The 144,179-nt window shown below is 41.0% G+C and overlaps 1 protein-coding gene across 3 annotated transcripts; it reads right to left on the reverse strand.

Annotated features, from left to right (window-relative positions):
• Positions 1 to 22,948: 22,948 nt before the first annotated feature.
• LOC149316968 (E3 ubiquitin-protein ligase RNF152) lies at positions 22,949 to 87,491 on the reverse strand. 3 transcript variants are annotated; one of them, XM_089516597.1, is made up of 3 exons: positions 87,437 to 87,491; positions 84,568 to 84,692; positions 22,949 to 32,087 (listed from the first exon to the last, which is right to left on the reverse strand). In XM_089516597.1, exon 3 carries the CDS (start codon positions 31,978 to 31,980, stop codon positions 31,369 to 31,371), a length of 612 nt encoding a protein of 203 aa, XP_089372723.1. In that variant the 5' UTR covers positions 31,981 to 32,087; positions 84,568 to 84,692; positions 87,437 to 87,491; the 3' UTR covers positions 22,949 to 31,368. The 3 variants fall into 3 exon arrangements, with proteins under 3 accessions (XP_089372723.1, XP_089372725.1, XP_089372726.1); XM_089516599.1 differs by lacking the exon at positions 87,437 to 87,491 and adding an exon at positions 85,273 to 86,089; XM_089516600.1 differs by lacking the exon at positions 87,437 to 87,491 and adding an exon at positions 85,013 to 85,259.
• Between the last annotated feature and the right edge of the window lie 56,688 nt (positions 87,492 to 144,179).

The raw sequence follows: 144,179 nt of genomic DNA on the forward strand, positions 1-144,179 counted from the left end.
GCCAATGCTCCATGAGGCCTCTTCCAACTCTGTGATTCTGACTATATGGAACCTCTAGACAGTAAGAGCAGTTTCACAATGGGACAAATTGCCTAGAGAGTTTGTAGGGTCTCCTTCTTTGGACATCTTCAAAAAGAGGCTGTACACCTACCTGCTGGGGATGCTGCACTGAGCTGAGGGTTGAACATGATGGCCCATGTGGTCTCTTCCAACTCTACAGTTCTGTGACTATCACATAAGCCCTGTTCTCACCATGATCATGTTAGCAAAAGGATACATACTGGTTTGGGAGCCCTCCGTATCACATGTCCCTTCAATAGAGGAACTGGAGCAGTCTTCTGAACTCACCCTTAACCATGACTCCCTGCCCTATTGTCCTACCCGGCATGCCTTTTGTTTTTAATTGTAATGTAATTAAGCAATTATGACAATGTGATTTAGTGGGGGGGGGGGAGAAAAGGAAAGAAAATGGGGGGGGGGGAGAAAAACAGCCTGTTTGGCAATAGCAAGGAGGAGGAAACTGAGACTACATGACTGCCTAGGCCTGCAGCTGGAGAAATATATCACACCATAGGATATATTTGCATACTAGTGAAATTGGGAGCTTAATGACAGGTATTCCCAGTCAATAGCAAGGGATGCCCTAACCATTCTTTGGAGACACAGAAGTAATTATTTGGATCATGTGATAAGCATCACCAAAGATGATGTTATCCAGCATTGATTCTGATTTAAAAGGCTTGTGTGATAAAGGTCCAAAACACACTGCAGAAATAATCCAGTTTGAGACTGCTTTAACTGCCCTGGCTCAGTGCTAGGGAATCCTGGGGACTGTAGTATATTGTGGCACCAGAGCTCTCCGACAGAGAAGGCTAAATGTCTCAGAAAACTACTGATCCCAGAATTCCCTAGCATTGAGCCAGGGCAGTTAAAGTGGTATCAAACTGAATTGTTTCTATAGTGTGTTTTGGACCAAAGTCCTATGACTCTACAGGATGCCATCAGAAATTCAAGTGAAGCAAATGAAAGGCCATTCCAACATGTCAGGTGTTATAAAAGCTCCTTTTGCAGCATCTGCTCCAACATTGCTGCTTCTTCCAGAAAAGTCATGCCATCCCAAGTTCATTCTCTTAAAGGGTACCATCTGTGAGACACCATAAAAAGCCAGCTGTTTTGTCCAAATGTCTTCAAGGTCCTTTGGCCATTCAGAACTTGGGATAATTTTGTTCTTATTAAGATCCCCCCCCCTTCTCAAAGGACTAACAGTGTATTATAGAGCAGTGACATTGGGTATAAGAAGCAAACACATAATGCAAGTTCCTAGGATGTTGGGGCAGTTCACCATAAGGGGCTGAAGGCAACAAAGGTTCCTCCATGATTTGTGACATTGGAAAACCACCATTTGTTTCAGCAGATGCTGTAAAAATGACCACAAATCAGTGATATATTGTTGCAATTAATGTTCTAGCCTCACCTGCCATCAATTAATTAGTCTGAGCAGAGGATCATCTTGAGAGCAATTTGTGTTCTTGTGTTCCAACCCATTGCACAAATCAATAACAACAATGCATTCCTTCCTTTCTTCCTTGCTCACCCACCCACCCACACCACCGCTTTCCCATATCCAGGAGGTTCCTATGCAAAATTTATTCTCACCCATGGAAGAGAAAAAGATTATGTCCAGTACATTCCTGGTGTTTATTTTATTATAGCCTGCTGAGTTTTATCCATAATTACTATTTGCTCTTTTACATTTTTAACATGGTCTCTGATAAACATTTATGAAACAGATTGGAACAATATCCACCTCTGTGCCACAAATCAGCGCCAGCTCACAGCTCAGGAACTAGCATCCTCCGATCAATATCATGTAAGTAATAAGGTATTATCACACAGACAATCAAGCATGGTATGTATCAAACTACGGTAGAGCTTGTTTGGCAGAGCTGTTGATGAAAAGGCAAGTCATCACACACAAACTCTGTTCTCTTATTCCTCACCCAGGTTTGTTCACAGTGACTGAGCTGAACCACTGAGTACATTCTCTCAATTCTGGCACTGGAGAGAACATTTCACATGATCAAAGGTCAAAACAGCATCTTGTCAGCCTAAAATGTCAACACTGCATTCAATCCTGATGCTTCTAGCAAAAGAAAAAGAAAACCACACACATACATACATACACACACAACCAACAAGCTTATAAGCACTGATACTGAGAGGCATCCAGAAGAAAAAGGCTTTTTAATGTCACTAGCAAAACAGCTTAAAAGAGACTGGGAAATTAGATTTAAGCCTGCCGGTGACAAGTTTTAAAAAATATATTAAGTAATCACTCAACCAAGCATGGAATAGCAAAAAGAAATATAATTTTTAAAAGAACAAGAACTGTTTACAATTGTCGCTGGTACACAGCGGCTAACTAGACAAAACATGGTGCAGATCAAAAGCATGAGAAGATAAGAGTTTTTTAAACTATGTGAGTAAAAATCTCGCATAGAATCATAGCGTTGGAGGAGACCAAAAGGACTATCCAATCCAACCCCCTGACATGCAGGAAGACACAAGGAAAGCACTCTCAACAGATGGCCATCCAGAGGCAGAATAATCCACAGTGAACAAGTACCGTTCTGGGCTATTCTTAATAGTGCTGCTGAATCAATGGGAAATTAAAGCTGCTAATTCTTAGTAGTGCTGCTGAATTAATAGGTCAGTGAAGTCTTGAACAGTATCATACATGCAGTTCAAAACCTGGAATGGATTCACTGCCCTACCAACATGAGAGCCACCAGATGCCATTGATAAAAAGAAAGAAAAGAGGAAATTGTTAGGTCAACACTTAGCAAGTTCCACTGATGCACGTTGGGATTCACAATTGGATTTAGGCCATTAAATTCAACAGCACTCAACAATATGGTCTGGGGAATTTTCAGATGATTTTATAATATTGGGGTAATGGACCTTGAAACATTTAGGATCTTCAGCCATAGATCAAACCCCAGCCATCTCAAAAATTAAGCACAGTACAGAAGACCAGGATTCACTAGCCCAGTTCTTTGGGAGGCAGGCAACAGACCTTTACAGGAAAAAACATTCTGCTAAGTTGGTACAAAGAGCAAAGAATGTCTTTCCAAGATACAACTGAGATTTGTTTCCCACACAATTTGCAGCTGGTTCACTATTCTTTTTGCAGAGGACTTAACAACTACCAGAATCCCCCAGTCAGCATGGCCACTGGCATTTGTTGTTCAGGAGAAGTAACCTTTTGAGTTCTTATTCTAGACTTCACCACAGAGGTGCTAAACTGCCCAAGGCCACCATTAGTCTAGTAATATAGGTGTGTTTCACAGGAATAATTTCACAGGGATAATTCTGTATCAAGACCTTTGAGTAAATGCATAGGGAAGCAGAGCAAAACCAAATATCACAAGCCAGCAAGGGAATTTTTGCCTTCTTCTGAATAGATCTTGAAGATGCTGAGCATGACTCAAGAGAGCTGGACTATATATTTGTTCATTTGCTGCAGGGAAGACACAGCAAGAATGTCTCTCCTTCCTTCCTTTCAGAGCCAAGCCTTTTCATGTTTTTATTGTTGTTGCATGACTTCTAGTCATTTCCAACTTATGGCAACCCTCAGGCAACCCTATCATGGGTTTTCTTGGCAAGTTTCTTCACAGAGGGTTTACCATTGCCATCCTCTGAGGCTGAGATAGTGTGACTTGCCCAGGGTCACCCAATGGGTTTCATGGCTGAACAGGAATTCAAACCCTGTTCTCAAGAGCTACAGTCCCAACCTTCGAGCCACTCCACCACTATATTGATATCGTATGATGATTCCACTTTTACTACCATGGCAAAATCCTATAGAATCCTGGGTTTTGTCGTCTGTGGAATTCTAGTGATTCCATAGAATGGAATCATGGCAATTAAAGTGGAATCATAGTCCTATAACTGTGCAATGTGAAAGGGCCCCAGGATTAGGACATGGCAGAAAGTGTGTGTGAGGGGTCCTTAGGATACTGCAGCTTTTTCTACAAAGGAAGAAACTAGAGCTGGCAGAGGTGCAGCAGAAAGGTACTTCCAAATGATTAAGGCATTAGACCTGTTCCTTTGAGGAAAAGTTACAGTGCTGAGTGTTGAGATTCTTCAGTTTAGAAAGAAAAAAGGTGAATAAAGAGGGGTCATAATAGACGTGCATCTAAGTGCAACTCTTTCTTGAACTCCAAATTCTAGGATTCCACAGAACAGGGCCATGGCAGTTACAGTGGAATTGTAACACTACAATTATGTGTAGTGTGAAAGGCCGCACTGCGACCAGTGGCATCACCCAGTGTGGTAACTCTTGGTGTCACCCCCCAATTGTCCTCCTCCCTCACTACATCATACAGAATCCCTACTAATGGTTTTTCTACTACTGTTACTCATTAATCATAATTCCTGCACATTATGTCATTGTAATAGTTGTGACATAAAACAAAAAGCAATTACACCTTTAAAATACAATATCATATGCACACCCTCAGTACATTCAGATATGCATTTACAAAGTTTCATGTAGTTGAGGTGAAAATTTGGCAAAAGGTGTTGTTTTTAAAGAAAGGGGTTTTTTTTAATTGTTACCACAGGCCATTTCTATCCAAAAGGAGATGTTTGAGGAGCAGGGGTCTCACCTGGTGAGGTCCAAGCACAGACCCACACACACACACACCATAGTGATGCCAATGACTCCAACTCCTCTGCTGACAAGATGGCAAGGAGGAAACATCAGCATTTCTGTGCTTAAAGTGTACCTTTTAACAAACTCTGATTGACAGAATACTGCTGCTACTTGGCTTTGCCAACAAAGGGAGCTTTTGCTCAGAAGGATTTTGTTCTTTGGAAATGTAAACACCTTGATTCTTTGTTGTCATTTTTACATAATGGGAGAAATGCCATTGGTGAAGTAGAGCCATGCAAAGTGCCACATAAAATGCTGAGTCACAATAACAGTTGCAAATAATGAAACTGTGGCGGGATACAGACGGGCAAAAAGGGGTGTATTCATGACGTCATGAAGGTAGAGCCTTCAGACGGGCCTTACCTGAATGCCGCCATGAACACGCCCCCCGCACACCCCAAGCGGGAAGAAGCGGCATTAAAAAAGTGCTGCTTTTCTCCGCTTCTTTTCCGTTTGATGCGCAGCTGCGCAGCTCCGTCTGTAAGCTGCTGCACTGGTACGCCAGAATTGCTACGCCGCTAATTTAAGTTGCCCATTTAAAAGCTCCGTGTCTGCTGCGTCGCATAATGAGTCGGGGTCCTGGAACATGCGCAGTTTGCAGTCAGGCTTTAATTGCAGCGTCAGCTGCCATGCAGGTGTGGAAGCTGCAGCACAGCTGCAGCGCATTTTAAGACTCGTAACCCTAACCCTAACCCTAATCCTAACCCTAGAGCAACATGTACGCATGCACTGCTTGGAAAGTTTGGACTTTAAAGTGAACCCCTACACACATTCCTGTGCCATTTTCTCCTAACAATAAAAAACGCTAAAACTGTAAATATTTACATATATACAAGGGAGGTGATGGGGGATGGCAGGGGGACCGCGGTGGCAGCGGAGACAGCTGTAGCTGTGCATTGCAGATTCAGCAGGAGCGCGGGGACCAAAGGAGAGGAGGCATCTATGATGCTGGTGACACTGGCAAAGTGCAAGCGGACAAGGATGCCAACACCAGCTGATCACCAGCTGGCAGGAGACCACCATTGTTCTTGGGCAGAGCGGGGGGAAAAGTTTTAAAGGGGCTTGGGCACTTTAAATGTGCCCATAGGCTTTCTGCCGCCGCTGCTTAGCGCTGCAGCTGCGCAGCTGCGCATCCGCCAGCCGGCAAAGGAAAAAAAAAGCCCCGTTTTTGGCCGCCCGTGAGGAAGCTGCCTCTCTCTTTGCAGCGTCCTCCTAGGCGGCGGTTTGGAAACTCTGGGTCTGAAATGGCCCCAGGTGAGGCGTCTTCACTGCCCCCCATGTGGAAGCCCCATCTCCTGAGCCACGCCCCCGGGGCGGGCGGTCTGGAGGCTCCGTATTCAGCAGAATACACCTCCAAGACGTCTTCCCCTGCCCGTCTGTATCCCGCCTGAATCTCTTCTTACCATACCTTCCAACTGTCCAGATTTGGCAAGGACAGTCCCTGGTTATTCCTCTGTCATCCAGCTTTTTCAGATGATTTGAAAATGTTCGTTTCCCCCCCCCTCCCACTTTCCCCCTTTGTCCGCAGCTTACTTCAGTTGCTATAAACGGGCTTCAAAATGCAAAAGTGCTTTGTACTTACTTAACTCAGCTGGATTGCTGCCACATTGCAGAATTAATGCAGTTTGACACTGCTTAAAATGTCTCAACTCCATCCTATAGAATCTTATGATTTTTAGTTTGTTGTGGCACCAGACCTCTCTGACAGAGAAGGCTAAATATCGCACAAAACTACAAATGCCAGAATTCCATAGCATTGATCCATGGCAGTTAAAACTGTGTCAAACTGCATTAATTCTGTAGTGCAGATGCAACCCTGGACAAAGGGTTAGAGAGGGGAGCAAATTGTATGGAATCCTTCCCTTCTCAGTAAGCTCAAGAAAAAACAAACAGATGCAGCCTAGTTTGTGTGCTTTTTCCTCATGACTACCCTTTACCAGCTTCACCACAGTCTAAAGTTGCTAGGCCACACTTCTTGGGTTTCATCTGTGAAATGTTGGAGGGTATCAAAATGATGTCAGCCTTACATTAACTGTCAAGACAAGACAGCTGCGGTATGAGAAAAGGATAAGGAAGATGCCATCCAGGAATGTAGATTTAGGTATGTTTTGCTATTTAAGTAATCTCAGCTTCATTTGATACTGATGCCTTCTTTAAGAATGGATGAAAACTGCCAGTTTCTTCATATCTGAAATGGAAAGAACACGAGTTGTTTGTTTGAAGGATTCAAATGTGGAACACAGCAAAACTTATAGACTGGCCCATCTAGACCCAGGATATTGCACACTTAATTCTTAAAACTGTTGGACTGAATCTCTCTCTCTCTCTCTCTCTTTCCTTTTTTTCCTGTTTGTAGTGTAGAATTAGAGTGTCCCATCTTTTTTCTAGAGGCTCCTTATCTCTTACACATTTAGCAGAGAGGTACAGCGCAGTCCGTACTGTTATCGTTACGTGCCTTATGGCAACCCTAAAGCAAACCTAGCACCAAATTTTCTGAGGCCGAGAAAGTGTGACTCACTCAAGGTCACCCAGTTGATTTCCATGGCTAAGTGGGGAATCAAACCCTGATATTGTAAAACTACAAATCCCAAGATTCCATAGGATGGTGTTATAGCATTTAAAGCGGCGTCAAACCACATTATTTCTGCAGTGCAGATGCACACTTAGCATCATTAGGTTGAGCTTCTAGGGAGTCTTCAGCCACATTAATGGAAGAAAAAAGGAAATATTATATTTGCAGATATTTGATCATTACTTGGAAAAAAAATACACTTTTTTATTACAATTCCCAGAACAGCCACCTAGCATAACTATAGTGGTTGGGGGATTCTGAGATCTTTAGTCCAAGCAAATAACTTTGCCAAGCTCTCAGTTTACCTATAGGATGCCTTTTCCATTTAACTTGGTAAAAGCAGGCTGGCAAACTGTATACTCTTAGAACATCTGGGAAGTTCTTACTAAAATATTATAATACCAGGCTAATGACAACTTCACATAAGGCATTCACCGCTGTGGCCCCAAGATTATGGAATGACCTACTGGAGGAGATCTGTCTCATTACTACCTTAGAGGCCTTTAAGAAGGCACTCAAAACGGATCTCTTCCAGTGGGCTTATCCACTGAATTCCATATAAAAAGGTTATGACAACTGCTCTTCCTTGATTCTGATTGTTGGCTAATGGACGAACTGTAATTTTTTGAAAACTAATAGGAATTCTTGGTAAATTCAGTGTTAGTATTTTATTGTTGTATTGATTGTAAATTGTACTAAGTGTCTTTTAAGGTTGTAATCCTGCCTTATCTGTGGGAGAGGCGGGAGGTATAAATAAACTATATAATATTGTTGTTGTTGTTGTTGTTGTTGTTGTTATTCCCTCCAGTATTTGACAGATGAAAAATCCAGGACTTATTTGGCCAAGCATCCTCAAAATGTGGTCAGGAGGACAAAAGTAATTTACAAGGAAAACAATGCAAGCTAGACTCCAGCTGTTTGTTTTTGCCTGAGCCTACTAGGCAGACTCCATTCCCTAATTCCTCTCACTTTGGTTGTGTGCCAGCTGCTTTTGTATTTGAATTCCTTCTGCAACAGTGGAATGAAACTGAGAACAAAGGGGGAAAGTGGAAGGAGTAGAGAGAAACCCAGACATTTTAAAAGTAGTGGAAGAAGTGGGACAACAGCAGATTAATCGGTATTGTCCCTGACAAATCAGGGCAGTTGGAAAAAGAGAATTATCCCACATGAGATTTCTGACCTCCTTGACTGCTTTCTGCAAAACAACACCAGTAGACTGCTGAGTGGTCACCTTCTTAAGAGAACCAATTTTGGCACCCAGAGGAACCAGCTGTACCATAAAGCCAAGCTGTCTTCCTTTGAAGACAATGGATCTCAAATAAATTTCTCTCTTACCTGACACTTGAAAGATACCTCCCAATACAGTACATAATACTTGGCAGCTAACCATGGGTTTTGTTCATTGCTTCCTGAACTTATTAACATTTTTCTCAGCAGTCCTGGTGGGACACATAAATCCTGGCCAAGTTTCTTATTTAGAAAAGGGTGTGTGTGGAAATCACACCAATGTAGCCAAAATTATTTTAAAGAACTTTAATAATAACAAATGGATGTTTTGAACATTTCTCAGGAAAGTCAACATGTTCACATGTACAAAGGACAAAACAAGAGTCTGGCATACAAAAATACCTTATCTTGCAATATTTGGCACTCAGGATGGAAGCAAGAGAGAGAGTATGTGGGTCTTTCTTGCAAACATCGTCTCTGAACAAGCAAAGAATGCTTTTAAGACATTCAGCCTTATAAACAGCCATTTGATATATTCCCTCTCTCCAAACATGCACCATTCTACAAAGTCAATATTTGGCAGCATTTTGACACGACAGTCCAACAGCTCATATATCTGGAGGGCTACTTAGCCTGTCATCAAAATAAAAAATAAATCCATGCAAAGATAAATCATATGCATTATTGCCGTTGCAACATATCAAGGATTTCGATTAACAGCAACCAAGTGGTATGAACTTAATCATTTGGTACCAGATTATGAAGGGGAATGGGAGAGACAGAATGGTCAGGGGGGGCCACAGAAGCATTATGCGATGTTAATGCAAGAAGAGATGCCACCTCTGCCTACACAGCAATCTTTTGAGTGCCCCCAAGCTAACATCAACCTTCACAGTTTATCATTTTGCCAGCTAATAATGTTTAAAAGGGGCTTTAGAAATACCAGTGTTTCCAGGGGTGGTTGGGTAGGGTACATGAACTAACAACATAAAAGCAACATTGGACAGAAAGAGAAGTGCTTTTAGCAGCAGGGTACACAGAAAAATCAAAGGGAAGTTGAAAGCATTTAAGGGAAGATTTAGGAAGTAAACTCAAGAGGGGTTTACTTTAGAGCAAGCATGCACAGGATCCATTAACTTGAAATTCAGGGGCATAATCGGGCCACAATTAAACATTTTCAACCCTCATCTGTTTCAATGAGAGAGCTAAACATACTGTACTCTAAAGTTAAATCTTCCCATCAGAAATAGTTACCATGAGCTAGATCATGCCCTATTGAAATTGCTCAAAATGAATGGGAAATGGTTATCCAATGTTGCTATTACAAACAACTTTGCATGCATCTCCAAATTCAGACAAGTGCTTTTCGATCTGGAAGCTTTACTGTTTATGTAAGGCTTGTGTGTGTCCATTTGTCCATCCATCTAGAGGCTTTCCCATTCACTTTCTGCAGGAACATTTTTTAAATGTAAAAACCCAATAGGACACCTATTAATCATGCAGTGTGTTGTGTCTTCCACTGACCTTTGCATCATGGTCAGGATATTTATGATGGTTCTCCTACCCATGAATTATGTCTCTATGTTATTTCATCTAGAAATATGATGTATATGAAATATTCACAGTATAAGTCATGTATCTAATGATAGTAGGATATACTAAAAAGTGTAACGTGCAACTTACCTAAAATAAAATGTCTGGATTTCAGCTCTCTCCTTTGTGAATCTAAATCCAGAGCATTACATATGAAATCAGATCATAAGTCAAAATGAAAAGCTCTATTGTAGAGGAGTAGCAACTAAAACTTTTTGATATGATGGAGATGGATATATTATCTCAACAAATAAATGAACAGAAAAGAGAGATTATAATGGAAAATTGGGGGAAAACATATAACTATTTAAAAGAAAAATGGGAAAATACAATAACTATAAATATTATGGGAAAACATTAAGGGAAAATTGAACAGTTAAATATAGATTAAACTTTTTATAAATTATAATCACAAATTCAAAGAAGATAAAGCACAAAAGGTGAAATAAATAGACTTTCAAAATGGAAATACACTTAATCTGAATGGAAGACCAGACATTAAATTCAACAGATGAAGAGGTAGGCAGAAAAAAAATCAGATATGAAATATGTAATAAAAACAAAATCCTGATCCTGAGTATGTTTATTCACTAGATCCAGGGAATTTACTTTTAAGTTTGTATATGACTACAATCTTAGTAAGCAAACCTAGACAAGAGGACTCTAGTTCTCACCCTTCCCAACATTTGTTGGCTTCCAAATCGAATCCAACCCAAGCAGCATGACCAGAGGTCAGGAATAATCAGCTTCATAGTCCAACAATATCTGGAGAGTCATATCTTTCTTATCCCTGCTATACAAAAACATTTTGCTTTCAAATTAAAACAGCCACATGGAAAATAAAACTTCAAACAGCCCGTCCTTCTTCTTTTTTTTCACTTACCTGCACCCATTCCTCAAACACATTTATTTGAGAATATTTGTTGGGACAGCAAATGCAAGACAAAAAGCAAAAGAAGCTTAAGAACACATAGACATATTCAAAGTCCAATTTTTCCCATGGGTTCTTTTCACGAACTCAGAAATATCTTAGAACTGATTTATGGCAGGCAAACAAAAAGCAGTTGTTAAGTTGCTAGAATACCAACCTGTACTTTTCCTCAAAGTATATCTGCCAGGTTCTATGCTGTCTCACTATGATGGGGGGATTTGTGAATGACCCCTCCACTAGGCAAACCCCAATGTGCAATCCAGTCTATAGACTGTGTGTGTAGTATCTGAAAAGCCCAAATGATGTTGAGGTGGTATATGTGGTATAGTAATTACAGTGTTGGAATAGAAACTGGAAATTTCAGGTTCAAATCCCTATTGAGCTGTGGACCTCACTAGCTGACCCTAGCAGTCATAATCAGCCTGATCTACCCCACAAGTGAGGAAGTGGAGAGCCATACATATATAGTTGGCCCTGCATCCATGGATTGAAAATATTCCAAAATATATAAATTCCAAAAAGCAAACCTTGATTTTGCCATTTTTTAAAATAAGGGACACCATTTTATTATGCCGCTATATTTAATGGGACTTGAGCATCTGTGGCTTTTCGTATCCATGGGGGGGGGGGGGGGTCCCGAAACAAAACCCAATTGGATACCAAGGGCCTGCTGTACTACCCTAAGTTCATTGGAAGAAAGAGGGGAGGAAATAGGCCACATGTCTACTTTGCATCTTACAAGACCACAAACCCTATCTTGTTTGTGCATCATAGAAAGTATAGGAAGCTGTCTTACACTGAATCAGTCCACCTAGTATTGGCTACACTATCAGACTGGCCAAAAAAGACAGGAGCATAGTGGTGTGCTGCTGTCAATATTGTGGAATAATGCATAGATTATAGCACAATGTTGCACGTTATTGCTATTATCTTGTGATCATCCCATGAATAAAGAGGCATTCTAGCACCACTTTTTATTCACAGGAAAATCCTGTGAATAGAAAGTGGTGCTAGAATGCCTCTTTATTCATGGGATAATCGTGCGATAATTGCGACGCCGTGTGATAATCTTCGTGTTATTGCGCTATATTCATGGGAGCATACTGCTATGTTCCCGTCTTGTAGTATCCCAGAGCTTCAGGTAGGGTTATTTCCCAGCATTATTTAGACATGCCAGAACTGAACCTGGTACCTCCTACAGGCAAAGCATATACCCCCTTCTGCATATACTCTCTTAAAGTCATGAGGCTGGACAATGGTTTCAGCACTCTGCAAACTTCCAAATCAAAACAACAGCCAAACCACACACAAGTTTCTTTCTCACTGGGTGAATTATTTCAGTAAAAATCCTGCTGGGAAACATCTGAAAACACAGATGAAGAAGAAAGAAACAAAGGGGAGTACTGCCCCTTTCCTCAGACAGCATGTAAATAGATACAGAGCAGATGGCATAAGCATGACCTGAATTAAGTAGAGCTTCATTATTTCTCTTTCTCCTCACCCTATTCCCAATAGTCCTGTATGCATGTTGCTCTTCTTGGGCACTGGGATGAGAAAAAAAGAAGCAAAGGCAGGATTGGGGGGAGGAACACATCAGAGAGATACCTGCTAAAGTCTACCACAGAAATAACAAGCCAGGTGCAAAATTAATCTTTCTGTTCTGCTCATGTGCCTTTCAATGAATTGAGATGTCTCTGTTTATGGCACTTCCATTTGTTACCCAAGACAGAACATTACCAGAGAAACAATAAACCATCTAGCTCCAGAGATGTTATCACAGATGTTTGCTGTAACATCCAGTACATTCGGATACATCTCTTTTGTCTCGAGTCTAGACAGCAAAACTGGCGCAAGGGTCAAATATTTTGTGCTGGTGGCACTCAAGGGCATAGAGATGTTGTGAAATGTAACTTTAAGGTGGTGAGGCTTTCACTTTAAGCAAGACTTCAGAACTAGTTCCTCTAAGACTCCAAAACTATGAAAGATATGCCTTCTTATTCATCTTTACAGCCATCTATGGGAAGAAGCCATTTCCATTGCCAAGGGCTAATTTCAAATATAGGGAGATATGTGGAAAAAGTAAAACATTTCCTTTTAAAAAATCTATCAGTGGCTGCATCTGCAGCACAGAAATAATCCAGTTGGACATCACTTTAACTGCCATAGCTCAATGGTATGAAATCCTGGTAACTGTAGCTTGTTGTGGCTAAATGTCTCCCCAAACTACAGTTCCCAGAATTCCATAGCATTAAACCATGACAATTAAAACGGTGACAAACTGGATTATTTCTACAGTGCAGATGCCAATTTTTGAATTGAGAAACTCCCCAACTTTGAAAAGTGACTCTTTCTTGAGTTTACTTAGTAAACTACAGGCATACTATTCAAAGGCTCAGATGTCAGGGTTCATTTGATTAAATGTATAATGAGGCTGGGATACCTGCAACAGCAAAAAGGCAACTTTGGTGAAAAATGATCACAGAACCTATTTGCAAAATCCATCCTTCTGCTGCATGGTGCTGCTGACTGCTTAACATCTAGCACCCAGAGCTTTTCAATGGAATACAAAGCATGGTGCTGATTTTTGTGTAATTCATCATGACAAGAAGGAAGTTGCAACATCAGGAGTTTTAAGAGCAAAGAAAAAGAAAAGAGACAGGCAATGACTGTCTAGCAAGGAAGAATCACAAGGAGCAGCAGTATGGTTTCCAGGAGCTGGACTTGCTTTAGGAGTCAAAAATGAAAGAAAGAAAGAAAGAAAGAAAGAAAGAAAGAAAGAAAGAAAGAAAGACAGACAACAAGGTTGATTAAGTATGAGGAGTTATAAATATTGCCAAAACAGATACTGAGGAGGCAAAATTAACAAAAATTGTAGTGCTTTTGTTCTATGTCAGTGACTCCCTGCTATCAAAATGTTAGCAATTTTTTGTATGTCCCCTCAAAATATGCTATTTGTATTTAGGGATCATCAAAGCTGTCTATTTTGTTCCCCCTACATTATTATTATTATTTTAAAAATCAGTCTCCTTTACTCAAATATAAGAAAACATTTATGGATTTGGATAAGAAGTTTTATTAAAAATAAAACAAAAAAAATCAAAACCAATGAAAACAAATGCTCAACTATCTACATGCACTGGCCACATTCAATATATACAGCTAGTCCCAATATGGAGATGATTATGTTGTACCTACCTGCCATATAGTTTTTATAGATGAGGAGAGTGACAGAAAGGCAGAAAAAGGGGTAGCAACCCCAGCTCAGCATGGTTGCATACACAGGAATTTAAACACATAGTTTTAAGAGTTAACCATTCAAAATTCCCTATCTAGACTGGCAAATCTGACAGTTTTTTACTTCCTCCACAAATGCACTGTTACCCAAATTGCAAGGGTCCTCAATTAAAGCAGCCAAGAGGGCTTGGGCAACTCAAAGGAGGGATCAAACCTGTGCATACCAGTTCCAAGGCACCGACCTCCAGACAGCAAGTCCAAAACAGTTTTATTTGCAAATCAAGGGGAATGACCATTCACACAGAGACACTCACTCATGCACACAGCCAAGAATTAATGAAATAAAAGGTGGTATCAGATAGCAACTGAATGGATTGCAGAGGGTGATACTGGGGCTCTCCAGACCAAAAGGGTGGGCTGGAGGCACCAATTTTTCCTCCAGAGGGATACCACAGCAGCCCAATCGCACAGTGTCCCTGCGGACCAAAAAGAACCCAGAAAAACCAGGTTCTTCTTCGCATGCGCGGATGACGTCCTCAGTGTTCCATTGGCACACTGTGATGTGTCTATGATGCAAGTGTGTGCCTGGAGGTGTGGATGCTGTGCTGCACTTGTGTCATGGAGACATGCCCCTTGTGGGTGGGTCTGCACAGTCATGGTGGTGGTGTTCTAGGGTTCCAGAGCATGCAGTTGCTGCATGCTCCAGAACCCTAGAATTGGCACAGGCAAGCTGCTTCTCACCCATCTGTCTTGGGCCACTGTATCAATTTCAGAAGCAGGGCTTCAGTTGGCAGACACTGTGAAGTGAAATGGCTCAGCAGCTGCCTGTAGATCATGGACTGGCCAGAATGCTGAGGAGTCAAGTGAGATACTGACAGAGATTCTGTCTGAACTGAAGTGAGATCAAATTGGGAGTACCTGAGCAAGCATATTTATAGGGCAAAACATATCCCAGGACAGATTTTGAGATTAAAATGTATTTCCAGGAGAGAAGTATGAGAAGGGAATTTGTGAATGGCCAGACAATCAGTGCAAGTGTCTCTGGACAATGGGGTGTCATTTCCAGAAGTAAGTATTCTAGGATTTTTTCACTTGTAAACACTAGGTCTATCACTGATCATTACTCCTATCAAAGAAGGGATTATGCAGATTTCGGTTTTGTCTATGTGCTCTTGAGCTTCTCTCATGGTGAGCCTCCTGGATCTCCAGATATGATCACGGATCTCCTTATATGGTATGGTTAGTTTCCTGCACTGGGAGCATCCTCTTGGCTCCGTGCCTCAAACATCCCTCTGGATTAGGGTTGCCATAAGTGAGGACCTCCAAACCGGGACAAATGTAGGACAAATGTAGGGCAACATTTTCAAATGTAGGACACATTTTTATAAAAATGGAGGACGCACAAAAAATTGAGGGTTTTTTTTTAAAAATGTTAATATAAATGCATGTTTTTAGGCATGATCAAAATGGAGGACATTTTGGCATTATTCTTAGACAGATGGCAGAAATGGACTTGCCCTCGGGTTCAACTGTACATCTCAGAAGTGTGTACTTGGGCAAGGGACTGTGGTTTTTCTTCACTGCGCATGAGTTTGTAAAAATCACAGCAAGTTACATTGGCCGTGCCTCAGAGGCTTGTTGATATCAATATCATCATCATCATCATCATCATCATCATCATCATCATCATCATCATCACTATAATTGGCCAAGAAAGGCAGACTTGTTAGCATTCAAAGCACCATAAATACACAAAAAATGCACTTGCATATATTTAATAATAAAAAATAATGAAAAAATAAATAAAAAACAAGGCAGGGATGTATATATTTGATAATAAAAATTAATGTAATAAAATAAAAAACAAGCAATAATAAAAATTAATAAAATAAAACAAAAACAAGCAATAATAAAAATTAATAAAATAAAACAAAAACAAGCAATAATAAAATTAATAAAATAAAACAAAAACAAGCAATAATAAAATTAATAAAATAAAATAACACAAGCAATAATAAAAATTAATAAAATAAAATAAAAACAAGCAATAATAAAAATTAATAAGATAAAATAAAAACAAGCAATAATAAAAATTAATAAGATAAAATAAAAACAAGCAATAATAAAAATTAATAAGATAAAATAAAAACAAGCAATAATAAAAATTAATGAAATAAAATAAAAACAAGCAATAATAAAAATTAATGAAATAAAACAAAAACAAGCAATAATAAAAATTAATAAAATAAAACAAAAACAAGCAATAAAAATTAATGAAATAAAACAAAAACAAGCAATAATAAAAATTAATAAAATAAAATAAAAACCAAGCAATAATAAAATTAATGAAATAAAATAAAAACAAGCAATAATAAAAATTAATAAAATAAAATAACACAAGCAATAATAAAAATTAATAAAATAAAATAAAAACAAGCAATAATAAAATTAATGAAATAAAATAAAAACAAGCAATAAAAAAAATTAATAAAATAAAATAAAAACAAGCAATAATAAAAATTAATAAAATAAAATAACACAAGCAATAATAAAAATTAATGAAATAAAATAAAAACAAGCAATAATAAAAATTAATGAAATAAAATAAAAACAAGCAATAATAAAAATTAATAAAATAAAATAAAAACAAGCAATAATAAAAATTAATAAAATAAAACAAAAATAAGCAATAATAAAAATTAATAAAATAAAACAAAAATAAGCAATAATAAAAATTAATAAAATAAAACAAAAACAAGCAATAAAAATTAATGAAATAAAACAAAAACAAGCAATAATAAAAATTAATAAAATAAAAAATAAAAAGCAATAATAAAAATTTAAAAAATTGAATAAAATAAGTATTTTATATTTTAAAAAATAATTTAAAACCCCCAAAATACCAAGGCAGACCTAATGGCCACTGACTCAGCTTTCCTCTTCCTCCTCCTCCTCCTTCTGTGGCCCAATTCTGCCCTGGCCTTCAGGCACCCTTCCTCCTCCTCCTCCTCCTCCTCTCCCCCCTCCTCCTCCTCCTCTCCCCCCTCCTCCTCCTTAGGATGCCTGGCGCGGGAGGAAGGGAAACGGGGCAAGCACACGCGCACGCTGCCACTGGCCCCTACTGAGGCCTGGGCAGCACGCAAGCTCTCTCAGTGGGGGCGCGGTGGCAGCGGCGCTTCTGCCGCCGGCCCGCCAAGGAAGAGGAGGAAGGTGGAGCCGGAGGAGGAGGAGGAGGTGGGTCGGCGCCGCAGCAGCCGCATCAGCGGCAGCGGCAATGGCCGGAGCGGACCCCCCAAAACCGTGAATGGCACGGGGGCCGCCGGGTTATGGCAACCCTACTCTGGATATCAACTTGATAATGAGAAAAAGGAGGAGTGCTTGGGTAACAGTATACCTTCCAACATTTTATAGATAAAAATTGGCACACGTGGCCAAACAAAATCTGACTGTGGTCAAGATGGCAAAAAACAAAACAAAAAACAAGCTAGGAGAAGATGCCACATTTGCTTTTACCTGAGCTTATTGGGATGGACAAGATTCTGCTCCCTCCTCTCATCTCCATCCTTAATTGAGTTGAGTGCAACCCACTTTTGTACTTTGAACTCAGTTTGCAGCAACTGGAATAAGCTGAGGACAAAGAGGGAACATCAGAGGAGACAGAAACTGGGACCTTTGAAGAGCAGCTGAAAAATTAAAGTGCTCTAACAATGGGACAGAGGATTAATTGGGACTCTCTCTGCCAAACCAAGGGGCTGTGCATACCGGTGGGAAAGGCCGGGTTGGAAGCAGAGTCGGGACGTAGCATCCATATGACGCATGCCCTGGCTCCACCTCCAGGGTGGCATGACACCACATGCTGCATCATACAGTGCACAGCTTTATGGTGCTCCTCTGGCACTGCGTCCGCACTCAGCACCGAAGAAGCGCCATAAAGCTGCAACTATCGTGCATTTTGCGCCTTGCAAAGACCGGATCGAGGCCGTTAACGTGTGGTTGCCACGGTCCTGATCTGGCTGTAAAAGGGGTGGCCTGCACAGCCCCTTAAACAGTTGGAGAGTATACAAATTATTATTTTTTTTTCTCATGTTCTTTCCACTGAAGAAATTTGAGAATTATTAAAAATAAAGTTCTTGCAAAAACAAAGCAAATCTAATTTTCACCTACATTTCCTCCACACAACATTGTTAGAGCACTTTAATTTTAACTTTAACTGCCATAGCTCCATCCTATGGAATCCTCAGATTTCTAGTTTGATGAGGCCTAACTATAGTACAGTGGACCTTTGTTATACACTGGAGTTTGGTTCCAAGATCCCCGGTGGATAACAAAATCCGTAGATGCTCAAGTCCCATTAAATATAATGACATAGCAAAATGGTGTCCCTTATAAAAAATGGAAAATCAAGGTTTGATATTTTAAATTTATACTTTTTTTGAACATTTTCAAACCATGGATGCTTGAATCTGTGTATAAGAAATCCATGTGTAAGAAGGGCCGACTGTAATTAGTTTTGTGAGGCCTAACTATAGTAAGTTTGGTGAGGCCTATAGTAACTATAGTTTGGTGAGGCCTAACTATAGTAATTAGTTATTACAAATTATTATAATATACTATATAGTAATTACTAATTATTACTAGAACAACCTAGCTACTGCTAACAGAGATGTAATTTGCTATGAGTTGCTGTCACCTTGTTAAATGGTGACAACTAGTAGCCCCCTCTAATCCAGAAAAAACATTAGAAATACAACTAGGTTAACTGAAACAGACTTCCGTTAAAGATTTCCTGACTTTCAGCATGAAAAATGCATCCCTGTTATCCTGATGTGTTGAACCACAAGCCTCTTGCGACATCAAACTACCACATCCCTTTTATACTTCTCCTTGCTTTCAAGCCATACTTCCTCTCTCTTTATGTTGCAAGGCACCTATCTCAAAATTTAATCTCACCCCTCTTTCATACACATATTTACAACATCTGTTTGACCCCATGTCATCACCTCCAACAGTTCCAGCTTTGGCAATCTCTTGCTCTCCCAACACACACACACACACACACACACACACACACACACACACACACAATTTAAACTTGTGTTTGTGTGCTGTAGATAATTTTGTAGCTACTTGTTCTCTTCCTGTATTCCAGCAGTAGGAGTGACAAAGACAAAAAAGATTCAGGGAGTCTCCCCTCATCCTGCATACAATTAGTACACATAAAGATCTGAGTACACTACAACTAAGCTTGATTTCTGCATTAATTTCTATGAAGAATATAATTGTACTGTCATATACATTATGTGCATGTGTATACACCCACATGCATATCATGCACATATTGGATGTTTGTGCATGTGTTTGCACACTCCCTGGTTCCTCTGACATTACACAATTATACCACTCTGATTCCACTGTTAATCACCATGGTCCCTTCCTGTGTCATGAGTGTCTCTGGGACAGCAGTAGCATAAGAATGTTTGGGGAGAGGTTTGGCACACCTGCACATTAGTTGGTACTGCTTCAGCCATTCTCACTGAACTAAATAAGGCAGGCATCAAGCTAATATGTTGTAATGATTTGTGTGTTGGACTACGATTCTGGAGACCAGGGTTTGATTCCCAGCTCGGACATGAAACCTACTGGATGACCTTGGGCACATGCTCTCAGCCTCAGAGGAAAGCAATGGCAAATTTCTAAACAAATGTTGCCAAGAAAACCCTATGATAGATTCGCCTTAGGGTTGCCATGAGTCAGAAAGAACTTGAAGGCACACAACAACAACAATTGGTCACCTGATGGAAGCAACATCTATCTCCCACTTGCTGGAAAAGATACCCAAGCCAAATCAGATTCTGCCCTGCTTTCTGGTTTCTTGGAACAGGAACTTGTCTGTTCCTTTGAGCATCCCTCTGCCTACGTTGGTTTCCAGGCTACTGACCAATCTTCATGACCTATGGACTGCTAACTAGCAACATGGCTTCTCTCCTCTCCCATTGAATTATGACCATGGAATCCTGGGATTTATTCTTAGCCAGACAGATCTAATGCCCCATCAAACTACCTACAAACCCCATAGGATGGAACCGTAGCAGTTAAAGTGGGATCATCGCACTATAATTTCATATCCCTTGCAACTGCCATCTTAACCACATTCTGATGTTGCTTGGCAATGTGTCCTCATTTACATCTGTGTAATGTCGGAGGGTATGTAATTGTGTAGCGTGAAAGGGTCTCAGGGGCAGACTCAGTTCTCCAGGCCTGAAATACTGTAGACCAAAATTGTACCGCCCATACAAAAGAGGGAGATATCATTAGCCTTATACAAAACTCATAATTTGCAGAAATACCCCCTCCAAAATATATATATTGGGAGCCATGGACATAAAGCAAAACAGTGTAGGGACAACTGAACCACTGTTTGGTGACCAATTGGGGGAGCAGACAAAAAATAGCAGGAGGGAGAGACAGAAATAAAATGAAGCATCCTGGTAGAGGACTTGACTGTCTGGAGCTTTAATGAGGAGACTTCTACACCATACTGCAACATTTTGCTACAAACCCCACTTGCTACCTAGATCCACATTATAAGAAAAAGAAGAGTTAAACGTGTGCACAAACAGCCTTTCATGTATGAATTTTTAGATATGTGATCTTCTATTCTTTCGATGCAATAGTCCATTCTAAGGTCTTGATGCGGGCGTAAGCTAGCCTAAAGCAATTTACTGCTGAATACCAGTCACCTAAAATTTTATGCCTCATGTATAATTCACTTTTTAAAAGCGGTATTATTTTTATTAATGACTACTCTATATTGCACTAGCCTTTGGAATATTAATCAGTGTGGAGGGATGCAGAAGGAGATGTTTATCTGCTGCCTGGAAACATTTTTCTTCCATATGTAATACCTGGAAATGTTCCTGTTCAAGAGGCTGCTTAGCAGAAAGAAAAGAAAAGAAAAGAAAAGAAAGAGGAGAGGGAGAGAACGAGCGAGGGAGGGAGGGAGAACCAGCATACACTTGCTGATAAACTGATGGAAGGTTTTCAAATACAATTGGAAATGGCATCATCTGAATATTGATTAAGTGTTACCTTTCTGTTTAAAGAAACAAGATATAAATCCTTGTTTGAGGAAGGCTATGAGTAAGCGCACCTGAAATGTCAACCCGCTTATCCAACAGCTCAAGGCGGCATTAAGCAATTTACTTTGTCTTGGGTCAATATTAGTTTGCAAAGTCTTTGTTGTTTTGTTTTGCTGTTTTGCTTTGCTTGTACAGTACAGGAAAGCTAGAGAGACATGAAGAAAAAGGCGGGCGGATACCGTCATCATTTGTGGAGCCTAAGGACTGTACGCCATCAAGTAAAGGTCACTAATATATTGAAATTCCACTGCAGTCCTGCAACAGATTCTCAGCCTGATAAATACTACATAACAAGAAGACATTTGTACAAGAATTCTAACAATTGCCAGTTGCATGGGACATGAACTGAACTGTCTCTATGCATTTCCCAAACAAATATCTAAAAATAAGGTATACGTGTCCTCATATTGGTCTGGCAAGCGCCACTATTGTATAACAAACAGCCAGGCAGACTTGACTTATGAAATCCTGTTGGAAATGTGCTCTTGCACAGAGTGGCGTCTTGGACATTCTGTTCTGCTTAACAAGTCACCACAGTATCCTCTTATAAGCTGTCATGTTTTGACATGGAAAAGGCCCAGTGTTAAAAACTAGAAAGGAGGAACACCCAGTTCACAGTAGTCTTGGCTTGCACTGGGTTACTGCTAAGCCTTTGATAAAGCCATTGCCCGTTTTGCATCAAACATAGACAAACTAGGATACGGAAGACATGATCAAGCATGTCTCTGGTTGTAGCAGCACATCCATATTAAAGATCAACAGACACAGAGCTGCCTAAGGGGAAGGAAAAGATGGCATCCTGCAAATTAATCCTCCATTTCTCCTCAAAGTCCAGTTAGGGAATGCAAGGCAAGGCAAGCGACACAGAGACAGGGCTCTATCCTCCAGCATTTTTTTGCTCCTCCCCAGCAGTTAGTGCCTAAAACAGCTGGTAGGGTTTGGACCTGTACATCGACCATACCTTTTACAAGGAGGATGAATCTACACAATGCGATGATGGCACAACTTTTTAGAGTTTCAATAAGGATAAAATGTGTGAGAAATGGAAGACAGAATTATGTATGCTGGCTTTCACATCACTTGGGCAATAAATACACTCTGGAGTCTGTTCCAAACTTTTAAGGGTCTATTCAAGTTGCTGCACTGATATTCCTTTAAAATTCACAATAAAATCAGGATTCACGGCCCCATTTACATGGAAGCCACCAACTGCTGCTGATGGATGTTTGGAGCTTCTTTGAGGAAAGAGGGCAATGAATGCAGTAAATAAATGTAGTACTGAATATGTGAGGTAGCTGACTCCTTGAAGGACAGAATAAACAGTACTGCTTCACACTCCAAGTGAGAAGTGGTATGTTCTCAATGTTCCCTGTTACACTGAGAGACAGAGTGAAAGAAAACTGTAGTCTTATCAAGGAGAAAAACTACCACTGTAGAAAAGCGACCCCACTAAGTCCTCACTCCTTGGTGGATTTTTTTCATATATAAGAGAGCCTTGTTTGTTTCTTTGTTTTTATTTGATTCATATCGGTCCTTTCTTCCCAAAACAGGATTCAAAGCATCTCGTAATAAAATTACATAAAACAAATACAACCAAAACATAAATATTAGAAACATAATTTAAAACATACCAGTAAGAGAGGGCACAACATTTCAGCAAGTGAGGTCAGTTGGCAATAGCTGTCTAACTATATCAGAAACAAACCCAGTGTTGGTTCAGTTCATTTTACTGTCCCAGGATCCTGCCAATGCAGGGAGTGCTTGCTCAGCTCACCATTCTGAGCAACCTATTTGGGGAAGAATGTGATTCAGAGAAAGTTTGGACCTCACCTAATGACATCAAAAATCCACCAAACTGTGATACCTTTATTGAACCAACCAAAATGCACAATATACATGCTGCAAGTTTTCGAAGCTCTACCAACTTCTTCATCAGGAAACGTGTTAAAAAACATACAGGAGAAAAAAATTGAACATGTTAGTAATAGGCCTGCATCTTCCAGTTTTTGTTCTTAGTTCAGATGGCATGGAGGGGTATTTCTTGCAGGCTGGCGCCTTCTCCTTCCGGCCCCTTGGTAACTGGGAGATTCTCAAAAGTTCAGGAAATTTAACATCCATTTCCAACACAAAAAATACTTCCTTTGCAATCCAGTATGTCTCACCTGTTTAGTAGAGTCACAAGCACTGCCAAATAGGCTCTTTTCATCAGGCCTACTGGTCCAATATCTGATCCCAGCCAGTTTATTTTATAGAGAGGGGGGTTACTACCACACCATAGGCTGCTCCATTTCTAATATTTAACATCCTATACTGTGCTAACTGCCCTGGGACACAAATTCAATAAATAATGTGGGTGGGGATGAGTGTAGATGTTTATTACTGACATTTATTCCATGACATAGATGAGTGGTGGTTCAAATGAGCCTGGGCAGATTTCTTAGTGGGGCTCTCACAAGAGCTAAGTAGTGGTGCTATGGAAAGTAGTCATGTGGGCTGATTCTTAAGTCTATAGCAGTGGTGACCAAATTTGGTAGTCCAGGTTTTTGGACTTCAACTCCCAGAATCTTCAGTCAGCTTAGTCAACAGTCAGGAATTCTGGGAGCAAAGGTCAAAAACATCAGGAAGATCAGAGTTTGGGAATCACTGAGTTTGGGGATCACTGATCTACAGCTTGCCTCATGGCCTCACCTCTTGCTTGGCCATCAACACAGTGACAAGAACATGTGTGCCTCCAGATATTGGATTACAGTACCCATCATCCCTCACCACTGAGCACACTATCTGGGGTGATGAGAGCTCTAGTCTCTCATCTTAAAATAAGGGCATACATCTTTAAGACTTTTCCATTCTAAAATTCTTGACCAGCATGCAAAATGGCACCTTAAATGTGCATGACATGCAAGTCTGTGTGCAACTACATGACACATGTACACGTTGATATGTCACTTATGACAGCCAGCATGGTGTAGTAGTCTGAGGGTTGAACTAGGACTCCAGGAAAACAGGGTTCAAATCCCTGCTCAGGCATGGTAAACCCACTGGGTAACTTGAGCAAATTGCACACTCTTAGCCTTAGAGGAAGGCAATGATAAACCTGCCTGGACTACCGTAACTCTTGCCAAGAAAACCCTAAATCAGAGTTGAGTTGGAAGGCACTAACAATCTGAAAACATATTTAACACGAAGAAAGAAGGAATTCCAATGAATGACAATGTTAGCAAATTACACTAATAAAACTTTAACAAAGCATTCCCCAGGAGGCTCCGCACATGTGGATAAAGTTTTTTTATTTCCCAGTTTGTGGTATTTTAGAGATAATTAAAATCTAAGAGATGGACCTTGCTGTTTATCTTAGATGAACAAAGTGCTTTCTATGAGCTGAATCCTTAGTCATAGGCAGGCAGGCTTCAGCTTCTGACTTCCTGAGCTGTCTTTCAGGCAAGAATGTGGAACATCTTTGAAGATGAGAGCCAGATTCAATTTCAGGGAAAATTCTAGGGGTCACATTCAAGTCACGGAAAGGAAAAAGTATGGGACAAAAGCAAAACATTTACAGGTCTGTCCATAGCAAACCTTTAGAAGAGTCATCTCAGCTTTGCAAATGTGGATGAAGGAACATACAAAAGTTGGTAAAGCACCAAATAAGGATGCTATGGAGCATAAACACCAGGAAATTCCAGGACTATCAGATTCAGCCCTAGGGCCTGAGGTTGTCCACCCCTGCTCTATGACTACCTGGGTGTTCATGACCTCAATAAGACAAAACATAGTAGCAGCAACAAAGCACTGGGAGAATCATTTTCTTCTATAGGTGAATCATTTTCTACATGGGTCTGGGCTTGTACCTACAGACCATGGGTGTATTGACACTACAGAATTAAAGCAGTTTGATACCACTCTAATTACCATGACTCTATCATATAGAACCCTGGGAATTGTAGTTTGGTGGGACACCAATGCTCTGGCAGATAAAGCCAAATACTACAAATTGCAGGATTCCATAGGATGAAGCCATGACAGGTAACGTGGTGTCAAACTGCTTTGATTCTGCAGTGTGGATACACCCCCTAAACTCTTTCTTCTAGGCAGAACCCAAGAACCATTGAAATCAAATATTAGCACCTATCCCCATTTTCCAGGAAAAGGATGCATACCAAGGTTTTGTATTGCAAATTTTAACACTATATCACATACTCTTTTTTTCTTTTTTGGGGGGGAGGGTGAGGGGGGGTCATCTTTCTTTACACAAAACCTGGAAAAATAGTATTGCTGAGGGAGGGGAGAGAATGTGTCAAAATAGACTATAATAGAAAAAGAAACCAGAGGCTTGTTGATACTTTTAAACCAACACCCACAAATCCAGTTGGTATTGTGAGATACACTATAGAATTTATTTCAGACAGGATGCAACCATGGAGTTTGTTCAGAGCCAAGCCAGAGCCTTCAAACGTATGGACCAGGTAGAAAAGTTACATTGTTTGACTACAACTCATAGTAGCCAGAATGGTCGAGCCCTAGGATTAAGTTTTACATTTCTGAATGCGTCCATGGTTCTTCTGTTGTTGTGAGGCTTCAAGTCATTTCCGACTTACAGCAAACCTCATGAGGTTTTCTTTTTTCAGAGGTTGACCTGTGCCTTCCCATGAGACTGAGAGCATGTGAATTGCCCAAGATCCATCCAGTGGGTTTCATGGCTGAGAAAGGAATTGAACCCTGGTCTCCAGAGTCATTGTCCAACACTCAAACCATACCACACTGGCTTTCCATGGTGTCTTTACTCCCACATAAAAGAACTCAATTCACAGCTCAAATTTACAAGAATTCTAATCTGCTGGGATTTTTGCCCTAAGGTAATTGTAAAAACATCTTGCCAGTTTCTCTGGATAGCGGGAGCAATGGAGGATTCCAAGCATGTATCATCTCAGCTTCTAATGGCAGGAATTTAAACCTTTTCTTTACAGGGGCTCCCCAGAGTACGTACATCACATTCCTTCCTAGTCTGCTTCAAAAGGATTTGTTCCCCACTAAGTAAGAATTATAGATTCTTCAACTGAGCTGCCAATGAAATATCTTGACAAGCAGAATCTGAAAAGGTCAAAAACAGAATCTAGTGGAAATACAGATTGATACCCATTGTCTCTGGCACTCCAGGGCCAATTGAATGTCAGGCTTTTAAAGTGGGGATTACGCAGAAAGCAGTAAGCGGAAGAACTGTATTTATTGATTTATATTTGCATTTCAACCTCACTCCAAGGACCTCAGAAAAGCAAACATGAAATGCACAGGTGGCATTCCTTCTTAGGTCTTAGCTAAGCCCCAAAGCAATTTAGCTACAGAAGCCAATTTCACATGTTTAGACAGTGAAAAATCCAAATCTCCAGCAAGGGTTCACTCCATAGGGGTTGATAGGGCATTTCCAGCTCCATCTGTGATGCATGCATTTTCCAATAACTATTTCTTGTATCCACACATTTTTAAAATAAATTTAATACGATTAGTAAGAACAAACCAGGTGCAAACCATTGTTTCAGATCATACATTGCTCTTGAACTATAGCTTAAACAATCCATGGTTCCTCCAGTGTAGATCTAATAGGAATCTATACTTAGTTTGAAATGGAAGTGTAAAATATTCTTCCCCTTTTGGAGGGAGGGATTCATAATGTGGAAAAGTTACCATTTGGACTGCAACTCTGAGAATCCCCAGCCTGACTGCTACAGCATGGAATTGCAGTACCCCCAAAACAATCTTGACTAAGTTTTAGGAGGAAACCATGGGACAAGAACTTAAGCATGCAGAAAGACAGCTCAAACCATTCCCTGGCCAAATGGCTGTTTCCTTGTTCTACTGATATATATGTATATTTTAAATGGTTTTGTCTTTTAGTGAGTAAAGTCTGCAGTAAGAAAGCTTTAATGTGTCTACATTATCTCTTTCCAAATTCCATCCAAGGATTTGTCCCTCAAAATGTTTTGCAAGCTCTGGCCACTCATGTTTTTGCTTTTTAAAAAATGTGCTCATGTATATGGAAATGGATTTTCAACATCAAAGCATGGTAAGAAATCTAATTCTATGTCATATGCATTAGGAATTAAGAGCATCTCTCTATTTCAATTCCTCTGGCAACAAGAAACAAGCCTACATGTAAAACCCAGTAAAAATCAGCTTAACTGTGCATGCTTTTGAGAATGATGTTGGCCTGTAGGGGAAAGCTATCAAGTACTGTACATAACTCATAAGCAGAACATTTTCTCGATGCTCCACTTTTATATATGATGATAGGTAATGGACAGCCTGCTACAGTTTTGATTGCAAAATGTAATATTGTATATTTTATGTCAGACCACTCTCTCAGCAAACTAAAGGGTGGATTGTGACAATGGGGGAAAAGAATTCATGTTTAAAGTATGGATGTAAAGCATGAGGCATCTCAAAAAACAATTATATAATGAAACAACGTATATTTAGACATACTATTAAACATACCCATTAAAGATTGAATGATCCCAAATAAGAAAATTTTTGGTTATGGGCCACATTGATCCTACATGCCATTGAGCACTTATTCACCCAGCTATTTGTATCAAAGGAAGTCAGTAGCCATTATTGGGACTTCGTTCAGCAAAATAACTTTTTCCCAGGGATTGCTGTTTCTGCTAGTGCTTTAAAAGCAGGACAAGTAAGTCAACAGCATGCTTAATCTTTTTGTAAAGCAAATATTACATTGAGAAGGAGCTGTTAAAAAAATTACACATGAATGCAATATGAGGCTTGTTGAAATCTGGATCAGTGGTTACATAAACGATCAACTTGACTTGCTCCAATGTGTTCATTTATATTAGGGACAAGCTGACCATATTCCAAAAGGGATCAGACTTCTATTCCTTTAAGAGCTTTGCTACTGAGTAACATTAAACGGCTGCAGGTTTGTGAATGGGGAAGTGATTGCTCCCATGTTACTTCTGATATTCTAAGAGCCCTTGCTTTTTTGGCATAGGATTGCTTCCTCCACCATTCCTTTTAACTCATTCTGTTGCCCTAGGCTTGAACCCAACCTACACAATATGGCTCAGTTACAAACTGAACTGGATGATACTGCATCAGGTCCACATGGAACCACCTCCCCCAGTGAAAAATATAAAACATCCACCCATTTCCTCAATAGAAAACAATGGTGTATCAGAGAGAAAAACTGAGGTTTGCCGTGCCTCCCAAAGAATAAATAGCACTTTGCTGAGCTTCATAAGAAAATGGACGGGCCCCCATGCATGACTGTCATAACCTCAAACAGTGAAAATAACTGGAGCGCAAGGTAAGGAATGAGAAAAGGGTTGCAAGGATGAATGAAATCAAAAGGATTTATCTATTCCCAAATTTGGTTACAGTTCATTGGAAAATTAAAGAGTTAGATCAAAAAGCTGACAGGAAAAGGTAGGGTTTAAAGAAAGCTGTAGTTTTATCACTCACTGAAGGTAGGGAGCAGAAAGAGTACAGTGCACCCTTTGTTTATGCGGTGGATCCGTTCCAGACTCCCCCGCGTAAAACAAATAATGGCTATGCTTGAGCCCCATTTAAATGAATGGGGCTCGTGCACGCGCCACAGGCACACACCCCATTTGTCACTATGGGACGCACCGCCCCTTCCTCCCCACGCGGCTTTCAGCATATGCTGAAAGCCGCATATGACGCGGGTGCACTGTACAAGCAGACAGTTTATAAAACTGGAGGACATTTGAACATGTTAGTTCCTCATCCAGTGGGTGAGTAAAACTGCACCAGATGATTCTGCTGAGAGTTTAGCTTGATTCTGAATTAAGGGCGAAAGAAACCTGTCTGAGCCTCAAATAATGTAAGATGGATGCCTCAATGGGCAAGACGTGCACATGCAATGGGTACAGAGGTGTGCAAAGTGAGGCCTTGAAAATATCATTGCACAGATCCCAGCAGCCCTTGCTGGAATAGCTGAAGTTGAGGGATGCTGGTAGTTGCAGTTCAACATTTGGACAGCTGAGCAAGTGAACTCAAGAAATGAAGAATGGGTCAAGAAGAGGCAGGATCATTTCAATTGCTTGTGGAGGAAAATGGACCATTTGAAAAACAAGGAGAAGGCTGAAACGCTGCTGGCATCTTTATGATGGAAAGAAAATGAAGAAATGTGTCAAAAGTCCACCGCTTTATAATCAAAAACTGGGCTTAAGGAAGGGGTGAGCATACGTGCTCATACCTCCCCAGAAAGGCCTGCGTCACCTGTGGGACCACAGAATCTCTACCTTGTAGAATTAACCTAGAATTCTCAGTTGACAATTTCAAGACTTTTGTCTCAAGGCTTGGGCAAGACTCATAATCTCTAGCAAACAAACATGTCCTGACAAAATCAGCTTGATGGTACACAGCTAAAGTACCTGGGAATCTTTGTCTATATAAACAGGGATTACCTATTTAGGATAATATGAAACAACAACCTTTGGTATTTCTCTGACTGCTGTCAAAGCAAGTTTCACATGTCTTTCTCAAAATGATGGATAGGATGAAATTGTTCAAAGAGCCACTAGCTTCAATCCCACCCTGCCTTGCTTATGTCCAGTATGTTTTCCTGACAATGGACAAAATTGTTTTAAGATTTGCAAAACAGAGTTCACCTTGGCAGTCCAGTGGAGATATGGATGGGGAAAAACAGCTTGTCCATTAAGAGAAAATTACCTTTCCTGAAGTTTTCCTTGACCCAAGTCATCAACCAAGTTCACCTATCTGCATCTATTATCCACTTTTATTACTATAAATTTTTCACAATGTAAATGCTTTTGATTGTAGGCAGTGCCACATTTCTGATTTATTTATACATTCTGGATCATAAGCACAACCTCAATTTGTACTTCACAGTTGCAATAACAAATGAGTATCTATAGAACTGCACCTTAGTTATGCTTTCTTCAATGTTGCTTCAGCTTGCATTCACAGGATATTATTCAAAAGTCTTCAGCAGTCATTCACTGTGCCACACTTGGAGAAAAATCAGCCAGCATCTTGAGATTATGCTATTCCTACTAGCTCCTTAAGGACAGGTGCTTGAAAAACCCAATCCATCCACAATGTGCGCTTGAAATAGCATGCCCAAGATATATATTTTCAAGTAAAGTTTGCAGAAGGGACAAACAATTTGGCTGCACTTCTACATATTCTTCCTAGTTCCCTTTATTGCTTCTATGCTTCAGTCTCATTTCACTTTTTAAAAAAAAATCACTTAAACTACAGAAGAAAACAGAATGAGCATAGACATACATATATTACATCCAAAATACTTTCAATGCTTTTGAAAAAAAGTTTCCTTTCTATAACTATGGCACATATTTTTAAAACCATTTTAATTCATGTGCAATTTAAAAGATACAAAAAGCCTTATTGACTAAATGACTATTTTGAACAACTTCCCTGTTGCTGTTTAAAAATAGAGTTATGCTTTTGCTACGTCTGGAAAAGTACTGGGTAGCTCGAATTTCTTAATTGAAATGTTTAAATCTACTTGAACACACAGCATTTTGATTTGTAAATTGACTACTCTGTTAAGAAAGAGAGACAGAGAGAAAGGGAGAGATTGTGTCCTATACTTTTACAGTAGAACCAGCTAAACAGACATCTTTAATCTCATAACAAGATGAAATCATTACAAATTACAGCTCATTTGTTAAGTGATTATGGTGATGCATGCAGTCTTCCTTGATACGGTTACCAGCAAATAAGCATTGGATGTGCCCATACTCTACCATCAGGTCTCAAAGCCCTACTTTTTTTTTTACAGCAGACTGGACTATCAACCAGTTTGCGCGATGTCAATGACTCGGTACTGCAGAACAGTCCATGTGACAGTGCTTCATCTCATGGCATCCTGCCACCACCGTAACCACCCTCCCAAACCCCAAAAATTAGCCCACAGGAATTTCATCATGGAATCCTCCTTTCAGCCGCAGGAGATCACAGTGAAACGCTTGGAGATGCATGACATATTGTGGAGGACAATACCAAGAAGAAAGACAAGGACGCAGGCCACCAGGATGACAGTGCAAACCCCTGACCAGGTGGAGCTTTTCACTATGCCTCTCCTGTCTTGCTCCTCATCTCCTGCATCCTGTGGGATCCCAGCTTGCAATGGCTGCTGCTCGGCTGGGATTGTCACCACAGTGAGAGACTTTTGCTGGCTGCCTGGCAGAAGACGACAGCCAATGTCTCCTGGCAAGAGGGACCTCTCCTTGGAGATGGGCAAGGGCAACATGTAACACCCATTGCTAGGAAGTTTGATGAAGACCGGAGTGTGCTCTGAAGTGTGGGGTATTGCGATCACAGCAATGACCTCTGGGTCATCTGGCAGCTGGGAGACAGAAAAGCCTGGTGGCAGTTTAGTGATACCTCGACACCATGGACACCTCAGGTCCTTCTGGCTGGTCCTCATCTGCTGAAGGCAAACTGAGCAGCAGGTATGTTTGCAGTCCAGTAACTTGGGCCTCCGTCGAGGGCTGTAGTAATTGAAACAAATCTGACATTCCAGCAGAGTGTCCTGGGACAGAGTCTCCATTTTTGTCCAGCCGTTGAAAAGAGCGATAAATCACGGTGTCTTGTGGCCCAGTCTAAACTCCAACACCCAGAGCAGTTCTTGTCCTCCCACAATGACTACTTTGTTTTCTGTCAACAAACAAAAGGAGAAAAAAATTCCATAAGGAAGCATCTGACTAGGAATTCATCAGTATCTGAAAGAAAAAATTAAAATGAACAGCTATAAAAGTCTAGTAAAATACTGGGGAGGTAGGGAAGGGAACCAATATATCTACTAATAAATGCAGAGAAAGAAAAGGGGTTTCTCAAGATTTGGGGGGTGGAGAGGAAATTGTCTTTAAAAAGACTTAAGAACTATCAGACTAAAGAAATCAGCATTATAAAGTGACTAGGCACACTTTAAAAAAAAAGACTTAAAATCCTGGTTGACCATAGCTGATCACATAAAGTTCTTTCAAGAATGCTTTCAAATTTATACACTGAACCTGCACATGAAGGTTTACTGTCCAACTGAAAGAGAATTTGGATGAAGAAATTAAAGGGGAGGGTGATTTTCATGCAGATCTCAAGGAAAGGTTTAATAAATTCTTTGAATGAGATGGTAAATAGTATAAACTCAATTTTAAGACAAAAAGGGGAACTTAAAAGATTTCTCTATTTACAGATTACAAAACACCATAAATTCTTACAATTACCCTCTAGTGCACATTCAATGAATATCTCAGAAGGTCAGTACACCTTTGAATATCCGGTTTGCCCTCTGGCAAACAGGACAGGAAGTTGCCAATTTAGGTTAGACACAGTGATGAGGAATCCATTTTAAAAAGAGCCCTGCATACATATATTGTAATGTTTACTGTAATCTATATACAATAACACCCTGGTTTATGAAGTGTTAAGTCTTCACAAAACACTTGCAGAATGACACACCAGTCCCTCTGACATTTAATACAAATAGTGTCCAGTGTTTAGGGAAGTTTGTTTAAAAATCATTGCAATTCCAAGACTCCCATTCCAATAATCAATTGTGATTTTTAAAAGTAACACTTTTCTTTCCTGTTTGTCAGAATGATCTGAGCCTCTGGCTGATCAGTGGTACAAAATACATACATGTAAGTTGTGAGGGCACACAGACCTGTAACTATCAAAGTTAACTAATACAATTATACTGAAAAGGCCTTGCAACATTACAATCATACTGTAATTTATTGTATTAAGACAATATATTAGTGCATGGTTTAGTTGTTGGGGAAAAAAAACGATTCAAAGTGAATTCCTATTTGTAACAGGTTACTCTCAAGCTCTGGTTTCATGAGGCTATTTCCGTACAGTCTTCTAGCCTACAGTTCCAAGAAGTAGATGAACTATGTGGAACAGAGCCAGTCACATAATTCCTTCTGTCCTTCCTTCCTAGTATTCCTTTCTGGCCAGACAAGGATCAAGCAGCAGAGCACTGCAGTCTAAGAGCTTTATCACACTAGCAAGATCCCGTGGGAAAACGGGATTTAAACAAGAGTTAAATTAAAGTTGAATTTAAAGAGAACCCACATATTCAAGAAGTTTATCATACCGAATTGCTGGTAAAGTGAAATGATGCGAAGTTAAAATGGAGCCCTGGTGGCGCAGTGGGTAAATGCCTGTACTGCAGCCATTCACTCGATACCACAAGGTTGCGAGTTCAAGACCAGCAAAAGGGCCCAAGCTCGACTCAGGCTTGCATCCTTCCAAGGTCGCTTAAAATGAGTACCCAGACTGTTGGGGGCAAATTAGCTTACTTGCTAATTAGCTTACTTGCTGTTCACCGCTATGATCTTTGGAATAGCGGTATATAAATAAAACATATTATTATTATTATTATTATTATTATTATTATTATTAAAACTGGAGAAAAATGCCACCTTTTTACTTTCAGAATTTTCCAAAAGTAAAAAGCTGCTGTTTTTCTCTGGTTTAACTTCAGTTTAATTTCATGTTATTTCACATTAACAGTGACGTCGTGTGATAAACTTCGGGCATTTCCGGGTTTTCTCTAATTTAACTCTTGTTTAAATCCCATTTTCCCACGGGATCTCGCTAGTGTGATAAACTCCTAAGACACACAATACTAAATCAGCACAGGAAATGGAAAGCAGGTGTCACACTGTTTGTACCAAGTATGAATGAGGCCTGAGAGACAGGAACCTTCCCAGGCATTATGTCTGAGAATCTCCACCCTCCTCCAAACCCTTTATCACATCCAGTACAGAACAATGAAGAAACTGAAACAATCATAGTTTAAAGTAAGCAAAACTCTAAAATCCAAGGCATAAGGGAACTGGCTATTGTTGTTATGTGCCTCCAAATCATTTTTGACTTATGGTGACCTTAAGACAAACCTATCATAGGGCTTTCTTGGCAAGTTTCTTCAGAGGGGGTTTACCATTGCCATCCTCTGAGGCTAAGGGAGCGTGATTTGACCAAGGCCACCCAGTGGGTTTTTATGCTTGAGCAGGGATTTGAACCCTGATCTCCAGAGGCACAAACCAATACTCAAACCACTATGGCATGCTGGCTCTCATGCTGGCTATTAGGCTCATATAAAGTCACAAAGTGAATCAGGTGAACACCAAGGAATTGATCCCAATTATTTTGTAAGGGAGAAAGTGAACTGCTGATCTTCAATTTATACATTTTTAACCATGCTGGGCTTCCATATCACCAGATATAATTTTTTTCACCTTGCTCATAAATTTTAAGTGCTAAAGAAGACCAGGGTCTTCCTCATTTTTTCTCTATCCAGTGACGGTATTTCAATTGAGGCATATAATCCCTCTGTTTTAATCAACAGTATGGATAATTATAGAGAGTCAGCGTGTTCCACCATCGGTCGTGGAAATCCACTGAGTGACCCTGGATGAGTCACACGCTCTCAGCCCACCCAAAAAAACTGTGATAGGGCTGCCTTAGGGTCACCATAAGTCAGAAACAACCTGAAGGCATACTACTACAACAACAACAACAGACAACCATGGGATAATTACATATAAAATTCATATGAATAAAAAAATGAGAAAGTGGCAGGATGGACTACATCCATTCAGACTATAAAGAGATGTTGTGGATATTGGGATTCACTGTGTTGAATGCTTCTTTGTGTGAAACAGCTCCCTGTGTGAAGAAGTAACACATCAAGGATAAAGATTTTAGTTCAACCTTCAGATGCCAATTTGGCAAGTTGGGAAGGGGGTATTCAGTATAGTAGTTCTTGTTATGTTATTACTTTAAGACACTACTAGTTCAATCTGCTGATACTCAGATTATAGATGCACAAAATTCTACAGTCAACCAAGAAGATGTGTTCTGGGTATTTCTTTAACAGAAAACTTGGTACCAGAGGCAGAAATACCATGGAAAGAAAAGGGACTGCTTCCTGGACCACAAAAAAGAGGAGCACTTCAACCTGTTTCAGCAAACATTCAAAACTAGCAGTATGCACATCTGAAATGAAACTGTCAGGTAAGCCTTGCATTGGTGAACAAAAACATTTCATTCCTTGTAACAACCTTGTGAAAGTTTATTCCAAAATGCACACAGGGATCCTTATTTTCTTTCACCAGCCTCCACTCCTGTTATGATTTTGGTAGCAAAACATATAAAACTATGCTTATTTTTTTTTTTAACCTGCTGGGGGTTGCTGCTGAAACAATCTATTCAGCTCTCTACTCTCCTCCCTCTTTTGCTATTTGTGAATGCTCAATATGGCATTGTGTAAGTAGCTGCTGTTTACCCTGTCTGCTATAGGCAGGCATGCATAACTGCAGTAGGATTAGCTATTGTTTACTGCAAACACACTGTTGCAACCTGGCACTGAAAAGTCTGTGTTTTCTCCAGACTTCCTTCATCACTATCTTTCCAATGCTGATTCTGCTAAACAGAGGGGAGGGCTGGGGAGGTTGAGTTAAGTCTGTGTAAAAAGGAACTTTTTTGTCAAAGGCTTTGTTAACTGAGGTAATGCTGTTTTGCTTCCCACTCAGGAAAAGAAAAGCAATGATTACTCAACTTACACTGTGCCATTTCTACCCAGTTACACTAATATAAAGTGACGAAAGTAGCATCTCATGATAAAAACAGCTTCTTCCTTTGGATCTCCTGTTAAAACCTTTGTTTTGTTTTTTAATAAGTGTTACCAGGCCTAAACTTTCTGCCTCCAGGATCCTTGTAGTACAAGGATCCAAGTCCTTCATAAAAATTCAGTTCTTAGAATAGGTCTCCTGTTGATGCAGGTGGAATCAAATACCTAGTGGACTGCAGTGGACTATAGTTCAAATTATAAAGAATATTTGCAAATCTTCTTGTCCTCAGTGAAAGGGTATCCTGATTCATTAAAACACTTCACTGAAAAGTCAACGTCTAAACAACAGCAAAAAGATCAGTGCTTTTCCATCAATAGCAACTGCTGCCAAGATTTTTGTGTGTCTGCAAAAGAAAGCCTTCAAGAAATTTTCACCAAAAAAAGTTTTAAAATCCACAAAACCTCTCACACTCTCACCCAGAAGAGAGAAAACTTTTGAAATGTTTCACTATTATGTTGTTACCCATGCTGTTTTATATAAATTTTGGAATCAATGATAACCCTTGGATGACCCCTGGCCAGACTCCAAGCCTGTCCGCCATTACTGGCAAAGCGAGAGGACATGTACACCTCCCCTAAGGGATTTCCCATATTAACATCTCAGAGGGTCCATCCAGAGGGATTATCTCAAGACTGGGAAGAGTGAAAGGATTGCCTTCCCTGAAGCTATCAACCTCCTCCTCAAACCTATTGTCCGAGAGGCATAAGCCCTTTATACTATCTAAAGCAGACATCCAGGTGAAAAGAAAATCTTTAGAACACCTTTGTTTCGGCCAAGCCAGCCTCTTTGCCCCAGGCCAGATTTGGCCTATAAAAAGTCCCCACTTTGGCTGCTCAGCGCGCCATCTTTCAAGGTCTACTTGCTCCACGTCAGTCAGACCTCTGTTTTGGTAGCCGGCATTTCTGCTCAAACCCAGCTTGCGGAGCAGACTTGTCTCACTGTCCATCACTCCATTCGCTTCCCGGAGGGAATCTACATTCTGGTAAGCATCTCCATTAGTAACGCCTGAAATCTGTTCCCATTTTCCAACCCTAATTTTCCTGAGTCCTGAGTGTGTGTGTGAGTGTATGCGCAACGCATGTGTTTTTCCCCTATTTCAATAAATTAGACATCTAGTTATTAATATCCATCTCAGCTTTATTTATTGGGATCCCTTGGTCTACTCCGTATACATATCGGGAGGGCGATTTCGGTGGGCTCTTGTGGCCAGCCCCTCTTGCAATATTTGAGCTAATAACAATAATAAAATTCCCCTACGGACCCTTGGCTACAATGTGTGACAATGAAATAAGGACTTAATCTTTAGACTGAAGTACAAGAGAGGCATGCAGCACAGGCTAGGGTACATGAATTTCTGTCACTCTTATCTCATAATGCAGCAGTGCCTGCTAGCTCTCTGAATTATAGGGAGTTTTGCTTATTTATTTATTTGATTTATATACTGACCTTCTCCCAAGATGGGATTCAAAACACCTTTGATATATAAAATACAGTACTATATATGGATACACACAAACATATCACATATATTACATATTCTATACAAACAGCAAGAAAAGGCTAACTTGTCCTCTTCAACAAAGTGGAAGCCCACCCAACACTTAATATGTTAATGAAATCTTTACTGACTACTCACCTTGAGCTTATGAAATACAGTGTTATTAACTATGTGCTCACAGACTATAATATGAAACCTTGCCAAAACATATTCTCCATTCGGTGCTTAAGACATAACAGCAACATGGATGCTTATACAGGGAGCAACACCTCTCCTTATAATGCATCCCTTAGCATTGCTTTCCTCGCTATCTTAATTCACAGTACAGTGGACCCTTGTTATACACTGTGGTTGGGTTCCAAGATCCCCCATGCATAACAAAATCCGTGGATGCTCAAGTCCCATTATATACAGTGGATCCTCCCTATACGCGGGTTTGCCATACGCGTATTTGAGCATACGCGCATGGCAAACCCGGAAGTTGTTCCTCTCCTCCCCTCCTCTTTCCCCTCCCTCCCTCCCTCCCACCTACCTACCTACCTACCTAAACTAACTTACCTTCCCTCCCTCCCTCCTTACCTGTGTCGCCGCGCCGCTGCTGTTGCCGCCGCCGCTGAGAGTGGCCCGGATGCAGCCTGGAGGTCTCTTGGCCTCCAGAAGCAGCACCCAGCCGTTTGGCTTGGCCTCGTCCTCCTCGCGGCCTCGGTCTCCGCCACCGCAAAATGGCCGGCTGCTGCTCCTGGAGGCCAAGGGGCCTACAAGCTGCAGCCGGCTCTTTAAAAGAGGTGGCGACCAGGGAGGAGGAGGAGGCCAGGCCCCGTTCTCCCTGGTCACCGCCGCTGAGGAAGAGCCGGCTGCAGCCTGGAAGACAAGGGGCCCTTGTCCTCCAAGCTGCAGCCCGCTCTTTAAGAGAGGCGGTGACCAGGGAGGAGGAGGCCAGGCCCCGTTCTCCCTGGTCGCCGCCGCTGAGGAAGAGCCGGCTGCAGCCTGGAGGACAAGGGGCCCTTGTCCTCCAAGCTGCAGCCGGCTCTTCCTCAGCGGTGGCGACCAGGAGGACAAGGCCAGGCCCCTTTCTCCTGGTCTCCGCCGCCGAAGGAGAGCCGGCTGGGCCTGGAGGCCCCTTGTCCTCGAGGCTGCAGCCGGCTCTTCCTCAGCGGCAGCGACCAGGGAGAACGGGGCCTGGCCCCCTCCTCCCTGGTCGCCGCCTCTCTTAAAGAGCCGGCTGCAGCTTGTAGGCCCCTTGGCCTCCAGGAGCAGCAGCCGGCCATTTTGCGGTGGCGGAGACCGAGGCCGCGAGGAGGACGAGGCCAAGCCTCTTCTCCCTCGCGGCCTCAGCCTCCGCCGCCACAAAACGGCTGGGTGCTGCTTCTGGAGGCCAAGAGACCTCCAGGCTGCATCCGGGCCACTTTCAGCGGCGGCGGCGACAGCAGCGGCGCGGCAACACAGGTAAGGAGGGAGGGAGGGAAGGTAGGTTAGTTTAGGTAGGTAGGTAGGTAGGTGGGAGGGAGGGAGGGAGGTTAGGAAGGAGGGGAAAGAGGAAGGAGACTTTTCTGTCCAATGGCGGCGCACGTGCACGCGCGCCGCCATTGGACAGAATACTGCTTTGAGCATACGCGGATTTTGGTAAACGCGGGGGGGTCCGGAACGGATCCCCCGCGTATACCGAGGATCCACTGTAATGACATAGCAAAATGGTGTCCCTTATTTAAAAAATGGAAAATCAAGATTTGATATTTGAAATTTATACTTTTTTTGAATATTTTCAAATCGTGTATGCTTGAATCCATGTATAAAAATATCCATGTATAAGAAGGACTGACTGTACAGTATACTTTGGCTTTCACTTTCAGTCACTCTTACTACAGTTGCCCCTCCATTTACACAGACTTCGTATCCGCAACCCTCATTTACTTGCAAGGAGCAAATGGAGGGGATTAAAATGGAGCACACCCACAGCCTCTCACAGGCACGCACTCCCATTCAAGCCTATGGGGCTTGAATATGTGCAAAATTCCGTTTTCACAGGGAAGGGTTCGGAACGGATCCCCCACGAAAACAGAGAGCTGACTAGATATGAACCCAAGTATTACATCCAACATTTTAGAATTGTTCAAACAAAAAAACAACAGCAGAATAATCACATATGTGGAGGTTTTGACTTTTCCTAATAACCCTATCCAACGCTGCCATGTATATGTTTGAATGTTAAGTCAGGATAAAATCATTTTAAGATATGGGGAAGCAAATGCTTCAGGCTGCAATACTGGATCCTCCAGCTATTCCACCTGAACTCTTCTCCTGTCTTAGAAGGCAAAACAGCGTAAGCCTTGTGCTTCTCCTGTACACTCCAAGGTAACTTAATACCTGGATGTGTGGTGATGGACTGTAATCCTATTGCCAATGTTGAAGTTAGACTAAATTATCTAGTTGGCTTCTGTATAAAGAATGGGAGAGGGCAATATTTGCCTCAGGCATGAAAATGTCTGTCAGCCTACATAATCATGGACGTGGATCACACCAACAGAGTCTACACTTGACAGCGTCTACATTCTGTGAGCCAGTCTGGAAGAAGCTGGGAGCTCAGCTCCCTTGCTATCATGAATTCATTCACCCTATCTTAATGTCTGAAAATGCCATTCCAGCCATCATAACATATTGCCTTAGACCAGTGGTTCTCAACCTTGCTAATGCGACCCTTTAGGACAGTTCCTCATGTTGCGGTGACCCCCCCAACCATAAAATTATTTTCATTGCTACATGCAGATATGTGTTTTCCGATGGTCTTAGGCGACCCCCATGAAAGGGATGTTTGACCCCCAAGGGGTCCCGACCCACATATTGGGAACCACTGCCTTACACTGTTTCTCCATTTGTTTGATGAGATGATGTTTCACATGGGTTTTATACAGAACATTTTTAAAACGTAAAACAAGTATTGAATGATGTAAGAAAGAGAATTGGTGCAAAGACCATTTGGGACTATGATCTGAAAATTATATGTATACTGCTTTCCCACAACCATGTTCTGCTGCATTCTACTCAGCCAGCTAACCAGGTCCCCTATGAGGGTGCAGCTGACTTCAGCAGCAGTCAAAACATTGTTTTACTATTAGTACTTTGGATTATCTGATGACAGCCAAGAAAATGTTGCTGACAGAGGAGACCCAGGGCTAGAGAAGACTGTCAGGGGTATCCTTAGGACTCTTAAAAGACGGAGAATGGGAAGAGGGAAGGGCTGGGAGGCAGTGACACTCAAGTGAGACCAAAAGACAGAGACAACCAGAATCATGATTAATATCCTTGGCTAGTGCAGATTTGATAGCAGCTGAAAGCTCTGCAGGGCTGAGCTATATCTACTAATGTTAATAAAAGCTAACGGAGTATGAAAAATCATGGGCAGAAGACACCAAGCAATAGAAAGAGGTGCATCAGCAGCAAAAGAGAATTGAAAAAAGAAATAGAAATACTTGCCTGACATGGACTCTTCCCCGCCCTCCTCTTTGATGTCTATGTTCATTGCTAGCATGCAGAAACTGATCCAATAAATGAGAAATACACAGAAATACAGAGAGAGAGATTTAAGGATGATAACATAGAACAGAGCAAAAGAGTAAAAAAGTATGGAAGAGTACAAAAGATTAGCACTGCTACAGCAGTAAAGCACAGCAAAAACAAATGGATGAGAGTATGCAAGAAGTCAATGTAGGACTTGGAATAAAAATATTCTACACAAATGATCAACTCTTGCTGAGACTCTGTATGGGATTGTTTTGATACACTAAGCTTAAAGGAGTATTTGCTTTGGCAGGTTTATGGGTGTTAATGTATGATGGATATTTGTGCCCTTCTGACATTCCCTCTATCATAATGTCATTGGACCATGAACATTAACTGGTACATGAAAAGCCATGTGCATGGCTTCCATTTTGAGCTACACAGATGCCTCAGCCAGCAGGAGACACAGCCACTTGTATCTTGAAAGGGGTAGGCCATAATACCATATAACAAGACTAAGGTGTTGGTGCAAGCATCCTCCAGCAACTTGATCTGAGCCTAGCTTTGACCTCCTGTTGTAGGTTTATCCATGTCATTATCACACCTACATTAAGGCTAGCAAAAAAGCCACTAAGCTAGGGACCAACACAGCAAGGATCATCTTGAATTAACAGGCATAGAATCTTCTCTACAACTGTATGGCATAGCTTATTCAAGGCTACAAATTAGGATGTGCACATAAGAAAACTAGCAAATGATTTTGTTGGCTATCAGTTCTGAACTGAGCCTGGTTAGAGATCAACTTATAGGCCCCAAAATTACTTTTTTAGCATGATCTCTTGGGGACTTCCCAGAAGGATCAGGCAGATCACTTTTGGGGAAACAGGATGCTGGAATAGATAAACTCTTTGTTTGATCCCCATCTATCAGCATGTCAAGTAAAGATAATTCAGGCATAGAGGAAATGCACGTCTGGTGGGTAGCCTGCAACATACTGAGCTTCTCTTTCTCCTGGGAATCAACACAATTCTGAGGATTTTGAAGAAACCAGAATTCTGGCCACCAGATTACAAATTGGCCATGGAAATTAAGAACATAGTGATGGTGTGAAAGAGTTTACAACATAAATTAGTGGAGAGACTACTTTCATCAGTGAATCACAGATCACCAGTTTACCTGTATAGATTTTGGCACAACAGCAGCCAACAACAAAACAAACACCACAATTCTAATGCCCACCTCAAGTCTCTGAACAGAGAGTACTAAGTGTACTGAGAAAAATCTCACTAGCTTAAAATGAACCTTGAAGAAATCACCTCAAAGAGAACTATACTTTTCTATTCATTTTAGCAGTATGACCAGCCATGCACACGATGCTAATAATGTGGGATCTGACCCTTTTCAATTTAATTTTTCTCCACATCAACTTCAATACTTTTAGAACCAATTCAGAAACATCTCCCTACATAGTTAACAATATCTCAGTGTTTAAACTTTTAAAAAAGCCAGATGGCTATATTATTCCTGATATTTAAATATTATTCATCATAGTATCTGTGCTCTAAGCACAAGATAAGATTGCTAACACAGTCACAGTGAATGCTGAAGTTGCAAACTTTTGACAAGCTTATGCATTTATATACATTGTCATGCTGCAAGAGTAATATCAAGCTTTCAGGAAGACAACCTATTAGAATACTTCACATTTACCAAAGAAGTTTTATTATGCAAACTCCCTGAACACATTAAGCATCCTTCAAAACCATTATGAACCAAGTATGATTTATGACAATGTTGCCAAAGGGGGGGGGGGGGGGAGATAAGCAAACAGGGAAGGTGGATGGGCCTTCAATCCCAATGCAGACATAAATTGCCAGAATCATTTGCATTAAAATATAAATAAGATGTGTCTGTTTGGAGCTTTTGAATTAAAAGCAGCAAGAATATGTTGTAAATTATAAAGTTGCCAATGTACCTTCACAAATGAGTCTGAAATTTGAGTATTTTCTTCCAAAACTAAGAAGCCTTGGAAAACAGTTTCAACTCCAAGGGGTTAACTATTTTATTTGCTTTCTCCAAATATTCTCCTCAGAGAAAAGACCCTCCTTATTTATAGGTTTTCCTGTGGCTCTAATTGCCCACAGTATCTCAGTAGCATACAAACACAAAAGAATCTATTCCCCTGTGCAGAAAGAATGGCTGCATCACCACATAAAACAGCAGAAAAAAGGAGAGCATATTCTAGGTATTTTCAGACAATCTTGTAAACAGTTAGTTGCCTGTGGCAAGTAAGGAACCAGGCAACTTTCCCATAAGTTTTGTTTTGGGGTTTTTTTAACTTTACTTTTTCAGACAAATACATTTTATGTGCGCTTTCAAGTTTTTCTGCAGTGCTTTAAAAGTCTGTGTGGAGAGACTTGTTCAAGATAGGAAAGCAGGTATAACAGATTTAGTTTCACTGACCAAAGAGCATCCAAACCAGTCTGTACATAATGTACACTGGAAAAAGCAGAGGAAGGTGGTAAAAATAAACAGCTTACCTTGGTAACAGTGGCAAACTAATCCTCTAAAACCCAGAGAAGCCCTACCACTCATTTAACAGAAAACAAACGTTTATTGCGCTAAAAGTATTAATGCACTGTTAAGTTGTAAGAATTCAGCACTGAGCTCAATATGCAGAATGAAGACGTAATACTACACTGCCACTGCATCCTCAGAATGCTGTTCAGAGAGTTCCTAGTTAGTAAACCCTTGGTGGCCTTATTGCAAGTGGCTTGCAAAGTACAAAGATCAGAATCCTCAAGGTAAAGTCACAGTTGTTCTTTAAGAAACTTTTTTTTAACCCAGAGGATTACAACAATTCTTAGCGAGTCACAAAGAGCCCCTTTGTGGTTCACAGAGGAGCTGGCATGAACTTCAGGCATTCCTAGATACCACTAATTTCAGTCTGGTTTCAGGCTTGATTTCAACACAGAATTTACTGTGTCAGGACCGACATAGGGGACTGTGACCCTATTCATCCTCATGGGCCTCCAAGTGATTTTTGATCTGGTCACAAATGGTCTGAATGATCTGGGGCCCATTCATACTACATAATTGAAATACTATTATTCCACTTTAAATACCATGGTTCCATTTTATGGAATCCTGGGATTGGTAGTTTGGACCATTTAGAATTCTCAGCCAGAAAGTTCCAGTGTATCATCAAACTACAAGCCTCAGGATTCCATAGGATGGGATCATGGCAATAGTGCTATAATTCTGCAGTATGAACAGGCCCTGGGTAAGGGGCTGGAGACACAATGATTGCAGATTCTATTCCCACCTGGATATCCAATTCCAGTATGTGGTACTGGAAGACCACTGCTCTATACTATGACACCTGTGCTAGATTGTCTCACAGGATTCCATCTTGTTTCTCATACCTTTAAATATCTAGAGCAGTGATTCCCATCCTTTGGTCCTCCATTTCTTTTGGATTTCAGCTCCAAAAAGCCATAACCAACCTGGCCAACAGTCAGGAATTATGGGAGCTGAAGCCCAAACCATCTGGAGGACTAAAGATTGAGAACCACTGATCTAGAAGAAATGACAGCAAGGTGTCACAGTCATAGGTATTATCAATATGCTGATGATAATGAGCTCTTCGAAGTGGGTGAAGCATGGAAAATACTGACCTGATGCAAACAATGCAGATCATGCAAGGCTCTCTGACAATCCCCACCACCACTTGAAATAGGTGAAGAATGGAAAGGGAAAAACCTGTTTGATTTGTAACCACATTTATGGAATACCTTTTCCCCAAGAGAGGCTCATCTGGCACCAAGTTTTATGTCCTCCTAGTACTAGACAAACACATTAGCTCAGGCTTTTAAATGGACAATACCAGTTATAATGGGTTTTTAATCTACTTTGCAAACAACAAAATAGATAAAGTAGTTTTATACTGCTGCTCTACTCTTTGTATGTATGAGTTTATATTAATGTCTTACCATCCTCCCTGTAAACAATCCTACATTTAGTTTCGCTAAAGGCTGACTGAAAATCTTTTGACAAAATAAGAACATTCTCTTTAATTTTTTTAAGCAGGTGCACTTTCTATTCCCTTTATAGTTCTTTCACTCAATAACATTTCTGAGATTACAAGACTAGTAAAGCCTTCTGCAATCCTTCTGGACTGTCTCACTTTCCATCCAATTTTAGCATTCTCTCCATAAATACCATCTCTAGAAAGGATGCCTGAAAAAGAAATCTCATTTAAAATAAATCTCTTTACAAATACACTCCTAACCAATATAGGTCACTGGATAACTGAGCTGGAATTAGGTCATATTAAGGTGGCCAACCTGTTAAGAGGATAGAGCACCACAACTCTTGAGGGGAAAAAAAATGAATGGAAAATAAATTTTAAATTATAGTGGGAACCAACAGCGCATAAAATACAAAGAAGTTACTTACACAGACACACAGACACAGAGTATTATTTCATGCCAAAAGAGCAAAGCTCAGATTCATGCACCAAAGGAAGCAATGCCCCTTAAAATTAGAGTTTTAATTGTTTGCCACTCTGCTCAGTTTTTTCCTGTGTCTGTGAGCAAGGTTGCTGAACTTACTCTATCATATGTAAACATGATTTCCTGAGGAAGTGATCTGATTCCCCCCACGCCCCTTGACTGAAGAGAACATAGCAGTGAAACTCAAGTTTTTATGTTGAAAGAAACTGTTTAATCAGATGGGAATGAGAGAGATTAATCCATACTGGTGGAAGCAAAGAGATCTCTGCTTTTTCATTCATTTCATCATTCAGTATACAATATGCACCTAACAGGAGCATGCTAGCAGAGAGATTTCAAATGAACAGCTGAAGCCTTTCTTCAGCCTATAATTAAGAGCTTGGTTTATCAGGGAAAGAAAAGGGAAAGCCAACTGTTTAAATATCCAGCACTATGATGTCCATATGTGGGTGTCTGTGATTAATATCTGTTCTAGACACCTAGAATTATACAGTTGGAAGAGACCACAAGGGCCATCTAGCCCAACCCCCTGCCATGCAGGAATACAAAATCAAAGCAGTCCTGACAGATGATCATCCAGCCTGTTTTAAAACCTTGAAAGAAAAAAGACTATACCACTCTATGAGGCAGTATGTTACACTGTTGAACAGCTCTTATCATCAGGATGTTCTTCCTAATATTTAGGTGGAGTCTCTTCCTGTAGCTTAAATCCATTGCTCCATGCCCTAGTCTCTGGAGCAGCAGAAAACCAGCTTGCTCCATCCTCAATATAACACATATGCTGCTAATGTGAAACATTTCTAACTGCCATTTGGTTTCCAAACCAAGGAAACAACAACTCTTCCATTAGGCTATCTGCTGAGGGGTGTGCGGGTGTGGGTGCATGCACACGTGCATATATGGACAAGCATTGCAAAGAATTTAAGGGTACATCTTAGGGTTTTCGTTAAGATTAGAAAAAAAACAATGATTTATTAAACTTTACTATCACCCCATGTAAAATGATGGTGTGTGCCAGGACATGACCCATCTTTTCCCATAAGTTTCCATTACAGCAAAAGATCAAAAATAGTTGTTCATCCCTTTCCAATTTTCTCATGGAGGATCCCAAGACTCCTTCAATGAAACCTGCAACACTGTTTGGTTACCACTCTTGTATACATTTCAACGTTCCTTCAACTATTCAGTCTTAACCTATACATTCTAGTCTTACAAGAGTCATGGTAGAGACAGCAGAACTGTCCAACAATAAAAAAAAAACATCCTGAGAACAGGGGGCGGGTGTCAATATCCCAGAAAGTCAAACAAATACCTGAAAGAAAATGCAAAACATTACAATAATTTCTATATACTGTTTAGCCACTTGTTTTAAAATTGTTGTAAGTTTGGGAGGGTCTATGTTCAACTTGGAGGTTTTTTTAAAAAAAATTAACCAATAAAATGGTTCATTTTCCAAAGAGTAGAAAATTCAATGCATATTTCTATCCATCTCAGATATTTTGTCTCTGCTATTTGTCCTTGCTGGAGAAGCACTGCAAAGTCCCTTTATCTCTCAAGAAATTGTCTTCTTGCAGTTCTAATAGACAAGATCTAGAAACTCTGTGTCCTCATACATTGGAAACATATTTATCATAGTACCAAGCTTGATGGTCAACTTGTATGCAGAAAATATCATATGAAGAACAGGCTTAGAATCAGAAAAAGGAGTAAAATAGGAGGAAGGAATGTTTACAATTTAAGATATGTGTATGACTCCATACTACTATCAGAAAAGAGTTGGAACAATTAAGGAGGTCAAAGAAGAAAGTGTAAAAGACATGCATAATGCTGAACATAAAGAAAACAAAAATAATGACCATGGAGGAGCTACATAAATTCACCCTAGACAATGAGGGAATCAAAAAATAAAAGAGTTTCTGTACCTTGGATTAAACATCAATCAGAATGGAGACTGCAGCCAAGAAATCAGAAGATTGGATGGAAAGGCAGCCATGAAAGAGCTAGAAAAGATCCCAAAGATTAAAGATATACAACTAAGCACTAAAGTTAGAATCATCCTAGCCATTGTACTCCTCATCACCATGTACGGATGTGAGAGCTGTACAGTGAAGAAAGAAGAGAATCAATTCATCTGAGGTGTGGTGCTCGAGAAGAGTACTAAGTATACCGTGGACAGCCAAAAAGACAAATAAATGGGCCCTTGAACAAATCAAAGCTGAAATCTCCCTGGAAGCCGAGATGATCAAAGTGAGGCTTTCATATTTTGGCCACATCATGAGAAGGCACAACTCGTTAGAAAAGACAATAATGCCGGGAAAGGTGGAGTGAAGTAGAAAGAGGGAAGACCCCACATCAGATGGCAAAATTCAATTAGGGAGGTCATGGGCATGAATCTGCAAAATGTAAGAGCAGTAGAAGACGGAGTGTTGGAGATGTCTCATTCACAAAGTTGCCATGATTTGGGGCTGACTCGAAGGCAGCTAACAGCAACAACAACCAAGCTTGCAAATACTTAATTGCATATTCTTACCTGTATCATTATTGATTTTTCTAATAATAACTATTTAAACTTTTCTTAATTTTACATTTTCAGCTGTTCACTAGGATTTGCATTGCTGGGTTTAATGTGTGCATAGTTGGAAAAATTCTTGCTTTTTTGTGTAATAAAGAATCCGCATCACTCTGCTTTTTAATTTCTGAAGTTCTTTTGCCATAGTTAATAAACAGCAATGAACATGCAACAACATATTGAAAAATAGTGAGGAAACAACAAGGGTTCAAAAAACCTAAGCTGCAGCACCACATATTACACTGAGAGCTAAAAGCAATTTAGGATTGATACCTAATGAGGAAGCAAAGAGGTCACTCACTTTTACACTCCAGCAAACACAGAGAGTTGCAAAAGGTGAAAGAAATGATCTTGGATTCTGGCCTTTGAGTCACATTCATTCAGACAAGAATACAACATTTTTACAGAAAAGGTTTGCCTGAAAATTCAAGAGCTACAAACCCCCATTATATACACCAGTTAGGTCTTTTAAGTATCCAAGACCAATCTTTTGTAGAATCAACTTGAGAACATCACCTAAGGAGCTACCATACTGAGAAGTTTCAAGCTTGGAACTCTATTAAATCAGTAACAGGAACAGAGGGTCAAGTAGCCCAGCAAAGATCAAGTCCGGGTAGTCTTGCTATTCAGACAAGCAGGGAGACATTGGGAAAGGCAGAAAGGAGGAATATGAAACAGAAATGAGTATAACTGAGAACAGTGAAAAGCTGAACTTGAAAGGCAAGAATCAAGCTAGTAAGGGAGTTGTATGGGATGGGGTTATATGAATTTCTGGACAAAATCAGGATACGAAACCATATGAGAATCTGATGGTTTATCACAAATCACCCTAGGGTTTATATTGCCAGACATATCACACATGGCATTCCGGTGTTCTTGTTCATTTCTCTATAACCCACATATTTAATTCAATAGCTAGAGGCAATTGAAAAGTCTTTCTACACTAACAAGACTAGGAAAGCATCCACTGTAAATGCTCTTCAATCACTGTCTTTATAACTTTGGGGCTGAAATAAGATTTTTTTTTCTTACCCTGCATTTAAAGTGGCTATTTGTTGAAACTATATTGCTATATTTTAGACCACTTCCCTGCTCAGACTCCTTTAGTTTAATTTGTGAAACCTCATTTTTCTTTCACAGAACCAGATTTAACAATTACATTTCAAGACAATGAAGTCTTACAGGAATTGAGACAGAGATGTTGTTGAAAAATCTCACTGAGGAGATTTGCATCTGAAATGTTGGAAATATTTTAAATTTACGGCAACCAATGTTTGTACAGGACCTGAAGATTTTTTTTAATTTAAAAAACCTTTGTTATTTGCAATTTTGTAAAATTAAAAGTTGCGCCTTCTTGAGAACAAAGGTATAATACATCTCATTTCTCCTGATTTCTTTTCTCTGTGTGCTTGTCTGCTTCTCCCTGTACACATACACACTGGAGTGGTGGTTGAACAACCCAGACCTTCTCTCTCCTGCTATGTGTAATGTTTGTGACAAACCAGTTCCTTCATCCAGGCCAGGTCTATTAGAATGCTCTGGACAAAGCCCACCCCAGATTTTTTTTTTTTTGGGGGGGGGGGGGGATGTATGGGAAGGTTAGACCAGTTCGCCCATGCCCTTGGAAAGGGAAGGAACTATAGAACAACCATTCTTACTTCTAAGAACTCCAGTCATCTGAACAGAACTCTGTAAATATGCTAGATTCAGTGCCTATTTGCTCCCGGATTTTACTATTTGGATTCAATGTACAAAATTTCTCATTTTTTAACAATTATAACAGAGGTATGACATGTGTAAGGTAAAGGTGGGAAGTACAACATCTCAGCGACAGAGACATTGAATGTATTTGCTACCAGTTTGATGGGACAAACAGTTACGCAATGATCCTAGCCTGGGTCTCAAACAGTTATTGTTGTGGAAATGGGGAAATTACTGAAGCTCTTTCAAAGAAAGGATGAAAACAACAGTCAATCAGCTTACTGACTCATTCTCCTCTTCTCCAGCAGGCAATTTTATTCTTTCACAAATTTGTGTCTCAGCTTGGTATTAATCCGAAGAATGACTTGTGCCTACTTTCTATCTGCATCCAGTATATCAAGCTGGAATGTAATCACAGACTTCAATGCCAAAGAGCAGCAATCTGCTTTTGATAAGGTAGTGTTGCAAGATTGTTGCCTATGCTGCTCTGTAGTTTATTAAAAGTCCAGGACGGGAAATGCTTTTGGCATTTTGCAGCCATGTAGGCACAGCTCAAGTCCCAGGAGCCTTGCCTTTGAGATCAAGAGAAGCTGCAGATACAGACTAGGAGAGACATAAGCGAGCGAGGGTCAATGCATGAAGTCAATTGGTGTTGACTGGAGACAAATAAAAACCTCCCCAACCTCAATGGTTCAGTTAGTTGCTTTGAAAAGCTACTAGTAAGAAAATAAATGTGCTTAACACTCATTTTACAATTTATGCTGAAGACAAAGCTATTACAAGCACACATAGAACTACTAGGAATCTAATAGTTATGGATATAATAGAAACTGCAACATACATCAAAATATAATGACAAACTTTTTTAAAAAAAATATTGGTAACTAAGAAGCCATGTTGGATTTTTTCCTAACTTGCTACACCCAGGATAGCAGACTTGAGGTTTATATGATCTACTTTATTATTGATTAGTACACTGACATTTGCCTGGTGCAAAAATCTGTTCTTTTTACCAAATGCACAGTCTCTCCACATAAAAATTCACTCCTGGTATCTATCTATTTCATCAGTAGAGTGGAGATAAATATTTATTTATCTGTACTGTATTTTTGCATTTATATGCCACTCTGTTCCCAGTGTGAGACCTAAGGCAGCTCACAAAAAGAAGCCACATCCAATTTTAAAACAATTAAAAATCATCACATATGACAGATTCAAAAGGAAAAAAATGGAGCAAACACCTCCCTATAAGAAGCATCCCTGCAAGTAATTACATATTTAAAAGATTGCTTCAACAAAAGGGTCTTTGCCTACCAGTGAAACGAGAGCAGGGCAGGGTCCAGCCTAGCTTCCTGTGGAAAGAAATTCCACAATGTGGGAGCAGCCACTGAGAAGGCCCTCTCTTATGATCTCAGCAACAAATCTCCCCTATGGATCTTAAGACTCTTGCAGGTTTGTATAGGGAGATAGGGTCTTTCAAATAGTCTGGATCTAGACTGGATAAGAGCTTTATAGGTCATGACCAGCATCTTGAATTGTGTCTGGAAATTAATCCATAGCCAGGGGAACTGTTTCAACTGTTAGATGCTCCTATGATTGACTCCAGTCAGTATTCTGTTGCAGCATATTGAATCTGCTGAGGTTTCCAGTTTCCAAATGCAGTCCCCTGTACTGTGATCATAGCAAACCAAAGCAGAGGTAGACAGAGGTATATTGAAATCTATTTGGTTAATTTCTTTGTAAGGATATTTGAGTTACAGATGGTGGTGATTGTCTCACTTGAAGCAAGGCAGCTTTCCCTCCTGCCTAAAAGTAGCTGCAGTGAGGCCATTGCTGAAAAACCCCTCCTTGAATTCCACTATGCTAAAGACTTACAGGTCAATTCCCTGGGATGTAATCAATGTATGTATTATCTTAGCCAGATCTGATTTCTCAAAGAACAGGAGCAACAGAAGCCCTGTCCACATGTACTCCTTGGCCACTGCGGAAACAGAGGGTTGATCCTTGAGGACATCCAAGCGCTAACCCTGAGATTTCAGAAGGAGTGTAACCCCATCCAGCACAGGCTGAACCCCTATTCCATGATCTGTCTCCTGATTTAGTGCTTCTGCTTTGTCTGGATTCCATTTCAATTTGTTTCCCCTCATCCAGTCCATTACAGGCACTGGTTCAGAACTAAGACAGCTTCCCTGAAATTCGATGGAAAGGAGAGAGAAAGTGGAGTGTCATCAACATATTGTTGACTCCAGATGAACTCTCCCTGAGCTTTTATATAGATGTTAAACAGCATGGACGACAGAACCAAGACTCCACAAGCCAACTGGGTATGGAACAGGAGTCCCCCAGCATTATCTTCTGACTTCTCTCCTTCAGGAAGGACCAGAACTATCAGAAACCCTTTTTACAACTGCCTTGGAATTTTTCACCCTGTTAATCCATTTTTGGAAGCTGAAACTCACAACTGATGATTAACTGAATGATTTGCATAGGGACCATTAAGGAGACAGAATACCTTCTCTTCTTTCATCTCCTTTTGGGTAGAATTAGCCAAATTGTAAAATAGAGTACAGTGGGCTCTTGGTATCCACTTAAATTTTGTTCCAGGGGCCCCCACGGATAACAAAATCTGTAAAAAATTGTGGATGCTCATTGCTGTTCTTGTGTGCTTTAAGTCGTTTCAGACTTATGGTGAACCTTAAACCTATCATGGGATTTTCTTGCCAAGATTTCTTTAGAGGAGGCTTACCACTGCCTTCTCCTGAGGTTGAAAGCATGTAACTTGCCCAAGGATGCTCAAGTCCCATTAAATACAACCGCACAGACAAATTGTGTCACATATATAAAATAGCAATGGTTTGATTTTTGAAATGTATATATTTGTAAAATATTTTTAAGCCATGGATGGCTGAATCGATGGATGAAGAATCCGTAGCTATGGAGGGGCAACTGTATTCTCTTACTTTATATTCTCCTTCCCCAATGTGGGGCCCTTCACTCCAAACATTCCACGGTCAGAATGGCTGAAAGAATGATGGGATCTGTAGCCCATCATGATGGGGGAGCAACATTACACACAAACATATATGCAGCATATTTATGCAGCAATCTCTTTCCTACTGGAAAATATGTCTCTTCAATATAGAAGAGGTTCACATTAACCAGGTTGTAGAAGCACCAAGGAATTTCAGGGTTTTTCAACTAAAGTAGAGAAATGAAGGAGCTCAACAAGCATTTATGATGCAGAAAGGAAAACCTGCTGCTAATAAATCAATAGTGCTGTGTTAAGCAACAGTGTCAATGCATTTTTCATTCTTATTTTTAAACCAGTAAACATAGCCAAAATACTAAAAGCTGTGGCAGCACAAAAAAGCAGCGAAAGCAAAAACTTGGTATGTGTAGTGTGTGGAACCCATGCATCAAAGAGACACCCTGAGAACAGAGACAGAAATGAGATGCTTAACTGCTGTGTAATGGGCAAAGAGCTCATGCAAAAAGTAATGCCTGTCTTGAATGCTACTATGAGGCTCTATAAGATTTCAAGAGAGAAATTTCAGACTGAACAACTGAAGTGGCCTTATGACTGCAGAGAAAGGAGCCACTGAGATAAATAGGCATTGGGCTTATTGCCTTCAGATCCAACTCACATAGAATATTCTCCCCACTTTTTCTGAGGCTTCTACTTGTTGATTATAATACACAAGTATGACGGCACAATCAAGGTAAACCTTTTTAAATTGCTTCTTCAAATGCCTTGATTTATCTGCCCTGTGATAAAGCTATGAAAGCTAAGGAGCAGAGAGGGTGGGAAAACAGAGGAAAAAACATGGTGGATTTTCCCCCCATTTCTCCCCCAAACTAAAGAATTTTCTGGATTGTGGATTATTTTCTTTTAGAATGATAAAAAGATTAAGGCAAGATGTTCATATATTTATCCTCCACCACTACCGCATTATTTCTATAACTATGTTTGGAATCTTCATTTGTACAAATTGTTGCAGCCCGAATATTAACTGGCCCTTCGCGTGTGTGTTGTGTGCCTTCAAGTCCTTTCCAATTTATGGCAACTCTAAGGCGAATCCACTCATGGGGTTTTCTTGGCAATATTTGCTCAGATGAGATTTGCAATTGCCATCCCCTGAATCTGAGAGCATGTGACTTGCCCAAGGTCTCCCTGTGGATTTTATGGCTGAGCAGCACTGAAACCCCTACACCACGATGGCTCTGGAGCTGGCTATAGGGATTATACAACTTCCCTGCTCCAACAGCTGCCAGTTTGTTTCTGTTGCTGTTGTCAGCTGCTCTCGGGTTGTCCCCAACTCATGTTGACCCTGTGTGTGAGACATCTCCAATCCCCACATCCTCCACTGCTCTGCTTAAGGTCTTATAGATTCAGGCCTGTGTCCTCCCTGATTGTCTCTTGCCATCAGGCATGCGGTCTTCCTCTCTCTATACTGGCTTCCACCTTTCCTAGCATTATTGCTTTTTCTAATGAGTCAATGGCCAAAGTACAACAGCCTCAGTTTCATCATCTTGGCTTCTATGGAGAGTTCGGGCTTGATCTGTCCAAGGACCCATTTGTTTGTCTTTGGTATTCTCCACACTCTTCTCCAATACCACATCTTAAATTAGTTATTTTCTTTTTATCCACTTCCTTCACCAGCTCTCACATCTGTACATGGTGATAAGGAACACAATGGATTGGACAACTCTAACTTTAGTGCTCAGTTGTACATCTTTACTCTTTAGGATCTTGTCTAGTTCTTTCATAGCTGCCCTTCTCATTCCTAATCTCCTCCTCCTTTCTTGACTGCAGTCTCCTTTCTGATCAATGTGTGATCCAAAGTGATGGGAAATTTTTATTTCTATTTCCTCATTGTCTAGGTTGAATTTATATACAGTTGGCCCTCAGTATCCATGGATTTGTTATCCATGGATTCAAGCATGCACAGCATGAAAATATTTCAAAACAAAAGTATAAATTCCAAATATCAAACTTTAATGTTGCCATTTTATATAAGGGACATCATTTCATTATGCCACTGTATTTAACAGGACTTCAGCATCTATGGATTTTGGTATCGGGGGGGGGGGGGTTCCTGGAACCAAACCCCAACAGATACCAAGAGCCCACTGTAGTTTGTTGTTGTCAAGACTATCTGATAATCCATATCTCCTCACATCTCGTGAGTTTGTCCACAACATGGGAAAAACCTAAACCTCATCTAAGGAAAGGCCCTTCTTTCAATCCCACCACCTTCACAGGTGCAATTGGTGGGTAATGTGAGACAGGGCCTTCTCAGTGACTGCCCCTAGGCTGTGGAATTCTCTCCCTAGAAAAGCTAGAATGGCTTCTGCTTTGAGATCCTTCCTTTAGTAGCTGTAGACATTTTTATTCCAAAGGCTTTTTGAATTTAAAGTTTTTAAGTTATGCGCTTTTAAGAGGGTGCTGAGTTGTTTGAATTATACTGTTTTAACTGCTTTTAAACATTTTAAAATAAATTATTTTACACAGTAACAGATGCTGAGATACAGGCTGCATCCTGACATTCTGTGCCTATCAGTAAAGACAGTAAGAAAGTGCTAATCAGTAGCTTGAACTAGGACTGGAAAGAATTTGCTTTAAAACGCTGGCATACATCCAAGGTCTTCTACCATGCAAAGGACTTGAAATGAGTCACAGCACAAATACTTCAGCTTATTATTTTATCCTATCAATGCATATTTGAAGGCATCCTTTCAGAAGATACCAGTCCTAGTTGTATGCATTCCCCTATTCCTATATGATATTTGTCTCATGTTAAATCAGATTACACTTAGTGAGAGAATGTGATATGCTACATGAGGACAAGTGGAACAATGCAAGGAAGACATGCAAGCTAAACAAGTTACTAGAGAATAGAGCTGGTTTTCCAAAGGGTACTGTGGCTCCATTGCATCAGGTCCAAAACCCTTCCTTCTCACAGTGCTAAAAGGCTGTCTTTACCCACATTCAAATAAAAATAAAAACAGACTCTGGGGGGAAAACCTCTCTCTGACCTTTTAAAAGAAAAAGGCGGGGGTGCATAAACTGACATAAAACTAGGGACTATAAAAGTAAAATATTATATCTGAAGTTGTCTGTTGGAGACGAAGACTGACCTTGCAGTGTTAGGATACCAATATAATATAATAAACTGGAATGGGAAGTAGGGAGGTATTTTCAACTACAGTAAAGGAAGCAAAGTTGCAAGCTGTAGACAGACATCAAACAGGTAATTATAGACGAGTAGAAAGGGAAATTAACTGAGAGGAGGATAAGCACCCACTGCCCACAGTACAGCATACTGGAAAGATTATAACCATATATACATAGATATATTTGCTATTAATGTAACATGGCATGTATACCATTTCAAGCTGGCACATGGACATACCCTACTAATATAAGACTAAAGCTTATCAGCATAGCTTTGTATATGGCTAATTGCTAACACAAATTATTAAACAGATTGGGAGACTAGCTTCCTGATTATTCTGGTAAAGTTCATAAATTTGCAATTACTGGGAGAAAGAAGCATTTTGAAATGCAAATAATACTCCCAATATCCTAAATTGGGCCAGTAATCTATACAACATACAATAGTAATTATCTTTAATGGTCTCCATTTTTAAATTAAAAAGACAGGCTTGATTTTATTATCCAACATCTGCTTTTGGAAATTCTTTGATGATACAGTTCAGCTGTGAGCATAGATGTATTTTGAAACTGGGTTTTTTTCTGAAAGTACAACTGTAATGTAAAACTGCACCTTGAGAGCCAGTCTAGGAATTGACAGCCAACATGGTGTAGTGGTTTGAGTGTCTGAATAAGACTCAAGGAGACTAGGGTTCAAATCTCCACTAAGCCATGGTAGCCCACTGGGTGATCTTGGCAAGTCATACTCTCTCAGCCTCAGAGGTTGTCAAGAAAACTCAAGGATAGGGTTACCTCAGGCTACCGCAAATTGGAAATAGGTTAAAGGCACACAACAACAGTCTAAGGCAGTGGTTCCTAACCTGTGGTCCACAAACCACTGAGAGCCAAGTTATCCTCATGGAGTTCGCGAAAGCTTGAAGAAATGTTATGAGCTTTTGCAGTTAAAATCTCTAAATCTCAGAACTTTTATAATTTCTTAGCATTTAAGATAAAACAAGGGAAAGTGAGAGAAATAAGCTGCTCACACGCTTTCCTTTTCCTCAATTGGCTATGGAGATGCAAACTGGGGAGGAGGGGGGCACCTGATGCATGTACAACTTTTCCTCACCTCTGGGGAACACAAATGGAGAAACCAGTTGAACTGCCTTGATTTAGGCTCTCGCTTGTTGGTGGAACTCAATTCCCTCCTTGTAAGTCTTGTGCAGACACTCCACCAGCACCACCACCAGGGCCTGTCAGAGCCTTGAGTGGCATGAACAAAAAAATTGCATGCAAGCCAGCACTCCTTTCACACACACCCCAGGAGGGGGTGAGAGGAGCATGGTGAGGCTCATGCATCTTTCTTGTTCAGGTTGTGCAATTTGTGAGGCACAGCTTGCACCCCCCCTTTTCTTTGTGGATAAGCCATGTCAATTTCCTTTGGCAAGAGGCAGAAGATGGAGTTGGTGCTGAAGCAGCACATCACAATGAAGGAAGACACTGGGAATTTCAATAGTGGAAGGAAAAGGTTCTCTCACTGCTGGCATTGCTGCCATCTTTCCAGAAAGGGACCTGAAGGGTGAGCTACTGGAGTGCTCATCCTGTTGGTCAGGGTTTGGGAGGACTGCACACAGAACTCACTCCCTTATCCCTGCATAACTCTTATATTTATCGCACAGGCCCTAGAACAGGCCCATAGCATTACAAAAAGGGGACGTGACGGGAACCAGATGGGGTGAAGAACTCATCTTACCACACAGGAGAACGCAGCCGCCGCCGGACGTTCCCATCACATTCCACATCTGTCCCAGAGGGTGCAATTTTTGAGAATGCTTTTGAATAGTTCTCAAAAATCGCCCCCTCTGGGATGTATGTGGAACATGATGGGAATGTCCAGTGGCGGCAGCATTTCCCTGTGCGGTAAGATACGTGCTTCGCCCCATCTGGTTCCCGTCACACTCCCTTTTTGTAATGCGATGGGCCCTTTTTGTAACACGACGGGCCCCTTCTAAGGCCTGTGAGATAAATTTAACAGTTTCCCATAAGTAGCCTCTCTCTCCCACGTGTGGATTGAGAAAGAAAACCACCCTATCTCATCTGATTTTGGAAGCTAAGCAGGGTCAGGCCTGGTTAAGCAATTAGACAACAAACTCCCAGGGAATACCAGGGATGTGCAGGTTGGGCTGGGAAAGGATTTTGCCTGGAGATCCTGGAAAACTATTTCTGTCAGTCATAGCTAACAGTACTTCACTGGGTGGCACAGTAGATCTGGCTCAGTAGAAGCTGGCTTCTCAAGATCCTAACATCTCTTGCAGCCCCAAACAGACAACTCATGGCTGTCTCACTAGCTGTGAGAATTGAAGTCTGAGGTTGCATCACACATTTACTCAGAAGTAAGTCCCTACAGTACCCAGTACCTTTCCGTGTAACCCTAAAGGCACCACTTCCTGTCTTATGTTGGAAGCTAAGCAGGGACAGTTTGGATGGGAGGCTGCCAGCATATACCAGGTATATCGTATATTTCAGAGGAAGAAATGGTCAAAACTAACTCTGAGTATTCCTTGCCTAAGAAAACCCTATGAAATTCATGAGGTCACCCTAAGTCAACAGGTGACTTGAAGCCATGCACACATATAAATGTGCATCAGACTATAGTCTCAGCAATCAGGGGACTACATGATTGCTTGTGGTGGAAAAAGAGTTGGCTATGCTTCAGAAGAGAAGATTAAGAAGGTTTTAGGAATGGAGACCCGCTGAGCCAACCGCCTTAGGTCTGTGGAGATGGAAAGTTAGCGCTGGTACCAGTAGTATTCCTTCCTTGCTTAAAAAGTTATTGAACAAGACAAGATTCACATTTGTTCATTTAGGTTGCTGAATTTCAACCATTTAGTTTTGCACCTAATACCTACCTGATTCCTCTTTCACTCAATGTGCCTGCCTTATTATTAAAGAGAAAGTATGCTTGTTCAGTATTTACAGACATAACTACTCTGGTAGTGGTACAAAGAAGCCTGAAATGTCACTATTGAAATGGTCTTTAGTGAATGATTTGGTTCATATGATTAATGTAAACATGAAGGGCATGCAATCCTCTCACTCTCCCTATTTTTTCCAGGTCCAAAGTCTATACTATACTATATTATACTAAAAGTCTTGTGGAGCACAGCTTGTATCCTCTTTCTTTGCAGATGGGCCTTGTCTGATGCACTATAGAGTTTTAAATCTTAAGGCTTGGTGGTCCATGGCAACCTAAGATATTTAATGGGGGTGGGGTCTGTGGTGAGGAAAAGGTCTAAGGAATTTCTTAAATGTAGGCAATGCCACACTGGCTGTTGTCCTGTCCACTTCTTTTAGGAAAAAAATAAGGTATAAGGCTATTGTAACAGTAAAATAAGACATGAGGCTATTTTAACAGCTTTCCTCAACAATGCCCTATTCTATACAGGACTGAGCACAAAGCAAAAAATGCAGTCTAACACCTACACAATTTAAAATGTTTCAGTCATTTACAGACATTATAGTATAACATAGTGTATGGGTATTTTAATGCTTATGTAATTTTCTTTACCAAGATGAAGCATGACACATACATTTGCAAAAAGATCTGTATAATCACTTTACACTGTCCTGTCCTAGTCAATTTGCAAAAAAAAAAAAAAGTGATCTGCAATCTCTCAGGAATATTCCAAATACTGTGCAAGTAATTTTGCATCTTTTGACAACCATGTTTGGCTGTGCCCCAGTCATATCTTGCCAACTCGGAATGAGCATATATTGTGTGTACATATCAAAACATGTTATCTATGTAAGTGCAGATACTCAACGTAGCATCAAAATGTCAGTTTATTTAGTGACTCAGTTTTCATCTGCTAGAAAGTTTGTATCATAAGGAAATATCACAACCTGTTGACCTATGGCCACTGTGTAAAAATTCATAGATGTTGCCTGTGTCTTTGGCTATGTTCCCATGCTCATTTTATGGGCTGCTCAGGCCATGGATGGCTAATTTTTATAATCTTTGGGGGTGCTCAATTCTCCAAGCACAGGTCCAAGGGCCAGAAGTCTATTTACAGCACAATTTCACCTCCACAGGAGAGGTCAAGCTTCATAATGAAGTTGCAGCAACTTTGCATTCAGGGTTTCATGCTTATGGGGCACCAATTCATTATAAAATTTCAAAGATAAATGGAATATCAAGATGCACACTCTATTGCAATTTGAGATTGTCTCAGCAAGTTAAACTGTCTTATCATAACTTGACTAAAATTTGGTCAAATCACCAGAAGCCAGATAAAATCAATTGGGGTAATCTCATTTAGCTCTTTTGGGCAATATTTGGCCAACCCTTCTTTAGATCCTCAGTTACTTTAGGGCAGTGAATAGGGAGTTTTGGGGGTGCAGTCCTTACTTTTTGGGAAGCCAATCCAGTATCAGCTTGTAGGGTCTACTGTTTTTCCAAGGGTGGTTCTTGTATACAGTCAGCCCTCCACATTCACTGGGGTAAGGGGTGCTGGACCCCCATGAAAGAGGGAAGACCACAAATAACGCTAACCACCCACCATAACTCCACATTTAACACACATAAAAAGTATGATCCACGGATTCAACCCACCTTTGATGCCTTTGAGGCTGCAGGGCTGCTTCCCAAGTCAGAACTGGGCAGCTGGTGGGGCTTGCTGCTGCTTACTCTGCTATCCCATGCCATTTTTAATAGTGACTTACAAGCCTTGCCACTTGTTCACAGTCCCTCAGTCTCGCAAGGCTTGCTGTTCTTATTAAAATAGCAAAGGGAATCAGCAGAAGCAGCAACCAATAATCTGTGAATAATCAAATCCACCAAAGTCAAACCTGCATATATGGAGGGCTAACTGTATTTTAAATAAAGAAAAATTCCAAAGTGGTTTTTTGTGGGTTTTTCAGGCTATCTGGCTATGTTCTAGAAGAGTTTATTCCTGATGTTTTGCCGGCATCAGTGGCTGGCATCTTCAAGTACCTTCACAACTGTCATACTACCAGGATAAGAAACCATGTAAGAACATATACTTGAGTCTTCTTGTTCTCCTTTTCCTGCCCCATTTCCTTTTACTACTGGATCATGTCTTCTTAAACTGTAAACCTGAAGGCAGAAAGCTCTGAGAGACTTCCCACTTCCACAAAGGGCAATAAAAGTTCTTATTTATTTATTTGATTTATATGCTGCCTTTCCCTCTATGCAGGATCCAAATATCCTTGTTCATTTTAAATAGGATCCAATACATCAAACGATATTTTTGCCCTCACTGACGATAAACTGTATCATACCAAAGATACCGATTTTACTCCCACAGGATGCAAAAAAAAAAGTGATAATTTTAATGCTTTCCATCAGTCCCTTGTTCGGAAGAGGAGGAGAGGAGATACCTGAGTCGGCTCCTGGGGCGTTGGCCTGGCAGGCAGTCGTGGAAACTGTTTTTGCCTCCTTTGAACTTTGATCTGTCATAACTGGGTTTTTTTCTTAATTGTGATAAATTGTAGTTTCAGTGTTTATTATGTTATATGGATTATGGTTTTGACATATTGTAATTGCTATTTTTATGTTTTATGTTTTTTTTCTACCAGGTATTATGTTTATATTTAATTTGCTTAATATTGTTTTGATGTGGACCTGTGCTGGGGGGTTGGGGAAAGGATTTTCTATGAACCTTGTTTGACTTGAAATGTTCTTATGTTTTCCTTATGATTGCCACTGTATTGATATTGCTTATTGTTATTGTCTGCTTTAGATGGCTGGGGGGCTGGGAAGTGATTAGTTTTTTTATTGTATTTTATTGTTCTTCCACTGTTGTTAGCCACCCAAATTCCTCGTTGATCGGGCGGGATACAAATAAATTATTTATTATTTATTATTATAATGCTTAAGTGAGGAAACACTGGTAAATGCCAACCACATTTAAGCTACTGGGAAAGAGCAGACCCAATATAAGGGAGAACGCTATATGCACTACTGTAGACCTCTGTCTGTACTGGATGACACTGCTGGATGTAAAAGAGACATTCAGTAATGTAAACCAGAGGTTTAACACAAGCAAGTCGATATATGACAAGGAGATGAGAAAACATCCCACCTCCGCCACCAGATTGCCACCAGCAATCTTTCGTTCATTCAATTTACAGCCCACTCTATGGTCCAAAAGACTCTCAGAGACTTTTATGTTGGCTAATAAACAGTAACATAATCCAGAAGCCACATAATAGATCATTATAACTGATTTAATACAACTGCCACTACCACACAAGGAACAAACAGATAAACCAATTATGTAAACCAAGAGCCAACACATGGCTTCCTAAGAAAAGAGCCTTCTGACAGCCTTCTAGATCGTTTGTCTCTTCAGAAAAGAGGTTACAGGCCTTGCTTCTTGTCACCCGTCACCTCTGAAGAACCAGGGGCCCATTCACACTACACAACCATAGTGCTGTTATTCCATCTTAACTGCTATGGTTCTATCCTATGGAATCCTGGGGATTGTAATTTGGTGAAGCACTACAAGAGTTCTCTCAGTGAGAATTTTAAGTGTTGCTGTTGTTAGCTGCCTTCGAGTCAACTTCGATTCATGGTGACACTGTGAATGAGACTTCTCTCCATTACCCTTATTCTCAACCTCTCTTCTCAGGTCCTGCATGCTCAGGCCAACCCCCTCCCTGATTGAGGTGTGCAGTCTTCCTCTCTTTTTACTGTCTTCCTCCTTTTCTAGCATTATTCTCTCTTCTAATGCATTGTGCCTTCTCATGATGTGGCCAAAGTACAAGAGCCTCAGTTTCGTCATTTTGGCTTCCAGGGAGATTTCAGTCTTGATCTGTTCCAGGACCCAACTGTTCATCTTTTTGGCTATCGATGGTATTCTCAACACTCTTCCAGTCCCACATCTCAAACGAGTTAATTTTTTCCTATCCACTTTCCAGATCTCATATCCACCCATGGAGATGGGGAATACAATGGCTTGGAGAAGTCTGACTTTATTGTTCAATTGTGTATCATTACACTTTAGGATTTTATCTAGTTTCTTTAGAGAATTCTAAGTCCCCCACACTAAAAACTGCCCAACCCAGTATTCCATAGGACTGAACTATGGCAGTTATAGTGGAATAATAGTGGTATAATTGCACAGTGTGAATGGCTCCCAGGTGTCCTAAGCAAGATCATCCAGCTAACCTTAGGAATTGAGGTTGCTCATAAAAGAGATCTCCTAGTAGCAAAAGATTCTGATAAGAAGGTGATTTTCAAAACAAAGTGCTGCATGTTTCTGCTTGTGACTTAAGTCTTTGATACTTTTGCTATGGCCAAAATTTATGAGCATTATCAGTAAACAGAGCAATGTTGTTATAACAGCTATCTCCATATCTAATTTACAGTTAAAACAAGAGAAAGAAGATGGACCTAGCTGAGGCTGCTGCCCAACCCACAAGAACCAGTCAGGTTAACAGTTTTGCACATGACATTTCTGACCGTCCCCTTCCCCCTATTTCAGGGTGTGTGTGTGTTTTACATGACGTTTTTCACAATGTGAATAACTTAATATTGCATGTGTTTATCATACTCTTTCTGACTGAAACCAGAAGGTAGTCTTGGTTATAAAGCTGAGGCTTAGGCCTCTGTGGTCTAAGGGAAATATAAGCTTTCTTCACCCAGACTCTGGCCAACTGACAGTTGCTAAGCATAAATTATTCAACATGTATAGCTAAAACCCAAGTTCTGTTGGTGAAACTTCCAGAATTTTCCTCTCCACTTAAAATCTAGCTTCAGAGGAGTGGAAGCCATACAGGTTTGGGGACCTAAGGGGCTGGGATGAGAGAAAAAGGAAGTACCCAGAGTTCCAACTCTTTCCCATTTCCACCAGATGCACCATTCTGTCAGTAAACTCCACCCTTGGGATGCATGCACCATCACAGGATTAGAAGAGGGATTTTTTAAAAGGCACCATGGATTACCCACAGCTTTTTCAAATGCTTAACAGTCTAATTCATGAATGTCATGAATGCAGAACTTCTGCTAATGGTTTAATGTACCAATGCAAATAGCCCAGCTTGGACTATATAATCAATCCTTCTAGCAGAAAGGCATACAATTAGAGAGCAGGGAGCCAGTGACCTCTTGACATCTAAGGGCAAAATACTGTAGACACAGTAATGTTGTAAAAGCCATGCTTTAAGTCAACACAAGCTTATCACATGTGGCAACAGATCTTAAGACCAAGACAGACAAGTGACAAGTCCCCTCCTTTGTCTTTCTATCTGACTGAAGTTAAAAGAACAAAGATATTTCACAACAAGTTAAACTAGACAGAGGTGGAATTCTCCCTAAGTATTTTTTCCCAAATGACATTCCCCTATAGTGCTGATTTGGGGGGTGGGAGGTGGGGAGCCATTTAACAAAAGCTATAGAAGATAGGGTCACCTTAGGGTCTCCATAAGTTAGAAACCAAGGCACACAACAACTACAAAAGAAGAAACCAGACAGCAAAACTTCCTTACTTACATCTTCTTTCATTCATTATGTAGCCAAAGCATGAGAATAACATTTCATTCTTCCGCATCTAGAATGTTCTCTTTATATCTACCCAAGCCATAGTGTTATGTTAACAAAATCTATATTCCAAAGAGAATGTCACATAGACCAACCTGCACATGGAAAAGTGATATAGCAGATGTTTTATCCCCTATAAACGTATACTCACAATATTCATAATCTAGTCTGATAGAATAAGTCCACACAAGTTACTAGCTCCATTTTATATTTTTGTGACAAGACTAGAACAGAGGTCACATGCAGCCTCCCAAACCTAATGCTATTTGAATTGGTACTGCAATCAACCGTATGGCAGTAACAGAGAAAGTACATTTTTCTTTTAAAACAAGACATCTGAGGAATCATGTTTTAGAGCAGAATTGTGCTCCTAGAAGCACCTTGTTCTTAAAGACGAAAATAGCTTTCTTCCTCCATGATGCAACAGCAATATTAAAGTATAAAAGTATCTTTTTGTTGCACTGCTGAAATTCAGTGGATTAAGGGATCCAGTGAAGCCTCCTGCACCTGTAACATTGTTCTTCTCTGGGCTAAAAAAATCAGAAAATATACTGTGCAATTTTTAAAAGCATCTCTGATTGCCACCCTGATTGTAGTTCTTACTTGCCAAAGGTAAGTACGTGCACCTGTTACTAAACCTGTTGTAATCTTCATATACTGCATTCAGTGTTTTGGGAGATGGGATAGTTAAGCTTTATCAAGGATGGAGCTTCTTTCTCATATTTTCAAATATAAGAGGGGTGGCAGACATCTTTGCAAGAAACTCACAACATGCAAGATGCTTAACAGACAAAGAACATATAAGACTACATCCTTTGTTCTTTTGAGCTGTGCTACAAATAGGAATTTAAGAAATTACTACAGTACCATCAGGAGGGAAGGGCTTAGGCTGAGCCAAGCAATGTAACTGGAGGCACAAATCTGCATAAACAATTTCTTAAGACAGGCAAAGATTTTCAGAACATTGAGTTAGTGATCCTCCCCAAGTCTGATACCCTGTTCACCACCTCAAATTTTGCTTTAGCATGTCTGTGCCAACAATATGCATATATTTAAACCGATAGTCTCCAGCTGTTTTAAGTTTAGCAGATATATTCTCAACTATTTGTTGTTCTGCTTTTCAGTTGCTTTTAAAATGTCCCTGTTTCTCTCTTCTCCTCCCACTTTCCCCTGTTGTCCTCTGTTCACTTCCATTGCTGCCAACTGATTTCAATATACCAAAGTAGTTTGCGCTCAATTAATTCAGCAACAGGAGCACCCGCACATCCCGGTGCCATTGGCGCATTGCGGCGTCACAATGGCACCACATAAAGAACCCGATTTATAAGGGTTCTTTTTGCTCCGTGGGGAAGTCCTGCAGTCTGGAGGCTGCAGCTTCCCCGCAGAGCAAACTAGGGCGGCAGGAGACCGCCCACTTTGGGCGGTCTGTATCCCGCCAGAATATAATTATTTTAATCCTCTCTTCTCCTTATAAGCATTTATTTATATCACAGTAATGAAAAGTCTTAGAACGTACCCAAAAAAATTGATGTCAGCCTTCAGATCTCAAGAAAACTTACCTTCATCCATAATAAATATTCTTTATTCTCCTTAATTTAATCATTCTCTTTTAAACCATGCAACTTTGGCTCCCAATCATTCAGTTTCAAGAAACAGAATGAAGATCGTATTTTATGTCTTAAATTTCTCCTCACTGTTACAGCAGACCATTGGATAAACACTGGGAAAAGATTAACCTGTGAAATGTACTATCAGCAGAGCTGGCTTAACCTAAATTACATGAATGCTTTCTTTGCCTTTTCTTTGTTCTTTGTTACATTTATACACATACCCCTTTCCTCCAATTAAGTGCCATACATGCCTCTCTTCTTTATCTCCACACTAGTCCTATGAGTCAGGATGGAAGAGATACAGTGACCACCATCACTCACTGAATTTCATGATTCAGTGGCATGTTGAACCTAGTTCTACAAAGTCCCACAGTCTGTCATTTTTACCAGTACAAAATACTGGCTCTGTTGGGTTAAAAATAGCCAATGGACTATGCAATTACATACATATTCAAAAATACTTTTTCATGAAGCAGCAAGGGTTCTGACCCCTCATCACTATAAAGGGTTACTGAAGTATCCTGCCCAGGAACAAGGGCTTCGATTTGATCCCCACAGAAATGGGACAATAGGCAGAGCTATCATCAAAACAATGACAATTTGAAGCATCACAGGATCAAAGTAGTATCCAGCCAGGCACACTGTAAATGGTAGGCTAGATGCAGATGTGCCCATTTGTGGTTTTTTTAATGTTGAGAGCTGCTCTGAGTGCCAGTTTTGGGGAAAGAGCAGGATACAAATAAAGATGATGATGATGATGATGATGATGATGATGATGATGATGATGATGATGATGATGATGATGTCTTTTGTAAACCAGTAAAGGGCCAACAGTACTACAAATAAAGACCAGGAAGTTGCTAAACAGGCAACTGTTATAGATGCAATTTACAACTGTTGTTGTTGTATCATTTTAATGACCCATTTAATGTTTTTCCTAGCTGCATGAAAAACAAGTATTTGTCCACATTATTTACTGGAAATTGGAAACAAAAGCCAAATAGACTGTAAGGATTGCTGGCAACTGGAAGAGAGATTGGACCTAACAGAGCATGTTTCTTAAGGACCTGGATTTGGCAAGAGGCTCTGTACCTTCATCTCCTGGAATTTAGTAAAGAATGAAATAAAGGAATTTCTGCAGTTTGAAATGCCCTGAGAGAGGACCAGTACATTATTTGCATGGATGTCATTTACCTTTTTTGCATAGGGATAAATAATAGAATACTGAGGAAACACATATGAGAACAAAAATGGGAGAGAAAAAATCATCCCTCCTCATAACCCTTATGCAGCACAATGCTCAGCACACCTTCTACTTGATCAGAGCCACTGAAAGCATCTAGGTACAAATTAAAAACATCACCCCCAAAAAACATGAGTTCTGTTAGGTTTTCACTTTCCTCTGCATATCTCCCATCCATCAACTACGAAAGAGTATTAATAATGACACTGGCTAATCCCTACCTTTCCTGTTGAGCTAGCTTTCTCTGGCACAGACGTTCCAGCTCCTCTACAGTTTCTGAAAAGTCATGAAAACCGGAGGCTAAAATTTTAATTTTTTAGCAATATTGATCCCTCTTGCAATGTTACTATGAGAATATGAACAGAGTAACATAACAGACACTGTACATAAGAGATCTGACCATCAGCAGCAGTTCTTGGTAAAAATTTGAATCTGAAAGTGAACCTATTATTCCCACTATTTCCACTAGCTAGTTCTTACAAGTCTCTTGTAAGAAGATAAAAATTAACATCAAAACATTGCTATTACATTATTTGTGCATCAAAGATTGTAGACAGTTATCTTTTTGTACACCAAGGTACTATTCCTGGAGGGGGAAAGCACATTCACAGCTCAATACTGTGCCTATTTTGTTGTTGTGTGCCTTCAGGTCATTTTCAACTTATGGCAATCATAAAGTGAACCTATCACAGGAGGAGTTTCTTGGCAAAATTTGTTCAAGGAGGGGCTTGCCTTTGCCTTCATCTGAGGCTGAGAGTGTGTGACTTGCCCAAGGTCACCCAGTGGATTTCCATGGTTGAGCAGGCATTTGAACCTTGGTCTCCAGGGTCACAGACTAATGTTCAAACAGAAATCAATTCCACCAAGGTCAGTAGAGTCATTCATAAATAAGTTGACATGGGGCTGCAGCCTTGCAACATAATCCTAAACACATTTGCTCCAAAATCAGCCATAACAAGGTCAGTGTAACAATTCTCCTCTTATTGTTTATAGGACTGCAGCCTTAAGCCCCTATCCAACACAACCACTGCTCTTGCAAAAAGAGCTTCCATGAGCAAGGGAGGACAATTGCCCTTCCCATCCATGTCCTAAAACTTGTTTTTGTGGGTTAGGGTAAAGGAAGCCTCCATAACAACTTTTTGGTACTTAGTAAATCAACTAAAGCTTTTGTTTTTAAATTTAGGAGGATGAGTGTTAAGGGCACATTTGTTAATTTTCTGCTTCAGATTTGGTTCTAGTGTGTTAAATGAATAATAAATTAAAAGGACTGTCCCCATCCCTTGTATGAGGGCTTTAGTATATTATATTGAAAGTTCTTCCTCTCCCTTTCATTATATGCTATGGTAATATGCAAATTCATTTATATTTAATTAGGCAATTTACCGCTGGTCAGCCAACCAAATTGAGACAGATGATTCATCAACCAATTTAAAAAAAAATCTTTAGATGACTATTGTGGTACTGTGTTCATAAAGCTACTGCAATAAGAACCAAGAACTTCTATCTAAGAGTATCTTATGCATTCCCAGTCACTTCTATATATGCAACCAGGGACCTTACAAAGATGACCCTCCTTCAGCATACATAGGTGTACATTAAGATGGAATGTTTTTAATCAAGATTATTTTAGTAGCTGATGGGATAGCCTTGAAGAGCACAAACTCTGTCAGACAAAAAGACTCCCTGAAGAAAAAAGACATAGGTTCGTGCTCCAGCATTACAGCCAATTTACACTTCAAGGCAGGAGAGGGTGTTTACACTGGTGTTCCCTGCAGGGAATTCATACCATAGCAATTGAAAGCCTCAGGGATGCCTAAACGTGTAAAGCAGGTGTTACCTGGCATAGCCATGTAAAGACCATGCTTTAGATGAGAGGAGCTAAAGTGCTGGCCCACTAGTCCCCATTATTTTCTCAAAATTATCCTGCAGGAAAGGATGGTGAGAGAAAGAGGAAGAGCTGCAGCTCGCATGCAGAGGCCATAGGCTAAAGAATGAAGTGCATATACCTTGAACTGCATTGAGATCAGATTCTATCCTTTAAGAATATGAAGCCAGAGAATGACAACCATTATGATTTTTTAAACCATCTGTTCCATTTGGTTCTTTGTTCTCATGCCCCCTTTTAGCTAGTTGTAAACTGGATTTAATAATTAGTTATTCTTCTTATATTTCATAAGCCACTTTGTATAAATCATTTCTGGAAAGGAAAAGCAGGGTACCAAGTTCTTAAATAAATGGTAATAATTGCACATGAATGTGATCTTGTGTCTGATACAAGTCAAAATGTAGGACACTGGAGTTCACTTGGCAGTGTCCACTGTTCCCTTCATCATATGGGTCAAAGAATCCTACGGAGTGCAACAACCTTGAAGCTTCAACATAGTTATAAATCCATATGTGAGAAAGCCAAATGATTTATAAATCTTGTGTAAAACATAAACAAACAAAACAAAAGTTCTCCAGCAGATTATCATTTTATGGACACAATCATCATTTAGGGATGGGGTATATACAATTTACTATACTGCTCATTCACAGATGGCACAAAGAAGATAAATGTCTGCATCTCTAGGCTGCAGAACATGGAAACATTATTTCTTTGTACAGTACTACAACTCCTGGACTCTACCTGTCAGCATATCTTCTTGCTAGATGGGCCATGTCTCACTCTGAGGCATACTGAATTTCCTTGACTGTAAGGCAAATCAGCACTTGGTGAGTTTTTTCACAAGGACAGAGGATAACTAGGCCTTATGTTCTGGAAAATATTATCCATGCTGCCTAGGAAACACAAGCTCATACCCAACATTTTACAGGTGAAAACTGGGACATATGTGACCAAACAACATCAGAGCACTGACAAGATGGCAAAAGCTATTAATGAGAAAGAACAGGCAAGCCAGGAGAGGCTGCAGCAGTTTGCTTTTGCCTGAGCCTGCAAGGAAGAGCAAGATTACAGCCTCCTCTCTTCCATCCTGGCCCCTGCCGAATCAATTGCAGCAACTGAAATGAGTTGTGACAAAGGGAGAAAGTGAGAAGGGGACAGAGAAACTGAGACATTTTTAAAGCAGTTGAAAAAGTGAGAGACTGGAGATTAATTAGGACAGTGCCAGCCAAATCCAGGCAGTTGAAGGGAATGCAAACTGCTCCTCAAGACTGCATTGCTGTAGGGAATCACAAAGTGCAACTGGGAAGGTGTGTTGAAATAGGAAGGTCCTGGAGCATGTATACAAGTGACTGACCATCTCCAAGATGCTCTTTGGTCTATGGCTCTTAGTTTATATTATCTTCAGATTTATTTTTTGCTTACTTCTCTTTCACTCAGTTGTTGGAGGGGACAAACAAAAACTTTGTAAGCAAGTTGCACAATTAAGTTCTTCTGGAGATTTGAAATTCTGGAAGAATGTTGAAAAAAGTGGTATGTGTTTGCGTGTGTATTTGAACAGCAAACACCAGCCATTTACAAAACAATAGGTAGTGCGACAAATTGGCCAAGGTTAAGAGGACACCAAAGAATGTTCAGTTCCCTGGGATTTATAAAGGATATCTACAATGAATTAAGACAGAAGAGGGAAAGAGATACAGCTTTCTTTTTTATGTCACCAGTTTCTATAGCTCAAAATCTTGCTGAAAGCATGTTGCCAAGTAGGTTTCATACGAAATCCTACTGGAAGTTGAAAGGTGATTATCTCTTTATAATTATGCCTATCTGTACCAATGAAACCATGTCTGTAAGGAACTGATACAAATTAATGACCTTGGAAGGAAAGCAACATCAAGAAAACAACAGATTGGTGTATTAGGGGAATACAATTTAAACACATTTTCCTTAAATAAGCTGAGAGAAACAGAGAGGGTTTTAATTAAGAGAGTTCATATCAATATTAATTTTCCCAGGGTGCAAAGCATAATTCTGCTTCGAAAGACTGCAAATAAAGAATATAAGCAGACAGTGGCCAGAATCCTGTATGGCACAACATGATGGCTCCACATGTGGAACTACGCTATAGCTGGTCACTCACCACCTCAAGACTTATCACTTGAGTTGCTAAAGTTCTCCCACAGCCATCCTATGGCTATATCCCCAAAACCAAGCACAAAATAATTACATCATATATTGAAGTCTTCCAGGCTCCACCTCAGCAGACATTTCACATCTGGTTACAGGGTCACAGCCAGATGCTTGTCCAATCCCCCACTCCATCAGGCACAGAATGGCTGGGGTGCAGTAACTGTACAGCAGGTCCCTGTGGACTAACAGTTGTCCAAAACATACTGCAGAAATAATCCAGTTTCAGACCATTTTCACTGCCCTGGGTCAATGCTAGGGAATCCTGGGAATTGCAGTTTTGTGAGACATTTAGCCTTCCCTGTCAGAGAGCACAGGTACAACAATAAACTACAACTCCTAGGATTCCCTAGCACTGACCCAGGGCAGTTAAAGCGATCTCAAACTGGATTATTTCTGCAGTATGTTTTGGACAACTGTTAGCCCATATACAGGGTGACCCCAAGTCCTCTTTCTCCAGGGCAAGTCCTACATTTCAGCCAGGAATTTCCAGGAGGAATTTCAAAATGTGTTCCACCTCAAGCATGACTAAGAAGCATGAATTGATTCTATGAGTGTTTTTGGCTTTTATTTGTTAATGTCCTATATTTTTCTTGAATGCTCTACATTTTGCAGTGCCTTGTTTTCCTTTGCAGTTAGGACATCTGGTTACCCTGGTCAACCATAGGAAAAGGACTAGCTAACAGAGCTTAACCTCCTGCTTTTCAGGAAGTATAGCCTTTCTGAAGGCCTCCTGAAGTGGGACTCCAGCAAAATAGGCCACTCTGCGGGGGGGGGGGGGGGGGGGATAAACAGCTCATTCACTGTCCAGTAGGACTGTTAGCCACTGGCCATTTCACACCACATTCCTATTCAGCTATGGGAACTAGGAAACACCTCCAGGTGAACAGGCTGATAGGTTTTTAATATATGAAAGGAATGGGTTCTCTGGTTTTGGTTATCTCTTGAAAGTCAAGTTGGTGAAAGAAACTGTGACTTCTCTCAAACACTGGTTTCACATATTATATTTAAATTCTAACTAAAAGTGATTTTTGTTTGCTTGTATTCAAACAAAAGTTCATACACAAATACACACAGCAACTCCTGCTAAAAAATCTGATGTTCTTGTTGTTGTGTGCTTTCATGTTGGTTCCAACTTATGGCAACCTTAAGGTGAACCTGTCATGGGGTTTTCTTGGCAAGTTTCTTCACAGGAGGTTTGCCATTGCCATCTTCTGAGGCTGAGAGAGTGTGACTTGCCCAAAGTCACCCACTGGATTTCCATGACCAAGCCAGGATTTGAACCCTGCTCTCCCAATGTCCTAGTCCAAGGCTCAAACCATTACACCAAGCTGGGCCTACTGAAAACATATTGTACTTGTGTGGCAAACACAGTTTTACCACTTGTGTGGCTGTATTAATGAAACAACTCTAATACAGTCAACTATTGAAGTCAATTTATTCCAACATGAGAGTTAAGTCTATCTCTCCCACAACAGTCAAGAGATGGTGAATGTGCTCAACATAAGCAGAAGCATGATCTTAGACCAGAGGTCCAAAAGATATTGTTGGATTCCAAGTTGCTGAGATTCCAGTTCCTATCAGCCCCATCCAACATGGCCAACATATAGAATGGAATACCTAAGGCAGGGCTGAGAGTCACATAGCCCTTCAGATATTCCTGGACTGCAACTCCCAGAAATTCACTGTTACCTAGACTAGTTAGCACTTCTAGAAGCTGCACTTCAATAACATCTGGAGGGTAACAGTTTTCTCACTTCTGTCCCAAGCAAAGCACAAGCAGCTGCCATTGCTAGGCAGAATAATGTTCTAATTACTCAGCTTCAATCTGAATAAGTTAAGAAAGATATAACTCTGGGCAGGAAAAACTGCCTCTCTCAAACCAGCCAGCATGAAGCTTACCAAAACATGCCACTGACTTTATCCTTTAATTTCAACCCTCCACCATGGACCCAGACATGCAGCACAAGGGAAAGGGAAATTACTCCATGCTCAGAGCTAAATAAATGAGATATATTGACTTCTTCCACCTCCTGCAAAAATTAACACCATAAATTTAAAACTTACACTCTATTTAGTTTTCCCACAGCAACCAAAACAGAACCAGTGGTAACAGTTTGCCACACCCTTTTTGGGGTAAACCAGAGCCAAGCTCCATCAACTTTAATCATAAGAGTCCAGATTAGAACTGAATAAATATTATAATTATTGTTCAAGCATGTTTAGACTTCCTTATATCAGGGACTTGACACAGGAAAGCATGAAACATCCACACTTGACCTATGATAAGAGTAAGAAAGCCTCATTGCACCATCTGTTGAACAGGCTACAAACATCATTGCACCATCTGTGGAACAGGCTACAAATATCAGCAAAGAAACCTTTCTGCTACTTGATGCTTCCTTTCCTCTCACACACCTAAAATGTATAATTATTTTCTTTTTACCTCAGGTTAAAGCCAGTCTACTACTGCAGGATCTCACAATCAGGAAGCTCAATAGACAAGACAAATTTCTAGCCTTGTGCTACAGAATGCCTACAGGTCTTCTGGCTAGGACCTAGAATAAATTTTCATTACGTATTTGTTAGGTATTAAAAAGCCAATTATTGGTAGGCCAAAGGCTTTGGGAGAGTTCCCAATAGGCTCATTTGTGCTCATCTGCCAGCCTCTACCCAATTCACAGTTCCAGAAACCTGTTTTGTTTTAACACTGGTTGCTATGGGTAGGGTAGAGGGGAAGAAATGCATTAGCCAGTCAGTGTGTAAGTTGCTACTGAAATAAAAGTTATTCAGGTTTATATCACTTTTTTTGCAATGGATTACTAAGAAAGAAGGGCCCTAGATATAACTCCTTCCCACAACACACATACAGGAATTCAGACAAAGAGGGAAATAGATTTGAGGCCACATATGCGGCAGCTAAAAAGGCCAATGCAATTTTAGGCTGAATCAATATAAGTATAATGTCTAGATCAAGGGAAGTAATAGTGCCACTCTATTCTCCTTTGGTCAGGCCTCACCTGGAATACTGTATCCAGTTCTGGGCACCACAATTTAAAAAGGACATTGAGAAACAGAGGCATGTCCAAAGGAGGGAGACTAAAATTATGAAGGATCTGGAAACCATGCCCTATGAGGAACGACTTAGGGAACTGGGGATGTTTAGCCTGGAGAAGAGAAGGTTAAGAGGTGATATGATAGCCCTGTTTCAATACTTGAAGGGATGTCATATTGAGGAGGGAGCAAACTTGTTTTCTGCTGCTCCAGACACTAGAACGCAGAACAATGGATGCAAGCTCCAGGAAAAGAGATTCCACCTCAACATTAGGAGGAACTTCCTGACAGTAAGGGCTGTTCGGCAGGGGAACACACTCCCTCGGAGATTGTAGTGGAGTCTCCCTCCTTGGAGGTCTTTAAGCAGAGGCTGGATGGCCATCTGTCGGGGATGCTTTGATTTAGATTTCCTGCATGGCAGGAGGTTGGACTGGATGGCCCTTGTGGTCTCTTCCAACTCTATGATTCTATGATTCTAATATTTAGAAACATGGCAGCCAAATGTCTTTGCAAGTGTGCCTTTAACCAAATCCAAACAATGAAACAGGACCTCAGTCACACCAGATGTATGGCAGGAGAACAGGCAGCTCTTTCAACATGAGGCCATACCCTGCCAGAAACTCAGAGCTTGAGGAAGTTATTTTATTTTATCTTTTGGACCACAACTCCTGGAATACCCCAAGCATCAAAAACACCTCTTCCAAGATCTGCACTAATCTCAGTTGTGCTGCAACAAACACAAAGGACCAGCACTCCAAAATCAAATACACTGTTTTTATTTTGTTTTGAGTTTCTTACCTCCCCTGCCTCAACCCCTCCCTTCAACTCAAGTTACACCCTGCTTTCTCTTCTCTTTCTAGATATGGCACAACTATCATTCTGACTGCAGAAGGACAGGAAATTCCAACTACAGTGGACCTTTGTTATACACTGGGGTTTGGTTCCAAGATCCCCCGTGTATAACAAAATCCGTGTATGCTCAAGTCCCATTAAATATAATGACATAGCAAAATGGCGTCCCTTATAAAAAATGGAAAATCAAGGTAAATTTATACTTTTTTGGAACATTTTCAAACCGTGTATGCTTGAATCCGTGTATAAAAAATCAGGGTATAAGAAGGGCCGACTGTAATAACATGGAAATGCCCACCTTTCAACCCGCCTTTTCCTATTGACACATTTTTTATCTCTTGGATCACTGGCAGAGTGACATTATTTCAGAGCTACTCAACCTTCTTCCAAACCATTTTTATTCTGTCTTCACAGTCAGTACCTGTAGTAAATGATGTGTTAAACTCATGTCTGGACATCACATGAGAAGAACCAGATGGCAAAAATCTCCTCCAGGACAAGAGAGGAAGGAAAAGATCTCTACGCATAGAGAACACTACAGTGCTAAGGAAATAACTAAGTCATACCTTTTCTCCATAACACACTTGTCCTTGTGCAAGGTGAACATCATTTCATGACATGACATAGTGTTAACTTTTTCCTGTTTGGGAAAATTAGACCTACATTCTCCCTGTTTAATGTTCAGGCACCCAAGGAGGCACGCTCAGTTAAAGCTGTGATTTCATCAGACAGGAAAGTTGCTTCTTCATTAGGAAGAAAGAGCTGAAACTGTATTGACCATTCTGAAACTGTGCCCAGAAGGCTACTGGCAAACTATGTCTGAGGCTGTGCACCCAACAAAATACCCAGAGGTATCAATGGTCTACTGCATGTTGCATAGTTAAAGCTTCCGAACAGTTATCTATGGACAGTTACCCATTGAAATGCCATGGACAGCCCACTAAGAGCCTTGCAAATAAATAAATAAATCCCCCATTGCTATTGCACAAAAATGTTTTCTAGCCTCTCTTGGGTGTCTGCCACTTTAATGACCTAAAAGGGTGGAGTGTGAATCTGTGCCACCCAGTTTACAAAACTGTCAACGCTAGTTCCCTGGGATCTAATTCACAGAGAATAGGTCAGTCATGCTCTCCTCCCTCCAAACTGCTATCCACCCCAACCACATACACAAACAGCATTACATGTAAAAAGTCACTTAGGCTGCTCCCACACTGCAGATATAAAGCAGTTTGACACCACTTTAACTTCCATGGCTCAATGCTATGGAATGCTGGGATTTGTGGTTTGGTGGGACACCAGAGCCAACATGAAAGGCTAAATATCTCACAAAGCTACAAATTCTAGAATTCCATACCATTGAGTTATGGCAATTAAAGTGGTGTCAAACTGATTTATTTCTAAAATGTGGATGCACCCTTCATTTTCTATGGTTACCAAAAACATTTAATCCCCACAGTCAGATTTATGAGATGGACTCTACTTAGGGTTCTAACCCAACCCAAAGATTATGAGGGGCTTCTGCTTATTTTAGAAACCCCTCACTTACTGTTATCTCTTATGCACTGATAATCTCCTTTTCACTACCTAAGGACAGAGGAAATATTTCTCCTGTTGTAAAAAGAACTTGCTATGAAAACTAAGATAAAGGAGTAACAAAATCATCTCCTATTGACCTGTCACTAGCAAGTTCTCCTTCACTGTTCAAGTATCTCCAATACTTTGCAATTAATTTTCTTGAGTGAAGCTGGTTCTTCCAAAATGAGTCAACATTTGTAAAGATCTTCCTAGAAGTGGCATGATGGTGTTATTCACAAACAGCAGTATAACTTATTTTTGCTAACAAAAGCTTAAGAGTTTTACTAGAGGGCATTCTCCATCCTTGGGGGGGGGGGGGGAGACCACTGCTGCACGTCTAAATGTTTAAAAATGGCATTAAAATTATTACTTGGTTCAAAACACAATCTTAATTTTAATTCAATATGTGTATCCTAAAAACTGAATCAAGGTATTCATACAGCAAGCAGACTTTAGCTCAGTCATGGTTTTACAGTCTAATCTATATATGCATGTCTAACTAAGGACATTGCTACACATGGCTTTTAAACCGTGAATACACCAGGAAAGAAGTGGCACTGGCCACACTCATCACATGATGACGCCTCTGACCTACAGCTGTGCTGTCTCCGACACCTTTTTCACTGACAGGGGAAACCTGTCAATGACCTGGCAAGCGTGCAAGTTCCCAGATACAAAATGTCGCTCCTGGAGCAGTTGCACAAATGTGAGTCGGATGGCATCAGTGTTCCCTCCTCCCCCTGTCCCCCCCTTCTCCTCCCTATCCCTAGTTACCTTTATCACCTTTATTGTTTTTCTATTTCTTTTCTTTCGTTTGACTTCAATCCTGTTATAAGAGCTCCAGAATTCTGCAGAAAAAGGGGGGATTTAACCCCAAAAGACATGCGGGACATAATAGCAAGTACATTTCTATACCTCCCTAAGCAATTTACAATGTGTAAGCCAATTGCCCCCAACAAGCTGAATATTCATTTTAACCACCTACAAAAGGAGGCAGGAATAAAGGGGAGCCAGGAATTGTAATGGGGCCAGCAACCCCAGTCACACAATTGAGAGGCGGTACAGTTATTGCTGCCTTGAAAGCAGTATGTTCACATTTAATTTTTAGTAGCGTGACTGTTACAAAAAACAGGCTTGTGCAGAAGAGTCCCAAGACTAAGTCCTGTCAAATTCACTGGTACTTGTGAGTATGTGCCTTCAAGGCCCCTGGCGACTTGTGATAATTCTATGAATTTCATAGGATTTTCTTAAGCAAGGAATACTCAGGCGGTTTTGCTAGTTCCTTCCTCTAAAATATAGCTTAAATGCATTGGTGGTCTCCCATACAAGTACTAGCCAGAGCTAACCCTGCTTAGCCACATGTAACTGTGAACAGGACTGTCAGCTAAGTTAATGATTTAATTTGCATTGCTTTAAAATCAATCTCCAAAGCTAGCTTTTAGTCGTTTGCAAAATGAGAAAGGAGGTAGATGGCAAAAATGTCATAGTACTTAAAATTATATTATCTTTATTCTGCCTATTTTTTGTTCCCTAGATTGCAAACTTTTCCCCTTTCTTCATATACATCAATAAGCACCACTGACCCACAAGAGACAGGTTAGGAATCATACATCTCAAAAACTAAAAATTCAGACTGGATACTCAACCAGGTTGCATCTAGACAGTAGAAACAATACAGTTTGACATCACTTTAACTCTCATTGTTCCATCCTACAGAATCCTAGGATCTGCAGTTTTGTGAGGCACCGGTACTCTTTGGCAGAGAAAGCTATAAACCATGTAAAACTACAAATCCCATTATTCCATAGGATGGAGCTACAACCCTTAAAGTGGTGTCAAAATGCATTTTTCTACAGTGTAGATGCACCCCCAGACTCCACTGTCCTAAAACTGAATGAGACATTCTTCTCCACTATCTCTCCCCCCCCCCCCCCAATTTATCTATTTCTCAATGGCCCTTTGGAATGAATCCCTCTTCACCTTGTCATAACTTAGTTCATCTTTGCCCCCACATCCATTTCTGTGCCTAAGCAGCTGCATCAGGCAGTGAAAAGCATTTCCAAATTACTTAGCTGACTATGGCTACTGTAGAATATGTTTTCCACTCCTAACTTTGCTTATTTCCTTCTTAGAACTGCACAAAATGTCAGCCAGCCTCCTGTACTGGGTACAGCTGTGTTACCCCAAAGGATTAGTGCAGTAGGTACCGAACTCTGCATTGTGAGAGATTATTTGAAAGAGGTCAATTCTGCAGCACAGTCACAGTAGCTAATACTTGGCAAACATCACCCAGTCTTTTAAAATCTCTTTTTACATAATACATTTTTTAAGAAATGAGAAGTATTCAGTCAGAGATTTGCATGCTTTTTTTCCTTCATACTGTTTACTTTGACAGGCAGTGCAAGAGCACTTCAAAGCATCCTGATAGGCAAACAGTCATTTATAGAGAATGTGACATCAGCAAGACAGACAATTCTAGACTGGGATCAAAATCAGCAATGGATGGGTGTTTTTGCTTGGTTGTTCTTTGGTAGACTTAAAAAGAAATCCACACACACCCCAAACAAAAACAAAGCTCCAAGCTCAAACCTAGTTTCCAACTAATTGCAACAACCTGGGGTAGATTTTTTAATGTAAAAAATGCAACTACTCTGCAGCAATACTAAACACTACATATGGAACATTGTGGGTTTCAGGAAGTGAGCAGGTATGAGGATTGTGACAGAATTTGCTAAGACCAGACCCTGGTCAACATCTAAGTTGTTGCACATCTCCACAAGATTGCAAGCACATCAGTTCCTTGCAACATCTAGGGAAGTGATGGCGAATCTATGGCACGCGTGCCAAAGGTGGCACTCAGAGCCCTCTCTGTGGGCACATGTGCCATTGCCCCAGCACAGAGTTTGGCAGAGTCTGTTACTAGAAAGCCAGAGGAACATGGCACTTTGCAATAAATAAGTGGGTTTGGGGTTGCAGTTTGGTCACTCGGCTTCTAAAAGGTTCACCATCACTGATCTAGGGTAAAACAGTCCTTATAAACTGGGAAGAGAAGAGAAGGTATGACTGAGTGTCTACAGTCAGCCCTCCACATTTGCAGCTTTGATTTTTACAGATTTAATTATTCCTAGATTTAATTTCTATATTCTCTACCAATCTCTAGATCCTCCAGCTTGACTCTCTTGGAAGTTGACCATAAGAGTCATGCTGGAGGACCTACAGATTCCTAGAGAAAATACTTCTGTAGGCATTGTTATGTCCTTCTACGGTCAGGTTCTTGCTGATGTTGCCCACAGTGTTGCACTATAAGACCTAGATATTTCTAGAGATGTATTCTCTCAGGTAAAAAAAAATGTTGTTTTTTTTAATTTGTAATTTTTCCACTTTCCCAGGGATCCTATGTTCCTAAGCCCAGTGAATGTAGAGGGCCCACTGGTATATAAACAATCCCTAATTTCTGTGCTGGAACATACTACTGTGCTATGAGACAAGCAGTGTGCTACAAGGGAACAGTATTTTCCAAAAGCCCAGAGCCCACAAAAATTCTCAATCCTTTTTGTTGCTATGCTCTTGCCTCCTTCCCATCATTATCTCTTTGGAGTGGGTTGCTATTGCTTCTATGCACCTGCCACAAATGGATCACTGATCACTCTCACTATGATGTACAGTAGGCCCTTGGCATCCACTGGGCTTTGATTCCAGGACCCTCCATGGATAACAAAATCCATGGATGCTCAAGTCCCATTATATGCAAAGGTGTATTAAAACGTTGCCTCTTATGTTGTTGCTGTGTGACTTCAAGTCATTTCTGACCCTAAGGTGAACCAAGGCAATATTTCCACTGCTGAAGAGCTCTTATTGTTGGGAAGTTCTTCCTAACATTAGGTGGAATCTCTTTTCCTGTATTTTGAATCCATTGCTCCATGTTCTAGTCTCTGAAGCAACAGGAAAAAAGCTTGCTCAATTCTCAATATGACACCCAAATATTTAAATAGGGCTATCATGTCACTTCTTAACCATCTCTCCCCCAGGATAAACAAATCCAGCTCCCTAAGTCTCTTCTCATAATAAAGCATGGTTTCCAGAACATTTTGGTTGCCCTACTCTGGACATGCTCCAGTTTCTCAACATCCTTTTTGAATTGTGGTGCCCAGAAGTGGACGCAGTATTCCAGGCGAGGCCTAACCAAAGCAGAATAGAGTCACACTATTACTTCCCTCTATCTAGACACTGTACTCCTACAGATATAACTGCGGCCCCGTACAGACAGGCCAAAATAAAGCTGTTTCTAGTCATTTTGGAGTAAATGATGCATGAGTCCTAAGAGTCCATAAGCTGCACCAAAGCTGCGCTCCAGCCCTATTAGGATTCTACAATATGGAGAAGATGTATTATAGGTATTATAGGGAATGTTTAATGTCCAGGGCATCTTAATAGGCTGCCACCTAAGTTCTGTATAGCAATATAAAATGTAATCTAAATGCACATGGGTATACAATATTGCCATGGAACAGAGGTATCAGTTCATAACAGGCACCCAGAAGAAAAAAGTAAACAGCAGACCGGAGGTACAAAGAGCCAGATGGACCCATGCAGCAGATTCACACTTCTCTTTTCCAAAACTACCTGGAGAGCTTTTTCCTCTGTTTTTGTTTTTTAACAACCCAAGAAAGGATATGGAAAAGCTTGCATATATTTAATGTCTTTTTTGTCACCTAATAAAGTTATTATCACAACATTGATTCTGCATAGCCTTAGCTCCTATGTTCCTATTTAGCCTGATCAGATAGTGGGGTTTATGACATCATGTTCATTTTACAGAGTGCCTCTTCTGATCTGCTGATTATCTCTTGGGGGGGGAAAGTGTTCCCCATCCTGCATTGCAATTCAATAGGAAACAGGGTTTGAGTAACCTTTGTTCCCAAGCTCATTCTATCAGAAGAGATAACAACCATACAAATTCCAAGAGAGATCTGTGACATTAAAGTACATTATGTACTAAGATGACCTCAGTCCTCCCTCATAACGTCATTGAGGGAGGGACAAGCAAGGAGTTATGTTCATCTGAGAGAAAGTTAAATCACAGAGACTTGGCATCTGCTCAAACCTAGTTAGCCACAATAGGCAGAAAACTGCATACAGTCTTGTTCGCACACCATGGTCTAGCATCATGATTATGACTGACAGAAAGCCTCAGGCTCTTGTGCTCCCTGCCTCCCTTCTGCTGCCTGGCCACAGAGGAAGGGTTCAAAGGCATTTTAAATTAAACACATCTTGCTGTGATATCCAAACATATACAAGCTGTAAATAATATTTTCTCACGTTCATTGAAAAAAGCCATGTTTGAAGCATGGCTTATGAAGCTGGCTTGTGCCTACAAACTATGGTTTAAGATGTAGCTGTAATATTAAACTACAGTGTTAATCTAAAATGTACACAGATGTTTTAGATTGCCTGTCAGTCATGTTAAATAAGAAGAGGAGGAGATGTGGCCTGTTGCATCTTAACACTAAAGTATGGTTTACCAATACAGCCTGCAGCTTAATTATTCCTACGAAGCATTATATTTAGACTAAACCATGGATAGTTCTTATTCTGAAAAATATCCATTTAATATATTCATTTCCCATCTTTCCTGAGAGATGTCATGCATCAGGTTCCCTCACCCAGAACTAGATTTCTGTTAGCTTCAGCTGTATTGTGCATACTGATGTGCCCTAACCCCACTAAAGTTAATGGAAATCACTTCAGTGCGCAAGAAAGGGAACAATTACAGAACAGGTTTTGGATTTGTGATTTATACACAAACTAAAACCCATCCATTAATCTTACCAGAATCAATAAATCTTCTCTGTATTACATGAATGTCTTATAATTTGGTGATGCGAACCATCTCCTACAAATTTTGTCACTATCCTCAGACTCAAAGATATACAAATGCAGATTTAGTCACCTAAGTGTTAGCATTCACTTGTATATGGAGGCAGGGGGGGGAGATAAAGAAACAGATAGAATATCAGATGTTTACAAAACTGAGCTGAGAGTATCAGCACTTACATATAAATGCCAAGGGTCACCAAGTTGTGGGCGACTATGGCTTTACTATCTAGTCTCAAAGCATAAAACCACATTTTTCCCATTTCCCATTACCTCCACACTTTTCCTAGGGTGGTTGCAAGGGTTTAATCCACCAAAAACAGCTCTCCTGCAAATCCTAGATATTTTAAAGCCGGTTATTCAGGAGCAGTGCTCTGTGAACTGCACCCAAAGTTTTCACTTCTCCTGCTTTCCTTGACAGCTGTAGAAATGTCACCTTGGAAAAGCAGCAGCTGTTAAGAATTATCCACTTAGCTGAGCTCTCCCTCGAGTTCTTTAATTTTATTGCAAATGAAGGCACAAGGTGGAAAGGCAGAATGGAAGGAGTGGGGGAGGGTTCCTCCCCACCCTTTTATTTGTTATGCACAGATCCAGGTCCTACTTGCATTCTTAAGAATGGCAGCCTTACAAAACTGTTGGGAAGAGTCTCCAATTCCACTCATGCAAAGGTTCCTTTCAGACAGCAGTAATTAAAAAGATGGAAGCAAACTAAAAGAATGCAAAAGCACAATGACACAAACAGTACTTAAGTAAAATAAATGAGAGGAGATTTGGAGTACTCCATTATATGGGTGAGTTCTTTAGGAAGGCCTGTGACCTCAAGAGAAGACCTGCATGTGTGGTCGACCTTTGAAGGCATGAAGACAAAAAAAATACATCCATAATTTTAGACAGCCAAAGAAATTATTCATACAGGCACACACTTCCATCAAACACAACACTGACCCATTGAAGAAAGGCAGAGACAAATAACAAATTATAATAGTTGTTCAGATAGTGATGGGAAAAAAATGATGAACTGAAGAACTAGGCAGTTTTAAAACAATGAAAAGTACAGCTATCTTTGTTGTATCTCCTTTACCATATATTACACAAACAAATACACAGACACACACCCCTTGAGTTCCGCATCCCCACAGTCTCAGCAACTTTACTGCATTCAAATTTTTAGTAGTTTTTCGAACATATTCCAAGGAAATAATGAATTGTTTCGAATGACAGTCAGTGACTACAGTGGATCGCCTGTAGGGAGAGAACACTATGGCTATAGTCATGAGTTTACATTTTTAAACTGTATTTGCCTTTTTAAATACACAGAATCTGTTTTCCCCAGTATTAGAAATACCAGAATGTGTTACCATAAGCAGAGGTACCATGACGAGAGATTATTTAAGTTGCTTTCATCCTTGTTTTTTGCTACTGTCACAACAGAACAATTTTTTTAAAAACCTTTAAAATACATTAGACCTGAAGAGGCAGCAAACTGCTTAATGTTTTCCTCCACTGGCAGGCATTTTCAGAGCGTAAGAGACCAGTCTCTACTTTAATATGTGCGTGGATGTGTGTTAATGAACTGTCCAGCTGACCATTGCTCACTTAAAAATCAATGGTGATGCAACCACAGACATACAACCCAAGTTCAGCAAGACCGCCGTGGATGGCAATGTTCCAGAGACAGCGGCACTAACACAGCAACAGATACCAAACATATTTTTGGTGGCATTACCTGAATCTCTCATTGCGTCGCGTTCATCCCTTTCTGCATGATGATATCAAGCAGGGAAACAGTCAGCCGCTTACAGGCAGGAGGCGACAAGCAGGAAGCACAGTTGTGACAGAGCTTTGTTCTGCCTGCAGTGAATTACAGGAAGCCAGGGTTAGACAGCAGTAGCAGCAGCAAATTAGGAAATCAAAGTACCCCTTTTAGCCTGGAAATATACATATATTGGAGATGGCAGGGTGGCAATGATTCAGAATAATCTATTTTGCACGGCTCTATTTAGCCAGCATGTAAGTTTCTCAGCTATCTTCCTTATCGCTCTTTCACGAAACAGCCTACCCTTCAGCAATCCCCCCCTAATGCCAGCAAGAGAAACAGGCACCCTGTAGCTATTACAGAGTAGAGTTGATGTGGATGGAGTAGAGTTGTCTGTCTAGATATATATACATACATATATTCAGCTGCCGATCAACTTGCATAATCAGACATTTCTGTTAGCATCACCTCAACTCTCTAGCAAGCAAGCCACAAGCTTCCCTTTTTATATTAACAAAAATGAAAATTAAAAAGGGTGTGTAGGTTTTTGGAACAAAAGGCTTGCCCCCTCCTCCCAGACAGAAGGAAGCATGCAAAATCCTTGTCCCTTTTCTCTCTCCCTCCCTGTCTTTATTTTTCCTTTTTTTTTTTGCAACCCGCAATGCTCATCTCTACCCCAAGCTTCTGCTCTTTCGCCTTGCCCTTCCAGCAATCACTTCACCCCTGTCAAGCAGAATTGGCCAAATGGAAAGACCTCAGCATCTGTCTCTTCTCCTTTTGGTCCCTCCTCCAGAAGAAGAAGGGGGGGACAGAAATCCATGCTGGAGGTACAAAAAGAAAACATATCCCATCACCACCATTCCCAGACTACACTCCCTGCCTCCTTCCTACCCACCCACCCCCCAAAAATCTGCAGCTGGCTGGCTAGCTGGCTTAGAGGCAACTTGCTTTTTCCTTCCTTTGGACTGCAAGCTGGGAAGTAATTTTTTGAAAGGGAAAGCAGAGGCACAACACACAGTTTTCACTGCTAGCAAATGAGGAGGCTGGGTGGAAGTGGATTGTCCTTTCACACATTTGGCCAAACCTGGAGGAGGCATCTAAGGACATCTTTTCATCACACCAAGACCCCCCCTCCTTTCTCTCTCTGTCTCTCACTCTTTCACACACATACACACCACACACAGTCTTGCCAGTCTTCAAACCCACTCCATCCCTCCCCCAGTTTGAATCTGCTTGCTTTTTAAAACCCTTAAATGACCATTCGGTGACTTTAGGTTGCCTGTTGTTGTTGTTGTTGTTGTTGTTGTTATAATTTCTTACCTACCTCTCCTCATGGACCCAGGCGGGGAACAACAACTAGACCAACAAATATGCCTCAGTTAAAAACACATCAGTTAAAAGATTCAGCAATTTACAAGAACAAACAAGACACATAGGTATGAAAACAATGTACCTTTACAATTCATGGTTTATTATTTACAATTATCACCCTCCCCCCCCCCCCCTCTTTGAAACTTCAGTCTATGGGAAATATACACACACACAAACAAAAAAGAGATGTCCAGAGGGGAATCAAACAAGCTGAGGATCCCCTGCTACTCCCATTATTATAAAATTATTATTATTAGCTCTGTCTCATGCTGAGCATTGTATCCCCCCACCCTCAGTGTCCTACCCATTAAACAGGAACCCCATTATTATAAATATTTATAATAATGGGGGTCTGCATATAGGGCCTTGAGTCCCTTGAGTCGCTATATTGGGAGAAAGGCGGGATATAAAAAGATAAAATAATAATTGCCTCTGTCTCATACTGAGCTTTGCAGACCCTCACCCTCAGTGTCCTACTCCCCATTAAAGAGGACCCGTATTACTATAAATATATTATTGTTGTTATTATTATTATTGCCTGTCTCGTGCTGAGCCTTGCAGACCCTCACTCTCAGTGTCCTACTCCCCATTAAACAAGCCCCCCATGTGTATAAATTATTATCATCATCATCATCATCATCGCCACCACTTATTACCACTTCCCCACATGCTAAGCCTTGCAGACCCTCACTTTCAGTGCCCCACCCATTAAACAGGACCCTCATGATTATAAATTTATTATTATTATTATTATTATTATTATTATTATCATCATCATCATCATCCTTATTACCACTTCCCCACATTCTGAGCCTTGCAGACCCTCACCCTCAGTGTCCCACCCATTAAAGAGGACCCCCATTATTATAAATACTGTATATTATAATCATCATCATCACTACCATTTTCCCACATGCTGAGCCTTGCAGACCCTCATCCTCAATTATTAAACAGGACCCCCATGATTATAAATGTATTATTATTATCACCATCATTATTGCCTCTGCCTCATGCTGAGCCTTGCAGACCCTCGCCCTCAGTGTCCCACTCCCCATGATTATAACTATATTATTATTATTATTATTATTATTATTATTATTACCACTTCCCCACATGCTGAGCCTTGAGGACCCTCACCCTCAGTGTCCCACCCATTAAACAGGACCTCCATGATTAAAAATATATTATTATTGTTATCATCATTGATACCACTTCCCCATTGCAGACCCTCCCCCTTCAAGAGGACCCCACTGAGGCTCCTTCATTGCAGGGCATTCAACAGTTTGGGCTGAAAGGTGCAGAGACAGAGGGTGCAACAAGAGGGGCACCTTCCCCTTCCCTGGCTACAGCTGGAGGCACTTTATCCTCCTCTGCCTGGCCCCTGGAAACTTCCCTCTCTGCCCCCATAACACTCAGCCCCAATGCCTGCCCTGCTGCAGACCCCAAAGGCAAGGCAGAGCTGGCTTACCGCCTGCAGCCTCCACTTCTCCTTCCATCCACTGCCAGCAGCGACACACAGAGAGACTGACTGAAGGGGAAGAGACACACACAGCTTGCAAGGCTAGGCTCCGCCCACGCCACGCCCACCCGCTTCGAAAGCGCTTTGGGCGTTCACACGGCAGCCCAGAGAGGCACTCCTTTCCCAGGACTTGTCCTATATGTCCTATATACATTTCAGCCTGCTGTCCAGAGAGGCTGTCAACCATTTTGAGCATGAATTTACATTTCTAGGAGTGTTTATTTATTTATTAGTTTTAAATTGTGTGAGCTGTGGAAATTTAATTTCCAATTTTGGGGGCTTTACAGTATAAGAAGGACTTAAAACAAACAGGTGAAAACACTATAAGCCATTTCTATTGGTAACAATAAATCAATCAATCAATTAACAAAAAATAAACAGAGAATAATAATATTTATTTATTTATTTATTTATTTATTTATTTATTTATAGCCCGCCTCTCCCCGGAGGATCAGGACGGGTTACAACCAAAAATAAAACCTAGCAAAATAATAACGCAATCCCTAATCCACAATTTAAAATATGACAGCATAAAAAACAGTTGTTTAAATCGCAATTAAAATTGCAATAAAATTTAATCCTCATTGCAACAAGGCGGTTTAAGAGAAAGCGCAAGTACTATCACGTCCTCCATTTCTCTTGAGTGTCCTACATTTTGAGGTGCCCTTCCCCTCCTCCAACCCCTATTTCCCACCAAAAAGTGTAAGTCAGTCACACAAACAATAAAGCTAAGGAGAAGGGGAAAACCTCTGGCAGCTTAAAGTCCTGTTGTTGTTGTTGTTGTTGTTGTGTGCCTTCAAGTCGTTTCTGACTTATTATAGCCATCCTATCCTGGGGTTTTCTTGGCAAGTTTCTGCCCAATAGGTTTGCCATTCATTGCCACCCTCTGAGGCTGAGAGAGTGTGACTTGGCCAAGGTCACCCTAGTGGGTTTGTATGGCCCAACAGGGATTCGAACCCAGGGCTCCAGAATCATAATTCAAATGCTCAAACAACTATGCCATGCTGCCCCTATGGATTTATTTTTATTTTATTCATTTCTATGCCGCCTTTCTCCCAGAAAGGGACCCATGGCTGCCCACAGGGGGGAAAAACTTTAAAAAATTACAATAAAAAATTTAAAACAATTAAAACCATGTAGTTAAAAAAAACAGTATAAAATGACATAAAACATACAAATGTTTTATATATATACATACATACATACACACACATACATGTTTTATATTATATAAAATGTATGTGTATATATAACTATATATATAAAACATGTGTGTGTGTAAAATAAAACTATACACACACACATATATATATATATATTTAAAAGTGTGTGGTTATACACACACACACACATATATATGTATATCAAGGCCCCCATGATTATAAATATATTATTATTATCATATACTGTATTATTATTATCATCATTATTACCACTTTCCCATATGCTCAGCCTTGCAGACTATAAAAACCTCAGTGTCAGGATTATAGATTAAAAACCTGCTTGAATAAAAATGTCTTTACCTGCCAAAGAAAGGAAAGCAGAAAGGGCAGGGCGAGTAGATTTATTGGTGGCATAAAGCACAGGTTGAGTCACCCTTATCTGAAATGCTTGGGACCAGAAATGTTTCTGAATTTGGATTTTTTTAAAAAATAAATAAATCAGATTTTGAAATATTTTCATACACGTAATGAGTTACCTTGAAGATGGTTTGTTGCTGCTGTTGTTAAAAACCATCAAGTCGATCTCAACCTACGGTGACCCTGTGGATGACACATTCTTTATTCAAGCATCCACATCATTATGGCACTGCGATATGCAGACGCTAGGCGTCGGCCGCGTCAAAATGGCGGGACCCATCTGTACAGGTCGCTGCCATTTTGACACCCTCGTCACGTGCTAGGGTTGAGGCACGTGTGACCGCAGCACCCTTGGCCAACCCCTAGCACGTGACAAGGGCGCCCCATAGGCCCGGCTGGATCGGGCCAAAGTGTATGAAACAAAGCTTGTCTACAGAATTGAACTATCAGAAAACAAAGGTGTCACTATTTTAGCCATCCGTGTGGAGAATTTTGGACTCTGGAGTATTTCTGAATTCCAGATAAGGGAAAATCAAACTGTCATGGTTTGAATGTTAGACTATGACTCCAAATAATACGTGTAGGGGTAAAGTCAGAAAAGCTAAAGCACAGAATCAACTCAGGCTTGCTAGAGAGGTTAAGAACAACAAAAAGGGCTTTTTTGGATATGTCCACAGCAAAAGGAAGAAGAAGGAAACAGTAGGGCCACTGCATGGAGAACATGGCAAAATGCTAACGGGGAGAGAAAAGGCAGAATTACTCAATAACTTCTTTGCCTCAGTCTTCTCAGAAAAGGAAAAGGTGCTCAAGCTGAGGATAATGGAGTAGAGGACAGAATAGGGGAATTTCAGCAGATAATAATAAAGAGATAGTACAGGAATACCTGGTTAATCTAAACAAATATAAGTCTCCAGGGCCAGATGGGTATTAAAAGAACTGGCAAATGTAATATCGGAGCCATTGGCAATAATCTTTGAAAACTCCTGGAGAACAGAAGTCCCAGCAGACTGGAGGAGGGCAAACGTCGTCCCCATCTTCAAAAAGGGAAAAAAAGATGATCCCAACAATTATTGTCCAGTTAGTCTGACATCAATACCAGGAAAGATTCTGGAGCAGATCATTAAACAGAGAGTCTGTGAACATCTAGAAAGCAATGCCATAATCACAAAAAGTCAACATGGGTTTCAGAGAAACAAGTCATGCCAGACAAATCTAATCTCTTTCTTTGATAAAGTTACCAGCTTGTTAGATGAAGGGAATGATGTGGATATAGTATATCTAGATTTCAGTAAGGCCTTTGACAAAGTTTCCCATGACATTCTTGCATACAAACTTGTAAAATGTCGGCTAGACAAGGCAACTGTTACATGGATTTGTAATTAGTTAACCGGCCAAAGCCAAAGGGTGCTCAACAATGGTTCCTTTTCATCCTGGAGAGAAGTGACCAGTGGGGTCCCACAGGGCTCTGTCCTGGGCCCAGTGCTATTCAACATCTTTATCAATGACTTGGAGGACAGAATTGGGGGCATACTTATCAAATTCGCAGATGACACCAAATTAGGAGGAATAGCTGATACCCCAGAGGACAGGATCAAAATTCAGAATGACCTAAATAGATTAGAAAGCTGGGCCAAAGCTAACAAAATGAAATTCAACACGGAGAAATGTAAGGTACTGCACTTAGGGCGGAAAAATGAAATGCACAGATATAGGATGGGGGACGTAGGCTGAATGAAACTATGTGTGAAAGGGATCTGGGAGTCCAAGTAGACCACAAATGGAACATGAGTCAACAGTGCGATGTGGCAGCTAACAAGGCCAATGCGATTTTAGGCTGCATCAATAGAAGTATAGTGTCTAGATCAAGAGAAGTAATAGTGCCATTGTATTCTGCTCTGGTCAGGCCCCACCTGGAATATTGTCTCCAGTTCTGGGCACCACAATTTAAAAAGGATGTCGAGAAACTAGAGCCTGTCCAAAGGAGGGCGACAAAAATGGTGAAGGGTCTTGAAACTATGTCCTATGAGGAACGACTTAGGGAGCTGGGGATGTTTAGCCTGGAGAAGAGAAGGTTAAGGGGGTGATATGATAGCCCTGTTTAAATACTTGAAGGGATGTCATAATGAGGAGGGAGCTCGCTTGTTTTCTGCTGCTCCAGAGACTAGGACCTCGAGCAATGGATGCAAGCTACAGGAAAAGAGATTCCACCTCAACATTAGGAAGAACTTCCTGACAGTAAGGGCTGTTCGACTGTGGAACACTCTTCTTTGGAGTGTAGTGGAGTCTCCTTCCTTGGAGGTCTTTAAAGAGAGAGTGGATGGCCATCTGTCTGGGATGATTTGATTTAGATTTCCTGCATGGCAGGGGGTTGGACTGGATGGCGTTTGCGGTCTCTTCCAACTCTGTGATTCTATGGCAGGTTACATTCCGCCATTTGGGACGTCACCAGGACGTCCCAGTTTAAAAAAGGGGCATCTCTTCTAGACGCCCCTACTTCTGTTACGGACTCTGTCCGTAACAAATGGTGACGGCCGTTCCACACGGCCGCCACCATCTTGACGTAGCGGATGCTGTGCGTCCGCACATCGCGCAGCGCTTATGACGTCGTGAGGGTGCCATTGGCGCCTCACGGCGTCATAACTGCGACGCGAGAAGAAGCTCCATTTTGGAGCTTCTTTTTTGCTCCGCACGGGAGCCGTGTGGTTTGGCTGCTGCGGCTCCCTCGCGGAGCAAACAGCAGCGCCGCAAAGCGGCGGTCTGTAACAGACCTATGATTCTATTATTCTATGATTCTATGAATACTCCCCCACCTCATGAAATTTTCCTTCAGGGCCAAAATTTCAAGCACTGCAATAACTTAAAATATTTCAGCTGAGCATTTAGAAATCCAGTTTAGGGATCCAAAGAAAAGGAGCAGGCAAAGTTACCAGGGGTGTGCAAACAGAGTTAGAGGTGGGAATGATTTTCAATGTCTATACAAAGTTAGAAATTTGGAGACTGAAGTAAAATTTCACTTGCAGAAGGAGAATTCTTATTTAAGGATACAATGCCCTACCCCATAGCTACAGTATACCTCAAAATGGAAGTGTTATTTATGTTCAGTAGGTGAACAGAGACAAATACATACATGAGGATGTAGGATATTCAAAACAAGTCCTTAAAAAACCTGTATGTCCAGTTTACTAAAGCCTAGAGGGAGTCAGCATGACGTAGTGGCTTGAATGTTGGACTACAACTCTGGAGACTAGAGTTCGATTTCTGACTTGGCCATGTCAACCCACTGGGTGACCTTGGGCAAGTCATGCTTTCTCAGCCTCAGAGCATGGCAATGGCAAACCCCCTGAAGAAACATGCCAAGAAACTTACTTAGGGTAAGTAAGAAACAGCTTGAAGGCACGCACAGCAGTGATCATCAACACTACAAAGTGAACATATGGGCTTAGTCAAAACAGACCCACTGAAATCAATGGAACTTAATGACTGCCTTAGGTTGGTGGATTTCAATAAACCTGCCCAAAACATGACTAATTGCAGATGAAGCCCATAGTAAAGTGGGAGGCTACTTACTTTTTTGTCTTTCAATTGTTTGGCAGTATGACAGGCAAAAACTCAACAGGTGATGTTGAGGCAGGAGAGGGAGCTACTTTTGAAGCTGGATTCCGTACTGGGATATGAAACATAAAGGAGAGTGCCTATGAGCACAATGTACTATCCTCAGCCCTTTTCAGAAATTGAGGACATAAAATTGTTAAAAGTTGCCTGTGGAGACTCCAGGAAACCATTCATCTCTTTGATGACTGGCAATAGCATCCTAAATTGCCCTGCCACAGAGCTCCATTTTCAAAGTACAAACTTTAGCTGTTTCCAGAATTCTCTCAGTCCTTTGTCAGATGCATTCGCAGACAGCAATCCAACAGGTGATGCTCCAGTGATTACATCTACATGGAGGGGAGGGAAGCTGACTGACGTTTGTTGAATTTAGCATAGCTTAATGCTATCATGTATTGAATCTCCAGACCCTGCCAGCATTCCTGTGGAGACATGGAGATTCTCAACAAGACAGCAACCATCCTTGCAGTCCTAAAATGTTATCACTGGGGCAGGGGCCAGTTTCCAATGTGAAGATGCTTTCAGTATTATCTGTGCCATAAGAATAATTTGCCACAATTTATTACTCTTGCTCATAACATACGGAAAAACAGAACTGGATCCTTTGCTTAGCCATTGATCAGTGCCTACTGCTGTTTAATTTGTGTGTATGTGGTGAAGAATTTTCAACTTTATAGATAGTGTTTTTCTATTGCTATAAATTTAAAGAGTCATTCATACGTTGTTTTTAGCATAACCATGTGGATAATCTCACTCACACATTCCAGGTTTGTTGTTCACACTGTGGAACCCCATCTATGAACATCTCTGCAAGTTCAGCTGCTTACATGTGTCAGCACTCAAAAAAAGATGGAGCCGATGAAGTGAATGTATACGAAGCACATTCAAGGCATGCAGACTTTTATCCCGGCTCTATTAGCATCAGTTATTCAAACAGCCGAAAATGCAAATCTTCATGAAAAACACAGGTTATCCCAGGTTAAGCAAAGGTTTGGGCAATCCTCCCCAAAAAAACCTAATTGGATGCATTCAAAATGCATGTGAACAACAAAGATTCAACCCAGATCCTACCTAGATTATTTTCACCATCTGCATAATCCCTAAATTATATAGTATTGTATGTTGCTTTGTGAAAAGGTTTCTTCTCAAAGGTCAGATGTAAGTTTATTCAGTCAATAAAATACTTTTATTCTATGAAATGAAGGAAAGAAATATGGATACATTTAGTTTATATATCTGGAAATATATGTATCTAGATAGATAGATATATTTTAAATATGAGTTATAAGAGTAGCTCCTTCATGCGAATTGAATCATGTCTCTATTTATTGTTTAGGAATTGTGGCAAATTGTTGTAGGAAGATTAATGGATGGGGAAAGATTTGATAAGATTATAGCAGGAAAGCACAATTTAAACTAATGTACAGTATAAAGGGTGTTGTGGGAAATTAGAAAGTAAACCAAAATGTGGGCACATAAATAGTTGTTTCTGTATTTCGTTTTGGTTTTGAACCTTATAAATAAATAAATATTTTGTTTGATATTTTTAAGGCTGTCAAAAAAGCACTAGGGTATTAAAAACTAATATTTGCAATTGTTACACACACAGTCACCCCTGGGCTAGAACAAGAAAGAATATGATCTTAATTATAAGGCCACACTCAGACTCTTGCATGAAAGCCAAATTGGATGAATCACATTCTGCCATTATATCCAGAAATCAAAATCATAAATTTTATAATGTACACTCTGAAAACTGCTCATTGGATTGATCTGAAACTTGGTAGTGTCGGAGAGATTAGCCTGAAGACCAGCCATGTTGGTTTTGAGGCAGAAAAAAAAATTATGGCTTATTTATAGGGGTTTCAGCTTTGACAAGTGACCCTCACCCAACAGTCTAACAGGCTTTGCTGACTTTCCCCCCAGAGACTGCTGGAGTTAAATTTGCCAGGCCATTTCTCTGTACAGCATCTTCCAGGGAACAGTTTGTTGAGTCACATCAGAAAGATGTTGTAGTATCTGCTGTATTCTCTAGCAGTATTGTCCTTAGTTTTTACTTTTAAAAGCATGTTCTTTTGTCCCACTATGGACTGTCCTGCATCTGCTCAGTTTGCTTTGCCTGTTTAGCCAGGAGGGGATGTATCTAGTTACCAGAGAGACAAGAAAGTATGCAAGGGAAGAGATCCAGTTAACAATTCCAGAAAGAGAAGATCTTCGAAGAATTTAAAAACTGTCCCTTACACCCCCAGGGAAGAAGAAGAAATGTCTTAAAAATAAAGCACAAATATTACACCTGGGCTTCTGCCAAACTGCAGAACTAATGCAATTTGACACTGCTTTAACTGCCATGACTCAATGCTATAGAATTCTGAGATTTGTAGTTTGTCATAGCACCAGCGCTCTCTGACAGAGAAGAACTTGATTTCTCAACTGTAACCCCCATAGCCCACCCTTAATGCCATGCTACATTTTGTAGAGTATAATATATGTGAAGTAATGAGCATATGCAGAGTACCTTTTTCCTACTGCCACAGAACAGCAACTGCCATGGCTAAGGAGTCCTTAAAAGAAATGCAGACCCTGTGCCTTCCTTTTACTGCCTTCAGATCCTTTCCTGGATAAACGGGATTAATCATCTAGATCAGTAGTAAATTCTAGACAGGTCTGAACCAGGGACATTTCATGCTTTAAGTTAATCTCCAAATCTATGGCATGTTACAGACGCGCACAAAGTACGCGCTCCGCGCATGCTAGGATTGCACAAAAGCATGCTAGTGTTAGGAAGCGGCATCGCTTCCACACGCCCCTAATCCTAGCACGCACGGAGCACGCACAAAATGGCGGTGCCCATTCCACACGGGGGCCGCCATGACTACATCATGACCGCGCCGCCTCCAAACGGGGCAGCGCGGAAGTGACGTAGTGGGGCCGCACAAGGGTGCCTGGGGCGCCCTTTCCACGGCCCCGGAAGGAGCTGCGTTTCAGAGCTCCTTCCACGATTTGCATCAATGGCGCAGCCTCTACATGGCTGCACCAGCGACGCAAATGAGAAGGGCCGAGCGGCCCCTTTCTCCGCATCCCCACTGCCATCAGGTGTCCTTGGGGCATGAAGCCCCAAAGACACCCCTTTCCAGGCCGCGGGGAAGCGCCCTTTTGCTGCTTCTCCGCGGTCTGGAAAGTGGAGGATCGGGGCCTCAGAGGCTGCCGCTGTGGCAGCTGAGGCCCCAATCCAGCAGGGAAAGGGCCGGTTACAGGTGCGCCCCAAACGGGCGGTCTGTAACCTGCCTATAGATCCCAGAAGACCTTCATTTGCACTATTTTCTGTGCACAAGTCAGCCATCTCATTTATCGTATTTATACCCCGCTCTTCAGCCGAAAGACTATCAGAGCGGCTTACATTTTTTAAAAAATTAGACCTTTCCCTGCCCTCAGGCTGGATGCTAGAGGGGGAGGAAAGCACATGGTTGCTGGACCACTGATACAAATGGGAAAAAATAAATTCTGCTGCTAAATATACAGGCACCCAAAACAATGTTTCCTGAAATAATCATCACTGTCTCATATTAAAATGACATCACAATATTTCTTTATTGGAATGAATATGTGTTCAAATAGTGTATGTTGAAGTGCCTCTTTGCATTGCATAAATGTGCCCTTTTACCTTCAACCCTGCCTGATCTTTTAAAAACCTCATGTACCTCCTCCTATAAATTTCTGAAAGCTGCACCTTCCATTCCATGCTGAAAAGAACTACAGCCCTCTGTTCCTGCTTAAAATCACATGTGTGTGAGTGTATGTGCCTTCAAGCCGCCTGTCAATTTATGGAATGTTATGAAATTAATCCTCATCTACATGGATATTTTTTTAAAACAAACAAAACAAAACCTTGCATTGAACTACTTCTGGCGTATTTTCTGCCCTGTGGGGATTCTGACAGATTTCAGGGAATAAAATTGTCTCATGCCCATAGGAGTGTTTGTGGGTGTAAAATGAACAAAAGCTCATGCTAAAATGAATCATTTAGTCTTAAGATTCCTCCCCCCCCCCACCCCCAGTGATAAACACATACGCAGGTTTTGGGATTAGCAGACCTTGGGTTAGCAGACCTTCTGCCAGTTCTAAGCTTGGTCCATTATGAACCATGCTGCTCAATGCCATTGAGTAAGTGCTAGGTATATTCAGAAGAAATGATGCTGCTTTACCACATTTTTATACCATACATTCCTGGTTTACTTGACATATAATTTCAAAATGGGCATTTATCTCTGAACTCAAACAGCTGCATATCATCCGTTACATACATTCCTAATGTGCACCACATTCGTAGCTGTTGAACAAACATGGTCTACACAAGTCCTGAAAAGCTGTAAGTTGGTCAGTGACTCTACATATCATTCGTTTCATGTTGTCAAACCTCAAGTAGCTTGTAAACAGACAAAACCTCTTCAGGCTCAGCATTGCTCTGCAGTGTCAGTATCCTTAGACTGGATACCACATTTTTCCAAGGCTTCACATTGGCAATGATACATCCTTACAGATAACAGTGGGCCACTGTATGCTTTCGTCTTAGAGATGCCAAAGTTCTTGTACACTTTCACTTGGGTTGGGTCCCTCTGAATAAATATGAAACTCTCTGTTCATTTCATGGACTATTTGGTAGAAAACCTTTCTTTGGCTCTACAGCAATAATCCAGCTCTGCAGAAATAATCCAGATTGACACCACATTAATTGCCATGGTTCAATGCTATGGGATTCTGGTAATTGTAGTTTGTTGTGGCACCAGAGCTCTCTGACAGAGAAGGCTAAATATCTCACAAAACAACAATTCCTAGAATTCCATAGCACTGAGTCAGTTAAAATGCTGTCAACCTGGATTATTTCTGCACAGCAGATGCAGCCTTAAAGAAAAATGCAAAGTTTTCTAGCATGGTGTCTTTGTCTGTATCCTTCCTTGACCTTTGGTGTGCCCAAATTATCTCTAAGGCTAATACAGTGAACTGTTTGTGGATGTCCACATCAGGGCTTTCCTGCCTCCGACTGGTCCTTCTCCACTTAGTCCTTCCTGCTAATATCTTCATTTGGGCCCCTTCTGATCAGGATCAAATGAGGAGCACTTGAAGCCCTCTAACCTCTCAGCAAACAAATCGAATGTTCTCATTTAAGCACTCACATCACATTACCTTCATCATATTTCAAACACAAAATAGGATGGGACATTTTATATTCCCAATACATTACAACGTGTGGGACAGACAAGTACCTCAGTAGTAAAATACAACAGATTTCTTGAGACAATTTTATCCAAGCTATCCTCCTCATTTCTGTGGGGAAAATATAATTGTGCGTGGCAGGTAGCTGAAACTTAGAAGTACAGTGGGTCCTTGGTATTCACTGAGGTTTGGATCCAGCTCTCATGGGGATAATACAATCTATGGATACCCAAGTTGTGTTAAATAAAATGGCATAGTAAAATGGTGTCTCTTTTGTATAATGGCAAAATCAAGGTCTGTTTTTTTGGAATTTATGTATTTTAAAAAATATATTCAAGCCATAGATGGATGAATCAGTGGATAAAGAATCTGTGGATACAGAAGGACAACTATATTATTTAAAACTCTTTAGGTGACAAGGTCATAAAATGCCCACCTTGTAGTTCTAGTAGTGTGCAGTTTCTGAAACGAAATGTGTCTCTGGGGTATAAAAATGTCCTACCTAATAGGAGTAGGGTTAAATTAACAAAAAAAAGCTTGCTTTTAATCAACTTCAGTTTCAATGTAATAACATTGTGTGTAGGGCTGCCCATGTTCACTCAAGCTTGAATGACAGGAAATCATAGCCATTAAGCACCACACCCTTCTGTCCTGTGCTCCGCTTAGTTCCAGCTTGATAGCTTCAGTTGCATTGACTGCATTTGGTTATTCTACTGAGCAGAAAAGTATGGTACTTAAGTCTACTGCTCATCCATTGATAGCCATGAAACTCCAATGTGGTGATAAAGCAATCCTATTAAAAACACACCATTCTGTAACAGTTTTAAAAGCGTGTAAAACACAGCAATGAAGTTAAAAGTACAGCACATGTGCGCACACATTAAAAGACCTTCCGCAACACTCAATTAACAGCCAAAGGCCTGTCTAAATATAAAAGTCTTTGCCTGCTGGTAGAAAAAGAGAAGAGTGGGGGGGACTAACCAAGCCTTCTTTGTTATCATGAATTATGTTTATTGACATGAAAAAGAATGTGGCATAAATATGGATAGGAAACATGACAAAGAAGTGGTGCATGACACTTATCGATTTAGCAAAAGAGAAGTACAGAACTTGAAGGCAATTGTATAGCATGTCATTGCATCTCCCAGCAAATATTTGTCTAATTTACTAAAATTAAACTATCTGTAAACAATATGAGATGTTGGTTCAGCTGAGGTAATGGCCTGCTTGGGCTGCTGAAAGTGCATTCTGATTCAGCTGATGGATGTTTACAGTGCCTTCAACAAAGCCTGTTTACAAGAACATTTATCCTAGTTTGCCCCAAACTCATTCTGATTTGTGTATATGTCCAATCCACATGATGAGTAGCTCACACGATTTATGATCCCTATGCGACTGACTATACAGAAGAGTTTTGGGGAACTTTTATGTAGTGGCCATAATGTAAGAACTGGCCCTGGATTATAAGAAGGTTTCAGGCATACCATCTGCCTTCCTTTGCTTTGCCTTGTTTGTCTCGCTATTCTTTGGGGTGGGAGTAGACAACTTTCAACATTAGCACCTCAGGAGAACTTGAAGAAGTACAGCCCCACCACATAGAAACACAATGTCAAACTTTTTTGCCCTAAATTATTTGCCTTTTTTGCCACAGGAAGTAACATTTTTTAAAAAAAGCCTCTTGGCCCAGGTCGCCCAAAATGTGATAAAAATGCTTCTCACACACCTCTACAGGTTGTTTGGGGACAGTTTGTGCCATGCCTCCTTCAGACTTTGTCTTCTGAGGGAGACAAAGCAGATTCACCACAGCTGGAGCATGTGCCTGATAGCCACCCAGATGGCCAGCAAGGCTCTTCTGCAGTTCAACAAGAAGAGCTGGAAGAAAGACCCCCCCTCCCCGCTCCAAGCCCCAAAGAGAGGTGACAAATCCAGCATCTGCCACAGTTCTCCCACCAACACAGCAAAAGGCTACATTTTCACAGCTGCAGAATGAAATGCTATCTGACATGTGAACACTGGCTGTGCTGGCTCTTTAAAAGTAGGGAGCCTGCTCCATTCAAGGTACTGGAGGCAATCTGTCCCACTCTCCCCCTAAAGCAGAATTCCAAGTGCCCAAAATTCACAAGTCATAACAACAAGAGGTATCCGATATCAAACACTCTAGGATCAGATACTATAACTTAGAATAGAGTCTGGACAAGCATGGTAAATCAAGTACTCACGATAGCAGAGTCAGGTCAGGAGGTGGAATGAAAGTTTGCTTCCAGTTCACCTTTCGACCTGACTCAACTGCCGTGAGAACATGATTTGTGATCCTTGGACTATTCACTGATTCTGATACCTCACTTGTCCTGACTCTGTTCTAATTTACGGCTCCTGACCCTGGACTGCTTAACATGGGACATCTCTTCGTGCTACAGCTTGTGAACTTTGGGCTCTTGGAATTCAGCTTCAGTGTGAGAGCAGAACAGTTTGGAACCAAAAAAGATTTTTGAACACTGCAGGAGTGATGGAGGCACAAAAACAGCCCTGGGGCACATATGACCCACAGGCCACATGTTGCCCACCTCTGTATTAGGAAAATAGTTGATCCCCAATTTTTTACCTCAGTGACATGCAGTTGTGGTCATGGAACACCCACTACTTGTTGACAGGATTTGTCCTATGCTCCAGTCAGCAAGTGGCACAGGAAGCAGATGGCTGGGGTACAAAAGCTGTATGGTCATTGATCCAGTCAGGTAAGTCACAAGTTATCCAAACAAGATGAAGGGAAAAGCAAGAGGATGGTTGTCAGCAGTCAAGAAGTTGTTACAGCAAGTCAGTAGTTCTGATATAAGAAGTCAGCAAGTAATAAACAAAGTTGTCAAAGTGTAGCCATGCCTAGGTCAAGAAAGCATGAACACTGAAGAGTACTGCCAGTCACCTAGGTAAGATGGTTGTGAGCAACAAAGCTTCTAGGAGATTTATAGGTAGCTGTCTCTAAACATCAAGTGCCTAATTAATCAGTGTCACCAATTTAACAGCTGCTAGGAGCAGCACAAACTCTCCCTATCTCCTTGTCTTTCAACAAAGGATGGTGATGTGCCTTCAGCATCTACCATCTCCTGCTGGGGAGCTGCCCCCCCCCCCCACTGCCCCCAGCTCCTTGGATTCCCTGGACAGTGAGGATGGTGGAGAGGCCACCATCATCAGGAGCTGTAAATTCCTGGCAATCTGACTCTGTGTCTGGATTGTCTGACTCCAGAGGGTGAGTTATGACAGGATGTGGGCTAGCAACGGGCAAAGCAAACACCAGTATCTCTTTTCTCATATGTACACACTCACACAAGCCTGTTACACTTTATCATACATACAAAAGTCACACCCTCCCAAGGAAAACTGTGCTCCTCCAAATCAGCTTAACAGTTGAAATGCAGGTTGTGGGTATACAGATTAAGTGGAGGTAGTATAGGGTAATTTAAATTTCCCGAGGCTTCAGCCTTTGTTGAGGAAACAAACATATTGAAATATCAAAAAAGGTCAAAGCTAAGCTTGTAAGGATCGAGTTTTAAAACAGCAGAGTTGTCTATATATGCTTTGCTAAGAACTGAGACAGACTCAAAAAACAACAAAACACGTAGCTTGTAGTTTAAACAAAAGTTTACTAATGGCTTTAATCTATATATACATAAAAGCTATATCCTAATCTAGCTAATGAATGGTTCAGGCAAAGAGAAATATTTATCTCACCATATTTCCGAAGAAAGTTGAGAGAAAAACGGGAAAAAAGTGACTTCACAGAAATCGCTTCCAGGCTGCCTTCAATTGCACTGCGATTTGGTCTGGTGTGGAAAAGCACTCCGATGCCACCACCCTTGGCCCCTGCGTCCTGCTCCGTCACCCCCCTCCTCCTCCTTCATGCCATCTCCTCCTCTCTGCCAACCAGCCGACCCCACCATCCCCTGTTTCCCCTGCGTCCTCCTAGACCCCGATCTGCTCCCCTCCTTCAGCCTTCCACCAATCCCATCATCCCCTGCCTTCTCCTAGACCCTGATCTGCTCCCCTCCTTCAGCCTCCCACCAATCTTATCATCCCCTGACTGCTCCTGCATCCCGATCCTGGTCCCAGGGACCCCCAGCGACCTATCCCATCATCCCCTGCCTTCTCCTGCATTCCAATCTGGCCCCAGGGACCCCCAACGACCTATCCCATCATCCCCTGACTGCTCCTGCATCCCGATCCTGGCCCAAGAGACCCCCAGAGACCTATCCCATCATCCCCTGACTGCTCCTGCATCCTGATCCTGGCCCCAGGGACCCTCAGCGAGCTAACCCATTATCCCCTGCCTTCTCCTGCATCCCGATCCTGGCCCCAGGGACCCCCCGTGACCTATCCCATCATCCCCTGCCTTCTCCTGCATCCCGATCCTGGCCCCAGGGAGCCCCAGCCACCTATCCCATCATCCCGACTGCTCCTAGACCCCAATATGCTCCTCTCCTTCAACCTGCCACCAATCCCATCATCCCCTGCCTCCTCCTTCACCTCGATGAAGGATGACAGCTAAGGAGGGGGCAGGGAAGGAGGACAGAGTCCAGAGCCTCACTGAGCATGCCCAAGGGTGCCGATTCGAATCATTGAACCCTCAAAGTATGCTCTGGTGTGGTAATACAATGTGCACTCACTCCCCTTTGCTTGAGTCTGCATCATGTGACTTGCTTGGAATCGAACTGACTTCTCTTCTCCTTCACTTCAGAAGAACAACAGAAAGGCAACCAGGTGTGGAAAAACATGACATTTTAACCTCAATCCAAACTGCTAGAGAGGAGTGACTCTGGATCTGGTGTAAAAAAAAATCACGCTTTGCATTGCTAGAACAGGAGTGACTGCGGATCTGAGCTGCAACCCCCCCCCCCCCATGTGTGATAAGGTCCTAGAAGAGGGAATTTCAGCAGGTGTTGTTTGTTACTTGTCTGTGAGGCACGCAACCTCTGCTGAAATTTCCTCTTTAACATAGCTATTATAGAAGTGCTCCCCATTTTTCAACCCAGCAACTCTAAGGAGATGTTACCAAAATTGCTGGAATCTAGGGAGAACACCCACAAATTCATGTCTTAGGAGAATTTAATATTAGTTCAAATTAGAGTTATAGTATGGCCGAGGCAACAGTGGCCTGGGATACCAACCCAAATGTATATCAGGTCCAAATCACACAGAACTCCAGAGGCTAATTGAAATATGTTTTGTAATTTTATTAGGGGACTATCCACAACAAACACACGCAGCACATACATTCATGCATGCACACAAGAGCTAGGAGGCAAAGATGGCAGAAGTGGAATAGTTTAGGGTCTTGCTAATGGAGATACGTTACCAACCATGGGTCTTGACTCCAGTTGGTGGGAGTTTAGAATAAAGAAGGCTCAATGACCACTGGGGGCAAGAGGTGGGACAATGTCTGTCTGCTTGCAAACTAAACTGAAGAAGGACTGTTTTACTAGCAGTATATGTACCCAGAATTGTGTCTGGGAACCCAAGGCTTGAAAGGATTAGAAGCTCTTATCATCAAAATGGTTTTCCAGGGGGGGAAGAATAATCCGAGACAGAAGCGGATAATTGATTGATTGGTAAGAATGCCCTGGACAAAGGGATTAACATTCCTGGCCGGACTGTCCTTGTCCCAGGTAGTCCCAAACAATCACCTTCTTTGACCAGAATCCCCTTACCTCTTTATATTGCCAAAGGGCTGAAGCTGGGGACTCAGTAAATCCCATCAGGATGGGTGCCTTCAAGACCCACAGTGGGTTCATGCCTACATCACCCTCCCCAGCTTCCCTTTTAATATTAATTTGATAGTAAACATGAGGGGTAATCAGAGGCCTGGTCCCAAGGTAACAGAGGAGCTATCTGCTTCTGAGTATAAACATGAATGCTTCTCTACCTATCAAAGCATCTGGTAAGTAAGAGCAAGAATTACTCTTGCATAGCATTTCCAGAATCTGGAATTGCACTTGAATATCACTAGATCAAATCTAAAAATTCACACACACACACACACACTTTTCATTTTGGGTATAATAAATTTTGTTTGCTATAGCATACAATTACTTTAATCTTCTTTTCAAAAGATTCTGACATCTTCTTGTCAGATTGCAAGTTCAGTAACTTTCCAGTCTGCAATATTCAAACTTATTGGAGTAAGAGTATTCTTTATAAAAATATGTTTTGTAAATTCTTCTTTTGTAAATTGCAGTTTTCTCACAGACAGACAGACAGATGACCAGCACACTTAGAAGGAAGAAGGCATCTGAACCCTGATACGTCTGATCACTTTTTAACAAGCCCAGAAGTGCAGTTGTTTCTGAAAATCTCTACAGAGGTTGACAAAAAGCCTCCTGGCTCTACAGAACTGACGTCACACCACACAGGTCAGTACATTCCCTGTGGACATGAATCTTAGCAGTTGCCCCAATTTCAGCAGCAATAGAAAAAGGAACAAGGGGAAAAACAACAAAGAAACCCCAGGAGCATGAGAACCCTGGTACTTCTAGTAATCATACCAAGAGAAGACTTGGATACAGGAAGGGTAGTGTTCTAAAGTTGTCTTGGTTGACACTGATCAGATATGATTGCATGCCATGAAATATGCTGAAGAAATCAGCATCGCCAAACTCTTATGGACCTGCTTTATCAGCACAAACTTGGGGCTTATTTCTACTTGTCAAGATCTGCTAACTCTCTGATGGCAAGGCCTCCTTAGATGGGGAAGGCAAGTCTTATTTCCTGCAAATCCTGGTACAGTCAGCTTTCTGTACTGGAAGGATTTTTGAATAGTCACTAAGCACTCTTGGACCCTGTTGAATCTGGGATTTTAATAAATCTTTGCCTGATGCTTAATCTTCCACTATCCCAGAGATACCCACCAAGGGTGTAGCTATGGGAGGGGGAAGGGCAAAATTGGCCTCCGAATGAAAATTCTGGCCCTTCACATGAAAATATCCTCCAGCCTCCAAATTTCTAGCAGTACAGAGCATGAGGCACTGAAAACCTTTCACATCTAGGACTCTTATAATTGCTCCAATTTGTGTTCACGCTCCTTTGATAACTTTACACACTCCTTCTCTTTGGATGCTTCAGCTCTGTTTCTAAATCCTCAACTGAAGTTTTAAGATACTGCAATGCTAGACATTTGGGAAGTGAAGGAATTGGCTAGACAAAATTGTTGTTTAAGGGACAATGTCCTCATTCCTCCCTGTAGCTGCACTCCTGACCTCATACCATCACTTGCTGAATGGATCCCAAAAACAAACTGGAAAGACACCATAGTAAAAAGCAGAGTGCTGTCCTGGATAAACGAGTCTTCTCTATCTCTGTTTCTGGAGATCAAACCTGAAAACCAGGGCGTCCTGGATATATGAAAGGACATTCAGAGCAGGAAGTTCTCTATTCTAATTCCTGCTCACTTGTTACATCTGATGCTTCCCAGCAGTCTTCTTCTCACCAGCCTGCCCACATCACATCCCAAAACTTCCCCCATTATTTCATATGGATATCCCCCTACTCAACATCTTCCCTCCTACCTTTGTCTCATCATTAAAGCTGAAATTGTCATCTCATCACCATACCCACAGGTTTTGCATTCCCATGGCTATTCCTATATTCTAATTATAAAAGTCCTTCCTGGGTATCTATACATCCGAGAAAGTAGACCAAGGGACCATTCAGACTACCTTTTGTACCGATTTGTAACCCGGATTAAAAGTCGGAAGTTCTCATTGGCACTGGTTTAAAAACATCTGAATTAGGGTCTTTCACACTCGATCCAGGGCAAATGCCCCTTAGAGCAGTTTTTCTGAAAGTGGATTATTTCCCATGTCTTTTAGGAAAACCTGTTTCTTCCCTGCTGCCGGCAAATGTGAACTTGGCCCCGGTCATGAGCGGGTCAAGTTCAGGGGAGGGATTGGCGGCAGAGGGAGGGCAGAGGGTGGAACGTGCCTCCTCTCGCAGGCAGCTTTCTCTCTCTCTCTCTCTCTCTCTCTCTCTTTCTTTTTTTCCCTTTCTTTTTTTATAATTTTATTTTTGACAGATTATGTGAATGCTTTTTCTACATGTTGATACATATTGATAGAATGTGTCTGCTTGTGGTACATTTCCCTTTCGTTTGCTTGCTGCTGGCACGGCAGGTCACTTTGCAAGTGGCATTTTTTAAAATTTATTTTTTGTGTGTAATATGCGAATGTTACAATGCGAATGTTACAAATGTTTCCCTTTCAGTTTGGCAAATTGATACAATGTGTGAATGTTTGTGCTACATGTGTGTATGTAAGGAGAGGTGGCATTCTGGGGTGGCAGAGATAACATTCAGATGGCCTCCCCTGCAAGCGACATTTGTTGTTGTTGTTGTTGTTGTTGTTATTATTATTGTGACAGATTATGTGAATGCTTTGGGCTGGAAGCGAAGGGAAAGCTAGAGGCTGGCATTCAGAGGGAAGGCTGTGGAAACACATGACTTTGTGGGAGTCACACTCTCTTAGCCTCAGGGGAAAGGCAATGGCAAATCTCCTCGGAACCAATCTTGCCAAGAAAACCCCAGGATGGGGTCATTTTAAGTAGCCATAATCTGTAGTGACCCAAATACACACAACACATGCACACCTGGAGGTTTTTAAATTTGACAAGTCGACAGAATATGCGCACACTGCTGCCAGTTGTTTTTTTAAAGGAAGGGGGAAGCACCCATTCGGTTGGCCAATGGCTGTAGGATATGTCACCTTTGACGAAAGCAGAAGTGAATTTGATTGATAACTAAGGAGGTTAATTTTAAAGTGGTACTGCAAATGTGAACTTCAGAGGGGCAAAGTGCCCCAACTGAGGCAAAGGGTAGTGGGCACTTGTAACTGGGCTGATTCGGTATGGGGGCAACTAGATCTACCCAGTTCTATATAGAGCAAATGGGCTAATGAGAATGGGGCCCAAGTGTATGTAAGCTTCTGCAACAACTTCTTTTGCAGAGTTACCATAGTCTCAAAAACAGTACATGATCCCTTCTTGTTGTTGACTTCTGAATTCTGTCCCCAATGGATTGCCAAAGTGACAGCTGGAGATGGTTCCTGTACCTTGTATGGTTATGGACTAAAGGGAATTTCAGCCAGTGTTGCTTGTTACCTGACCACATGACAAGCAACTTAACCTGTCTACTTTTACACAACTATTAAAGGTACAGAAGCTATCTCCAGTTTCATAATAGGCATCATTCAAGCTGAAGAGTGAATGTAGGTCACACTATAGCAGTATGCACCTAGAAAGAAATTACTTGGATTAAATTAGTTTGGCTGAAACTGCCAAAGAAATTGCCTGAAACATCCTGCCTCTGATCTCCGTACATTTGTGAAGATTGCATTTTGGAGATTAAAAGTATGCACACAATTTTAAAAATATACAAGCTTAAGCATGTTTGGAAAATGTTTGTAATTTGGAAAAAAATGTGCAATCATGTTATAGTCAAGGTAAATATGTGTGTCTGTTTAAAAATTCCCACGGGAATGGGGGAGAGAAGTTCCTATGAGGCGGTCATACAAATAGGATGGAAGGAGGGAGTTGGTAGGAGAGGATGGAACTGAGTAAACCTGACAAGCTGTTTCTCATCAGTGTTTGTAGAAGGAAGCTGATATTTTGCACAAACTTTTTGAAATTTTGAAGGAATCCTTTCTCACAAATGAGCACCTACTAGCAGAATTCTCACATAAGAATTATTTACTTCTTTAATTGCAGTCATGGATTGGAAGTCCGGTGAGACACTAGGGCTCTCTGGCAGAGAACTCTAAACACTTCACAAAAATACAGTTCCCATACATATAATGGAGACATGGCAGTTAAAGTGGTATCAAAGTGCTATAATTATGTAGTGTAAAAGAGGCCTCTTGTCAGCAAATGGAGCCCATTCCTCACCCAATTCAACTACATTTTATGGGAAGCTGAAGAAGAAAACCTTCTGGAAAGGTGGGATATAAAGAAAATCTATCATCATCATCATCATCATCATCATCATCATCATCATCAGAGCCTTTCCTTTCCCTCATACCCTCCAGCATTTCACAGATGAAAAACAGACACGTGGCCAAACAACATCAGAGTGTGGTCAAGATGGCAAAGGTATTAAGGAGGAGGAACGCACAAGTTAGGGCTGCTAACACCTTGCAGAATTAATGCAATTTGACACTACTTTAATTGTCATGGCTCTGTCCTATGGAATCCTGGGATTTGTAGCTTGTTTTGGCACCAGAGCTCTCTGACAGAAAATGGTAAATAGCTCACAAAACTACAAATCCCAGAATTCCATAGCATTGAATCATGGCAGATAAAGCAGTATCAAAGTGCATTAATTCTGCAGGTAGATGTAGCCTAGGAGAGGCTGCAACATTTTGCTTTTGCCTCAGCGTACTGGGAAGGGCAAGATTCTGCCTCCTGCTGTCCTCTTCCCCTGCTGAGTTAATCGAATGCAAACTTATTTTGCACTTTGAACTCAACTGAAGTAAGCTAAGGACCAAGAAGGAAAGTAGGAGGAAAAGAAAGAAAGTGGGTCATTTTAAAAGCAGATAAAAAAAGTGGAACAACAGAGGATTCATCAGGACTGCCCCTGCTAAATCAGGACAATTGAAGAGTATGCTCCCTAGTAGTAAAAGAAATAGTAATTGTACATTAAATAACAGTTGATGCCTTTTCATGATACCTAAAACAAGCAGTCTGAGGAAGCCTCTTGACTCTACCTAATGGTACAGCTGGCCTGCACTGGTAACCGTGCATGGCATCTTTCTTGTAGATGTTCCAAGATGCTTGTAGATGCTCTAAGCAGCCTCTTCCCCTCAGGAACATTTCAAGTTTGCACAAATTCCACATGGATGAATCAAAAATATATGCAGGTCACATCTGTGTGTTATGCAAACCAAAGGGACCATATTTGGGGATTGTAGCACAATACCATGAACTAGGAGTTAATGATTCAAAATATGGGTCCCCAGACACAACCCAGAAATGATAAGAAAGCTAAGGAATTCTAAACATACTGTTTTTATAAAAATGAACACTGCCTAAATAAATTATTTTTAAATGCTATTTTAGCCTTCAAAAGGAAAGGCTGGCTGCATACATAAGGCTACATTCGGCTTCATATGGTTTTCGAAGGGCTAGGCACACAGCATAGCCTGACAGGCAGAATAAACATTTTATAATAGTGAGGAAGCATGCCAGGAATGTTCCTCTAGGCCATTTCCTTGACTTGTTTATGCTGAATACTAAGGCCCTAAGTTGTGCATGGTGGCCACATGTCCTTCTTTTTCCCCCCCTGTGATCAGGTATTCTCTGTCTGAAGGTCTGTCCCATCTTAAGTCTATTATTAAAAACTACAATAAGAGAGAGCAGCAGCTTTGAAGCTGCCCATCAACATATAATACCCATACAGCGAGGGAGGCTTCCCCATTCTGGTATTGCATTGCTATATAAATCATACCAATTATCTCCAAATTTATGTATCAATCTGTGTTTGTGTGCATATGTGTATTTATTTATTTATTGCATTTCCTCTTTATTGTGATATGTAATTGGCTACCCTAAAGCAATGATTCATAATAAAGGGGACCAACATCATGGAACTATTAATTCTGCTTGTAATAACATGCATGGGGCTTTCTAACATTGTAAGGTTCCCAGATCTCTAGGCCTGGTCCTATTCTCCAGTTCTCTGGACACAAGGGAGAAATCTCAGAATGAAAGAACTGCCTTGAAAAATATGGAGGGGGGCTGTTGATAATGAATTATGTTTAATGACATCACCAAGGCCTATCCCTTGTTAACATCACCCTTGTAACATCACCGAGGCCAGCCTCACAGGTTTCAAGTTTGGGTACTGAAATCTTAGGGCCTAAGGCAGTCCTCCTATCTATATGCCAGTGATATAACAACAACAACAATAATAATTTATTTATATCCCACTTCAGCCAAGGCTATTAAAGCGGCTTACAATTTGCTTATTAGACATTTCCCTGCCCTCGGACTTACAATCTCAAAAAGACAAGAAACAAAAGGAGAAGGGAATGACAGTAGGGAAGGGGGAAAGTCCAGCAGATCTGCTCTCCCTCGGAGGCCTGTTGGAGCTGGCTTGCCTTCCTCTCCCTCAGTGATGACTGCAGTGTTAACATGTTGTGTTGAGATCAGTCCTTACAACTATGTTTGCTATGTGTACATGTTGCTTTACAGCTGAGCTTCTTAAGCTATTTCCTCTGGGGGACACATTCCCCCCCCCCCCCAAAAAAAAAATGCTAGGAACCAGTACCATATTTTTCACCACTTGCTATCACTGTTTCTGTCATTCCTAGAAACTGACCATGGACTGGAAACTGATGGCTTGAAGATCAGCACCGGTCAACAGACCACCACGTTGAATAACACAAATTTACAATGTCTTTCTCAATTACTTTCTCATTTGTCCATGCAACAATCCTGGTAGGACTGCTATCTTCCTTCTAGAAGACAATTGCAACCTTTTTTACTTATACTCATTTTTCAAGCAGTAAAATGAAAAGCAATGACTGCTAGAGAAACATGCAACAATTACAACAGCAATCCAGAGTATCTCTGAAACCATTGGAATAGCTGCTATGGGATTAGGAGAAGCAACCTGGTTGCCTCCTAGAAAACTAGCCTGTGTAATGACCCCTCCACAAATCCAGTCCATGGACAGATTCTCAGGTCTAAAAGAGTTATTTGAAGATGCAGAGCTCAATAGAAAAACACAGGCTTAGCATGCAAGCTCCTTTTTCTGTCACTATTCCTGGACTCTAAAGAATGGTAAAGGAAAAGTCAAGCGCTTGAGGCAATGTAGTCATAAAGCTAATTAGATGGTGATTAGATCAAATACCACACACAGGTAATAGCCCAACTCTTTCAGTAATACTGAGGATGCTTTTCAATTTGGCTACTTCCTATGGCTGGCTCAAACCACACTCCCTCCCAACATCAACTACTTATTTGGTGGACCACTGCATGGCATTACCTTCCAACATTTCACAGATGAAAACCAGGAAAGATGTGGCCATACAACATCGGAGTCTAGTAAAGACAGCAACAGTTATTAATGAGGACGAACACACAAGCTAGGAAAGGCTGCTGCAGCTTGCTTTTGCCTGAGTCTACTGGGAAGGACAATATTTTCCCCCTTTACTCTTCTCTCCCTTGCTAAGTTGAGTGCGAACTACTTTTTTCATTTTGAACCCAGTTTGCAGCAATTGAACTAAGCTGAAGATGAAGTAGAAAAGTGGGAGAAGGAGACAGAAACTGGAACATTTTCTAAGCAATGAGAAAAGTGGGATGACAGAGAATTAATTGGGATTGTTCCTGCCAAATCAAGACAGTTGGGGGCATGTTATAGATATTTACTTTTGCATATAAAGAAAATTAGTGATGAGTTTGGGAAAGTTTCTAGAACATGGATAATCACTTGAAACTAAGAAATTTACTCCACATTCCCCAGGATCATGTTGAATATTTCACTTCTGATTAGAATGATATTAAAGTGATGAATGAATTAAATGAGTGGTAGCCTCTACAGTCCTTAACATTTATTTCATACCGACTTCCATGCAAAATGGACCAAAAGGAGCAATACTTCCTCAAAACCAACATGTACTAAACATTCCAGTCCTGCACAAACATGTTCATTGTGCCGGCTCAATTGCACATATCAAGGCTGGTCAAAATCGTTTCATAAATGTGTATTCAAAGTTTAAAAAAAAAAACAGAAGTCCAAAGTCTCTGAGATGCCAGCCACAAATGCTGGGGAAACGTCGGGAAGAAACTCTTCTAGAAAATGGCCACATAGTGCGAAAACCCCATAAAAAACTATAGAAGTCCAAAGTATTTGGTTAGGAAGTACATGAAAAGGCTTATAGGTCAGGTCTAAAATTTTACTACCATTTTTATTTTAATCTCATTAAATCAGTTGCTAGTTTATTTCCTTTCCTTTTATTTTATTTTGCATATTTATATCCCACCCTTCAGCCAAAAAGGCTCCCAGAGCAGTTTACAACTGGTTTGTAAACAGTTTGACAGTTCCATGGCCTCAGGCTTCGTTCCAAGTAGAGTAAACCTATTTAATCAATGGGATTTACTAAAGTGTTGACTCGCCATTCAACAACTGATTCCCTGGTCTATTCCATTTGGGGCTAACCAACAGTATTCAAGCCATAATTTAGTTGCTCTGTAATGAAGTATGTGAATCAGTATAGCATAATGCTATAAAGATGAGCAGACTATAAAGTCTATAAGTGAGGAATCAGCCGCAGGTTTCTCATACCTATTGCTTCGAACTGGCTTATCTTTTCCTTTTCTATTAGATTACAGTATTTTTATGTTTCAGAAACAGCTGCCCTTGCAGGTTGCCGCTTGCTGGAAACGATTATTTCTCAGACCTGTTCAGCCATACCATATACCAAAAAGATGGCTGAGAGGTAATAAATCACATCCTCTCTTCCCTCTCATTATAGAGACAAATCCTCAATTTAGACGCATCCCTTTGCAACCAGTGATAATTCTGTCAGGCAGGCTTTAGCTCTATGGGGTTTCTTTTGTTACTGAACATACATCCAAAGGAGGTGGAGGGGGGGAGTTGCAAGACTTAAATCTGCTCAGTCTCTGGTACTTAAGGGGGTGGACAGAAGCCCTTCAACCTAATTTGCACCTCGCAGTATGGATCAGCAGTATGCTTTTGAAGGACACTTTAAAAAATACTAAACGTATTGCCAAAAATAAACTTCCATCTATCCATCTTAACTGCTCCACTAGCTTGTCAGCTTGGCAGCCATTTTGGCAGCCTGTAAAATTCACTATAGTTTCAGATGCAATCTACTCACGGATTTTCCTTCTGTACACTACAAAACAGGTGAGCTCTGGGCCATGCTGCCCATTGTACAATCAGTTATGCATACTTAGGTGCAGCATAAGTATGTAAGAGTATACTATACTGTACTTATATTATAGGACTCTAAAAGATCTTGGCCTTTATTTGCATCTTGAGGTCATAATATTGTTCTTCCCCAGTTCTTTGACAACTTTAGAATTTAATTGGAATAACTGTATCCACCTCCACTGTATCTTGAGTGCATCTGCACTGTAGAAATAATGCAGTTTGACAACGCCATGGCTCTAGAATCTTGCATTTGTAGCACTTTTTGGCAAAGAAGGCTAAAGACCATGTAAAACTACCAAACCAAGGATCCCACAGGATAGAGCTACAGTACAGTTGGCCCTTCCCTTATGCGGGGATCCGTTCCGGACCCTGCCACATAAGGGAAATACTGCGTAAAGTCAAACCCCATTAGAAATAATGGGGCTCGTTCCCACGGTGCACACCCGGCACGCCATGCGGTGCACGCCACAGGCTCACACCCCATTTCTTCCTGGGCACAGGAGAAACCTTTCCAGCGCAGCTCCCAGCATATGCTGGAAGCCGCGTATAGCACGCCCGCGTATGATGTGGGCACACTGTACTTAAAGTTGAGTTAAACTGCATTATTTCTACAGTGTAGATGCATCCCTTGTCTGGTATAGCTCCTGATAAAGAACTAGAAGCACATATGTTCTGGTGGCTATGGACTTTATCTCATGGACAAAAAAGAGGGAAGCATAACAGGATGCTCCCATCAATGTCATGCAATAGAGCAAAGATTTTCACACATCAATAAAAAGCGGCACTAGAATTCCTCTTTATTCAAGCAGTAATCGCAGGATAATTGCGATATCGCGCAATGTCATGTGAAAATCTTCGTGCTATATTGATGGGAGCATCCTGCTTTGCTCCCGTCTTTTTTGTCTGTGTGATAAAATCCTTGAAGAGCTTTTACCACCTTAAACTGGTATGCCAAGTGTGACCTTGCCTTGAAGTAAAGGATCTTACTTTTGTTATTCATCCCTTAGTTGCTACCAGACTAGACTACATAATGCTCTCTACATTAGACTGAATTTTATGGTGATTTAGATGTTTCAGCTGGTATAAAACACAGCCAGCTAGGTGTCTGTGGAGTCCAGTTTTAGATCAGCAACACTTGCCAATTTGTTCTTGAATTTAATGCAACAGGTTGTTACTGAACTTTAAAACCCTGAAAGGGTTGGCACTAGGTTGGTTGAGGAGCCCAGATTATTCTACCAAGGCCATACTGGCCCTGCTGAGTGGATGGGCCACCATAACAATAAGAGCTTTTTCAAGGGTGGCCCCAAATCTATGGAATTTCATCCTAATGGATGTTCATTTGCTTCTCTTTTTATTTCAGTCTAATTTGTTGTTGATGATGATGTGATGAGAGGCATTTTTAAACTGAGTTTTCTTTCTATTTTACACTCAGCTACGGCTTTTTACTGGTCTGACTGGAAAATGTTTATATTGGTGTTTTAAGTTTCAGTGGCTTTATGCTATTGGTTTTAAATGATAGCATGGCATTAATTGTATGTTAGCTTGATCAATTTGTAATTAAGTAAATAAATAAATAAATAAATAAATGATTCCCTTGGTTAGCTCTGAACTGGATTTGTTTTTCTGCCAGACTACATGGGCTTAAAACAGGGTCCCTTACAAGACTTTCAAGGGCCACACTCCCCCAACACTCTTCCGACTATATCTCCCCATTTTAATCTTTCAGAATTTTACCCAAAATGAACCCTCACCACCACAGCCCAAAATTATTTAACATTTTTTTTAAGGTACAAAAATGCTCCCCTATGCCCCCCATTATCATTTTTCAGATGGCCTCCCAGGCAATTTTCAGCTTAGGTTATGTTTTTTTCTTTTAAAAACATGAAGTTAAGTAGAAATTAGATTCTAGTCAATGATGCATTTAAAAACAAAAAATTGGGAAATTAAAAAACAACAACATTGTGGGCATCTGAGGGACCCAGGAAGCCTCAGAAATGGCTTTGTGGCTTTGGGACTGCGATATCTACACCGATTTGCAATGGAGATTACTACACATGGCTTTTAAATCGTGATTATAGTATCAAATAGCACCCATGGTGATACTTCCCACCTGACATTATCTCTGGCCTGTTGCTACTATGTGGTTAGGGCATCCTTTTCATTGGAGTTTATCAGACAAGGGAAATTGGAAGTATAATCCAATTGCAATCTGACCGCAATCCTGGGGTTTCATATTATTGTGTGAGAGGTGATCACACACAATTTCGGGCAATGGCAAGCTATTTTTGGGCAGTGGGAAGTCAGTTCAAACGCAATTCACATAAATTCGCTGAACTAGCGAATTCACATGAATGCGTTCTGACCCCACTTTCTTTTCATTCGAAATTAAGAGAAATTCCTCCCGTGTGATAAACTCCATTGACATGTCAATAGCTCCCAATCGTGTCTCAATTCTGAGGACTCCTTAAGTATGCAATGTCTTTTAATTAAAATGGCAAAATACCAATTTTGAAATTTATATATTTTTAAAGTATTTTCAAGCTGTGGATGCTTGAATCTGTGGGTAAAAAATCCGTGGATATGGAGGGCTGGCTGTACTTTTTTTGAGGGGGGGGGCAACTAAAAACTAAACTTTACTTCTGCTAATGGAGTTTAAATTTTACTACCCTTTGTCTCAGTCCCTACATGACCAAGAAGAGGAGTGGCCTCTGCCTGCATTGAGATTCATTGAATCCAACTTAACTGCAAGAGAAACAACATCTGATAAAAATGTTGGCCTGTGACTCTATTGTCACTTTTCTTTTCCTGTATGATTTTTAAACCTCTTTCGCCTGGCGAAGAAGTCAATGGAGCTTTGAAAGATGGCATGATGTGTTTTGTGCTTTTTAGTTGGCAGCCCCGAAAAGGTATCACTGTTTTGTGGATTTTGTTGTATTTATATTTCAGGTGTGTGGCACACCAATTTCAATCGCTAACGCCACCAGGATTAGCAGGAACTTAACCAGAGGCATCTTACATGGCAGGGCCTCTGTTTTAAATATACTTATTTTATCTAGAGGCTAAATGTCTCCCTGTTATCGTCTCACAACACCACTGGATATCAGACTAAAGCCAAAGCAGATGGCTCCTTCTACAACAAAAGACAAACTCACCTGAGTGTAAAACTAGCAGAAGAAAAATGGCTGTGCTTCCCTTCTTTTATGGTGCCCTAGAGTATTGGGTAACAAAAGGACTAAGACTTACTATGTTGGCACAAGCCATCGGCAACCCTTCCTACATCTTATAAGCATTTTCTAAATGTGTCCTGGGAAGCCAGACAGAGGTAGTGGCTTATCTCTGGGTTCTGCTAGAAGAAACTGCAGGGCATTGGCACATTAGCCCACTCCCATTCTGCGAAGCTGTATTTAATTTCACAGTTTATAGCAGGGCTGTCTCATTTATGAAATACGCACAGCAGTTATACATATGGCTTTATTATTTTCAGCACTCAGATTGCAATTAGTTATATCATCAGGCTCACATTGCTAAAGCAAATTAGGCATTGCATAACACACTGAGCTCCCTACAATTTATAGCAAGCTATAGCTATTTACATAATAACTGTAGGCCAATTTATAGTTTTAGCATTCCAGCCACTGGATTTAAATATTTCAGGCAAATCTTCAGCTTCGCCTCGCTTTGTAGTAAGTATCCCTATTCAGAAATATACAATGATCTAGATTATGTAATTATGGGGACTAGGTAATGCATGGTGCCTGCTAGTAAATGTAGCATTTGTAAAAAAAATCATGGCAGAAACCCATATTTATTAACACTACTGTCTGTGGCTGTAGCTAGAGAGAACCTTCATTCCATCCATACAAATCCCTATCACTATCTTCCCTACAGCTTAACATATTGCACCTTTAACTTTGCACTTTGGCTTCACCTATCCTTTGTTGCTCCACCTCTCATTCTGTCATTTGAGCAAGTTCTGGGCATATTCCCAGGATGCCTAGGACTCAGGAAAACTACATTTCCCAAGGACCTTAGATTCCAACAGGTATAAACCAAGGAGCCCTCCAGCAAAATCTCATTTCCGTATTTGCAGAATACTGTTCTGAAAGGGAGACCGGAGGGATTCCCTATCTCTAGAGATGCTGCCACCATTTTGGATTTTAATCTGAACTTTAAAGGAGCTATCCAAGAAGATGAGCCTCTCTGGGCAATTCCAAACCTTGGACTGCTCCTCTAAAATTTGGACTAAAAGCCAAAATGAATTCACCACCCGCTGTCATGGATTCCACCTGCCATCTCTGGTTGCTCTGACCCAGCTGATTATAATCTCCCGATGGCTCACTGGGTTGTTCTTTCTTGCCTTCTGTGCATCTGTTGCCTCCTTTCTTCAAATTTAATCTGGGTTTCAGGCAGTACAGTCTTATTGTTGTGCAATAAGGTCAGAGCACTCTGACATTTCAGAGCTCTGTGGGTTCCTGCCAGCCATGAAAGTCAGGGAGGAGTAGCATTTATGGCTTTTCCATCAGGTTGCAATGAATGAGAGGAAAATGACACAAAGGAATTTCAGGGTTGGTTCCCCATGTTAGATGGACCATAGAAACATTAATATTATCACAAACACATTACACTAATGTAATGTTCCATTATACAAATGTTGGAGTCAACTCCAGCTTAATGGTAACACTATCCTGGAGTTTTCTTGGTAAGATTTGTTCAGAAGGGTTTGCTATTACCTTCATCTGAGACTTGCCCAAAGTCACATTTTTGGGGGATTTGTAGTCTGTTTTGGCACCGGAGCTGTCTGACAGAGAAGACTAAATATCTCATGAAAGGATAAATCTCAAAATTCCATAGCAATGAACCATGACAGTTAAAGCAGTGTCAAACAGCATTATTGCTGTAGTCGAGATGCAGCTATAGTGAATTTCTATGGTCTAGTAGGGATTCAAACCCTGGTCTCTCAAGAGTCTTGGTCTAACACTTAAATCACAACTTCCACCACCACCACAAGTTTTTATTTCAGGCCAGAGACCCAACAAATTCAAATTCACAACATATTAAACAAATTAAGAGTGCAAAAAACAATTGGCCAATTAACAGAGAGAGCTTATTTAAGACATTTCCCCCTAATAAAGAAGTTGACTCTGATCCTGACTACCTCAGACAAAAACTTGGCAACAACCAAAGTCGCACTGGGAATCTTATCTTCTAATAAGAATTTGACATAAAATTGGTCTGATTTTCCTGGTAGATTTGCTACTAATGGATTAATCATATGCTGTCAAATCTGCTTAGAATCCACAAAACAAAAGAATGTGCTTCCTGGATTCAACATCCTAGTTACTGCAAATAAATAATCTTGTGGTATAAGGGACACCAACAAATCTATCTCAAAGCATTTCAGAGGGAAAAACATTAAATCTGGCCTTGTTAAAAAGTCTACAATAACGAACAACAGTTCGCTATTCTTTAAATACTCAGCTAGATGAAAAAGTCCAACATATTGTATACTCAATGCACTCAGTGAGCAGGATGAGTATGAACAAGCCCACAAGTCACACAAAGCAATATCCCACAGTCCTTGTTTTCCTGTGTCACACCCAGTTGTAAAAGGAGTGATGATGACAGACCAATTGAAACAGCTTTTTGGGCAACAAGCTTTGACCAGTCACCCATGTATTCATCCTGAGACTGACAGAAAAGTAAACCTGTGCCCAATTTAAAAATATTGTGACCTTAAGCCAAAAGTTTCATGCTGCCAAATGCATCTGGGGATTTGGAGATGCGCACCGCCAAATTTCACCAGAAGGTTATCTAACCCGGATGTTATTCTTCCAAGCCAAATAGTAGAAGCATACTGCACTTGTTTTAGCATTAAAGATTTTGGAGATTATCACATAGGATTATAAAATGGCAGAAAAAACGGAATGCTCCCATCATAATAGCACGATCACGTGAAAATTTTCACACAACATAACACTCATCTAGTACTTCTCCCGTGACTGCAGCTTTTCCCACTTCTGCACAGGCAATTCGCTCTCATTGCGAGGATCATTTTCAGAGTAGATTTCTGTCTTAGTTTGAGGTATAGGACACTATTAATTTGGATATATGTAAAATTGTTAAATATAGAAATTTTATTTTATTCTGTTTGGGATGGAACCATATTTTTCAGATATGTGCAGTAGAATAATGATGCATGCACAAAACATCCAATCACAATATACTAATGATACAGCAATGTGATCGGCTTTTGTATACAGAATGTAACTAAGGCCCGGTCCAGACGGATGGAAAAGGACGCTCTCGTCATGTGTGAGGGGCAGTGGTTCTAGATGCTCCGACACCTCACACGTGACGAGGGCGTCAAAATGGTGGCAGCGCCATTACGTCCACATGTCGCAGTGCCATTACGACATTGTGAGTGCACCATTGGTGCACTGCAACGTCATAATGGCATTGCAAGAAGAACCCACTTTTTGCAGGTTCTTTTTGGTCCACGGGGAAGTCCTGCGGCCTGGAGGCTACAGCTTCCCCACAGACAAAAATTAGGTGCCAGGAGACCATCCTTTTTGGACGGTCTGTCCTGCACCTAAGTTTTTGTTTTGCTTTTATTTCATTGTTGTAGCACAATTGCACAACTGTGAAGAACTTCAGATCGCTATAGCACTATGCCTCCATTATCTTCCAATGGTGCAATTGTTATGGAATTGGCCCTAGTGTGATAATCTCCTTTAACAGCAGGTGGGTTATTTTGGCCCACTTTGGTAAAGAAATAGTGCAGAACACAAGCTAACTTGTGCTTTCTAATAGGCATCTTGTGATGAAATGTCAGACCTTTCCCAAAAAACATAACTTTAGATTTCCCAAGCTTAATTTTAGACCATTTTGTTATGTACAATAATTCAAAAACATCCTTAGTAGATAGTTTTAACTGCTGCACCACACGGCTCTCTGAAAATTAATCTGTTGAAGTTAATAATCTGGGTGAAAATTGTTAAAATTAATTTGTGATGTAATGAGTTAACAAGGTGCTATTTTTAAGTGTAACCAGAACAATTCAAATAACTAAAAATGGCCACCAAGATCCAAAATACCATCGACTTCTAAAAACTAGAAACTGATTCATATACCAATGTGCATCACTTGATGACTGCATCTATCATCAGATAGTTTAAATATCTGAGTAGGCCATCATAGATCTAACATTACAGTTGAAACTTTCATATAATAATAATAATAATAATTATAATAATAATTATTATTATTATCCCGCCTTTCTAATATTTTGATCAAGGCAGCTTACAATACAGATAAAAGCATATCGATAAAAAGTTAAAAACAGCATTAAAAAAGAACAACAACAACAATAATAATTAATAATAATAATTTGTTTTATTTATATACCACTATTCCAAAGATCATAGTGGTGAACAGCAAGTAAGCTAATTTTGCAAGTAAGCTAATTTGCCCCCAACAGTCTGGGTACTCATTTTAGCGACCTCGGAAGGATGCAAGCCTGAGTCAAGCTTGGGCCCTTTTGCTGGTCTTGAACTCACAACCTTGTGGTTTTGAATGAATGGCTGCAGTACAGGCATTTAACCACTGCGCCACCAGGGCAGTGTACAAGGGCAGGTCAGGTACACAATCCAGGGTCGTTGATAGAGGGGCAAAGAATAAAATAATTATGGTGGAAAGGCTTGCAGAAATAAATATGTTTTCAAGTTCTTTTTGAAAAGAACTAAGGACGCGGTGGAACGGAGCTCGACAGGGAGATTGTTCCAAAGTTTGGGGGCAGCGATAGAAAAAGCCCTCTGTGAGGTCCTCACATGGCGTGTCTTAGGGACCTCCAACAGTTTCATCCCTGTTGTTCTGAGTGTGCGGGGCGGATTGTATGGGGAGAGGCGGTCCTCCAAGTACCCTGGGCCCAAGCCATTTAGGGCTTTATAGGTCAAAACCAACACCTTGTATTGAGCCCGGAAGCTCAATAACTTCATATGTGCCAACGCTTTCACTGGAACTGCTTTACATATTCAGCAGCCCATTGTTTCATTGTATGATTAACTGAGATTATTCAGGGCATATCCACACTGCAGAAATAAACAGTTTGACACCACTTTAACTGCTATGATTCTATCCTATGGAATCCTGGGATTTGTAGTTTGGTGGTGCACCAGAGCTCGCTGAAACACTAGCTAAATGTGTCACCAAACTACACATCCCAGGATTCCACAGGATGGAGCCATGGCAGTTAAAGTGGTATCAAACCACTTTATTTCTGCAGTGTGGAAGAGCTGTCAATAATATTTATTCAGGGATTTTCCACACACACGCGCGTGCGCGCACGCACACACACACACACATTACCGCTATAACCTTGTATTTCACATTATTGTAAAACACTGACCAATTTAATTGGCCCATGTTGGCACACAGATTTTGACTATGCAGAAACTGAGGAGTGCTCTTCAGTATAACCACACTTCATATAAATGCAAAGAATTTCATCAGACTGAATATACCAGGGAATCTGCTGAAGGTGAAGGACACTGGGATATAGTCATTCCTTCAGAGAAGTTGATGAAGAATTGGTGATTCTGCTGCCAGTCCTGAGATTCTGCTTTCTTCTGGTATTCCCCTCATATATAAGTACGAATAAAGTCATATTACAAAGGCACCATATATCTCCAATGTCATTCAAAAAGAATTACAACTTCCAGCCCTATCACTGAACTTCTTAGAAAATAGGGTAACGAATGACAAATATTTTGTACATCTCCTGAGGCATATGTTTGTAGAGGAAGGAGTAGCATGAATTGTAAATTTACTATCTTAAGACAATATGAAGCTTCAGGAACTTGTGATTATACATTCTACCACTAACACTCCCTATGGCCTATGGGGTGTCATTAATCTGCTCTGCTTCTGTTTCCTCATCCATGAACAAGATAACTTTATGCCTGCCTTAACTTCCAGGTGGTGTGAGAATTCATTAAAACATAGAGGGTGGGGGAAAGAGAAAGTGTTGGTTTTCTTTGCTACTCCACCTTTCCTCGATAATGCTATTTCATTCACATTATTAAAAACAAAAACCATGATTGCTTAAAAGCCAGTCTAGTGGAGTACTTTATCAGTCTTTTAAACTGTATTTTCATGTGTGGTCGACCTTTCATATTGGCAGGTTGGTGATCCACCGATTTGACCACCCATGGATTGCCACACCCCATATTATTCAATGGTGGACTGCACACACAGGCACACTGACATACATGCATGTCACCATCACTGAATAATATGGGGCTTAACTGTCCATGATTTTTGCACTCTGCGGGCTGAGAGAACCAAAGCCCCATGAATGGAAAGGGTCCACTGTATATTATCAGTCTTTAAAACTATATTTTCATGTTTTTGTTTTAGAAGTACAGGTTTCAATCAATTAACTGGTTAGATTAATCAGCATTGAAACTACACGGCAGTCCTGTAGCACAACCTATATCCAATGTTGGAAGCTAAGCAGGGTCAACTGTTTGGATGGGAGATGACTAACAAATTACTAGGTGTGGTATGCTGAATTTCAGAGGAAGGAAGTGGCAAAACTATCTCTGAGTACCAATTGCTTTAGAAAACCCAACAAAACTGAAGAAGTCACCATAAGTCAACAAGAGACTTGAAGGCACATTCACACATACACATACGTTATGTTAAATACACAGTGTGCAGTACTCTGTTGTGGGCTTGTTGTTTTAGATAAAAGGAAGCATGGGGCCCTGAGAAGGAGAGTACTTGGTTTTGTTCAGATAGCATCAGGAGAAACCTTCAGTGAACTGGGCCTCCAGGACCAAGGACAGAACTTACATGTCCAGTTTACATATGCATACTGTAATAATAATAATAATAATAATAATAATAATAATAATAATAATTTATTTGTAGCCCTCCTTTCCAGCGATCAAGGCAGATAACAGCATATAAAAATTAACAATATACAATCCATAAAACATACAATAAACATCAATCAATTAAAACATCGACTACTGCTACATACACTAACATCTCCAGCTAGCACAATAGTGCAATAGAGAGGGGAGGGTGGGAGTACTTCGGGGTGTTAGGGGTATGCCTGCTGAAACAGGTGTGTTTTAAGCCCCTTTTTAAATTGGTCCAGGGAGGTGGCTGAGCGGAGCTCGCCGGGAAGCGAGTTCCAGAGTTTAGGGGCCGAGATGGAGAAAGCCCTGTGAGTGGTGGTGGAATATCTCGCTTCCGGAACTCTTAACAACTGTTTCCCGGAGGACCTGAGTGTGCGGGGCGGATTGTATGGAGAGAGGCGGTCCTCCAAGTACCCTGGGCCCAAGCCATTTAGGGCTTTATATTCATGTATAAGTCTAGACATTTTAGTCAAAAAAATCACCCCAAAAAACCATGGCTCAGAGATCTGCCTGGAAGCCAGAATAATCAAACTGATGCTGTTGTACTTTGACTACATCACAAGAAAACACAACTCATTAGAATAGACAATAATGCTAGAAAAGGTAGAGGGAAATAGAAAGAAAGACAACGCCAGATGGATAGAGTCTATCAAGGAGGTCACAGGCCTGAATCTGCAGGACCTAAGCAGAGCAGAGGACAAGAGATCTTGAAGATGTCTCATCCACAGGGTCGCCATGAGTCAGAGTTGAGGGCAGTTAGCAACAACAAAATATGTGGTAGTTACTTTTAGCAACTATCCTAAACTTTTAAATAGGGTCAGACCTTTCTCCCACCATTGCTGCATCCAAAGTCTCCTATATTGGGCAGGAGCAGGGAAAGTGTGAGTTTTTGAAATGTCTAAAATGGCCTATCTGTGTTTCTTTGCCCAGCATCCAAAAGCACAGTTGGAATTGTGGATGGTAAGTCATATTTCTAGATCCATTTATCCATATGTGTATGTTTTAAAATTCCAGACACTGAGTGGGTTGAAATATGATTCAGCTTTCTTGGATGGACTTGCATTGTCCTTGAAGACTCATGTTCATAGTTTTGATGTACTCCAGGATTCAGCTCTGAATGGGATTCATGTCTGGATGCCTCCATTTTCACAGAGTTAGAAAGTAATTAGGTAAGGCAAAAGAATACTAGTAATTAATTCAATTTTGGAATAACTGAACCATAATTAAGTTATGTCACATACATCTCTTCACTAAGGTATGTTATATAACTAGGAATAACATTACTCCATCATATGGTGTAACTGTAACTTTTATAGTTGCTTTCGTAACTACAGGGATGGCTTCACTACTTAGGTATAATTTGCGCAGCTTATAGTATTCTGATGTGGTTGTTTTTAAAGTAACAAATGAGTAATTGATTTAGCTAGTTCCAAACGAGAAAATGTAAATAGTGACTTAAAAACTGTTAATTATAGCAGCAGTTAACTACTGGCTTAATTGGGATTATAACCAATTAGTTTCAAAAGTAATTTCCAAGTTCTGCATTTTGGCCATGTCCAGGAGTGCATGTGACCTGTAACCAATAGGACTAATGTTTCAGCTGTGCAAATCGGATCTTTGTGAAGGCTGAAATACAGTAGTGAAAAAAATGCAATAGTTAATTTGCTTAAATTTGCATGATATGAACATGTGCACAATGATGTTGATTTGCCTATTATATAATTTTTCACAATATTCAGAATAATCTACTTGGAGTTGAAAAACTAGAAAATGGCAGCCTCAGTTACATTTCATTTGGACTAATCTAACACATTCTATATGGAGCTGCCTTTCAACAATGTTCATAAATTTTATCTGATGCATGATGTAGCAGATATACTATTGACCAGGGCTGATTATAGAGAACATGAAGACTACCTTGCAGTTACACTGATTATCAGTTCCTTTATAAGCACAAAGTGCTAGTTGTGACCTACAAAGCATTTCATAATAACTGAGAAGACTCATTTGAAAAACTGTATTCTCCCATGCGACCTTTTGTTTCTGTCATTGGACTTAATGCATAACTTTAAAAAGCAACTTACTGCTGCCAAAGTGAATTCTAATTCGGGCTGCATCCAGACACTATCACACGCATTTTTGCCACTGATGCTGCGAGACGGATGCAATCCGGGTAACTTCCGGCTAAAATGCGAGCTCAGCCAGCCTATTTGCAAAGCCGGGAAGATTATTACTCCCTCTAATTAAAACATAACTTTATTACCAAATTATTACTAACCTCTATAACCATTATAAACACCAACTAAATACCAATTTATGCTTATATCAGTTTACAAAACATAGCATAACTATATTCCTCCTCAGTCCTTGCAACAGTATCCCAACTTTCACTTCTCAAACCCTATCCGCATTTATTCCCCTTCTGTTCTTTTCAGATATTTTGCAGATTCCAATCTCTCTAAAAAAAAATTGTCTGATCTGTTCTTTAATGAGTTAATTTATCCATTTCTACTACTTCCATACTTTTTTTAAAAACTAAACTTAACTTGAAGGACTATCAACTCTTTTCCAATATGTAATAGTGTAATAATTTTGTTGTTGTTGTTGTTCCTCCAAATTAAAATTTATTAACAAATCGTACCGTTTGGTTGACCATCATTATCACATAGGCCCGTTACAAACGGGCCTTAAAGTATGCGATGAGCACGTACTAGGATTAGAAAGGGGGGTCCTTTCCGGACGCCCCTAACCCTAGTACGCGCTCTGCGCGTAGAAAATGGCAGTGGCCATTCCACACGGTCGCCGCCATCACTACGTCATGACCGTGCCGCCTCCAAATGAGGCGGCGCGGTTGGGACGTATTGGGGTCACGCCAGCGTGCCTAGGGCACCCTTTCCACGACCCTGGAAGGAGCTCCGTTTCGGAGCTCCCTCCTGGCTTTGTGTCGGTGCAGCCTTTAGACAGCTGTGCCCAGCAACGCAGAGGAGAAAGGGGCCAAGCGGCCCCTTTCTCCTCCTCCCTGCCATCGCGGGGTATCCTTGGGGCTTGGAGCCCCAAGGACACCCCTTTCCAGGCGGCAGGGAAGCGGCGTTTTGCCGCTTCCCCGTGGCCTGGAAAGCGGCGGATCGGGGCCTCAGCGGCTGCTGCTCTGACTGCTGAGGCCCCGATCCAGCGGGGAAACGGGCGGGTGCAGGCCGCCGCTTTTTGGCGGTCTGTAACCCGCCCTTATCTTTTCATAAATTCTGATCTGATTACCTCAAAACCTTCATTCTTTTTATATACATGTTGAGTATCCCTTATCCAGAAATCTAAAATCTGAAATCCAAAATCCAAAAATATCCACATGGGTGGCTGAGATAGTGACATCTTTGCTTTCTGATGGCTCAGGGTCCACAAACTTTGTTTCATGCCCAAAATCAATAAAAAATATTCAATATAAAATTATCTTCAGGCTATGTGTATAGGATATATACGAAACATAAATGAATATACAAAACATAAATGAAGTTAGACTTGGATTCCATCTCAATGACATCTTATATATATATATACACACATATTTGAAAATCCCAAAAGATTAAAAATCCAAAATGCTTCTCCCCCAAGCATTTTGGATAAGGGAGACTCAACCTGTTCTTTATATCTTCCGAGGATTTGTAAATAGGGAAACCATTGTAACCTAAAAACTTCTTTTTCTGACTGTGATCTATCTTTAATAATAAATTCTCCATTTCATTTTTCTAATAACTCTTTAGAAGTCACCCATCTGGTTGAACCTCCAAACTCTTTTTGACAAATAGCTTGTTGTAGTGATAACCATAAGGGATTTTTTTTTTTACACAAAACCTGAGGTCTATGTTTCAAGCTGTCTCATTTCTAATAAACAAGTGACATTTCATTGCCACTTTGGCAAAGAACCTGCCTGACAGAGGCTAAGGTGTCCTTGAATCATAATCAGACAATACAGCTTTCCATGATCAGTTAACAAGTGCAATATTACTTCATAATCTAAGATAAGATGATACTCATAACACATTTCTGACACACAAAGCAGTACTCTTCAACAAATCAGTCGACCCAAGCCACTCTGTGCACATAAACAAGAAGGGTGGAGAAGGTGCTTTGATACATTCACAATAACCTTGGCCCTTGAGGGAGTGGGTGGAAGTCACAAGTATCTTTTCTTTTTGAGAAAAGCACAATGTGTTGTACCTTAAAACCCTGCTGCTAACTCTGTAAACATCCTCGATTTGCCCTTTGCCAAAAAATAAAAATGAAAAAAAAAAAATCAGGATGTTTAAAGGATAAACAATCCTTGTGAGGCTTTGTGTGTTTGGTAAAGAAGCCATTTTCAAAGCTGCTGTTGCATTTCTCAGCTGCTGGGGGTGAGGACATTTATCTCACTAGTTAGATTATAAACCAGGCAGGATTCTGCTCTACAAGCTCAGCAGGCATCTACAATTTGATTTCCACATTTGCCTTGAAGTTCATTTACACTTCAGTCAGACTGGAGGAGCCGCATTTCAATTGTCGTCTTTTCGTGGATAAACACTCTGGTTTAGAATTAGAGGGCCATAGTGGTGGGAAATGCTCTTCGCTTCTTATATAACTAATACTCTGTCCACTGAAAATGGAATAGGAAATCTAATTTTGCAGATCTAGTTCTTGGGATGGGGAGGGGATCAGTAGTGGACCAAGCCAAACCAAACAACATTTTAAAAAGTAAATATAATAAGCACAATGGATCATTATGACCTTTATTTTGAATGTGCGTTTGAATTCTGTAGATGACAGAAGAATAGTACTGCAGACACCTATAAGTGTGGGCATCTACCCGGCCTCTCGGAGAATTCTGGTGCCTCACCAAAGTACACATCCCAAGATTCCACAGGATGTCAGCATGGGCGTTAAAGTGGTGTCAAAGTGTTTTAATTCTCCAGTGTGAATACATCCATAGCTTTGTTAGTCTGAAATATCAGTATGCAAAAGGATCTTGTAGCACCTTTGAGATTAACTGTGTGAAGGAAGTTGTAGCATAAGCTATTGAAGACTTGGGTCCAAAACACACTGCAGAAATAATCCAGTTTGAGACCACTTTAACTGCCCTGGCTCAGTGATTAGGAATCCTGAGAATTGTAGTTTACTGTGGCATTAGAGCTCTCTGACAGAGAAGGCTAAATGTGCCATAAAAACTACAGTTCCCAGAATTCCCTAACATTGAGCAAGGGCAGTTAAAGTGGTCTCAGAGTGGATTATTTCAGCAGTGTGTTTTGATCCTTGGTCTATGGAGTTTATCACACATGAGGAATTTCTCTTAATTTCAAATGAAAAGAAAGTGGGGCCAGAACGCATTCACGTGAATTCACTAATTTAGTGAAATTACGTGAATGCTCATTGCATTCGAACTGGCTCCCCATTGCCCGAAAATAGCATGCCATTGCCCGAATTTACTTGTGGCAGTCTATCACGCAATAATGTGAAACCCCATGATTGCACTTGGACTGACTTCCTATTGCCCGAATTTGTGTGTAGTGGGTTATCACGCAATAACTTTAAACCCCATGATTGCGTTCAGATTACCATTGGATTATACTTCCAATTTCCCTTGTCTGATAAACTCCTAAGATACAACCTCTTTTTCACACTTAGTCTCAATGGCTACAAGATCCTTTTGCATACAGTTACAAATGAGGTATGTATAATTAACCCTTTTTCAGTAATCAAGACATAACTGTGATACGTTTTGATCATAACTTAATGAGGGAAGTCCCTCCTTTTGTAGTGTAACTTAACTGATTCTAATTATTTTTATTGTTACAGGTGTGTGGTGTTACTGCTAAAGGTATTTTGTACCACAGGCCAATGGCTTATAGGAATATGATCATGTGTCTTTCAAGTAACCATTTTTGTTTCTTTCATATAGGAGCAATGCTAATAGTAATTTTTTATTAAAAAAAATTCACAGCTATAACATAAGTAAGACAGCCAATATGGTTTGCGTGCCAGGGATAAGAACTAAGCCCTTTTCACTTTGTAGAAGATAGCAGGACTTTTAAGCATGTATTTAGAAGGGACAAAAGGATAAAATCTATATAGCTGATTTTCTATTATGCATTTGCACCTGTTTTGTATCTTTTATTTAAGGCTTTACAATTGCTTCCAAATTTTGCAATGATACTGAGCAGCACAGGCAGGAGAGCCTGGCAATGAAATCTTGCACTGGCAATTCACTGGATGCATGGAACTTTTGGGACACTGGATATATGTCATATTTATTATACAATTTGTTGTACTGCTGGGGGAGGCGCTTTGGAGAGCCAATATGAAATAGTGTTTTCAGCGTTGGACTATAGCTCTGGAGATCAGGGTTCAATTCCCTCCTTAGCCATGAAAACCCACTGGATGGCCTTCTGCAAGTGACACATTCTCAGCCACAGAAAACCCCATGACAGGGCTGCCTTAGGGTCACCACAAGACAGAAACAATTTGAAAGCACACAACAATATAGAGACTTACAGTGTGACTGTCTTTGCAATGTTCAATTATAGTTGGTCCCAGAAAGAGGTACAGTTAAACAAGTCACACATTCTCAACCCAAGAGGAAGGGAGTGGTAAGCCTTCTTAGAATAAATCTTGCCAAGAAAACCCTAGGATGGGGTCACTGTAAGTCAGGGTCACTTTGAAATCACATAAAACAACAACAAATTATTTTAGGCACACACTTGGACCCATAACTAGTTATTTTTTAAAATTAACTTCTAAAGGTCTGGTGAAATGTGAAGTGGCAATTTCATACTAACTGTCTAATGTAGAGTCACCCTAGTTGCAAAGTACTTAATAGCTACTAATCCAGTGGTTTATTCTCTAACACCTTCACAAGAAGAAAGAAGGAGGTGTGTGCTCCTACCCATCCTAGCATTTTGACTTGATCAAAGCTGGGACCAGACCTTCCTACATTGCAAGTGTCAGGGACACAAGGTTGAGCATCAAACTTTCCCTGTCTTCCCACTTCACCAGTATCCCTGGAATTTTTCCACTGCTTTCCAATTACCTTGTAAACACATTCCACTTTGACACTGTCTCATTAAAAAATGATAAAGATGCCAGTCTTGTTGTGGCTTCACCAGCTGCCAAGACATCAAACAACATAACTCTTCACCTCTTTATCAACTAAGAAGATCTTTCCCTTCCTTTTCATCAGCCAGTATGTCCTCTCTCACCCTCCTATTGCACATGTCTCAGAAACACGGCTCCTGTGGCCTAGCAATTTCAGCAAATCACACTGGGCCATGGTCAGCTTCTCAAGAAATAAAAATTACAAAACAAACAAACAGCTTCATTTATATACCCCCTCATACTGAACTGACAGTGTCTAAGCGGTTTACAGCTGTAAGCTAATTGCCCCCAACAATCTGTGTACTCATTTTAGCGACCTTGCAAGGATGCAAGCCTGAGTCAAGCTTGAGCCCTTTTCCTGGTATTGAACTCACAACCTTATGGTTTTGAACGAGTGGCTACAGTACAGTCATTTAACCACTACACCACCACAAAGAGCCAGACATTTCCACCCATTTTCTTTCATCATAACCACTCTGGAAGCTTAATTCATCTAGTGCTTAGTTGGAACTGGCCAATATTCTGATTCAATGTTATGGAATTTTCTTTAAATTAGATTGGGTTTTAGGAACATGTGGCCCTCCAGATGTTCTTGGACTGTACCTTTCACCATCCCTGGCCAACATAGTTGATTATAGGAGCTGTGATCAAGCAACTACTTCAGCAATTGTTCTTGGCTTTGAGTTCCTAAACGTTGCACTTCAAATTCCAGAAACCCTAAAGCTTCATGACTAATGGATTGTAGACTAACAACATTAAGGCGGGATACACACCGCCATTTAGTACGTCTTCTATACGTACTAGGGTTAGGAAGGGGCGGTGCTTCCGCACCCCCCTAACCCTAGTACGTATAGAATACGTACAAGATGGCGGCGCCCCTTCCACATGGGCGCCGCCATCTTGACGTACTGGACGCACAGCGTCCAGACGTGTCGCGCCGCTTCTGACGTAGCGAGCGCGCCCCTGGCGCCTCGCTACGTCGCAAACGCGACGAAAAAAGAAGCTCCATTTTGGAGCTTCTTTTTCGGTCCGCGCGGGAGTCGGGCCGTGTGAAGGCTCCGGCTCCCCCGCGGACCTACTGGCGGCGGCGGCAGAGCGGCGCAAAGTGGCGGTATGTACCCCGCCTAAGTAATCAATGCTTCAGAGGGCCTTATATTCCTGGTCCACAAATTAGATAAAGTCGATGCAAAAAAACAGCCTAACTGAAAATGTTAATACTGTAATTCATTTTGTAAGCCATACTGTGAAATCTTGAATAAAATGAGGCATGTCAGTGTTTTGACAGAATGACTAGCTGACTGACTGAACTAGTCAATGAATGAACTATAGTTCATTCACCTCACCCCAGATAGTAAGGAAACTCAATGCTGTAACACACAATATCTGTTTCTAAACTTTCTAGGACTACAGTTCTAAATCTTGACTAGATTTGTATTCTCACTGAATCAGATAAACCTATCCTGAATCATCATGCATAGGCTTGCACTACAAATCATGTGAAATTCTGTCTGGGCTTTAAAAGGTAATACAATATTTTTTGCTCCTGTTGGTCTAGTAGTTGTACAGTTGTTTCGCCATATCCATGGAATCTGCATCCATGAATTTAACCAACCACGATTCAGAAATATCCACCAAAAAACCCTCCAAAAAGCAAAACTTGAATTTACAATTTTATATGAAGGATGCCATTTTACTATGCCATAGTATATAATGGAACTTGAGCAACCATAGATTTTGTTATCCATGGGGAGTCCTGGATCAAATCCCAGTGCATAGCAAGATCTCACTTTGGCGCGTTATAGACAGGCCCATAGAGGCGCCGTCGTCACGTGCGAGGGGTGGCACTTTTAGATGCCCCTTGCCCCTTGCACGTGATGAGGGCGTCAAAATGGTGGCGTCCTATACACATGGGCACCGCCATTTTGACGTGATGGACGCCTAGCGTCCACACGTCTCGGCGCCCTTGTGATGCCACAAGGGCACCATTGGCGCCTTGTGGCGTCACAACCACACCAGAAAAAGAAGCCACTTTTTGCGGCTTCTTTTTGCTGCACGGGGGAGCCGTGCGATTTGTTCACTCCAGCTCCTTCGTGCAGCACACAAGGGCGGCGGCAGACCGCCCTTTTGGGCAGTCTGTAACGCACCTATATAACCAATGTCTATTTTGGATTTTATTTAATGGTCAACACAGCTATTCCTGCAATATTTGCATCTGAAAATACCTAACGAAACCATAAACAGGGAAATCCTAATTTGAAAAGAGTGCTCATTATTGTATCTGAGGACTTAATTTTGAACAACTTAATACAATCTAAATTGGCATTTATTGGTCCAGTTGCCTGCCACACCTTTTATTTCCAGATCTGGCAACAAGGTATATTTCCTGGATGGCCACTGGACTCTGCCAAAATAGGGTATTTTTATCTTCACTGGACAGGGTCAGAGTAGATCTCAACGGAATAACTTTATTTATTTATTTATTTATTTTACAGCCGTTGTCCCTGCTATTCCTTAACTTATTGGGTGTGGGGGGTGCATTAATACACTCTTGCTGTAACATCCAAACCCAATTATGGAGACTTGCGTGCTTTTCAGAGTCATTTTTGTTTCCCTGGCATGGCGATTTTTTAAAAAAAACATCTTTGCCTGATAAAGACACCACTCAGCTTTGAAAATTAGTGTCATTTTTGTTGGTGCCTTCTGACTGGCCCAATAAAGGTGTCGGCGATGTGGATTGGTTTTTTTGTTTACTGATCAATATGGCTGTTCCTGCACTTGTCGATTTTAAGTGGAATTGGGATGCTGAGGCCAGTGACAGTTAGCCAAGTGAAACAATGGTCTTCAAAACATCACGACGTGAGCCCTTGTGTTCTGATCAGTCAGAGCCTGGCAAAGTTCATTTTCAGAGTACTCTTTGCAGAATCTCAGAGTCCAAAAAAGGAACTCTGCCAAGTTCTGGGATGAAGCATTACTTTTTACTGAGCCTCTTCGGCAGCTATTCCTCCAGATCTTGCGGTCTGCCACGTATACCAGAGCCATCTGGGGTTTGAAGAAAACAGCAAGTAGCATGATATTCATCTTCACTTGTGACCTGCAACTGAGCACAAGCCTGCAGAGATGACAGACCGGTGCAATTAAGACCTTCTATCTTTTCCGCCATGTTTGAGGCAGTGAGTTAAAATGACAATGCTGCTAACTCCCCAAGTGCAGCTGCAGCTCCAAATTATTCCCATCTTGCCATTAGTCTCTGATTAATTTCTAGCATTTGTTATTAATGCATCAGCAAGCACTGGCTGGCACAGAGGGGACGAGAGCGTCACAATGAGAAAAGCTGCCTTGTCTGAGAAGACGTCACACCCCTTAAATGTCCTGTCAGAAAGAACAGAAGACGGTCCCTTCTTACCTCTGGCAAAGGAGAAAGAGCAGCTGTTCCATAGTCTGCCTCAGTGATTTCAATCACCCTTCCCTACCCCCAATGTACTAGTTTGTTTGCCTTGGAGGGATCCAAAGCAGAGGGGGATGGAGAGCTATGGGAAGTGGGAGTCCTCATTTCTCTGATGGTATAGAGTTGTGGGGCTCTGTCCTTCCCCATTTCTCCTTGTGGTAAGAGAATCTTGAGGCAGCACTTTGCAGATTTTCCTTGGGAGGAATAGAGTACACTTTGGAGGACTGTTTGCATGAGAGAGACATTTGCTTTATTTACACACACACATAAATAAGCAAATATGAACTGTGTGTGCATTCCTATAAGGCAGCAGCCACATCCACAACGGCATGTTAGATCTCTTGACGGAGACACCCTGAACCCCAAGATGTTTTCACCACCATTGGCTCTCAGTTCTCTTTCTGTCTTTATTACAAATTGCTGTTTCTCTGTGTTCTCTCCCTCACACACTCTCTCTGTCACACACACACACACACACACACACCACAAAACCACATACTTTTGCAAAAACCCCAATTCCTCTGATCAGGCCTTGTTTTAAGGAAAGATAACAGAGACCGCTCCATTTACAATAAACAGACAGGAACTCCAACACAATGCATTCTGAAGTAATTTGCCTGAAGAGCAGATAAAAGTAAACACAACTGGTTCTCCTTTGTGAGCAGTTGGTTTTAGAATTACCTAATGGGTGCCAAAGTTGAGGCCAAAACAAAATAATGTGGGTGTTATGAGGGAGCCCCATATGGGTGCAAAGAGAGGAGGATGAAGGCACATACAGATTTTCCTCTCCTATCTTTGCCACTCGGTCCTCAGTGTTCCCAAATTGGTCAAAAAGGATTAAAACATTTAGTTAATCATTAATATTTTATAAAATCTAACACAATTATGATTATGTTTAGAGGAAGTTTTTAATAATTTAAGTTAATTTAAAATTTGTATTTGAATTTATGCTCCTTTAAAAGTCTAAATGTCAAAACTAAAAGTCTTACAAGAATGCAGTGATATTACTAGGGTTGGCATCACCTGGTAAAGTAACGCATGGTGTAACCCACCCACCCCCACCACCTTGACAAGCTCCCATACCACACCATATAGAATCATCAGTAATGGTTTTTGTTCTAATGTTTCTCATAAATTATAATTCCCATATATCACTGATGGTAATGGCAATAGTTGTGACATAAACAACATACACCATAAATGTATTTACATCTACGTAGTTTCATGTGGTTAAAGTGAAAATTAGGTAAGATATTACAATCGGCCCGCCCCATACACAGGCTTCCCATACGTGGTCTTGATGTCATGCAGATGGGAAGCTCCATTTAGATGAATGGCACACACACCACACCGCACACAGGAGCATGCCCCATTCATCTAAATGGAGCTTGAGCATGCATGGAATTTGCTTTACATAGGGGAGGGGTGTCCAGAATGGATCCCCTGCATAAAGCAAGGGTTCGCTGTATGTTTTAAAATATTTTTTAAAAAACTAAAATTAAATTTTAAAATGTACAAAACACGTTTTACATTTAAAAACCTAGGGCCTCTCCTTTCTCTTCCCACTAAACCTTGCCCCACTCACACAATCTCTTCCGCTGAGCTCCAGCTTTTTCAAGGAACACAGGTGAACACCATGGCCTGTTTCTACCAAAAGGCAGGCTGGGGAACAGTGGTGTCACCTGGTGAAGTATGCACTCCTCACACCCCCTAGTGATGCCCCTACCAGAATGAAAGATTGAAATCACTCTATGATTTTACTCCTTCTCTTCTTTGTCCCTGTTTTGAACTGTGAGAGGAGGAAACCCATCCAATCCAAACCCTTCTCTTGCTGTACCTTGTAATTGCCTCTCTTTCCCCACCTTGCTTTTTTAGCTTCCTGATATCAACAAAATTGTTGGGAATAAAAGCTTGAAATTTTAGTTTCCTGGACCAGTGAGGTAACTGACGTGAAACCAGCTGATGTGAAGCTCACTGCCTTCTAAGTTGTCCTTTCTACTTGTTGGTTTAAAATCTTTTAACCTTTGCATTAACTAACCGTCATTGTTCTTAAGTGCCTTCAAGTCAATTCCAGCTTATGGCAATCACATCATAGGGACTTCTTGGTAAGATTTATTCAGTGGAGGTTTACAACTACCTTCCTTTGAGGATGGGAGGGAAATTCATGAGTTTGCATGGCTGAGGGTGGATTTAAATTCTGATCTCCCGGAAATGCAGCCCAATGCTCAGACCACTACACCATTTTGGCCCTCATTCATTAAAGTAAATAAATTGGGGCGGGTTACATACCGCCATTTGGGATGTCCTCAGGACGTCCCAGTTTAAAAAAGGGGCGTCTCTTCTAGACGCCCCTACTCCTGTTACGGACTCTGTCCGTAACAAATGGCGGCAGCCATTCCACACGGCCGCCGCCATCTTGACATAATGGACGCTCTGCGTCCGCACGTTGTGCCCCGGAAATGACACTGCGAGTGCGCGACTAGCACCTTGCGGCATCTCTTCCGGTGAGCAAGAAGGAGCTCGATTTTCGCGCTCCTTCTTGGCAGCGTCCGGGAACCGCGCCGTTTGGCTGCAGCGGCTCCCGGACACTGTAACCGGCGGCGGCGCGAGACGGCCCCTTCTGGGCCTCCCTGCTTTTATTAAAACAGCAGAAGGGAAAATTAATATTTAGCTAGACACAAGTTTCTTAGCTGAATTCATTGACTGGCATTCAGTATTGCAGATTCATAAACAAGAGTTATAGATCCATAACTGCTCTATATTCAGCATTCAAAGGATCTTGTAGCACCTTTGAGACTAACTGTGCGAAAGAAGTTGTAGCATAAGCTTTGAAGTGCTCCTACAGCTTCCCAAAACCCTCTAGATTTTACAGTTAGAAAGAAATGCCTGGTTTCAGTAATAGGAATCCTTTATGGGTTTTAGAAGTGAGATGGACAGTGAGGGAGGATCATTAACTGAACCTGCTAGCTGTGAGAACCCTTTAACTCAATTCATCCCACTAGAACTACTCTCAGATAAGTGATTTGAATCCTGATACTTTAAATTTCTATGTTCCCATTGATATTTGAAATGTGTAAGTGCTCAGTCCTGAGTGACCAATGAAAAGCAAGAAGTGGTTTAACCAAAAATCCAAGTGAACTAGGCCTTCATAGGGAAACAGCTGGGAAATATAAAAATTATTGGCTCTTTAGCACTGCGGCTTGTATAATTAATGCAATTAATAACTTAATCCTAGAGAAATGTTTATGCCAAAATTCCAACTTTAGTCAATCACTATAGTGAAAAAAGAAAATTAATTAAGTTGTCCTTTTTTGTTAGCAAATTTCCAACTTAATTAATAACTTAATTGATTTTAATTAGTTGGTTCCTATCACTGCCCCAAAGCCAGCCAAGTTATTTTGGCACAGGAGGCCCAAAATCCCTCAAGCACCTCTCCCCATCTCTAGCAGCAAAAAATACAATAACAACAAATCAAATAACTAATAATTTTCTGCCACTTCATGGTACTCCAAATCTGCTGCCTGGGGCAACCAGCTTACTCTGCTGAATTGGTAGGGCTGTCAATGATCACACAGTTTTGGCACGGGGGACAATACAGAAAAGGAGACAAGACATACAGCAACTTCATGGGACTATAGAGAATCCTACTGGTCCATTGTGTCACCTAACCATTGCCAATTACAAAACTGACCCTCTGATTACCTTTAGTGAAAGAGTGATTAGGTGAGCATCCCTCTCCTCTGGCAAGCTGGCACAATGAGTAAGATGTCTGGAACCAGGGACATTTTTTCACATTACACAATAGCGTAGTGGCTCTGATTCCACTCCGGCTGCCATGTATGCATCCTATGCAATCCAGGGATTTGTAGTGGTTTTTACAAAATCATTTTTCTCAAACATAAATGCAATCACATATAATTTTTATGAATATAGTTAAAATACAAACCACAACAGCAAACACTAACTAAACAAGCGAAACCAAACTACTGAACAAAAATAAACATACACTACTGACTCCTCCACCTGCCACTGATGGATATATACCACTCCTTCCTTATATAAGATATTTATGCTCTTACCACTTACCAACTCTGTACGGTCTGAATCCTGGGATTTGTAGTTTGATGACGCACCAGGGGAGATCTTGTTGAAAATTCTGTCCCTCCTTAAACTGTTAATTTCAGGATTGCATAGGATACAATCATGGCAGTTAAAAAGGAATCATAGTGCTGTCACTATGTAATGTGACAGATCCCTTGGTCCCAGCATTAGAATTCCCAGGACCTTGTATCCTCCTCCCTTAGGACTTAAATGCACAAGTCCCTTTCTCACAGCAATTACACTAGTAATAATATAATGGTAACATACTGCTTTCCAGGCAGCCAGCACTGCACTTCTCTCAGTCACAAACCATCACCCTTTTTTGCATGTAATTCCAGAGCTGTGCTGCTGTAATCGAATTAAAAAGTAGAAAAGTTTTTTTTAAAAAAGAAAATGGGGGAAAAAGATAATGAGTGGGTGGGGGGGAGACACTGACACCACATGTCTTGCAATTGTGCAACTGCCCCAGGAGCAACATTTCACAGCTGGGGACTTGCGCGATTACCAAGTAATTCACAGTTTTCCCCCATGAATGAAAAGGGACAGGTTGGGAACATGACAGCTATGAGTCAGAGGTAATATCATGCAATGTGTATTGCCAAAGCTGCTTCTTTCCAGACATCATCATTTCACATGAATGACACAATCCTCTTTTTAAACTCTCTGCTTTTTATGTCCAGGGTCTTAACTATGCCTTAAAAATCCATAATTCAGGCTGCTGCATGCTGCACAGTTGTGACCTTTTGTTTGCTGGTGTTGTCTGTTCTCTCAAGTTGCTCCAGCTGTGGGTCTTACATGCCTCTTTGTTATTTGTAGCACCACAGGCCAAGCCATGGATGAAGGGCGGGCAGATGAAGAATGGAAAATAAATGAGGAAGTATTAATTTTAGAAACTCTGTTGAGAGACCACATGAAAAAAAGGACAGGGCTCATGCATCTTTAATTATTATTTGAGTGAAGCAATTTGGTGTGTGTATTGGTGAGCCAGCATGGTATAGTGGTTTAAGCATTGGACTATGACTGGAGACCAGGGTTCGAATCCCAGCTTGGCCATGGAAACCCACTGACCTTGGTCAAGTCACACTCTCTCAGCCTCAGAAGATGGCAATGCCAAACCCCCTCTGAAGAAACATGCCAAGGAAACCCCATGAAAAGTTCACCACCTTACAATTGCCATAAACTGGCAACGACTTGAAGGCACACAATAGCAACTGGTAGTTTGAAGCTGAGTTTTTAACTATTGTGAGGTGTTACTCCTTTGGAAATTGGTACAGGTCTAGCTCAGTTAGGGGCAAAACAGGCCAACAGTAAGAGCCAGCTTCCCGGTGCCATGACATTCAAACAGTGCATGCCCCCAGGTCACCAGGAAGCCACACAGCTGACTGCACGTGGCATTTATGCGCTGTGGTATTTACATGCGCTGCTCTGCAGAAATGCTGCTGCCACTATGGCAAAGCCGTCTTTCCCAGCTCAAAAAGGAGCGGCTTTATGCTGCTTCTTTTTGAGCTGTGAAAACACCAGATCAGGGCTGCGGCATGCAATTGCCGCAGCCCTGATCTGGCGATCAAAGGGGTGGCGTGACGCCGCTCCTTCAGGGCCACCTGTTTTGCCCCTTAGTGAAGTATATATTTTCCTGGGCATTACTTGTTTAAGAGGAAAAAACTGGTTCCAGATACTGAAATAATATGGAAATAATATTTTTGCACCCTACAAATGAAGAGGAATTCAACATGTTCCAGCCCACCTTTTATCCAAAACTAACAACATGCACACAAGACATTAAACAACCAGGTCAAGTAAGCCTTGCATAAGCAAACAAAAACATGTTGAATCTTCTAGAGATCTTTTGATGATCTTTTTTTCCAAAATCAATCCAGCATTTTTTTTTCTTTCATCAATCTCTACTTTTAAAAATTTGTTTTATATTGATGGCCAGACTTATAGAGCCATGCTTTTTTAACATGCTGGAAATAGCTATTGAGGTAGGCTTATCTGCTTTCCCCATTTCTCTCTGTTTCATTGTTCATGCATTCTCCGTAAGGGATTTACAGGCAGCTGCTGTTTATTTTGCCTCTTGAAGGCGAGAACACACAGAGTGATAGTAGAATCAGCTAGAGTAGATTTCCATTCTCTCCCCACTCAAACTTTATTGCATAGTTTACATGCTGCTGCAAAACTGAAAGTCTGTGCTTCTCCAGCCCTCCTTCAACATTTTCTATGCCAATGTTACTTTAAAAACCTTCCAGTTAGAGAAGACAAGGAGGATAAGGTGGGCTAGGTCAGTGCAAAAAGACTTTGTAAAAAGGAGCTTCTTTGTCATATGCTTTCTTAACTTAAATGTGGCTGTAATTATAAAAAATAAAAACTTAGACCAAAGTCTACTTGCTAGCTCCAGCTAGAATGAACCCACTGAATCAATGGACTTAAGATAACTCTTGCGTTAACAAGGTTTACTTCTACGCAATGGCTCTGAACTAGTTGGACAGTCATTGGATTCAGGGTCTTCACTTAACTATTTCTGGAACTCCACTTGGGGTTATCACAGGTGGAAATCCTAATTTGGTTTACAAAAAACCCTAGAGCTGTTTTTCATGCTGATGCAGGTGTGCTGGCAGACATTCTGGAGAACCATGTCTGGCTGCCCCTCTCTTTAAACAAAGGACAGAAACTGCTTTGGAGAAGGAGGAGGAAGAAAATAGAGCAGTAATCTGCATACCAACAAGTAGTTACCCAGAAAGACAAGAAAATCTACTTGGCCATTGGTGGCTGATGTCTTGTGTGGCCAGCATCTTCATAGGGGGCATTTGGTGGGGGCAGGTTGAACAAGAGAAGTAGATGTACCAAGCTGTCGGCAATGAAAGAGTTTTGCATGCAGTCGCAACCTGACATTCAAAGGCAAATGTATATTGTGCCTGTGGTTGTACATTGTGCATATGGTTGCATGTTACTTTATGCCTTGCACATTGTGCATTGGGCTACATAACGACAGCCATGCACCTTAACTTCCCTTGTGCATTTGTGGTGCTACATTACCAATTCCTTACCAATGTAAGGAAGTGTTTAATGGAACACAATTTAGCCGGTGGTTATTTATGCAGTGTGGCACTGGTTTAGTATCTTGGCTCATGTTAGCTGAGATTAGCATGGTTTTTTAAATGCATGTTAGTGCTAAAAAAATGAAACAGACTTTACAGAGCTAGGCTACTAGACAGAGTGACGGTGCCTCAGTAGGAATATAGGCATTATATGGCCTGCCTTACCTTCTCTTAGGTAGGTGCATTGTGCAGAGTTTGGAGCTGTTTCTCTGGTCAACTATAATGAGAGCTATATTGGTGCTAATGCTCACAGGATCAAAGCCTGGGACATTTTGAGTACTAGGACCTATGATGGAGTGGGTAAGTGCAACCCTGGAATAATGTTTTGCACCCCCACAAGCCTCCAGATCCTCAAAAATCTTTTTTTTTTTAGTAGCCAATTTTTTTTCACCAAAAATGTCCCCAAGCCATTCAATTGGCGGGGGGGGGGGGGGGGAGTTAAGAATCCCTTGCCTCCACAACTCCTCCATTTGCACCCTCCCCCCAAAACCTGAAAAATCAACTATTTTTCAGTCAAATTAAGAGCTGTATTATAATATGTCCCCATGGAGACATTGTGGTAAAAATGGTGTACTGGTTTGAGCATTGGACTATGCCTCTGGAGAACAGGGTTTAAATCCCTGTTTGGTCATGGAAATCCGCTGGGTAACCTTGGGCAAGGCATACTCTCTCAGCCTCAAATGCAGGCAAAGGCAACCCTCCTTCTTAAGCAAATATTATTGCTAAGAAAATTCTGTGATAGGTTTGCTTTAAGGTCACCATAATTGGAAATGAAGGCACACAGCAACAAACCACCCTCCAGGTTCCCTCACCCAGTTTGGTCATGATGAATGGGGTGTTTTTGGAATTGGTGTCCACAAAAGTAACATTTTTAAGCTCTGCATTCAAATATATTCAACTCCCAGTCCAGTTATCTTTTGTATATGTAAGGAGTTGAGCCAGCACTGCCTAAATCAAGCAACAAAATGTCTTGGCTGGGCAGGCTTGGCAGCGATTCCAAGAGGCACTGAAATCCTAAAGCAGAAACAAGAAGATCTGGGGACCTTGTTCTGTGCAACCTTTGTATGCTTTTTACTAAATAAAAACAATTAACAGTATTATAGTGCTTCTTAGTGAAATAACAACAACATCAACAACAAAAAATTACTGGTATTTGTGTGAAGGCCGCCTGAACTATACGAAGAGATACATATCACTTGGGCAGTCCATCTGCTGTAGGGGATGAAGATTAAAATTTAATTCCTAGAAATCCACACGCATTTCTGAATAGGATGGTAGGAACTAAGGATTCTATCAGTTCCTACAAGAACAAGTAAAAAACTGCCGTAGTTTCTTTTGCCTTTTTATTTAAGCATATTCGGTGGAAAGCAGCATGAGCTAGCGTGCTCTCAAACTGCCCTTACCTGAGGCAAATGAAAAATAAATTTTTCAGTCATACTAAGTCTCTTGGATTTATATAGCAGAAAGTCTATTCAGGGGGTGTTTTCACAGCTTGTGATGAATGCTGTTGGCAGTGAAGACAGTCACTAAATGGTAAATAACAGTAAAAAGGATGGACCTATCTTGATATTCACTTTAAATATATGAGATGACCCCAGGCAGAATGGGAGGCAGCAGTTTCCTATGTTAAGCTGTTGGCTAAATAAGTTCATTATCTGGAGATAAATGTTGTAGGAGAGCCACCTGTCTCCCAGTGATATCAGGAAAATGGAATCTCCTAGAGCTCCTGATACAATCACTAGTTATATTAACGATGTCAGGTTTTCTTTGGCCCTAAAATAGATGTGTCTACAATGGGCAAACGCTTCTAGGCTTAGAGGGCCCACAAATATGAGCATTTGCCAAGTGACAACATGGCATATAAGTAACCATTTGATAATCCCATCGTCCTTATTTACTGCTGAGTGGAAAAGAAAATCTTATCTCTCTTCTGCACCTGGTCAGAAATCCAGGGAAGCAGGAGTTACTTTGAGATACTGGCAGAGCTGGCAACCATAATACACAAGTTCAAGGAGGGGACAGGGTGCTGAGTGAGCTTCAGCAGGCTGTAAATGGCTGCAGGACAAAGGCTCCTGCCTCTACCGTTCTATGGGTGTAGCCACACTGCAGAAACAACAGTTTGACACCACTTTATCTGCCATGACTCTATCCTGTGGAATCCTGGGATTTGTAGTTTGGTGAGGCACCAGAGCTCTCTGACAGGTCAGACTGAATACCTCACCAGACTACAAATCCCAAGATTCCACAGGATGCTAGTTAAAGTGGTGTCAAATTGCTTTATTTTTGCAATGTAGCTATATACTAAGTCATGTTTAAGCTCTGTTCATCACATACATAACTACTAACTTGTTCAGGGTTAACAACAGAGTTTATCACTTGGCATTTTAAATCAGCTCCAGCCTCCCATCCTGCAGTCAGGATGTGGGATGGAGGGGGGGATTATCACACACTAAATCGCTGTTGAATCGCTGGCCTCATCAGCCCGGGTCCAAGCTTTCTGGTTTCTTAAAAGTGCTGGCAGAATGCAGCTTGGACCCTGCTGGGACCTGGGCTGTTGGTGGCTGGCAATTTGGTGATTGAGCAGCAATTTAATGTGCGATAATCTCTGCATCCTGGCTGCAGCCCAGGAGGCTGGAGCCAATTTAAAACGTCAAGCAATAAGCTCCTACCAGTAGGGTTGCCAGGTGTCCCCTATTATAGGGATGTCATTTATTCTTGAAAGCTTGTCCATTGTGTAAACTGAACAAGATGCCAGAATTCCTGTAGTTTGGGGCTGTGGGAGTGGTGAAAGCAATAGATCTAACTAAGGGCACATCCACATTTTTTTTGTTCTGAGGAGATTCAGATCGCCACACTGATGCAATACAGGATCATTGTTCCTATTATGTTTTGGGTTTGCAAATCTCTCCAAGGCATTTTAACCCTGTGTGTTATTCCCAGTAATCCTCCTCCCCCTCCCCCCCCCCCCGAAAAGGCTCAGAGGGCCCAGAGGTGGGTCAGCTGGGTGATCTGGACTGATTCAGTAGCGTATTCACACTGCCAAAGATGCGGATTGATATGAATCTTTCAAGAAAACTCGGGGTGGGACAGTATTGAATACCTCACTTTAAGTGGGTTTTGGGGTACCCCCCTCCCCCCCCAGTGTTAACACCAAGGAAATTACCCAGGTTCACCCCAAGTTATTTTTGTAGTGTGAATGGGACCTAAATTTGAGATTCAGTTTATTGTGAATTTTAATCATGGTTTTCAAATGGTTTGAGATGATTAAAACAGCTCCAGGATTGCTGCTGCATGCCAAAGTTAATGAAATCAATATTTTTATTTGGTATTCAGGTAGAACATATTCTTGATCATAGCCACTTCTTGATTATCAACACAGTGCATCATGACTTTTTAAGCATCGCTTATTGCTATTTTGAAAACCTGGAAACCTTATTCTGTTTTGTTGTAGAAATGGAGAGAAGGCCTCAAAATGTAGAGTTACTTTACAAATGGATTCTGAAGAGTAATATAAACTGAGGAGGTAAATGACGTTTTTAAAAAAATGCACTGGGCTAGATTGACCACAAGGAACTAGACCTGATATCATTTCCTGACATCACAGGGCTCCAAAATCCTAGTAGGACCTATTAGGACTGATACATGACCCAAGTCCAGGCAGCTGGGTCTTCAAATCCTCA

This window comes from Sceloporus occidentalis, unplaced genomic scaffold (assembly GCF_023333645.1).
Source record: "Sceloporus occidentalis isolate IW3139 unplaced genomic scaffold, rSceOcc1.0.p SCAF_3, whole genome shotgun sequence".
Lineage (NCBI taxonomy): Eukaryota > Metazoa > Chordata > Lepidosauria > Squamata > Phrynosomatidae > Sceloporus > Sceloporus occidentalis.

Coding starts and splice junctions, on each gene's coding strand:
- LOC149316968 (XM_089516597.1), bottom strand. CDS start 31,980: ATGGAGACTCTGTCCCAGGACACTCTGCTGGAATGTCAGATTTGTTTC.